Raw genomic sequence first — 144,179 nt, forward strand, 5'->3', positions numbered from 1 at the left:
TTCACTTTATTTCCTTCTTGAGTTTTTTTAATTGTATGTGTGATATGTCTTCTGTCATAGCATAAGCTAAACAGAAATATGTATTGCATAAAAGCACTGATATAACCCATATCAGATTATTTACCAGCTTGGGGAGAGGAACAAAGGAGGAAAGGGAGAAATTCTGAATTTTAAAATGTCAGAAACATTAATGCATTGCTGGTGGAGTTGTGAATTAATCCAACCATTTTAGGTGGCAATTTGTAACTATGCCCAAAGGTTGCTAAAAGACTGTCTGCCCTTTGATCCAGCCATAGCACTGCTGGGTTTGTACCCCAAAGAGATAATAAGGAAAAAGACCTATACAAGAATATTCATAGCTGTGCTCTTTGTGGTGGCCAAAATTTGGAAAATGAGGGGATGCCCTTCAATTGGGGAATGGCTGAACAAATTGTGGTATATGTTGGTGATGGAATACTATTGTGATAAAAGGAATAATAAGGTAGAGGAATTCCATGGAGACTGGAACAACCTCCAGGAAGTGATGCAGAGCGAAAGGAGCAGAACCAGGAAAACATTGTACACAGAGACTGATACATTGTGGTACAATCGAAGGTGATGGACTTCTCTACTAGCAGTAATGCAATGATCCAGGATAATTCTGAGGGACTTATGAGAAAGATGATATCCACATCCAGAGAAAGAACTGTGGGAGTAGAAACACAGAAGAAAAACAACTGCTTGATCACATGGGTAGATGGGGTTATGATTGGGGATGTAGACTCTAAATGATCACTCTAGTGCAAATATTAATAATATGAAAAAAATTAATAATATGGAAATTGGTCTTGATCAATGACACATGTAAAACCCAGTGGAACTGCTTGTTGATTACAGGAGGGGAGTTTGAAGAGGGAAGGGAAAGAACATGAATCATGTAACCATGGAAAAATATTCTAAATAATTAATTAAATGAAAAATTTCAAATAAAAAATATTTGATTCCAGTGATCTTTCCACTCCCCATCTAACAGCCTCGATCCACTGGGGTTACTTGTCCCCTGGCTACAATAATGAAGTCTTACTTGGTCTTCTGGAATACTTTAAACTCTTTTGGCTGGTAAATAATAGCTTTCAGCAACTAATGACAGAGACCTTACTGTGTAAAACTTTATCGAATAAATAAAGCAATGAAGGCAAAAAGAAAAATGTCAGAAAACATGTGCCAAAAATTATTTCTTTTTTTAAAATCAGTTTATTTAGTCAATTTAGAACATTATTCCTTGGTTACAACCAAAAATTATTTCTAACTGTTAGCTGTAATTTAAAAAAGAAAGTAACTCCCTTGAGGACAGGAATTCTCTCTTTTCACCTGTATTTGATCCCCAGTTCTTTCCACAGTGCTTGGCACATAGTAAGAGTTTAACAAATGCTCATTGCTTTCCCTTGATTTGCCTTCCTTTATACCTTGCTCCTCCATATGTTTCTCAATCTATATTTCTATATTCAGCTTTGTGGATTTCTATGTAACAATATATTTTCTTAATAGATAGCACAATTTACCCAGTCTTTCTATTAGATCTAGAATGGAGGTAGCTCTCTCTCCATAGCATTCCTCAATCAGCAGGTAGATGACCACTTGCCAGCTATATTATATTAGAGATTCCTTTAGGGACTGGGTTGAATTAAATGGCTATCAAGGACCTCTCCAACTGTCAAAAACACTGTTTTGAATAATGTATTGCTTCATATTGCTTTTCATAATCCTGAGCTCCCTCCCTGTAAATCTATAAGATGGTATTTTATATCCTTCTGCTAAAAGGAGTTTGTTCCCCCTGGAAACTCTGCCTGGTACTGCTTTTCATCTTTGCACTGCAACACTGGGTGGATGTCCATTTTTGTCTGTGAAAATTGCTGATATATGTGTGTGAACATCCTGAATCCAAAGTGAACGCAGCCAAATTTAAGGAAATATTCCTTTATCTTTAGCATAATCATGACAGTTCTGTGTATTGATATGTCATTCTGATGAGTTTGGGCTTATCTTGGAGACAGTAATTGAAACACTAAGAAAAGTATTTTTCCATAATGCAAGTGAAAGGTCAGGTGTTCCCTGGAAGACATCTTAATAATGTAGCTTGTGTCTTGTCTGACCTGTATCTTGTGTTAATGTGATTCATAAATACTATGACCAGTCTCTTTATGAATTTGACATCCCTGTAACACTTCTCCACAATACCTCTGGGAAAAGAATCTGTACTGACAGAAGGCACGGACAGTGGGCAAACACCGCAGTTAGAAAGTCTTCACTGGTGTGTAGATTGCATCTTTAAAGGGCTATAATTTTCTACGTTATAAAGGTAAACTCAAGCTTATTGCTAGACAAGTGAAGACAGTGTCAACAGATTTGTCAAATGAACAGGCAGCAGATATTTCCCCCAAACTGCCAGAAGGTTAAAAAAAAAAAAGAAAAAGAAAGAGGAAGAGGAAAAGGAAATCCAGTCAACTTTTATTATCCACATGTACAACATGAGCTTTGTGACTCATTTGAATTTTTCACTTTGTGTTGGTTTCCTCAACCATGCCAGCAGTCTCCCAGCCTTCTCTTTACCTCTCTTCCCATCCACCCACTTAGTCAGCATCTACTTATGGAGTATAAAACTATTTTTGTGTTAACCCAACCAAGATAAAATCAGAAAGCTAAATGTGTATCTGCTGCCACTGCAGCAGAAGTTCATCCCATCAAGTTTCAAGTTAAAATCTATATTGGTCTTTGCATGTTGAGCACTGAGATAAGAGCTTGGGAAATTCTAGGTGACATTCCCTTCTTTGTCTCAACCCAATTGCAGAATCTTGGGTAAGTCACCACACCCCGCTGGGTCTCAATTTCTTCATCTTTAAAATGAAGAAGTTGAGCTACAGGACTTTTAGATGCCTTTTGGCTATCAAGCTACAATCCTATGATGATTTGACTAGATCATAGCTCACCTTTAGGGTTGGGTTTTTTTTGTTGTTTTCTTTAGCTTTTCTGTACCAAAGAGTGCTTTCATTAAAACATTTAATTAAGGGTTGACTGAATAATGAGGAATTTGTAAACGGGATAGAGACGAGAGAGTTGGTATTTTAAAAAGCAAATGGGATTGTATTGAATTAATAAAGAAATGTCCCAATGAGTTAAAACAATACAAGAAAACCACTTCAATTTCTGTCTTGTTCATCTCTTAAAGACATAGTGGGATAATTGTCTCCATGAATTTCTTATCAATAGATTATTTCCATTATTTTTAGATATGTTTTTCACTCTCACCCTTACCCAGAAATGTAACCAATGGCAGAATCAGCCAAGACCTTTTAAGGATACATGTATATACATACAAGTAATATATAGAAGTAAAATCTCAGTTCTTAGAATCATAGAAGCCTAGAGTTGAACGGGACATTCCAAGATTTTCCAGTTCAACCTGATTAAAACTCCCCTGGTGGCACAGCTGACAAAAAGCCATCCAGATATCAGCTGAAGATTTCTAGTGATGGGAAATCCATTTGTTCTAGAAGCAGCTAGGCAACACAAGCTTTGCCAGTTTTTAGTATGTGAACAAAACCTTTTATGATTTTGAGTTTCTTTATTAGTGATCTGGAGCATATGTTCATGTGGTTATTTACTTTTTGCAATTATTTTGAAGGAAAAATTTTCATATTCTTTGATCACTCATTCATTGGAAGATGGATCTTAATATTAGATATTTATGTCAATTCCCTTTTCATTTTGGATTTCAGACTTTTAGCAATGATCACCCATGTAACCAATTTCCTTTCCTCATCATTTCTCTTCTACTTTTCACTTTATTAATTATATTTATACAATTCTTTTTTTCAATATAGCTACTCTGAAGTTCTGTTTCTCATCTATCAGACTGGCAGAGTTAAAAAGTCAAGATTTTAAAGTACCTACTCTTTGCTTTTTTATTAACAGAATTTATTTACAAGTGTCTCAGACTTTCCAGTCTCTCCCTCCTCTCCCCAAATCAAGGGGACAGATTATATATGTGTGTATGTGTGTGTGTGTAAATTATAATGTCTTTCATTCACTTTTTTCAGTTTATTTATTTTATTCAGTTCATTCTCTACTGTTGACATTCACAAGTTATTCTTCAAGTATTAACTCTGTAGCTGTATATATGTTATATTCTCTTGGTTCTACTCATTTCATTGTTCATTATCTCATTATATCTTTCCAAGTTTTTTTTTAAATTAGCCTGCTCATCATTTCTTATTACCCACTAGAATTCCAACACAATCATATACTATAATTTGTTTAGCCATTCTCTAATTAATGGGAATTCCTTCAATTTCCAGTTCTTTGCCACCACAAAGAGAGCTTCTATAAATATTTTGGAGCATATAGGCTCTTTTCCTTTTCCCCTGATCTCTTTGGAAAAGAGACCCAGGGAGAGGCAGGTAGATAGCTCAGTGGATTGAGAGTCAAGTCTAGAGATAGGAGGTCCTGGGTTCAAATCTGCCCTCAGATACTTCCTTGCTGTGTGACCTTGGGCAAGTCACTTAACCCCCATTGCCTAGCCCTTATCATTCTTCTGCCTTATGCAGTATTGATTCTAAGACAGAAGGTAAGGGTTATTTAAAAAGAAAGAAAAGAGATACAGTAATCTTATTTCTGAGTTTAAGAATATACTTAGTTTTATTACTCTCTGTGCCTAATTCCAAATTGCTCTCCAAAATGATTGAATCAGTTCACAGATCCATCCACAGTTTATTAGTGTCCCCATTTTTCCATATTCCCTCCTACATTAGTCATTTTGCCTTTTATCATTTTAACCAATCTGATGAATGTGAGATATCTCAGAGTTGTTTTGATTTGCATTTCTCTAATCAGTCATGATTTAGGGCATTTTTTTCATATACCTACATGTAGCACTGATTTCATTATCCAAATATTCTCTATTCATATCTTTTGCACATTTATCAACTCCAGGACAGCTCTTATTTTTATAATTTTGACAAAGTTCTCTATCTGTTTATCTATGAGACCTCTATCCCAGATTTTTCTCAATTTTCTACTTTCCTTCTAATGTTGGCAACATGTTTTATTTATACAAAACCTTTTCAATTTAATGTACTCAAAAGTATTTATTTTACATCTCATGCTACTCTCTATCTCTTATTGACTTATAAATTCCTCTCTTATCCACAAATCTGATAGATAATATGTTCCTTGTTCTTCTAATTTACTGATGTCTTCTTTAATGTCTATATCATGAATCCATTTTGATTTTATTTTGGTGAATGGTATAAGATATTGTTCTATACCTAGTTTCTACCCAAATCACTTTCTAGATGTTCCAGAAATTACCAAATACTGATTTCTTACCCCTAAAACCTGAAACAATGCTTTTGTCAAATACAAGTTTGCTACAATCTTTTACTACTTTTTGTTATATATCTTTCCTATTCTGCTGCTCTTCTTTTCTATTTTCTCATCAGTAGAAGATAGTTTTGGTAATTACTACATTATAATACAATTTAAAATCTAGTCCTGCTACACTGCCTTTGTTCACATTTTTCATTAATTCTTTTGCTATTCTTAATCTTTTGTTCTTCCAACTGAATTTTGTTACTCAATAAAAAGTTTTTGTTCATTTTATTGGGAAGTAATTTAGTAAATAGATTAGTTTAAGTAGGGTTGTCATTTTAATTATATTAGCTCTGCCCATCCATGAACAACATTTCTCTAATTATATAGGTCTGACTTTATTTGTATAAAAAAAGTGGTTTGCAATCATGTTCATGTAGTTCCTTGGTTTGTTTTAGTAAATATAATCCTAGGTATTTCATTCTAGGTATGGCAGTTTTGAATGGCATATCTCTATCTGTTCTTGTAGGACTTTTAAAGTAATATATTAAAATGATTATTTATGTGGATTTATTTTATATCCTGCTATATATTCAATGTGCTTTGAAAACAAGCTTATTTTTTGAGTGACAATTAAAAAGTAAAGGTGATGTTTAATGGATTAAAGGATCTAAAGATAAAAAGGTATGAGAAGAAAAACCAGAGTGCATTGTATGAAAAAACGAATTGATATCCCAAAAGGGAAATTTTGTGCCCCAAGTAGCAAATAAATTTTATAGTGAATATTACAATGCAGAGAAGTATCTTTCAGATACAGAGAGGAAGATCTCATAGAGGATATCATTAGGAGTCTCACTGTGTGAAAAAGAGAGATGGAGAGAACTTTTGTAACCAAGTTTTCAAAAAGCATTTTCGTTCTCATGAGTCTGTGCCCCTTTCTTTTTTTTTTTAAGATATTTTATCTTATTACTTACAGGTAAATATAATGTTCCATATAAGTTTTTTGAAGTTATAAGATCCAAATTGTTTCCAGCCTTCTTTCTCTCCCTTTTTGAAGATTGCTCTTTCCTTCTTGAGTCTTTTCACTAGTCTAGTTCAAGGACCTCAACTCACTCTGGGAGTAAATTTCTTCCTGTGGGCACTCCAAAAGTCAATTGCCTAAAATGGTTTCAGCCATACATGTTTCAAGGCTACTTAGTTGATAGAGCATCTTACTTGAAGTTAGGAAGAACTAAGTTCAAATCCTGCTTTTATTACTTACTAGCTGTGTGACCCTGAGATTTTTACCCTCTCTTGGGCTCAGTTTCTTCATCTATAAAACAGAGATGATAATAGTAGCTCTTCTTGTGTGTGCTCCTTCACTGTCATGGAATCTTATAGCATTATACTTTTAATCATGATCCAGAAATACAAATCCCGTTTTTTAACTGTTGTTCCCTTCCCATATCTACATTTCTCTTCTGAGACCCCTGGTAAAATTGTTGAAAACATCACCTATTCTTCTATGGTCTCTAGTTTCTTGCCTAAAGCATTGTAATGAGTAGTAATGTTTTCTCCATTTTTCTGGTGGCATCATTTAATTGATTCTGCACATGAAGCAGCAATTCTTAATTGTGTTTCAGATATAAATGTCCTAAAAAGACAATATACATCCATCCTATTCATGTGAGATAGACCCATAGCCATAAAAGGAACCTTTAAAAAGGAGCCTCTCAGTATCATAGTCATCTCTTCTTTCTCTGACCAATACTATATGACCCCTCTCCCCCTTGATGGAACTTGTGGATTTTCATCACAATTCCATTCCTGAGAAAATCTGAAATCTATTACTGAATTTTACCATTTCACTGTTCCTTCTTCTTACCTTGTTCCTCTCTCTTCTTTGAATATCTACCCTACACATAAAAGTCAAATTTTCCCCTGTCTGGAGTTTCTCTTTGCTTCTATTCTTACCTGATACCTATGAAAGTCCTGTACTTATTCCTCATCTGATCCAAAAATCCACCTTTTACTTTGGGTCCTCAATGAAAAACAGAATTCCTCAGAAGACACTGAAACAGTGAAAAAACAAAAAAAGTCTCAATGATGAGGAACAGATCTATCACAGGTGAAAATATCCTTGAGAAAGAGTAAACATAAATGATTCCTAATTTGGCTGACCTCAACAGAAAACATTTTGCTATTTAAAAAATCAGTCAAAAAATTAATATTTAGATTGAAAAAAGAATGACGCAGTCTGATAAGGTCATGATCTTTGATGAGGGAAATAAATGGATGAAACTTAACCAGGACATAAATGCCAACCAACTATCGAGTTTGTATTTTCATTATAATCCTTGAATTTTTATTGCATATGTATCTATAATTATAGATTTAAAAGTGATCTGAACTCAAATATATAGCACAACTTAATTGTCTTTTAATTATATGACATAAATAACTAAGAAATGGTAAGATAATGGATAGAAAGATGCCCTAAATGGATTCTCAATTCCTAATTATGACATTTACTGACAGTATAGCCCTGAGCACATTTTTATAGATGGAGAAATCAAGTGCCACACATGAGTGATTCATTATCCAATGTACCATCTCAATATATGGACAAACCAATGTTAGAGATCATGCTTTTTGATTCCCAGCAGATCATCATGATCCTTATGGAATGTTGTCTGATTATGGTGATCCATGTTCACTGCCCAGAAGGACAAACTGTTTAACTTGTTTGGGTCTGTAAAGATTTCCTTTTGATTATCAAAGAATAATATAAATGCCTCCATCTCACTCCCTTTGACCTAATGGAAATCAAATTATAGATTTGATGATATAAGAAATGGACCTTCTCCTTTTGTCACAGAGTGAACTTTAAAAATATTTTTAAAGTCAAAGATGATTAGAAAGAATATCTGTTGCATCATGTCCCTAAGAAAGAAAAATATTGATAAAAGGTCAAGTATACACATACACAAGGTATATTAATTCAATGTATAAATATATATATTTCACAGAAGAGAATTCAAAATTATGTATTTACTCTTGATTATTCATGGAAGCTCATGTTTTGAGACACATCAAGCAGGTTTTTATCCTTAGTTTGCTTATCATCAGAAATAATGGAGTAGCATCTATTTTCTCTAGATCTTTCCATTTCTCTTTTCTTTATGATCACCCTTTTATAATCCCCATCTCCCTGATTTCACTTTTCCATCTTTGCATCCTTAGCAAGACTGGCCTTAAACATCTCCATTGTTGCCCCAGCTCCATTTCTCCTTCGGTGATGTACTAGCATGTGCCAGGACACCTAATGTCCCACCTTCCTGGCATATATGCTCTCATATCCTTCTTATGACACAATTACAATCTATTCAGGTGAGGAAAAAATAAACCCATTTAAATAGACCGATGTAGATGAATTGATATGCCTACTGACTAGTTATAGTATGTGGGTTGGCAACCTATGCAGATGCCCTCTTTAGCAATTCCCAGCAGTTCAAAACTATATTCCCTTCTCTCTCATCTTCCATTCTTCCTGCTGATACTCATGCCAAAACTTCTCTTTGAAAAGTGCAGATGATTAGTGATCACATCTATGCATTGAGTCTGTAGGTTTATAGTATAGATTTGAAGCTAGAAGAGACATTTGAGGTGGTACATTCCCATCATTTAACTGATGAAGAAATTGAGGTTCAGATTAATTAAAAGATTTTCCCAAGGTTATATGAATAGTAAGTGGAAGAGCTAGAATTTGAATTCATGTCCTAACACTCTGATTTCAGTACTTTCCACTGTTCCATAGTAGATCCTCTAGAGTAGGAAGTTGCTTAGGTAGAATTCAGGGGAACCTTGGGAAGAAATAACTTCTCATTTACATGGTTGTACACTCTGGGTTTTGGAAGAACATATTTCAAAAAATCCAGAGAAAAGGTGGAAAAAATATCATACCCTGAATTCAACATGAGAAGGTGACCCAATAAGAATGGGGTGATCTGAAGGAAAATAAAAATCTGAGGGCACAATTGTTAACTTATGGTAGAAAAGAAAAAAGGGGAAACCATAAAAAGAATGATGTGTACACACAAACAACTTACCAACCAACTTTAAAAGCTGTTCATTTGGAAGATGGAAGCATGGATTGGTGAGTTAAGATGAATGCAAAGAGTGATATGAGCCTATAAAAACAGGGTCATATAACTGTTATATGATGTTAGAAATTGGGTCTTGTTATATTCGTTTAGAGATAAGAAGTAGAGAAGCTGGCTTGATAAGCAATTGGAGTTTGAAGCAGATATGAGACAGTGTAAGTTTCAAATGTTGATAGTTGTAATGGTTTTGCTCTGGCAGTTTTTCTCTGGCTCTGAGGAGGTAATAGTTTTGCCTTTTTCTCTCTCTCACTGTCCAAGGTAAAGACCTGAAGGAGTTAAGTATTATCTTTTCCCAACTTTTATTGACTATCTATTACTGTATTTATGGATTGTTTACCTCTGAGAAGACCAAAGAAAGACCTGGTTTTTGGTTTGGACTCTGAGTCTGCTAAGGCTCAGAGTCCTAACTTAATTCTTATTGAGATTCAACTAGCTAGCTTTTGTTATTTTTATAACTTAGAGGCAAAATTAAGAATTATAAGGATAATAGTGTTAGTTTATTGTAGAATAGGGAAAATTTGGGTTAGTCAGATTACAAAGGATTAGTGTAGCCTGTGGACACAAGAGAAGCAGTTCCTTGGAGAATCAGAGAGATTTATTTGGGTGGAGTTAGAATCTCTTAGAGTTAGAAATCCTTTTAATTCTTAAGGTTCAAAAAATATTATATTTTTTATAACAAGAGTCTCTTTAGCATCCTTTCGCCTGGCCCTGAAGAGAAGTTCATTTATGAGCTTAACTTCACTGTTAAAAACTGAGGATACTTTGTGAGCACAGCAAACAGAGTATATGAAATTAGTTTATAATCAATAATCAAATCCATTGCCTATATTAGTTTCTGTAGCCTTGCCTCTTTATTTTTACAGTCAGGAGTGGTAAAGTTTAACTAAAAAATTTACCATAAACACTTAAGACCATAAAAAATAATTCATATGGGGGACAAAAAGATCATATCCCAGAAAAAATCTTAGAGATCATCTATTCCAGCCCCTTCATTTTATAGATAAGGAAATTCAGAGAATGAATAATACTGCTTCTTGGGGGAGAATGGGTCAATGATAATGAAAGGGGCAGGAAAAGCAAAAATCTTCAATTCATTATCTGAAATAGATGGAAAACCTAGTAGAAACCACCTCATTTCCTTGATGAGTTTAGGTAAGAAGGTCTAGAGAGAGACTACATCCTCCCAAACTTTAAAAATAACTCAAAGACAGTATCTTACCTTGAGTGAATAGGGAGCTGGACTTAGAATCAGGAGAAATGAAGATTAAATCCAGTTTCTGGGATTTAATAGTTCGGTGACCATAGGCAAATACTACAAACAATGTCTGTTTTCTTGCCTGAAAAATGGGAATTATACCCATAATACCATACTCACAAAGTTGTCATGAGTTTCTAGTAATATATAAAGCACTTTGTTAACATTTTATTTGGTGGATAGAACAAAACAGTTATCATCATAACTATTTGAAACTAGTTTAAATATGGAGAGATCAGTCATTAATTGGTCTCACCATTCTGGAAAGTGATTTGAAAATATCAGAAAAGCAATGAACATATTTTTGATCCAGTGATGCTATCACTATGCTTATACTCCAAAGAAAGAAAGAAAAAAAAAGGTTCTGAATGTACAAAAATATTTATAGCAGTTCTTTTTAAAAAGTATTATTGTTTATTATTTGATGATAAATAACCAAAACTAGAAACCAAGGATATACCTATTGGTAATGGCCAAGCAAATTATAGCATACCTTTTTATCTTTTATTTGGTCATGAATTCTTTTTTATCCACATATCTGAAAAGTAAATGTTTCCATGTTCTCATAATTTGCTTATCATATTACCCAAAGGATATTTTCAGTTTAGTGTTTTTTGGTTATTTGTTCAAAATTATTTTTCAGAATGGTTCCACCAGTCCAAATTTGTAAATGGTGTACTAGTGTTTCTATTGTTTCACAACTCACACAAATGAAATTTTTCCATCAAATCCCAATCTGATAATTAAAAGATAAGACATTTGAGTTCTTTAAATTGTTCACTTTTGGTGGTTGTTAGTTTGTCTTTATTCATTTGAGAACTGCCTTTTATTTTTTGGGGCCATTATTTCTTCTTATTATAAATTAATAATAATTATATTTATATATTGATTGTATACTTTTATGAGAGAAATTATTTTGTAAATATTTTTGTGAGTTTATTTCCCATAAAACTCTTTAATCTGATTGAACATGTTTATTAATTTTAAACCATTAAAATTCTTTTTGTTTTATGATTATTTCTACTTTTTTAATGAGAATTATCCCTCTATACCTCTACCTTCTAATTGTAAATATTATGTCCTTTTATACTTTTTACATTGATATGACCTTTTATCTTTAGGACATTTACCCATTTGGAATTTATTTGCCATATTATATAAGCTTTTGATCTCTAGACCTATTCTTTGCCAGACTGCTTTATAATTTTTCTAGCACTTTTTGATAAATATAGAATTTTCATACAAATTGTTGGTTTACTTTGATTTTTTAATGCTATATTACTATATTTGATTGCTTATAGATTGAGTAAATGTATTTTTAATCTAGAAACAAATAGGGCTGATGATAGTGATATTTTATAATAATGTTTTAATTCTACTATTACTCAGTGCCCTTAATTCCTGATTTCCCTCCCAAAATAATATGTCTGTCTTCTTCATTCAAGAGGTAGACATAATCTTTTTTTCTAGGTTCTTTGGGTTTATTGTTGATCATCTGGTTGATCAGAGTTCTAAGTATTTCAGAATTGTTTATTTTTTAAAATATTGATAAGTAAAAGTTGTTCTTTTGGTTTTGCTCACTTCATTTCATCATTTCATACAAGTCTTTGGGAATGGATATTAATATTAGATATTTATGTCAATTCCATTTTCATTTTGTATTTAAGATTTTTAGTAATGATCATCCATGTAACCAGCTTCCTTTCCTCATCATTTCTCTTTTACTTTTCACTTTATTAATTATATTGCCAATTTTTTGGCTGCACAAAAAGCTGCTATAAAAATATTTTATTTAGTTTTTGTAAAAGCATTTTAATTATATGTGATCAAAATGTCCATTTTATGTTTTGTGATCCTCTCTGTCCCACTTGTGAAACCATCTGGTTCTGGTTTATTTTTTTTTCCTTTAGGGATTTCATTTATCGTTTCCTCAATTTTGTTTTATAAATATGGATTTTAAAAATTATTATATTTAATTTATCATTTTACTTACATAGTTGAGTAAAATACTTTCTGATAATTCTAATAATATATTTTATTTATTTGTTGTGAATTTTCCTATTTAATTTTTGATACTAGTAAATTGATTTTCCTTTTTTTCCCTTTCTAACCAAATTATCTAATGGCTTGTCTATTTTGTTTCATAAAACTCTTCTTTGTTTTATGAATTAACTCAATTTGTTTCTCAATTTTCTTAATCTTTTGCTTGATTTTCAATATTATTATATCAGTGTTTAGGTTTTAGAATTTATTGTCTTTTTTTTTAACTTTCAATTTCACTTGTTGATGTTCTTTATGCTTGTTATTGTTGTTAATCAAAATAGGCAGAGATATAAATTTTTCCCTAAGAATGACTTTGTATATTCCCCTCCTCGATTTTTGTATGTTATCTCATTGTCATCATTATCTTTAATAAAATTATCCATCATGTCTATGATTTATTCTTTGATGTATCTATTACTTAGTATTAAATTGTTTCCAATTGATTTTGAGTACTTTTGCTTAGTTATTTAATATAACTTTAATGGCATTGTGACAAAGAATATGTTTAATATTACTACTTTTCCACATTTCTGTGTAAAAGCATTCCCAAATATGAGTAAAATTTTATAAAGATTCAATGTACAAATGAGAAATACATATATATGAGTTTTTCTCTATGATCCATTCCTATATGAGTAATTATGTGTTTGTAAATATGCATATTATATATGTTGATTTCTTCCTGTAAGTCACTTAGCTTTGTATTTAAATATTTAGATACTAAAGCATTTGATGCAAATATGTAAAGAATTGAAATGAATTCATTGTCTATGTACCTATCAGTAAATGTAGCTTTCCTGATTATCTCACTTAATTAAATCTGGTTTTTGCTTTTGCCTTGTCCAAAATTACCAGTATTACCTGTGTTTTTCCAAAATTCAACTGAAGCATAATAGATTTTGCTTATTTTCACTCTGAACCTTCATGTTTCAGATGTATTTCTTACAAACAACATATCATTGAATTCAAAATTCTAATGCACCACGCTTTCTTCTTCTCCTTTAGTTATGTTCAATCCAGTCACTTTTACAATTATCCTAGGTAATTGTGTATTTTCCACCATCCTAACTTGTACACTTTATCTTCTCTTTGCTACCAACTCTTTCTTTATTACATGTTCTTGCCCTTTCTTTTTTTTTCAAACATTGCTTCATAATCCCTTTCCAAGTTTTGCTTATGACTAAAAACTATCCCTTATATATCCCGTTTCCTGTCTTTCTGTTCTTCCTGATATTCCTGTTGCATTGAATGTATTTCTATGCTGAATTCTTTGTGTTTGTGTGCTGCCTTCTTTTGACCAGTTTAGATAAAGGTGAAGTTCAAATGATGCACACTGCCCCACTTTTTAGACATTCCTACAAACTTGTATAATCAATGATGTTGGTTAATAAGTTCCCCCATGCTCCTCTCCCCATTTCCACTAGTGTATACTTTTCCCCACTCCATTTTCTTTTTTCTTTCAATATCTTCAACACACACACACACACACACACACACACACACACACACACACACACACACACAAGCAATTCTGTATTTTATGTCTCATTTGACTACCTCTATGATCTCTGGTGACTTAAGACTTTTCAAAGAATCTTTGTATCATCCCTTCCTCCATTATAGTTCTCCCTTAGAAAGTCCTTTCTGATTGTTCATTTATATTTGCCTTTTATAGTTCTTTTCCCTCCCCTATTGTACTTCAAAACTTGTTTTTCAGCTCTGACTTTTCCAATGTTACCAAGGATCTCTTAGCTGTTAAATCCATTTCACTGTTTTTATTTGTATCCACAGGCCTTGCACATAGTAGGGGATGAATAAATCTTTTCTAAATTGAATTGAATTGATCTCTGCATTATTCTATGATTCTCAAGGGAGGTAGTAGAGGGAAGTCATGACTGGAATGTAGGTTTGAGATCTAATAGGAAAGTGAGAGCATCTGAACACCATATGGAAATTCCATCTTGATTTGCAATTCTCCCCCACCAAATTACCCCCAAGAACTCATAAACTTCAGCAAAAAGCAAATGTAATCAATTGTTAGTTGTACAACCTGACTGTTTTGCAAATTTGCAATTATATTACCAGGCTGTAGTCTTTTCTCTTTCTCCAGATGGCCTGGGCTACTCAAGAGTTTCCAAATGCCTGAATATCTTTGCTGTATCTGCCACACCAAAGTCCTGCTCTGTTGATTCTGTTGTTTTCAAGCTGCTTTGATACATCTCAAGAAAATACTTGCCTAGAGAGAGGGGGCTTGTATCTCCTGACTGACTTCTCCTTCAGGAAAAAAAAAGGAAACATCCTAGCATATATGTCCTGGCCTATATTTCAAGCCCTCTGGCATCATTCAAAGACCATTGGCATTTTTACAGCGAGATGTGTAATAGCTTGGATTGAGGGAACTCTAAATATATGAGGATAGACCGAAGGAATTGAGGATATATAGCCAGGAGAAGAAAAAACTTGATAAAGGACATCATACTGTCTTCAGATATTTTGAGCATCCTTATATGGAAAGGGGTGTCCCTTCTAGGACTACAGAGAGCATAACTAGGATCCATGGGTGGAAGTCATAAGAAGAATTTATTAATAATTAAAGTTGTATGAAAATGGAATGGGGTACTTCAATTAAAGTAACACTCATTTCACTAGTAATTTGACTAGTAATCATCCTTTCCTCGTGAGGACCCTGTGAGATGGGTAGTACAGGTATCATTGTGAATAAATGAATGAGTTAAATAAAAGAATTACATATTTACTGTGGGCACAGTTGAGTCTTTGCATTCAAGGAACTCACATTCTCATGGGAGAGGTGACACATAGAAGAGTTTTCAGCTGGAAAAGTCAGATGGAAAGTTCCTATAATCCTTGGGGTGAAGCACCAAAGCACCTTTCTTTGTCTGGTACTTTCTTTAATATTATTTCCACTAATAAAGCCAAATCAATTTCTTATATTCACCTATTTGACAATTCCAAGGAATCTGGTGGTGAAAATCTGATTTTCCATGTCTTCTGTAAGTACTGTGGTTACTGTGGAGGCAAAGGTTGCAGCCCCTGCCCATTGTCCTCTGTCACTTTTGATGCTGTCAACCACCTCTTCCAGAAGACTTTCTTTCCCCATGGACTCATTGGCTTTGCTCTTTCTTGGGTCTCTTCTCACCTGACTATTCCTTTTCAGTCTTTTTTGTTGCATAATCTTTCTACTACCTATAACAAAATATGAGAATATCCCACAGGGTTCTCTTTTGGGCTTTTCCCTCATCTTTATCTAAATACTATCCTATGGTTATCTTATCAGTTCTTTAGGGTTCAATTATCATCTCTAAACAGCTGACTTTAAACATCTGTGTATGCAGTTATAATCTCTAATTTAAATTTTAGTCCCACACTAACCAAATGACCACTGGACACCTCCATCTGGATGTTCTATAAATATCTCAAATTCAAAAGTCCAAAACAAAATTTGTTCTATTTTCCCAACAATCTGTCTTCCAAATTCTTTTGCATCAAAGATAAAATTCAGATTCCTAATCCAGGCATTCAAAGCTCTCCACAACCTTTCTCCCCACCTTCCTTTACAATCTAGTTTTAAATTATTCCCTATTAACTAGCTCTCCATATTAATCAAGCTGTTCTATTACTGTTTTTCATACACGAGAGAGATACTGTCTCTTACTGCCTTTCTACCTAACAAAAATCCCATGCTTCCTTCAAAGTCTACCTCAAGTGCTATTTCTTAAATAACTAATCTAAGATGCTAGTATCTTCTGCTTTCTGAAAGTATCTTTTGATTCTTTGCATATACACAATACTTATTTATCTGCATTGAATTTATCTAGATTATATCCCCTTTCCCCACACACAGACTAGAATGTATGCTCCTTGGGAGTATGGATATTTTCATTTTCTTAAATCAAATTTTCCTAACCATAATGCCTAGAACACAGTATGAGTTTCATAAATGCTTTAATTTGAATTTTTATAAGTGAAGAGCCTAAGGTGCCTAGGAGTTAGTAAATAGAGTAACTGGTATCTAAACTCTCAATTTATGACTGCATGCCCAGTGATTCTATCAATATGACCCGTTGTTTCAAATGGGACTACTAGTGAATTTGCCATCTCTGGGGACAGGCTGGCCATTTGTTTTGGATATTTATAGAGACTATCCTTGCATTGGATCATAGGTTAGATCACGTGGTCTCAAAGATCCTTCCAATTTGAAGATTCTATGATTCCAAAGTAAAAAAAAAAAAGATTTATCAAATGTGATAATATCAGCAGAAGGACACCCTAAGATATTATAGCTACTATGAACATTTTGTAGCTCAGTATATTCTTAAAATACCTACCAATTACTCCCCCAATTAAACAGGGTGACTAAAATATCATGCACAGTCCTTTTGGGGCTCATTGCTCTTGAGATTGGAATTAATTCAACATGATTTGGCAGAAGGTTCTTTACACTTTTCTGAGTATGGACATATTGTAGATGAATTGATGAACTATTTTTATATTGCTTTCAAGCCTGTTAGATGATGTAAGTGGTATATATCTCACATAGTAACAACTTAAATTTCATTTTTGTACAAATTGTATATTTAAGGTAGGAAAAATCTTTCATTGTTTTTCTAGGAAAAGCATTTTGGTTTTTTGCTACATAACTACTAACATTAAGCATTGTTATTTCTCTGCTTTTCAGTCTAGAAATTCTAATCAATGGGCACATACTGGTTCTTAGATTTGTAATTGAACTCTGTTAATCTTGCAAGTAACTCCTTACTTTTATCCTGAAATTATGGTTAGTGTTGCCATTTTAGACATAAAGAAACAGATGCAAGGCATTGAAATATTTGTTTGACCCCAGGAAAATCAATTAATCTTTTTGTGCCTCAGTTTCTTCATCTTTAAATTTTAAAAAATTAGAATAAGAGATTTCTAAGGCTTTGTCCCACTTTTAGATTCTGTTAGGTTTATGAAATTTGGTCAAGACTGACACTGTAAACAAACTATAGTGGTGCCAAGATCAGTTCTCACTGGTCCTGAATTTTTTAAATATTCTGAAATATTGTGACACTTACTCAAGCTACAGAAGTTCTTCCAACTGTAGAATTGAGGTGGAAAGACATCCTAGAATTGGATTTAAGTGGAAGTTCATTCAAATATGTGGTTTTTAAATTTGAATTCTCTGTAAGTTGTGGTGCCAAATTGAAGCTCTTAGATTCAAGGACTTCTCAATCATTATGCCATTTAACTTGTCTTGCCTTCACCCAGGATTTCCTCTGGGGACATAAGAGTAAGGCTCATGACTAGGTCTGTACAACAAAAGATAAAGAACCTTCAGCACAGGTTCATATGTACCCAGGCCAACAAGACATCAAATATAAGAAAATCTGACCAAAACAATGAAAAGGATTGGTAATGAAACCTATAAATAATCAAAACAAATGTCTTTTCTCTAGTAAGTCTCATTTCCCCAGGCATATATATATATAGTCCTCTAGAGTTACAGTCCTGACGCAGTAGAGTCCTCTCTTCTCCAAGCAAGAGAAAAAGATTTAGTATTTATGGAGTCTACTCCAATCTTGCCACCCTAACACACACACACAAATCTGGACTTGCACAGTCCACATAACCCTCAATAAATCAGTGAAGGGCAAGCTCTGAATTTACTTCTTTATAATGTTCCTTGTTATTCCTTAACTCTACTTGTTTCTTTCTTGGTCCAGGAACTCCTCCACTTTTTTCAGGAATTTGAGGAACTCCACTAAAAGATGGTTCCCTGGCATATGGAGACTTTTCTCTAGGTAACCAGTTCCATGAGTCTGATTGTTTTCTCTATATCTAACCTCCAAGATACTTGTTCTCTCTCTCTCTCTCTCTCTCTCTCTCTCTCTCTCTCTCTCTCTCTCTCTCTCTTCTAAATTTCTTGCATGCCTTTTTATAGGACCTCCAATGCCTGGAATGTTATTTTCTTGACCAGATGGCATCCTTTCCATCTCTTAATCTTCAATTCAGGCACCACAAAGCCTCCCTTTATCTCCAAACTAGAAATGATTTTTTCCTACGTCTGATGCTGAATAGCACTATTTTGTATTCCTTTAGTATGTTTGTCATTCTAATTTGTACTAGAGAGATGTACCTGCAATTTTCCCAATTAGACTGTTAACTCCTTGAGGACAGGGCTTATATTTCTATTCACGCTGGCATTGTAATTTTCTTAGGACTACTGTAGCAGTGTTTCTTTTTTTCATGTTTATATCAGTCTATCCTTCCATATTTCCATGTATCTGTGATATCATCCTCAAATATTTCTCTCTGTGTTCAAGATCCCATTCTACCCATACTTCCTGTGTAATTCTTGTCCATGTACTCTTGTCAATGCCATAAATCCTCTACAGATATTCTACCCAACAACCTTATTCCAGATCATTTAATATTTCATGAGGACTAGGGCAGCCCTCATGTTGCCATCTATTATTTCTTACTCTCACTACATGACCAAATCCATCTACTTTTTTCACTTTTCTCATTGTACATTTCCTGAATGATATTGCTTGGGACACTTCTTGCATACAAATCATCATCAGTAATGTGTCTCAGGCTCCTTACTTCTCACCTTCAGGACTGGATGATTTTCTTCACCGTGAGATACACTGTGCTGCCTCTGAGTTAAAAATTGAGCAATACCAAAATCTACCTTGTATTACTTCCCCTAGACAACTCTGACCCTTCTACCTTCTGGAGAGACCATGAGACTTAAATCATGGTGCTTGACAGGGAAATGCTTTCTTTAATTAGTGGTCTCTCCCTTGCTTCTTTAATTATGGATTTCAAGAAATTTTACAACCAACACATGTATCTCTCTTGCCTGGGGAGCCACCCTTAATTTTTATTCTTTAGAGACAATCGTGTCCTGTGTAGTTCTTTAACACCAGAAGAATATTAGTGTTAAAAAGATGAATTTTATGTCAGAAAGTTGTTTAGAATTATTGGAAATGCTACATAGTTTCTCAACTTCGACCTGGCTTACTTTCTTCTTTCTATTGAATTTTGGATTCAACTCATTGTCTATCTGCAGGGCTTGTTCTAGTTACATGTACTAATAGAATGTCTCACTGGACTGTTCATCCAATTGCTTGTCATAGTCTCGGCAAAAAAGGCATTTTGATCCATTTGTTTCTTCCTAAGGAGACTGTTCCATGGATCTCTTGTGAGTGCACAGGAATTTCTTTAAGGTGATATCCTGGGATGAAGTTGGGGAGTGATGTAATAGACACAATGACATCTACAAAAGAAATATCTAGAAGGTCTCATTGCCAATGGAGAATTCCTTTCTCCTTTGGTTTATGGCCAAGACGTTTTCTATTACAGCATTAAGCAAAATGGGTGAGGAAACAACTCTTGTCATTTTTATACAGTCACTGAACTAAGCTGTAGCTATGGTTTTATCTATCAAGTGACCTTGTTTGCCCATAATATATGGAGTAAGGGAAAAAGTATGGTAAAAGTGGAAAAGCTCTGGATTTGAAGTTAGAACCCCTTGATTTAAATTCTCTATCTGCTCTTTGCCAACCATATGGCCTTGAGATTTAGGTAGATCAGTAGAAAGAATGGTAGACATGAATTTAGAAAGACCTGAGTTCAAATCTGAACTCAGATCATTTTGGGGTTTTTTGGTTAATTTTTGTTTTTAATTTTTAATTGTTTTTCAGAAGTATTTGACTCCGTGATCCTATTTGGGGTTTTCTTGGCATAAATATTGGAATGTTTTGCCATTTCCTTCTCTAGCTCACTTTATAGATGAGGAAACAGAGGCAAACAAATTTAAGCAACTTGCTAGTCATACAACTAGTAAGTATCTGAGGCCGGCTTTGAACCCAGAAAGATAAGTCTTCCTGACTCCAAATTCAGCATTCTATTCACTGTGCTACCTAGCTGCCACTGGGTCTTAGATATTTACTATCTGTGCAACTCTGGGCAATTTATTCGCCTTCTGTCTTACCTCTGTTTTCTCATCTGGAAAATGGAGATACTAATAAATAAAAATACTAATTCTAATTCTAATACTAAATGCTCCTACGAATAATAACAATACTGATATCCAGAGCTGCTATGAGGATGAAATGAGATCATATTTGTAAAGCACTTTGCTGACCTTAAACTATCAGGTAAATGTTAGCTATTATTATTATTATATTAGCTCATTTACATCTCTGGATTTTTATTTTTGAATGTAAAATAGCAGAGTTAGAATATATCACCAATAAGAATAACTCCAATTTGTGATGGGTTGGACTTGGGTTTTTCAAGAACTTTCCCAGGACCTTAAAATAGTAGATATTTAATAAATATCCACTGAATAGAATGCAATTTCTTTCCATTCTCACAAGCATACTGTGAAATAAGGAATATAAATATTTTCACATGAACTTTACAAATTAGTAAACCGAGGCCCAGATCATTTTAGTGACTTGCCTACAAATGGCAGAACTAAGATTTGCACCCAATATCTGTCTGACTCTCAAGTCCAGCCCTGTTTTCATCCCGCTTTATGAATGATAATACAAGACTTTAAATAATAAATGCCCACCAAACGGAGCAAATAAGAAATGCGTTTTGCAGTCAGAGATGGACTGTCTTATTTTGACAAAGGGAGTGAGGCCGAGTGAGAAAGAGACAAGAATAGACAGTATCGGGCTTGGCAAACAGTAGCTCCAGCTGCAAACCAAAGGATTATCTTAATGTGTGCACAGTGTAGCAAAAGATGCCAGTCACATATTGATCTCTTCCACCACACCCCTCCAGCGAGATAGCGATCTGCCACCAGTCCCCTCATCTGCCACTGCTGAAGGACAGTGATGGATCAGTGCTATTTGCTTTGATTTTAATGGCATTTCTCTCTACCTTAATGAAATCAGTAATTAGGCAGTCACTCAGCTGCTGCTCTTTTGTAATTTTGTGATAAAGAAGGAATTGGGGAGTTGGGGAGAGGACAGAGAAGTCAGTTCCTTCAAATATCAAATGCAAAGTGTGCAAGCAGCACTGGAGCATGATGAGCTGTTCCAGGATATGTGATCAGGGCGCAATTAAAATGTATCCAGCAAAGGCAGCCTCGAGCTTGCCAAGAAACACACCACAGAATTATGCAAGAAGTGTCCAACCTATGATTTAGAATTTCTGTGAACTCAGAAAAAAGAATGTTCATTTCAGCTGGGTTTAGATGAGAATGTTGCTGAGGGGAAAAAATAAAACAAGTGTAAGTCAATTCTCCAGAAATGACATGTTCGTCTGAACGAGCTTGTTTCGCCGCGTGTCGACAGGTGCTGCTTAGAAAGTTAGAGAATTCTGGGGATGACTCAGAGACCCAATCGAGGCCTTTTGCTTGGAATTTCAATGAATGTGCGATTCCTAATGTACACGGGAAAGTTATTCATTCTATTAAAAAATTATCTATCGAGCACCTAAAATTCAGTTCAAGTCAGTAAACATTAATTAAACATTTACTCTATATACCCAGCAGAGCGAGATACACGGCAACGTGGTGTTCGGGAAGGGATTCTGGAGGTCGAGCAAGAAAGCCTGTGTTCGAGTTCAGAGGCTAGCATTTGCTAGTTCTGTGACTGGCTACAGACACATTGAGTAAGCGCTCAGGACTGGTTTCCTTTGCCCGAAAATGAAGACCATAATAATACTTGTTCTACCTGCCTATAAGGATTGCTGTGAGGAAAGCATTTGTAAACCTTAACGTGTTCTATAAATATAAGCGATTATGGAAATCCCCCTTTCCCTTAAGGAACTTATCATCTAGTGGGGAAATGAATCTATTAAACAAAACATTTTTACATGAAGCTATAAATATACAAAAGTCAAATAATGAGAAGACCAAAACTACCACACAGCAATATAGTAACAAATGCCAAGTGATGGCATGGACCATGTAGACAATGAGCTCAGGCAATCCGAAAGCAACTGGAGCAGTTGAGCAATACTTTTGGAGGAGATCATACTTGGAATGAGTTCTAAAGGACTGACTGAATTTAAATAGGAAGAGATAAGAAAGAGAGGAGGGGGAGAGGAAGGAGGATAGAGGAGGAAAGAAAAGAGGAAGAGAAGAGAGGACAGGACAGGACAAGAGAGGAAGTCCTTAGCTTCCTCAATTTCCAGAAGTCCTAGATGTTGAGGGAGTAGATTTCAAAGATTTAGAGAAAAGATAGGCAGGATTATATGATCACAACATCCATAAGGAAATCAGCTAAAGATAAATAAAGAGATTCCTCTTATGAATAAAATTCTGAAAATGCAAACAGAAACACTTCTGATAATCGGGGCAATAGTGTTGTCTATAGAAATAGAGGGAGGTAAGGGCAGGTAATGAGGAGGGATACAAAAGGATGGGATAGCATAGTTTTGAGAGACAAATGCTCAGAATGAGCTGAGGCAGGCAAGAAAAACTAAAGATAACAAATATGGGTTTGTTTGGATTTTTAAAATTACTTTGAGTGTATGGAATGTGGATAATGGTAAAAATATAGAAATTCTCTCTCTCTTTCTCTCTCTGTATATATATATATATATATATATATATATATATATATATATATATATATATATATGCCAAGACTGAACTGTGACCTGGATAAAGTAAATACAAAAAATCTTGTTGAAACACAAGGTAAGGAAGAAAATAATAATAGCTAGCTCACTTGGATGAACTTCATCCCAAGGTAATAAAAAGCTTGGCAGATGGGATTGCTCAGCTACTGTCAGGGATTTCTAAAGATATCTTTAGAAATGGAAGAGGTATAACTTCACATGTACAAATCAAGAAAGGTGTAGTGGCTAGAACTTATTAAAAATTCTGATAGTTTTAATGGAGTACAAGCCAAATATACGCTCAAAACAATGTGGCAGTTTAACAAAGCTAATATGATCTTAGACTATATTAAGAATTCAGGACCAAGAAGATTGTAGTACTGATATATTCTATCATTTATAGACTACCTATATTATTGTATTTTAGGGGAACATTTTTGAAAGATGTTGATAGACTAGGGAATATACAGAAGAGAGAGGAAAGAATGTGGAATGACCTTGAGATCATACCCTATGATGACTGACTGAAGAAACTGATGATGTTTAGTTTTGAAAGGAGAAAATCTATGGAAGATCTTTAAGTACCTGAAAGACTACAATGTGGAAGAGAGATTAGGCTAATTCTATTTATTTCCAAAAGTTAGAAAAAACTAGGTCCCATGGGTATAGGTTGAAAAAAGTTTAAATGGGTAGAGGTGAAAAAAGGAAGATTTTTTGTCTCAATGAAGAAAAAACAACCACTACAGTTTAGAGCTCCCTAAATGGGACATCCAAGGGAAATGTTCATATAAATATTGGATATTGTGCCATAAGAAATGACAAGAAAGATGAGTTCAGAAAAAATTAGAAAGACTTATATGAGCTGAATCAAAGTGAAGAGAGCAGAACCAGGAAAACAATACAGTGTCAGAAATATTGCACAATGATCAACCAAGGACTCTACTATTATCAGCAAAACAAGATTCCAAAATAAGTCCAAGGGACTCAAAATGAAAAATAATATCCACAACCAAAGAATGAACTATTAGAGTCTGGTTGCAGATAAAAGTATGCCACCTTTCATTTTATTTTCTTCATGATCTTTTTATTGTATGTATGATATGTGTCTTCTGTCATGGTATGACAGAGGAATATGGAAATATGTTTTGCATGAAAGTACTACTATTACTTATATCAGACAATTTACCACCTCAGGGAAGGGGAAGGAGAGAAAGGGAGGGAGGGAAGGTGAGTTAAAAATGTCAGAAAACAATTTTCAAAAATTGTTTCTATATGTACTTGAAAAAAATTTATTAAGTTAAAAAAAAGACTGGATGATCATTTGTTGTTTTTGAGGGCATTTTTATAAAGATACATGTTGCAATAGATCTTCTCTAAGGTCCCTCCTAACTTTGTGATTCTTTAATACTTCTTATCTGATTTTTCCATTCTCCATTATGAACCACTTTCCTATCTAAGACTAATTAAGAACTCTAGAAGTCAATGGATACATGATTTAGAAATAAATAGAAGATCATAGAGTAGTTTTCCTGTCTTATCTATGGATAAGGGAAAAATTTATGCTCAAACAAGACAGGGAACATTATGAGATATAAAATAAATAACATTGACTATGTTGAAGTAAAAAGATTTTGCACAAACAAAATCAAATGCAACCAAGATTAGGAGGGAAACAACAAATGGGGGGGAGGGGGGAATTTCATAGCGAGCATCTCTGACAAGGGCCTTATTTCTCAAATATATAGAGAACGGAATCAAATTTATAAGAATACAAAGCATTCCCCAATTGACAAGTAGTCAAATGATGTGAACAGGAAGTTCTCAGATGAAAACATTAAAATTATCTTTATTCATATGAAAGCATGCTCTAAATCACTATTAATTAGAAAAATGCAAATTAAGAAACATCTCTCAGGTACTGCCTCACACCAATCAGATTGGCTAATATGACAGAAAAAGGAAATTATGAAGACTGGAGAGCATGTGGAAAAATTGGGACCCTAATACATTGTTGGTGGAGCCGTGAACTGATATACCATTCTGGAGAGCAATTTGGAACCATTCCCAAAGGGCCATCAAACTATGCATACCCTCTGACCTAGCAATACCATTACTATATCTGCCTCCAAAGAGATCAGTCAGGGGGAAAGATCTTACTAGTACAAAAATATATATGGCATCTTTTTATGGTAGCAAAGAACTGGAAATTAAAGAGATATCTATCATTTGGGGAATAGTTGAACAAGATGTGGTACGTGGTTAGAGTAGAATGCTATTGCACTGTAAGAAATGACAAACAAGATGATGCCAAAAAAAAAAAAACCCTGGAAAAACTTATATGAAATGATGAAAAGTGAAGTGAGCAGAATCAGGAAAATGTTGAACACAGTAACAACAATAATGTACAATGATCAACTGTGAATTCCTTAACCATTACCAACAAGGCAAGGATCCAGGACTAGTCCAAAGGGCTCATGATGAAAAAGACTCTTCATTGTCACAGAATGAGCTGACAGTCTGAATGTAGATTGGAGCATACCATTCCTCACTTTATTTCCTCCATGAACATGAATTTTTCTCTAGGGTAAGCAATGTGTGTCTTCTTTCATAACATGATGAAAATGGAAATATATATTGTATAATACATGTACAACCTATATCATATTCCCTGCTGTTTTGGGGAAAGGGGAAGGGTGGGAGGAAACATGGATTACAACCTGTCAGAAAATGATTATTGAAAACTATATCAACATGTAATCTGGGAAAAAAAGATTTAATGTTTAAAAAAAAAAAACAACTCTGAAAACCTCATCTGTCCCAACATGAAGGGAATCATTTTAATAAGCAAGTCTTACTTGGTCTAACCTAGCTTTTAGAAAGAGGTACTTACTAAGATAATACAAAGTGAGGAGTTGATATAAAATACCTCTCCCTCCCCCAAAGGCAAGATGGGAAAGATTGGAGTCTGAGGGAGCAGATAAACTGGGAGGTGAGCAGTGATGGTCATTTGCTCCATGAAAATTCACTGAGTTTATCTAAACCAGACCCAGTTCTGCTGCTCACTGCTTTGAGAAAATAATTTCTAGTAACCAGGAGCTGGGCATCCATGAATTTTCTAAGCTTGAATCCCTTTTCTCATAGATTCTAGACATACTTATAGAAAAGTGTCACAGATTTGGGGGCATATTTTTTACCATCTCTTCTTACTATAATGCCTTAGTAACTACCTCTTACTAAAAGCTCCTCAAGGCTGCCTAATTAAAATAATTTTCAATTGATAATCTTGAGTACACTGGTGGGATACTTGAACCAATGGTTCAATATTCTTCAGGGTTATGCCTAAAATAATAAGGGGAAGAGGTAACCTTAGTCAATGGACTGAAACTTAACTGTAAGAGTAGAAGTTAGAATAAAGGAAATCAGAGTTTTTAAGATATATACATATGTATGTATATATATATATATATGGAGTTGGTATGCATACCAACTCCCTACCCCTTCCATGTGTATAGGCTTCTTGTATATCCTACATTTGTGTGTAATAGTGTTGTCCCTTTCTTCCTAAATTCTTCTCTAATATATTTCTTTTTCATTTTAAAAAAACTAACAAAACAACACCCATTCATTTTTGTCTTCTTTAAATTTCTATCTGGACTCTCAAAGACATTCTAATTCTGAAGAGATTTTTATCTCTTTTCCTCCTATTAGAATGTAAGCACTTTATTCTTTTTTTTAAATAAATTAATTTATTTAGTCAATTTAGAACATTATTCCTTGATTACAAGAGTTACATTATTTCTATCCTTCCCCTCCCCTCCCACTTCCCACAGCAATTTCATTGGGAATTACTTGTGTCCTTGATCAGAACCCATTTCCATGTTGTTGTTTGCACTAGGATGTTCATTTAGAGTCTACATCCCCAGCCATATCCCCTTGACACATGTATTCAAGCAGTTGTTTTTCCTTGGTGTTTCTATTCCCACAGTTTTTGCTCTGAATGTGATAGTGTTCTTTCTCTTAGATTCCTCCAAGTTGTTCAGGATCAGTGCATTGCCATTAATGGAGAAGTCCATTAGATTTGCTTGTGCCACAGTGTATCTGTCTCTGTGTACAATGTTCTCCTGGTTCTGCTCCTCTCACTCTGCATCAATTCCTGGAGGTTGTTCCAGTTCCAATGTAATTCCTCCAGTTTATTACTCCTTTGAGCACAATAGTATTCCATCACCAACACATATTACAATTTGTTCAACCATTCCCCAATTGAAGGACATCCCCTCATTTTCTAAATTTTGCCACCACAAAGAGCGCAGCTATGAATATTCTTGTACATGTCTTTTTCCTTATTATCTCTTTGGGGTACAAATCCAGCAGTGCTATGGCTGGATCAAAGGGAAGACAGTCTTTTAGCACCCTTTGGGCATAGTTTCAAATTAGCCTCCAGAATGGTTGCATCAATTCACAACTCCACCAGCAATGCATTAATATCCCAACTTTGCCACATCCCCTCCAACATTCATTACTTTCCATTGCTGTCTTGTTAGTCAATCTGCTAGGTATGAGGTAATATCTCAGCATTGTTTTGATTTGCATCTCTCTGATTTTAAGAGATTTAGAACACTTTTTCATGTGCTTATTAATAGTTTTGATTTCTTTAACTGAAAATTGCCTATTCATGTCCCTTGCCCATTTATCAATTGGAGAATGGCTTGATTTTTTGTACAATTGGTTTAGCTCCTTATAAATTTGAGGAATTAGACCTTTGTCAGAGGTTTTTGTTATGAAGATTGTTTCCCAATATGTTGCTTCCCTTCTAATTTTGGTTGCATTCATTTTGTTTATACAAAAGCTTTTTAATTTGATGTAATCAAATTATTGATTTTGCATTGTTTTAGTTCATCATTTTCAGTTCATTCAGTTGCATCGTTTATTTCTTCTAGCCACTTTTGATGTTCTTGTAAATGGAAAATATTTATTAAGTATAGTCAAACACTGTCCTATGCTCTGTTGAACTCGCACTAATTGGGGAAGACAACAGATGAAAGAATATTCAGCTTCTAGGTGGCTGGAAAGATCCAGAAGTATGAAGGGCAAATTAGCAATGTAGAAGGCAAGGATCAAGGGTACTTAGGTGGCAGTAGGTAAGATGACAGTGCCAAGGATTGAACAGGATATTGAGGTAGGGCACATGATAGCATCTAGAGAACCTTAGGAGTGATAAAGCAGATAGTAAATCTTGGTCGCCCTGCCTCTCATTAGAAAGAATGGAGTTATTAACTTCCAGTTCATATATACTGAGTGAACAGTCAAGCAGCATACATGGTTTCTGGGGAGCCAGTGCTTTGGAGGGAGATGAAAGTAAGGCAAAAAGGGAAGGATACTCCTTTGGTGTCAGTCTTCTCCATATTTGGCCATCCAGGATGGATTCTGTTTGCCACAGGGCTATAGGAAGGGATGAGAAGAAAAAAGAAAAAAGACATCCCAGTAGTTTCCAATCTATTTTTTTCTCCAAAGTTCTGTTTATAGTTGTTGTTGTGGGATTATTCTTTTTCTGTTTTTACCCTTTAGTCTTCTTTAAAACCATTTTTTTTTTTTGTTGTATTCAGTGTTTTCTCATATTATCAGCTTCAGTTCTTAGTTTCAGATTTTTATACTTGACCTTGTTCACTTCATTCCTCTTGAATAACTTGCATAAGTTTTGTTTGGTCTTATATCTGCTGTAGTCTGATCATTGCTGCTACTATTGATTCAGAATAATTGGTTAGTATTAATCCCCATCATCCTCAACTTTAATCTCTGAATTCTGCCTCAATCTCTTGGTGATTTAGTATAAATTTGAACTTTGTCCACATCCAATCTTCCTCTCTTTGCCTAACCTAAAATCAAGAGTTGGTTCTTTTCTGTTCTTTCCCTGAGGAGAGGCAGTGGGATCCTGGAGATTCTGATTGTCAAAAGTTTCCTGCACAGCCCTTCTTGTATCCCTGAGCCTGTTGTCTTCATTGGTTCCCAGTGATTTGAGATGTTTATGGTTGGTCCAGTCAAATTGCAGAGCAATCTTTGGGGGTTGGCTCTTTCCTTGCTATTAGGTTGACAGTTTCTTGTTAGAGTTTGTAGTGACTTTCAAGTATTCTTGATCAGAGTGTTGCCTAGCTGACCTTAAGTCTTTCAACAGGATCTAGTGGTGACTTCTCGGACAGAGTCCTTCTGCCTGTCTTCATCAGCTTTTATCCCATTTACTTATACTGGCACCAGTTTCCTAGTTGGTTCTTACTCTGGCCAAACAGGCTTTTTATAAGTTTATGTGAATTCCTGATTGCTTCCCTAGATGAACCCTGCTAATCTTCTTCTTGGCTTTTTCCTATTCTGCACTTATGAGTGATCACTCTGATAAGGCCCCTCTTATCTTTGTATTCAGTTCTGGATTGCATGGAGGACTTGAGTTTGTTTGTTTTTTCCCCTATGTTCTTTATCAGTGGTCTTTCCTGAGTCCTTTTCTAGTATTTGCTGGGTTTTGTGCAGGAGAGACATCACCATGTTACCAGGAAGTGTCCTTATCCTCCTTTACCTAGAATCCTTCATGATATTAAAATGACTTTCATTGTGTCACAGTATTAGTAAATAATTACTAACACCAGTAAAATGAAGGTCATTTGCTCAGACTAAGTTTAGTGATACATTTAGAACCTAATAAAGAAAATAAGTTACTTTTTAAATCAGAGTTCCATAGAGAAAAAGATAGTGAAGTTCTATCCTCCCCTCCTTTTTTTCTTAATTCTTCATATGAATGAACTGGGAAAATAGTGTGTTCTTCTCAAATATACATAACCCAACCAAAGAGACCTTTTCTGACATTACTAGGAATGTAATTTGAGTTGTTACAACTCTACCCTGCAGAGATGCACTATGATGCTTTTGGTAAAAAATAAAATAAAATAAAATTAATTGAAGAGGAGGAATTAATTGAAAACAAGCTTGCCATTTAAAACCAGCACTGTTTCAAAGTTCATTATGTTAGCAATCATAGTATTGTTGGCTTTTCATAGTACTTACAAAAAGCTTATCCTGCTTCCTAAGGGTTCTCATTCTCATCAGTGTAGGCAAATATCATTCTATCATTCTGCCATCAAATCTGATTATGTGTGAGAGAAAGCTTGAGACAGAGAAAGACAGAGATAGATAGTCAAACAGACGAAGACAGATGGAGAGTGAAGATTTTAATCAATTCATGGTAGAAGGTAGTTCTCTATGCCTCATTTAATAATATTAGATATTACTTAACATCCAGAAAGATAGTGTAATTTAATGCCTAGAGGTTTGGACTTGGGTTCAGGAAGACTTAGACTCAAGTCTTTCCATTAATAAACCCTAGTTCTGCTCACTGTGGGCACTTGCATTGACTTCTTGGTGCTTCTAGGCACCATGCACCTGAAGTTGTTGGTCTATACTGCAAGAAAAAAGTTTTCACATGAGGAATTCTTTGCATTGGTTCAAGTCCTTTCGCACTGGCATAGAAGTTCAACAATCCTCCCTGGATTGGTCCTTTTTGACCTTGTGTTATTTGGCACTGTATAGCGGCTCTTTTTTCCTTCTGCAGAATGAAAAAGTCTCTGTACCACAATTCTAAATACAAGATGTATGTAATTTACTTTTAACCACTTCATAAGTTATCAGAATTGAAATATTCTTTTACACTGTTTTTCTTTATTTATACCTTCCCTATGATTGTACTAAAGAATATATCATTGTAAAAAGCCCATAAACAGCCTTTTGTTTCCTTTTTTGCCTTTGTTAATTGCCACACATGTGATGATGGATGCTCCATCAAACTAGTTTCAACCTGTATGCAACCTTTAGAGAATTTAAGGTGCTAATAATCTCAATCTATTCGAATGAGTCTTCAGAAGTTATCTTTAGATATCTAGAAGCATCCCTACCTCTGACTGATCATTTGCCTGCCTCTGAGTTGTTTGTAACAAGAGGTAAGGGTCCATTTGTAGTTGAAGTAAAGTGCAATGGCATTGTTGTATTTTCCCATCTCTGCATTTATTGAACATGTAATAGATGAGATACCTGAAGTGATTTCCACTTTTAGGTCCTCAGCTCAACATAAAAATGGGTGGGACATATTGGAGACAGTTCTGTTACACTGTTACAGTCTCTACCAAGAGGGAGGGAGGTGCACAAGTGGCTTAGTTACCCTGTGATGTGTTATGATCTCATCTAGGAGATGGGAATGATTTTTCCTGTGAAGTCTAGTAGCTTTGAAATGGACTTATTATATTTGTAACTCTCCCCCTTTTTCTACCCTTCCACCAGAATAATCTAGATTCTTGGTGACATTTTTGGACCCACAAGGTTTTCATCAATAGAACAGAGGTTTTCTGGTTTCTCCCACCACATTTTGGAATGATGGTAATACTAGACTTTGTTAAAAAATATTTCATCCAAAGTTGAAAGATTGGCTAAATCTGTAGAACATGCAACAAACATCCATGATTTCAAAGATTTTTTAAAATGTCACACAGAGACTCATGTGAATCCTAATGATAGTGGGTTTGTTTGCTATTATCCTAAAATGGGCTCTTATACTTTTAGGGATTATGGTACTTCTTAGAATCTGCATTAGTTGTTGTACTACTGTTTTTAAAAGGCTTTTTACCTGGCGAAAAAATCATATATACTCACACTATGGATCCAGGCCAAGTTAAGAGGGATATAAATCTCATTTTTGAGTGAGATCCTTTTGTGTTGGGTCTCTGCTTGGCTAACACATTGTCACATGGAATGTGAACTATGAACTATGCTTTTTTCATTATTTTTTTCTTTATGTTTACAATAGGATATTTGATTTTTTTTCCTTTCTTTTTTCCCAATCCTTGGTGATACTTGAAGTACATGAAATCAGTATTAATGTGTTTTTTTTTCACTTGATGGATAAGATTTACAGGATAAATTTACAGTATCTATTAGCCCTAATAGCTATACATACCCCAAAGCTTTAGACTATGGAAACCTGCCATTTATTGATAAATGTTATGGGGCTGTGATCAATGATTGTGTCTCATTCTAGGAGAAGGGAACAAAGAGCCACTATAAAGTGCCAACTACCATGAGATCAAAAAGGACCAAACCAATCCAGGGAGAATTATTGAACTTTTAAGCCAATGCAAAAGAACTTGAACCTAGTGTGAGCCGTGAGGTTGCGAGGCTTGAAATTTGTTAAGACGTAGGACACCTTGTATACCCCCTTTGTGAAATATCCACAGACAAGTACTGAAGTTTGGCTATCATCCTGGATCCCCCTATCCCTGAGAAGGATGAAAGATCAGATCAGGCAATGATTCTTCCCATTTGCTGCTGAAACATACTCCTTTCTCTCTTCTAGTTTGCCAATTTTCTGTAGTCCTGGCTGCAAATGGGTAAAGTACTATATTGTTGCTATTGTCCTACAGGCCTGTGGAGCATAAGTCATTTTAATGGGGCCTTGCTGTAATTTAAGGACTTGTTACAGGTTTGTTTTTTACTCAGGATTTTATACACATAAGATTTTTATTTTTCATCATTCCTATACTTCTTATTATTTTTGTACAGAATTTAATTTTTGCTCTTTTATTTGGGATTTTTTGGGTGGTTTGTTTTTGTTTTTTCCTTTTGACAATTGTTTCATATAACTCATAACTCAGTCATGTATCCCAGGGTAATTCTCATGTTTGTCAACACCCTCTTCAGGGGAACTGTGTAATTATCCCCAAATCCAAGATTTAAAAATTTTTGGAGAAATTTCAGGAAAAGAAACTTGATAACATGCTGAATCAAGAAAGTGGATCCTTTTGGAGAAGGTGCTGTGAAGATGCCTGCAGAAGCCACACATCTCATCAAAAGATTCAGAATGAACTTCAGGATATAATGAACTGAACTGAAGGGGGTTGAACATACTTATTCCGAATGTAAACTCTTATGCCAAAGTGGACACTGCCCCCAACTGACATTTTGTCAATGCATCTATCAATCATTTTTTATATTTTTCTTCTCATATTTCCCTCTCATCTCTAACTATTATAACTTCCTCTTAGAAAATGCAATATTTTGTGTACATTTAGCTAGAAGGTATTTAGAGGTTTAAAATAGTTATGTTTAAATGATCCACTGGGGAGACTGGTCTCCCAAAGGATCACAGGGAGGTTGTGTTGAGGGGATTTTATCCCCTCCCCCTCCTGGGTTGCTGAACTGGTCCATCAACATTTTTCAAATACTAGAGTTACATTTGTGAACATGTGGTACGTCAGTAAAAGAAAGGAGTAGACTTCAACTGGGGAGCTTTTTAGACGGATTCTGGCAGGGACAGACAGGTAAGGGAGGGAGAAAGATTCATGGAGAATAGGGGACATGTGGCCTGAGAACTTAGAGTAAGGCAACAAGATTTAACTTTGTGCTAATATATCTTTTCTATTAATAAACTTTATGAAAAATAATAATTAGTAGATATATTAATTTTACTTATAACACTAAGGACTGGGATGCTAAGTTCATCATTCCTTTATTGTGGAAACTGACCCCAAAAGCTCTAGTTTTCATCCACTTGAAAATTAAATAAGGAACTAGGAATTGAAAAATGCTAATATTTGTGCTTTGTTAGGAAGTTCACACTCTCAATATTAACCTAAGAGAGGGTGGTAAGGAAGGCAACAAGGTAATGAAAGTTGAATGAGTTTAGTTTTCTTCTCTGGGGTTCCACAATGTGAAATAAGTACAAGGAAAGATGAGAACTGGTGTGCAGGGCTTACGCCAGAAGCTGTGCCCTTTCAGTTCCTATACAAATCATTGTATCACCAAAGACGCAGTCCTGAGCCCAGCTGTGCAAGCAGGTGGAAAACGCCCCCACTAATTATAGCTCTGTCATACAATGGCAATGACTGCAGGGAGTGAAGTTTTCACTAGAGGACCATTGGGTTTTCCTATCCATTGGGGATCACATAAGAGAAAGAAGGTGTGACTCATAGAGGATGAAACTAAATCAGTCCCATTCTCAGATGCCAGGATGGATGAGAGTCCATTTTTAGAGGCATTCCCAGTGGTCAGAGAAATTTAAGAAAGAAAAAAAGACTTCTTATTGCCACAAACCTTTGAGGTCTTTCTTTACAGTCTGATTGACTATAGTTTCTGGCTTTATAAATAAAAGGCACCCAAAAGAGCAGGCTTCCATGCTACATTATTAATGAACTATGTAGATTTAAGCCATAGACAAACCATCACCTATTTCACGGAACTGACTTCTTGTTAAATGACCCTGTAATGTAAGCAGAAAATTAACAGGGAACTATCCAGAGCAGACCATGGATACAAAAATGTTAGGTTTACAGGTCATCAGTTTCCCTTGCCATACAAAGATAAGCTTTGAAGCTTCTCTCTCCTAAATTCTCGGTCTCCCTCCCCCATACAATGAGTCATTATGACTAAATCCAAATAAGAAGGAACATTATCCTTGGTTTCCCCAATCTTGCTCCTGTCTCTCTTTTTTAGCCTGAATAGCAGGTAAAAAAGTATGTTGATTGAAGTAGAGAACACATGCCAAGATAGCACCACCAGTCAATTAATCAATCAATCAACAAACATTATGCATCTTCTACACACCAGGAACAGTCACTTGTTGTTAATCAATATGTAGAAGCATTTTAAAAAAATTATAGCTTTCCTTCAGCCCAGGATAAAAATAGAGTCAGCAACATTGCATACAGATATATTGGAAACTTAGAGTATTAGATTAATGACATAATATGCTTAGGAGAGGGCAGCATTTGGAAATAATAATGGTATAATATTCTGACAACTGGTTTTTTTTATTCTTATTACATTATTATTTTAAAGTCAGATCTTAATTTTAAGTGTATTTAAATCAGCATATCTTAATATGCTTTGACAGGTTTTCATTGTATAGGTTAATGTTAGAAGATGTATAAAAGGAACAAACAATATTAATGATGAGTAAGTGACCACTTGGAAATCAAGAAATTGTAAGAGTTTAATTAAAATTGTTCAAATTGTATATATAAAGAAACCTAACACCTTACTGTATAGCTTATTAGTGAATTGACATAAGTTAAATTATTTTATCAATGAAATAGAAAAGAAAAAGAAAAATTGAACAAAATGGAAGTGAAAACATAATTTCTAAAGGTCATTAAATAATGCATCTCCTAGTTACCTGTCCTCCATCCTCCCCCCAGCAAAGGTTAATTCTCCAAAATAATGACAGACTATAATCAACTTTCCATGAAAGGAAGGAAGGATTATTTCATATAAGCAGGGTTCACAAATAATAGTTTCTATAGGGAAAGAGGAAGGGGTGGGGAAATGAAACACTTAAACCCCACTCTTCTTTGAGTTGGTCAAAAGAGAGAAAAGTATACATACAGAATTGAGTAAATGAATCCATGTCAATCAAGAGGGACACAAGTGTTTAAAGGAAAAGGAAGAGGGAAGAACAAGATGGAAGGCATATCAATGTCTTAAGCAAAAGAGATGATGAATAAGAAATTTAAAATATTTGTAGTAGCTCTATTTATAGTGGAAAAAGAATTGGAAATAGGGGGTATACATGAATTGGGATATAGCTGAACATGTTATGATATGTGACTGGGATAGAATATTATTGGGCCTAAGAAATGATGAAAGGTAATAATACCACGATTAGGTTTATTTCTTAAGTTGATCAAGGAAAAAGGAAAAGAAACTAAGTTCTAAAATATTTATAGTAGTTCTTTTTGTGGTGGTAAAGAACTGAAAACTGAAGGGATGTACAATCAAGAAATGAAAGAAATGGTGGTATATGATTATAATGTAATACTATCATGCCATAAAAAATGACCAAAAAAAAGATAACCACTGAAAATCCTGGAATGACTTATGTTAAGTAATACAAAGTGAAGTGAGCAGAACGAAGGGGAAGGAGAAAGCACTCTCATTGCGCTGCTGGGCATAGAGGCAGTTGATGTGAAAAAAATGTCATTAGGCATGGTGGAGAAGGAGAAGGGAGCAGCTCCACCAAAGTCCTTCTCCCTTTCTAGTGATGAAATTTGGAGGGGAAGGTGGCTGCATGCTTACAGAGAGTACTCTGCATTCTATCTTTGGCACCTGTGCCATAGGTTCTCCATCAGTGCCCTAGACCCTGCAGTATCACTACTAGATATATATTCCCAAAAGATTTTTTAAAGGAAATGAATCTGAATATACAAAAAATATTTATAGCAGTATTTTTTTGTGATAGAAAGGAATTGGAAATTGAAGAGATTTCAACAATTGGGAATAACTATGTTTGATATCTGATTGTGATGGAATACTACTGTGCTATGAGAAATGATGAGCAAGATGCTTTTAAAAAATGCGGAAAGACTTATATGAACTGATGCAAAATGAAGTGAGTAGAACTAGAAGAACATTGTACATGGTAATAAGCAATATTGTATGATGATCAACTATGACTAACTTAATTATTCTCAGCAATAATTAAATAGGAAAATTCCAAAGGATTTTTGATGAAAAATGCTATCCACCTTTAGAGAAAGAACTGATGAATACTGAATACAGATCAAAGCATACTTTTTAAAAATGTATTTTTCTTGAGTTTTTTAAAGAGGTCTGTGTTTTTTAAAAAAATAAAGAAATCTCTGGGCCATAATTCTGAGCTGAAAAACTGACTTTATTCATGGGTAAATAGTCAGTGGTCCCATCATTCCCAAACTATGATGAAAGACCTCTTGTGGATGTTCACAGTTTGTTTTTATAGGATTTTCACATTTGGTAGAAATCATTGATTAACAAAACCCAATATTCAAAGTATGTTATCTATAATTAATAAATTCTAGTACAAGGTCCAAGCACTTTAATCATACAGTCTCTACTATCTTCAGACAATATTTTAGGAAAAGACTCACTGATATTATAACAGACAATGACTCACAAGAAGAAACTTAAAGATACACAAAGTTGTCACTTTTGAGTCATAAAATCTGAGGGTCCTACTATTGATATACATCCCTAGAAAAGCAAATACTGGTCCTACTTTTACAACTGACCCTATGGCTTCTTTTGTTATTTTCATTCAGAATCAGGAGATAGTAAAAATGTGTACTTAACATAAGAAGCTCTTAAGTTAATTCTCTCCTTATTTATCACAGTTAATTAACAATTGGGACTAGTCTTACTAACACTTAGTTACATATAAGATGAATTAGTTTTATAAAAAGAAATTAAATTAAATAAATGCAAGTTAAGCTCTTCAATTTTCATTCACAATATGACTAATGGAAATATGTTTTTCATGACATAATTTATAACCAATATCAAATTGCTTTCCCTCTCAACAAGGTGGGGTAGAAGGGAGGGACAGAATTTAAAACTCAAAATTTTTAAAGATAAATGTTAAAAATGGTTTTTACATGCAACTGGGAAAATAATATATTTTTTAAAAAGAAATGATAAAAGGGATGGTTTCAGAGATGTCTTTGAAGACTTGCAATCTCATGCAGAGTGAAATGAACCAAACCAGAAAAACAAATTTTCAAATAGCAAGAATATAGAAGAGACAGCTTTAATGACTTAGTAGCTATGATCATTGTAATGACCAATCATGATTCCAGAGAAATAATGATGAAACATGAATTGAGTGCTGATTAAGAGATCTATTTTTTTTTTGAGAAAAGGATATTTTGGGAATTTATTTGCTTAAATATATAGGTTTGTAATGTGAATTTTATTTTTCTTTCATTCTCATGGATGGAGAGAAGTATGAGAGAGAAAAGGTGAAACTTTGTTGATTAGAAAAATTTTAATTTTTAAAAAAATGGTCCTATTTCATGTTTTCCTGAGCTGCCCGAGTTCAAGACCAAGGCAGCTGCTGATATAAACTTAGTGAGCCTTAGAACTGGAGATTTAGCCACATTTTATAACATTCTCCTTCCTTGTAACTCCTTATTCTAGTTCTCATGACAACAGAATGAAATGAAGTAAAGTACAGAATAGTCACTTAGTTCCTTGTAGGTAGCATTAGAACTTCTGGTTTGAGTTTTTAATGACCTCAATTGTTAGCCAACTAGATACCTGAAAGTCATCATTTCACCTTCTGCTCTCTTCTATCCAATCCTATACTCCTAAATCTCAAAGCAAAAAGATACCAAAATATAGTCCAATGTGAAATGTATAGTGTGTGGGGAGAGGGGGAATATCCTTTATGTGTATTTTAAATTTGTGTCAAGAAATTCTTTTTATTATTTATAACATATTTATATAACATTTTAGGGTTTCAAACATATATGTACGTTCACATTCATATATACATATGTGTGTAATTTTATCAGATATGATCCTTATAATAAGCCTAAGAATAAGGTTCTTTAATCATTTTGTTCCCATTTTGCTGATGAAGAAACTAAGGATGAGAGAAGTTAAATGAATTTCCAAAGTTCAGAGCTGGTAATTAGTGGTTTTGAGCTTTGAGCATACATCTTTTGACTAGTGGTCTTTCCTTTTTGCTATACTGGTTTTCCCCTATTCATTTTTGTACCCTATATAGTTATTGGATTCCATTGTGATATCTCTTAAAATTCACTTTATTATCTTTTACAGAAAAGAACTACAGATAATAAAAGGAGTATTCAATGAATATGCATTTATTTATTTATTTATTCATTCATTCATTTAATCAGCACGAAGACCTTCTATTCTCTAGGAACTGTATTTCTCACTGGGCTTACTAAGATAAAAACAAAGCAGTTACTTTATTCAAGGAGCTTATAGTCTATTTGGGAGGGAAAGTATATGTTAGTCAATAAGTCAGTATAAAATATGAGCAAAATAAATTTGAAGTAATTTGGGAAGGAAAAAGTATAGAAAACAGGGACAAGCAGAAATACTCCTGAAGGAAGTAGTTAAATAGCATATTTCATATGCTCCAATATTTTATTATCTATTATTTGCACATCAGGGCATAAAAGATATCATGCAAAAAGAATGGGGAAAAAACAAATAATACAACTTTAAAGCAATCTTTTCAATAAAAAAGAAATACATAAAAAGGAATTCATCATTTGTAGCTTGGCTCACCAATATTAAAAATTATGACACTATATAAATTAATAGATTTAGTGTTATAGCAATCAAAGTATCAAAATACTACTCTAGAAACTAGATAAAATAATAACAAAATTGACTTAGGGAACCAGAAAGTCCACAAGAATTTCAACAGAATAATGAGAAAATCAGAAGGAAGTGAGTTAAGTATTATCACAAGCTAAGAAAAAATAGATATCAAAATGATATGATGCTTCTTGAAAATAGAAAAATAGATCAGTGAGACAGAGTCGACAAACAAAGCCTAGAAATAAATGAGAAAATGTAATTCAGTGTTTGAAAAATCTAAAAACACAGAGTACTAATGAAGGCTGGAAAAATTGACAACTAGCATGCCATTAAATAGATCTAAAATAGCATATTATATAGGATGTCACATTATATTCCAGATATACCTACAACCTAAATATAAAAAGTCATACCATGAAAAGAAAAACATATATGTTAGAGGATAGAAGAAGGCACATTTCTCAACCATGGCTAATGGATATTTATTTTTAAAGTAATAGAGTTCATAAAAGATAAAGGAGATGAATTTGATTATGTAAAATTAAAAGCTTTTTGAAGAAAAAAATCAATAAAAGTAGACTAGGAAGATGAGCTTTGTAGTGGGAAAAATTACATTGACTTCAACTATTAGACTGTGCAACAGACATATCTCATAAAAATTTGATCTCCAAGATGTATAGGAAGTTAAAACAAATACTTAATACCAATAAACATTCCCTCTAATACATAAGGGTTGAAAAGGGATATGAAAAAAAGCAGTTTTGAAAAGAAGTAATATAATGTTTGTCGTTTGTTAAATTCACAATTTTTAAAAAAGAAAAAAATGCAATCATTAACCTTAGGAAAAATTTTCTGCCAGTAGTAAGCAAAATACCAGTAAAAACAACCATAAGTTCCTAACTCATATTCAACAAGTTAACAAAGATGACAAAAGACAGAAATAGTTATTGCCACAGGATTTGTCATCCTACCAAAAAAAAATTATACACAATAAAAGGAGTACTCAATGACCATTTATTCATTAATTCACTGAATCAACAAATATTAAAGGTTTATTATATGCCAGACGTTTTTACTAAGTACTAGGCATACAAAGATACACAAAGGTATATACTTGCCCTTAACGTGCTTACATTTTATTTAGGGGAGAAAATGTCAGTTGATAAGTCAATATAAAATATTTGTGAAGTTAACATTAGTATTTAATATTTACTTTGTACATAATTATGAAAGTACTATTGGTGTAAAAGGACCTTTTTTTGAGTGACTTCCAGAGTTGACATGCCACTTAGCATTTATACAATGAAAACAGTTGAGGGAGAAGGGGGAACTACTGTACTTTTTTAAAAGAATATTTTTAAATAAAAAAATAATAAAAGGAACTACTGTAGTTCTGATGGTTTGTGCATGGTGTTTTCAGGACCCTGGACAAGTTCTGTGAAGAACTGAGTCAAGGGGACTCATGTCGGAATTTACATTATGCATCTTTGATTCTTGCATCTTTTGAGGATTCTTAATAAAGGTATAAATAGCACTACTGTAGTTTGTAGGTCCTCATTTTGAATAGAATCTGGAACCCTAGACTCCTCAGGGAGAATTCATAGTGTAAAGGGAACCTCTCCTCCCAGGGTCCTGAACTTTCTTCTCATCAGACCCATCCTATTAGCATGGCTGTAACACTCCAAACAGAGGTCACAGGTTAAGAGACCTAGGAGCATGACCCAGAACTAAGGGTTACCAGTCTGAGTCAGAGAGACTTTGGCTGGTTCCTGAGATGTGATCGTCCAACTCAGAGAGACAGGAAGTGATGTGGAGAAAAGGACTATAAAAGATGAGACCATAGAGGAGAATGGGCTTTTGGCGTGAGTTTGCTGCGATTAATTCTTCTACTCTGTTCAGCATTGGTGGCTCAGGCAGAAGACACCCTTGTGGGCTGGTAAGATTGTCTCTCCGAAGAGACTATCCAACTTCCTTGTGGAGATCAGAATCTTGTTGAAATTCTATGTATCAGACTGGTAGACTAGAAAATAATTTTGTACTTCCTTCCTTCCTTATTTCTTTCTTACACTATAATTTATATCAAATTTAATTGTTAAAAGCTACTATCATCCTCATGACTGAAGAGTAAATTTTATAAATGGGGACCACAACAATTTTTTACTAATGTTATTTAACAAAAACAATTTCTAAATATTACATGTAGCACTTTAATTATTACATATTCCATTTATTTTCATTATTACACAAACACATTAATAAGCCATTGGTCTAATTATTCTAGAAAACAATTTAGTTTATGCAGGAGAAGTTACATTTCACTCCTGGGCTTGTGCTCCAGAATGTCAAAGACAAAAACAAAAGCTATTTTTTCAACTCTACTCTAATCAAGGGACAATTCACATTCTTTCCAACTTTTTTGCTATCAATTTCATGAGATACCTAACTTTTTAGGTAGCAAAAAAGTTGGAAAGAATTTGAGAATCCATTGATTAGAATATTAGTTGAATAAATCATAATATATGTGACAAATAGAAGGAATTCATGAAAGCATAGGAAGACTGGTATATATATATTTCAATGCAAAGGGAAATAAGTAGGATCAGGAGAACAAGGCACACAATTACTATAATAATATTAAATTTTAAAAAGGCATATGACTTTATAATAAATACAATGACCAATAGTAAATGTGGGGGACATGACTATGGATGCCAAATGTGGCAGATGAGAACAGGCACAGTTATTCTTCCTAGTATATTGAATAGTTACAGCTGACTGAAGTTCTAAAGAAGGCATAATTTCCTTTTTGGTATTGTCAGACTTAGCTTCCATTATTTTCAGTTGATACATTCTGCCTTTAATCCTATTTGTTTATTCTATTTTGTACACTGACACCTTATTTGATTCTGGAAAACGTGTTGAATTGTTCTTAATATGTTTTGGTATTAGTATCTGTGTACTGTGCAGAGCACAGGAGAATTCTTCACTCTTTGCCAGATTAGATGCAAACAAGCCTCTATCCTCCAGGCAGCTCAAGTAGAAAGAATCAAGTTACTTTAATATAATAAATACTATGTAGGAGTAAACATGTAAAACAATGTAAGCAATATGACAGCCAAGGTAAAATCCTAGTAAGGAAAACTGTTTACAGAATTGATAGGAAAGTGAGGTTAATTTAGTATCAGTGACAGGCAGTAGAGAAGAATGGATATATTGGAGTGAGAATGTAAGGGGTAAGAAGGAGCGATGGAGAGAGGGATGTTAAGTATTTGTATTTCTTCTTTAAAACCATTACTAAGGAATTTTTAATTCATACTTTTAGATTTGGGGAGAAATGCACAGCTCTTTAGAGACTTACAATTCTAACCTCTTTGCTTCCTAAACTATTATGGTTCCATGAGATGAGAGTTCTTTAAGAGGTACAAATCATATAGGAATTTCAGTGATATATTAATGAGTGATGTTCCAATAAATATACCTATGACTTTCTTTTTTTCTTTTTCTTCCTTTCCTTTTCTTCTTGCTTTCTTTAATTCCTTCCTTTTTTTCCCTTTTTTCCTTCCATCCATCATCATGATAAATACCAGCACTTAAATCGCAAAGTTAACCTTTAGCCAAAAGCTAAAGTTATTTGTATAACTTTGAGGAAAGATATTGCTTCTGTGGTGGTTTTTATTTTTATTTTTTCATGAAACACTACTTCCTGATTTTATTCAAAAGCAATTCTTATACCAGATGGTAGGGATAAGGAAAAATGAATGGGTTTTCCACCTCCTTGCCTTAAAAGAAATAAAGTCCCACAGAGAATTTATCAACAAGTTGAGTGCCTGCAATAAGAAGGGACTGGTTGCCTTAAAGTAGGGGTCCCCAAACTCCAGGCCATGGGTCACATGTGGCCCCCTGAGGCCATGTATCCAGCCCCCACCGCACTTCTGGAAGGGGCACCTCTTTCATTGGTGGTCAGTGAGAGGAGCACTGTATGTGGCAGTGCCACAAAGTGGGGCATCACTCATGTACAATACTACTTACCTGCAAAGGATTATGTGGCTGCACAATGGAAGATGTCAGCAGGTGAGCAGCAATCTGGGGGAGGGGATTCCACACTGTGTATACTTCTTGTCCCTTAGGATTAGGGTTAGGGTTAAGGTTAGGTTTTTATAGTCCAGCCCTCCAATGGTCTGAAAGACAGTGAACTGGCCCCCTGTGTAAAACGTTTGGGGACCCCTATCTTAAAGGAACTGAGCAGACTGGACCATCATCAGGTTGAAAACAAATGTCTAGTAAAGTGATCTGTCATCCCTCTCTTTGCATCTTTATTTTCCTACTTTGATCAAAGCCTCCAACTAGTGCTAGCCTTTTCATTAGATATATATTTGAAAGACTTTGGGGAAAGACTTGCTTCTTGACACTTTTTTTGCCTTCAAATTCCAGATTCCATTTGTCATGACTGTCTTATATCTAGCATAGTGGATAGCCAAGAACTGCTAGGCTGAATTCACCAGTGCTGGTGACCTTAGCCAATCTCAGCCCAACTTGTGATCATTGTTCTGAGCTGACCTGTCTTCTTAATAGGGAAACTAGTGCTGGGGTTGATGGCCTCCAAGGTCTCTTCCAGCTCTAAATATCTGATTCTATAATCCTGGGAGTACAACCAGTGGTGAGGCTAGTTTCCAAGCCTCCGTCATTGGGAAACTGGCAAAAGGGCTTATCATTAGCTATAACACATACATTATACATCCACTTAGTATGGCCCAATCAATCAATAAAAAATGGGCTCTTTTCTTTTCAGAGACTCTTTTTTTCTTGAGTGACTCTTCCTGATTTGTTACTGTTGTTGCTATAACTACCCCCAAAGCCCAAATGGGCTGCGCTTGGGTGCTCAGGAAGAGGGAAAGATGTCAGCTATCTTTTGAGATCTCACCAGGCCCTGTCCACATTCTCCTAGTGATACTCCTGAGCTCAGACAGCTGCCTTTCCACTTCAAAGTAGTGGAAAGAAGCCCAAGGGGTCAGAGATTGTAGCTTTAGTTTATTCAAGGTGTTTTGCTTCAGTATTTAATTGAAAGTATTCTCATAGAAGAAGACAAGAAGCAGTCAGATGATATCTGAGCCCACTCTGCAGTAGGGAAGGAGCATACCTCCACCAAATATGGGGAGTTGCTATATCTGTCTGTCTCCCAGTCTGTCTGTCTGACTATATATATATATATATATATATATACATATATATATATATATATATACATATATATGTATTAGGAGGAAGCACTACTTGAGGTTTTATAGTTAGGGGATGGAGGGAGGAAGGAAAGAAGGAAGGAAGGAAGGAAGGAAGGAAGGAAGGAAGGAAGGAAGGAAGGAAGGAAGGAAGGAAGGAAGGAAGGAAGGAAGGAATTATCTGTTCTAATCCTGAGAACTCCCTTGTGAAGAAGGTGTGAATCTCCTTTGCCTCAGAAGCTATATTTGATCCATATTTGTACCCCAAGCTGAACATTAGACTTATGGTGATTATTTGATACACATCTTTAATTGAACCAATTGTCTTCTAGCTACTTTCTTTAATCTCTTCCTTCCTCTTTCCCCAGTGACTGAGTCCTGTGATTGGAGGAGGATGAAGAAGGAAAAAAGGTAGACTGAATATCTTTGAAGGACTTCCACCATCCCCTAACCTGTGACCCTCTTTTCATAGACTTAAATTATTTTCTTGATTTTAAGTGAAATAATTGTTAAAATCTTCTTCTCTCCTTATTTTTTTGATGGGAGGTCAATACAGACTGGAATGTTAACTCAAATGCTAAGAATAAGCTGAATTTGAGTTAACCAAAAGAAAGTTTTTCTCTAAGACATTGGCTAATAATCATCCTTCATCCACATATTCAGAGGTATTCAATACTTTTAGAATTTTAGAGAAAGCCCATTAAACCATAGCACAGCCTTTTATAAGAGAAGTCCCGTAAGCAGTGTTCAGATCAACTATTCCTATTATATTAATGACTAGATAATGTATGCCATTAATATAAATATATGCCATAAAATAAATAATACATTATTCATAAATGTGAAATAGTGGTGTTTAAATTCTGTCATTCTGAATTATATCAGTCCTTTGTGTGGTACTAATTCAATCACTTTTAAATCTTCTACCCCTTTTAGCTAGTTCTTTTGCCTACACAGACAAAATTTTGTTTTTTATTAATAAATATTATGTAATATTCTAAATGAAGCCATTACTCAATATGCAGAAGTAAATGAGGTAGTGCTACCAGCTAAAGTTCTTTTGTGATACCTTCTCAGGTTGTAGAGGTGATTACCCTGGATTCTTAAAGGCTAGCCCACTGAAGGTCAAGCTATGGCAGGTCATTCCAAGTTGAAAAGATCCTGAGTGTAGGTTGGTCTCAGGATTTTGCTTTCCAAGGATCACCCTAAAACTTGAAGAGTGCAAGCCTCAAATTTGGTCACTAGATAATGAATTTTACCAGCCATGGCCACTTTTGAAGACTAAATAGAGAAGAAACCACATCTAAGTAAATATGGGCAATACTACTTTATTACTTTGCTCTCTATGGTCTCACCAACAATTGTACTCTCCAGCAATGCAAATCACAATCTGTTATGTCTACAGATAACAGTACGACTCATATCCTTTTATTTCCACAAAAATCACAAAGCATCCACTCAACCTTTTGGGGGCCATCCTTTATTTTTCTTGACATTGCACTGATGCCAGTGGAGCATATGGACTGTGTATCATTTATCTGTTGGCTGGCCCATTTCTTTTCCATGCATATACTTCTTTATAAGAATATCTTTTATTTAGCTGCTCCCATGTAATTCCCCTTTTCACTCATTCATGCCCACTGCATATTGTTTTGCCCTTTCAGTAATCCTCAACATTAATTTTTCATCAACTGTGGTATTCCATGACTCTCACGCACACAAAAGGGAGTACCTATGCAGATGAGATCACAGCTCCTTTCATCAGTATTCAAGTAAGAGTGGAGTTGAGCAGTATAGGTCATTGCTGTGTATGGCTAACATGTTAGATTATTAAAATCTGTCTTCTAGACAGCTGAAATGTAGATATGGTTCCCAGAACAACTTCATCTATTTTATGTATAGTCCTTACAGAATTCAAAAAGAAGCAACAAGATTGGAAAGAATATAACATCTTCCAGTGATGACGTTCTCCACCTTTATTCTAGAGATCAATATCTTACTCTTAGAAGCCATCAGTGTCTTACTCGTAGAAAAGGAATCTTTCCAACAAAAATAGTTTTTTCCTCATAATTCCCTCTTTTTTTTAGATTGGGTTATTTAAATATAAAAAGTGGATCTTAAATAGTGAAGAATAATAAGCAAATTTATGATTCATGGTCCTATGTACACTTAATGTTGTAAAGTTTACAGTCACATGATTATTTGTCAGCTTGAATGTAAGGTTATGCTTTGATTATAATACCAATGGAACTTAAGTCACTTACTTAAATACTACTCATGTAATTCAAACCCAATTCACTGACAAGAACTAGTAAAAGTAAGATAATTGAATTAATTGTTTAAATGCCATATATTTGAACAGCAATACAACCAAGATCCAAAGTAATGCTTATCATTTTCCCAAAACAGTAGCCTCTGTTTTGGCCATTACCTATTATGCATATTAAATGCTATAAATTCACTAGAGAAAATACCACCATGGTATATCTTCACAATCCTACTTAATATTTACCAGCTCTGGGAAGTCTTATTTGACTTCTCTCCAAGATGTCCCTTCACAAACTTGCTTCGAGTTACATGATTTTTCATCTGTAGAGATTACTTTCTATTTTTATACAATTTGGTATATATACCATATATGAATACCATATATACACACGTATAAATTTATATGTATAGGGCAGCCAATTAGCGCAGTAGATAGAGCACTGAGTCTGAGTTCATATCTGGCTTGAACACTTATTAGCTATGTGACTCTGGGCAAATCACTTCAGTTTCCTGCCTTAGTTTCCTCATCTTTAAAATGAGCAGGAGAAAGAAATGACAAACCACTCCAGTAGCTTTGCCAAGAAAACCCAAAATGGGGTCATGGAGAGTTGAACATGACTGAAATAGATCAATAAATATGTATTACATATCTAACTGCATAATATAGATAATTTGTCAACTCACCCATTTATTCACTCATTCATTTGGCCAGTTAGAATCTTGTATTGTTAAAGAGGAGAAAAGACTGACACAAGATATGCCCTAATTCCTCCCTCTCTATTGTCACTTCAGGGGCAGCTGTACAGATCATAGCTTTAGAACTGGAATGGACCATATAGATTGTCTATGGTCATAATTTTATAAATAAGAAATTGAAGTCAGGAAAGAAAGTGATTTACTTCTGATCATCCAATTTAAGAAGCAGCCGAGTTGGAGTTTAAGCCTAGACCATCTGACTCCAAATACAGGAAACAAATGTCTCTGATTTTGGAGGAGAAGAGTGATTTAGGAACAATAGGAAGTAGGCTTAGGACTGGCAATGTCTCTAAGTGGTCTGGAAGAGTGCACAGGGAATTTCAGCACTAGAGTGTGGAGAATAAATGGTTTAAATGAAAGTGTACTGATGAGATGATGGGCGGATAGGAGCCACAGTAAAAATATGTTCAGGATTATATTGTTTTGAGAAAGCAAGATGGGGCAGTTGTGCTCTCATAGGCTGGTAGTAAAGGCAAGTGACTGAAGATAATGGAAGCCATCATTTCCTAAGGACTTGCTGTGGAAATCCTTCCTGGAAAGTATCTTTTCCCACAGTTTTGAGAGTTTGTAAGATTAGATTCTATGTTGAAGAATGGATTTTACTCATGAGTTTCTAAGCGGATCATGATTGTAAATATTTGGGGAAATAGGAGAGGTAATAAGGAGTGGAATGAATGACCAGGCAATAGAAGACACTGGGTATAGTGACAAAATGAGACTAAATCCCATTAGGACTATATCTTAATTTTCTTAATCTGTCAACAATATCATTACACAAAAAAGCAGTCAAGAAATATTCATTTTGTGGAAAAAAATACAGAAATGAAGTTATTCTTTTTTTTCTTTAAAAGGAATTCTTATAATCTGTTATTCTGGAAAAAAATCTTTTAAAAATGAGGAGAGAGTGGGGAATTTAATGAAATATAAAAAATACCCAAGTTGCAATTTGGTTGTGGTGATGATGATGATGATGATAATAATGATATTACTGATGTAAGTCTAAAACTTCACTTTCTATTCTTAAAATTCAAAGGTTCCCATCGTACTTAGTATTTTTTGTTATTATTATTGTTATCATTTTGGCCTATTTTGGTTTTCTTTGATTGTATTGGAATACCCTGTGGTCAAAAGTATAAGTTATTTCTAATGGAAAGGTTGAAATTTGATCTGCAGGAGAGGGGAGTGTTGGGTTTAATTTGTTATTAGTTAAGTTATACAGTAATAATTAGAATATACATAGCTACCCAAGATAGGATTCTTTCCTGTCCCTTGTTATGCATGACCAGGGAAAAATCACAGGGGCACTTTAAGAAAGCTTTACACGCTGGGAAGAGAGTGAGAGGATTCTGCCACTCTCTGGAGACTGATGATGGTCTGGAGAGGTGGTGGCTGACTTTTCTCTGGTTAATATCAGTTAGAGATTTTGGCTAAACTTAACTTGGAAACCTCACAAGAACATCTGTGAAGATGGGAAGAGTTTTTGTTTGGCTGTCAAAGTTGCTCTCCTGAAAGGGAGTGCAGCTACGTACTAGAGGGTGTTTTTCCTCTCACTGAATCAGCATAAGTTCTGACTCAAAGTTGAGAAGAGTGAGAGGAGACATTTTGATTTCTAACTGCCACATTGGTCTTTGTGAGAAAACAACTTGTGAATTTTGAAATAGTTTTTAAGGAGGTTAATAATATTGAAGTTTATATATTAGAATAAGGTTAGATAGATAGATTTAGGTTTTAGGTAGACAGTTGTAGAATAGTTTTTAAGGAGGTTCACCCTTGGTGAACAAGAAGAAAATCCTTGTGGATTAGTTTGGTGGGATATATTTAGAAATCTTAGATTTTGATTAAGAGTTTTTCTATTTCATCTTTACTTCCTTACCTTTCCCTGCCTCTCCTGGTAGTGAATAATAAATAGGTGTTGGATTGCACTGTGTCCAGCAACTTCATACACTGTCTACCACCAGGTGACCCTAACAGGCTATAATCAGCTATCTATATCAGTGACAAATAAGAAGATCAATATCATCAATAAAAGGAGGGAAGGAAGTGAAACACAATTCAGATCTCATAATTTAGGAAAATTTATGTTGAAAATTATTATTACATGTACTTGGGAAAATAAAAAAAAATTTTAAAGTGGGGACTCAAATGGGGAGGAGTTGGGAGTAGGCATCAGTGAACAATCTCTCCTCCCTTCCTCCCTTTCTTCTTTAAGATTGCTATACCACAGTTTGGATAACACCATTCCTACAAATATAAACACTTGGACTTAACCTTGAAGCTTGGTAAGGAGTGTATAAAGTTCAGGGTTAGGAGACGATGAGCAATAGAGAGAAAAAATAAATCCTCAAGATGAGAAAGCTATTCTAGGATGGCTATTTGTTTTTTTCTTAAGTATAGTATTATATGTTTTATTACATATGCTTATGTTTTATTGCATAAAATATTTTCAGTCAAATGGACAAAAGTCAAAGATTGCCTTCAGATAAGTGTAAATGTTCTCTACATACCATTGATAATATTTCTTAAACAGTTTGGATAAAATAGCTTTACTGCTGACTGATTCAAGAATGAAGGCTATCAGAATGAAAACACAACTATACAAAGACATGTCTATTGAGTGGAAATATAACTGTCTTACTATAATATTCAAAGGGTCACTCATATCTCATTAACTCCACTGACTACTTGAATTTCTCATTCTGCATGGAGAAAAACATCAGTTTGAGTTAATGGAAGTAATGCATATATATGAAGAAGGGAATCAAGCTGAGAGATTTGGCTCTAGCTGGTTTCATATGGACTTTTAATATCCTTTCTCACTGAAGCGAAGACTCATCCTTGGAATCCATACCTTGTTTCAGTGGGTTAGTGCTCATCATTACCTAGCACGAGAAAACGTCACAAAGGCACTAAATGAAAAGTTTGTTTTTAAGAATCATACGAAGTTTGATTCTGTTGTAAGCATATTTTTTATAATCTCTCTACTCATACCACTTGTACCCTGGTTCGAGCCCTAATCCCTTCTTGCCAATTAAAATAGCCTACAAATTGATCTCTAATTCATGTCACTCTCATCTCAAATCCCTGCTCTAAGTAGCAACCAAATTGATATTTTATTCCTAAAATACAAATCTGACCAGCTCACTCCCTTATTCCAAAATCTTTTATTTCCTACTATTCTCCTTTCCACACCTGCCTTACCAATCAAATTGTTCTGATAACTATTTCCTATATATGATATTCCATCTCCCACCTCTGTGACTTTTCATAAGCATTGTCTAAATGTTGAATATCTATATCTCTGGATAATAAGTAAGTCCACCAACAGGACACAGTTTTATGCTTAATTTCCTTATTAATATTTTCTCTATCACTTTCTTTTAAAATTTTATATTGTGATGCAAAACACACTTCCATATTAGTAATTTTTAAAGAGCAAAGTAATGCATAATCAAAATCTCAAAATAAATCATAAATACACTGATGGGAAAGACAGCCCTAACAGTTCTTTCTCTGAGGTGGATAGCATTCCCCTTCATCAGTCTTTCAGGATTGTCCTGGATCAGAGCATTGCTGAGAGTAGCCAAGATTTCACATATTTTCATCATTCAATATTGTAGTTATTGTGTACAATGTTCTCCCAGTTCTGCTCATTTCACTCTACATCAGTTCCCATATATATTTCCAGCTTCTTCTGGAATCATCTTGCTTCTCATTTCTCATAGTACAATAGTATTCCATTACCAACATGTATTACAATTTTTTCAGCTATTCTCCAATTGATGGACACCCCTCAATTTCCAGTTCTTTGCCACTATGAAAAGAGCAGCTATGTATGAATATTTTGGTATAAGTAGGTCCTTTCCCCTTTTTTATTATCTCTTTGAAATACAGACCCAATAGTGTTATTACTGGATCAAAGGGTTTACCCAGTTTTATAGTCTTTTACGTATAGTTCCAAATTGCCCTCCAGAATAGGTTCATCAGTTCATGACTCCACCAACAATGCATTAGTGTCCTAATTTTGTCGTGTCCCCTCCAACATTTACCTCTCCTTTACTACCATAATGGCCAATCTGATAGGTGTGAGGTGGTACCTCAGCATTGTTTTAATTTGCATTTCTCTAATCAAGAGAACATTTTTTCATGTGATTATTGATTTTCCATCACTTTCTTAAGACTAGACAATCAACAAAACAATCAATGAAGCCCTGATTGTAGCATTTGCTGATTTCTGAGATGTAAATGCTTACACTTAAATTTTAACAGGCTTCAGAGCCCATATGAGTATTTCCAGCACACTCCTGTCTATATCTGATATTCAGGCCCTTCTCCCCAATCAATATAGGATCACTAGTTTCTTCAAAACTCAGGGTCATATTCTGTGAAGAGTCTATCTGGACTCTTTCCACCCTCACAGAGATATGAGCATTCTCTGCATCTTGAAATTCCTTTGTATAAGCTATCACAGGTCATTAGATCATAGATCTAGAATCCAAAGAGATGTTAAAAGTTTTCTAGTACCATCTTTTAATCCACAGTAGGGAAAAATGAGGTGTAAAGAGATTAAACCACTTGTCCAAGATCATACAGGTAGCTAAGTATGAATCTCTGGTCCAAATCCAGATTTTACTTCTTAATTTTTGCTTTACTATGGACTTTGTATTTATAAATGTACCATGTGGTCATATAAGAAGGCTCAGTGCTAATGTAGACCCGATTTAGTTTTGAGAGTTGGTTACAGGATGGTTGTTTTCTTTCTTTTCCTTTTTGCCCTGGAGTTACTGTAATACAATCTCATATATTCAGGTTTTGTAGTTTATGTTTACATTTTCTTAATTCTTATAAAAGCCCTTAAGACCAAATACACAATATTTGGGTAGAGAACAGGCAACAGAAATGTATTAACTGATTACTATGTGCCATTCATAAGGAATATAAAGAAGGGGGAAAAACAGGAATGGGGAGAAAACACAGTCGAAGAGGAAGAGATTGTGTGCCCAGATTTGAAACTGACAGTTTTATAATAATTAGCTAGCCACTCTATACCAGTGTGATGAGTTAATTACTTTATAAATCAAAATCCTAAAGTCATATAGAAGTTGGTTCTTTTTTTAAGGATGAGAAAGCCTTCCATTAAGACCATGAAACCCAGTCTTTGCACAAAACCCCATTAATAATTTCTAATTAAACATAGTGGGTAGAATTTATAGTTTTATTTTCAGATCCCTATGTATTGCCATATACATGTGCTTCTGGACTGAGAGCTGGCCCGCTGTTTGTGTATTCTGCTTTTGTGTACATATGAACAGTCCTTATGAAAACAAAGCAAAGGGGATCATTGTACTAGGGAAGGTGCTTGGCAGGACGCCTCAGTTAAATAGCATTTTAGAAAGAATAGTGCACATTCTTAGCCCAGGTTTAGGTTCTTTCCTTTGGAACTTAATGTTGTGGAGGAAAAGGGTTGGAAGGGAAGGGGGGTATTCTGCATAAACTACCTGAGGATTAATGTAATAGGAGATCTCTATTGATATTCTACATAGGTAGTGCCAGACTTAGGAAGGTTAACATTTAAATTAGTAAGAAGAGCTCTTGGAAAAATAAATAATTAGCAATAATATTAACATATTCCATAAAGCAGCCTATAATAGGGTATTAATCTATGTTTGTAATTAGGTTTTAAGAAAGGTTCATTCCAAGGGAACTGCAAACACCAGTCAAGCAACTCTAGACTGAGCTGATAATAATGCCCAATCTATGGTGCTATTTAACTCCATAACTCTAAGTAACTATGCTTATACTTTGCTCTCTCGTCTATTCCATAAAACATTTTTAAAATTCTGCTGAAGAGATGTATGCCTATAATATGAGGTCTAAGTCAAAGCATCTTCTCAAGCAAAGCTGCAATAGCAACATGGCTGCCCCTTAAAGGAAGACAAACTCATTGTCTCAAAGGAAGATGAACCAATCAGGCTCTATCTATTCCTTGCTTTTTCACATTGACCTTTAGACCAACTAAATGTAAAGGCTGTTTTGAACTAGATTTGCCCATGGATTGTCTCCTAACTTGTTTAAATACAATTTCCAATAAACTTTTCTTAGAATTTCCAATAAATTCCAAAAATAATCCTTCTTTTGGGTAAACTAGTGAATGTATTATTTTTTTCTTTTTTATTATGAATATAATCATCAATAAAAACACTTAACTATATCAAGAAGAAAAGGATTGTATTCACAATTATGAACTTCAATTGCATAATTTTTTTAAACTCTTTGATTTTAAAGCAAACAAGCCATTAGGGCTAGGCAGTTGCAGTTAGGTGACTTGCCCAGGGTCACACAGCTAGGAAGTATCTGAAATCATATTTGAGTTTAGGTCCTCCTGACTCCAGACCTGGTGCTTTATCCATTATGCTACCAAGCTTCTCCAGTTGGATAATTCCTTATAGTGCACATAAAATTTGACAAGCCAATGATAATATTTCCCTGTTTGTGTTCCCTTTTGAACTTCTTTTGGTTTTCTTACATGCATTATAATATTTTGTTCATACTTTTTGATTGGTCACTCTATTGTTGAGATGCTCAAAATTCCTTCAACGTAGTTTGCCTTTATTTATATTGTGGGAGTCATCCTGTAAATATTTTCCCCCATCTTGTTTGTACCTCAGTTCATAAAAACATTTCAAATTTGTTTTAATTATTTTATTAATTTTTCTTATGATGTAATCATCTTTATATTCATGTTCTATAATTTGTTCAGCCAGGTACTTCCACTCTTTTGCTATACAATAAATATTTTTGTACACCTTTGTCTTTGACCCCTCATGGCCAAATGCCTGATAGTGGTATCTTTGGATCAGAGACTCTGCATGGTTTAATGACGTTTTGTGCAATAAACTTATTTTCTGTTTTTTACATTATTATAGGGCTTTGATTAAGCAAAGCATTGTTATATATACTCTGTTAATTAAGACTAAAGCACTAAGAATTCTAGGTAGGAAAACAGAACAGCACAAATGAAGCCATAGAGCCATTTAACAGAGCCCAACATGAGCTAAATTAAAATCAATGTCTTACAAACTGAAGGCATAAGCACAGAGCATGTGCCAAAAAGAATATAGGAGAAATTTTTAACATACTGCTGCTAAGTCTTATACTATGAAAAGACCCCCCTCAGACACCTGAGCCTCAATTTATTGATCCTACAGTCAAGAACACAAGTAGTTAGTTCTGATAAACCTTAACATTAGGCATATATTTCAAGATTTCTTCCCAACAAATATTTTATATGATCAGGCAGTGGAATAAGCAAGATGATGAAAGAAAAAGACATTTATTCACTTTAATTTGAGTTTTCTCAGACTTTTGCTTTGGAATCACTTAATGTTTGGGTAAAAATAATTTAGTTCAAGTAAATACTTATTGATCTACTTTATACCCAATGCTTGAGTAGATGCTGAAGAAGGAAAAAGAAGAAATATGTGATGTTGAATGCAACCTCTAGGAATCACAATGTCATTGGAGACACAAGATACACACACATGAAACAGAGAATAATATAAGGCTGGAAAGACTTATAAGAAGTGATGAAAAGCGAAGTGATCAGAACCAGGAAAACATTGTAAATGGTAACAGCAATAAAGTATGATGCTCAACTGGGAAAACCTTAACTATTATCAGCTATGCACAGATCCAGGATGAATTCAAGGGACTCATGATGACTATCAGACTCTTTGTGACCCTATTTGTCTTGGCAAAGATACTGGGGTGGTTTGCCATTTCCTTGCTCAGTTCATTTTACAGATGAGGAATTTTCTAACATCAATTCCTATTGCTTAAATTCAAGTTGATAACTATGGAAATCATTTGGGCTTATGAAACTTATTTTGGAGGACAGATAGGCACCTCAGAATAATAGTTGTTAATCTGCATTGGTAGAAGTACTTACCTCACCTGGAGTTCCTTACTCCTATGCAACCACAGGTCCAAATATATTTCTGCATGCATGTATATACATATCTGGCAAAATGTGTGATTTACTTCAGAATGAAAGAACTTAGATTTTAACAGCAGGGCTGTGCTGCCAGGGTTGATGCTTAAAGAGAAGAATCGTCTTTAATCCTTTGAGTGACTGTGATAGAAATGGCCAGATCCTAATATAGGGAGCCTTTTCTTGGGGAATATTTTCCCATCTGCTGCTATGAAATGTTTTATATTCATATCCCATAACAATTACTTCCTCTTTTGATGAGAGTAGGGTGAATGATGATATGGACGAAGCTGTTTCCAGGACGTGATTGCCTTCACCTTTCCTGGTAGAGCTTTCTGATCATCTAGGGACAAAAAAATGTCCCAGCCTCATTAAACATGTACCTCTCAGACACAAGGGATGCCTAAGACCATCTTAGTTACCATACAGACATGTTCTAGAAAAGGATGGAGAAGCAGGGATTCCTAGAGAAGCTAAGTACCACTGTATCCTTATTGTATATTCTTTTTTCAGAATTTTTTTAAATTTTATTTAATTGATTTTTCCAGGATTACAAAAATCATGTTCTTTCCCTCCCCTCCCCTCAATACCCTCCCGTATCCGATGCACAATTCCACTGGCTTTTACATGTGTCTTTGGTCAAGACCTATTTCCATATTATTAATATTTGCACTATGGTGACCATTTAAGGTTTATAACCCCAATCATATCCCCATTGACACTTGTGATCACTTATTGTATATTCTTACTGTTAGAGCTAAGTAAACCTTTTTAAAGGTTTAAGTGCTTCATTTCACCCTAATGTTGAACTTGAACTGAGGGTACTAGTGTTAGAGTTGCGCCTCTAAAAGATGGGATGGATAAATAGGCAGCAGAATGAGCCATATAAAGGAAAGGAAACAAGACATCCCATCTACACTTCCTACTCCAATCCCGAGTTTTTGAATTTGAGGTGGTCCTTTCCACATCTCTACCAGATATCCTCTAGACTGAGAGACAGATTCACCAACATGCCTTGTCATATGATCCACTAAGTCTCACTTTTCCTTCTCACTGTTTTGAAATATAAAGTGGTTTAGCTATTTTCATTTTCTACAGATTTTTCTGTCTTCTAACATCTTTTCCAGTTTCTTTCCTTTGTGACACAGCACTCCATGGGTCTTTAAAGAAGTTTTTTTTTTTTTCCCCAAAAAAAGGGAGCCAGACAGCTTCAAGAAATGGATACCAAAGAAGGTACATTCCTTCCCAGGCAATGACTTTAAAGAAGTTAAAAATGAATCTTAGGATTCTCAGATTCAACCAGCAGAGCAGCTTCTTACATTTAAAGGCAAAGTGTACTAGAGAGAAAGGAGTGAAGGCATGAGTTGTTTGTCTTAACTTCTTTTTCTAAGAAATATTAGATTTATGTTTGAGGGATCTATGCCATGTATATGTTTGGAATGTTTGGAATGAATCTGTCATGCAAGCATTTACTTCAAAAGAACTTTAAAGAGAAGATTTGACTGAAAATTATCCCCATACACATGTGGAATTGGGCCTTCAGTGAAATCCAGAAAAAAAAAAAAAGTTGTCCAACTGTGTTGACTTTCATGTAAAAATCTATCCAAATGGGGGGAAAATGTATTAAATAAATCTTTTACTTTTCATTTCCGGGAGTAGTGTAATTTATGGAGCCAGTAAAATTTACCTATTAAGAAGAGGCTAAATGGACACAAATATCAAGAAACTTTGAAGAAAGTTCAGAATTTTTAAAACTATTTTGGTAGTCTTTTAAAAATGTATAATCTATAAGTAAGTTAACTTTAGAAATGCATATCTATGGAGGCTACATGGACAAGTCTATCCCTTTAAATATGGTCCATGACAAAGTGTTCTTTTTTTGCATGTGCTTTTCATTTCTGAACTTTCCTCAGCAGGAAAATGTGATTGAAGTAAGTCCTTTATGTTCCTCTTACCCAGCAGGCAGTTCTGTTGTCTATCACATCCCCTGCCATTTTCTTTTCTAATTTTTAGGTCCAGACCTGTGATTTCTTTGATTGAATGTAACTCCCATTACCAGAGCAGAAGTTTGTAACTTCCCTGCAATTTACGGTAATTCAGAATTGTCTAGTTGTTAAGACTCACCTGGGATCTGAACCATTATGGGTTGGAAGCCAGACTTGAATCCAGGTTGTTCTGACTATAGACAGTCCTCTAGATGCTCTTCCAGGTGAATTCCTATGTCAGACCTCATAAGTGATAGATAGAAAGGAGGTTCTGGTTTTAAATCTAGCTTCAGACACTTTCTAGCTGTGTGCCTGGGCAAGGCACTTAACCCCTATTGCTTAGCCCTTACTGCTCTTCTGCCTTGGAACCACTATGCCATATTGCTTCTAATATGGAAGGTAAGAGTTTACATTAACAATGACATAAATGGTTGTTGTGTCATTTCAGCTCTTCCTGACATCATTTGGAGTTTTCTTGGCAAAGATACCACCACTGGTAATATTGACAGTTACTAATATTAATCAGAAAGGCTTGATCATACTTGTCTCTTACTGGTCTGATTCTCATACCCCTTTGTACCTTGCTATTATTCCTTGGCTCTGACTTTTCCAGCCTCCAGGGTATAATCCTGGGTATCCCCTTCCAAGTGCTCTACTCTTGTCTCAATAGATAATCATTTCTGAACTTGTTTTTTTTTTCTTATTCCCCAATGAATTACAATGTCATCCCTTTCAGATCAAAATTTGTCATGCCATTGTCCTAAAGTTGGAGTCCTGGGGTCAAGAAAGAGCAGGTATTTGGATCTAACAGTGATTCATTTTGAGGTAATGAATCTATTTGAGTTCCATCCTAGAAATGTCCTTTTTCACTAAAGACAGATTAGAAATTGATAGCCCACAGTGCTTCCACTGGTAGTCATTCCAAGAACAGGGGCAGTGTCATTGGGTTTACAACTGGCATGGGCATGGGACCCAGGGTTTTCCTCTGGACACCCCAAAACTCCAGAAATATTCTAGGTAAAAGAGGACTTATTAAACTCCTTTCTGCTTCTGAAAGAAGCATTCAATCCCCTTTGGACTTTCCCCTAGACCTTCAATTCACATAGATAAGCACTTGCAGGTTCTTTTCTGATAAAACATAAGATGGTACCTAATCAGACCATCCCTTAGACCCCCAATCTCAATGAAATTACCTCATTCCTAATTTACCCCACCTTCCTTGTTTTTCTTCTCCTTTAACTCCTGTTCTGGAAGGGGGCATACAATCCCCTGATCCCATCTCCTCAGGTAGGCAGTGTCCCAGCTGAGCTGTCCTCAGCCAAATTCAACATGATTACCAAATTAATAAAATTCTTTTTTTTTTAATTTTTAAGCTAAGTTATGGAGTCTTGCATTCTTACAAAGGGTACCTGCCCCAAACCTGGAGTTCACCTCAAGCCTCCCCACAACACAGCCACTGGAAGTCTAAATCTAAAAATGCCTATTAGAAGAACCTATAAAATGGAAACACGTGTGCTTCCCAGATGCAAACATGTTGTCAGTCTGTTTCTTAAGATTCTCTTCTCTATGTGTGAAGCTACATTTATCTTAATGAAAGCTTAAGAATGCTGTGTGTTAACATCATAATAATTTGCAACCATGTAGGTTGTTATATTTACAGCTTATAATAATGTTATGTTATCTTCCTTTAATTTGGAAAATACTGTACCTTCAAAGATATGTACTTTGCCAAAAACAGATTAAAAGGAAAAAAAAATCTCAAATTTGCTTCCTGAATCCATTTTAGATTACTCAGAAGAAAAATGTTCCATGATGTTAATGGTCAATAGCTCTAGGCTTTTACTTTGATTTAAAGCTCCACCTTAAATCCATAGGTTAGTTTTCCTCTGAGTTAAAAATCCCTTATGTAAAATGCCTCTTTCTGAGATTTCTACCACTGAACACTTCATCATCCCATTTTCCAAAATGTCAAATATCAAAAGGAAGTGGAAGAACAACAATAATCATCATTTATATACCTCTTTAATCAATCAGTCAATTAGCCAATCTTTAAGCCCAGCAGTGGGATGGGGACACAAACAAGTTAAATAATATCTTCTCTCATTGGGGCTTACATTCTATAGAGGTGGACAGAAATGTAGATTTGTGTACAAAACACACACACAAAGACAGAAATTCATTTGATGGGGACAGATATTAGCAACTGGTAAACTCAGGAAAATCTTCACATAGAAGGTAGTGAGATTAAAATTTAGGGTTTACAAAGGACTTTATGCATGTTGTTTATTTCATTTGATCCCTGCAATCTTCTAAAGGAGGTATCCATTTTGGTAACAAAACAGTGAAACCAATGGTTACCATTACTATTCCTTCCAGAATGTAGAAGCATATTAAATCCAGACATTGTCTTCCAGTTGCCTTCAATTCAGCCCAACAAATGTCCAGGATTAATAAGCATTTTCTTGTAATATTATTTCCATATGGACTGTAACACCTCCAAATTTCAGTAAAGAGACATGAAAGCAGTGCCTGGGTCATCTCAGCCACACCTTTATCTCAGTCCCAAAGGACAGACCACAGAGGTCTGACCTATTATGAACAAGCACCACAGGGAGGATTAAAGGCAGAATTTCACCCCTTTCACCCTTGACTCAACTTCCTGTCCAGAGTGAGTCCTCAAAGGGAGGACCTTTGGCAAGGTTTTCTGGGTGGGTCCTGGGAATTCACCAGGCACACAATTAGAGCTCATTAACAATAATGGGAGCTGCTGGAGGGTCAGCTTTCTTTCCCAAACCTCCAGGCCATGCTCTTGAGTTATCAGTGTGTAAACAATCTCAAGAGCTCTTTATTATAAACCTCTGTTATTTGTCAAATCCTTGTCAGACATTGATTAGCTCTGTGACTCAGGGTAGGTCATTTACCTTTTTTTTCAATGAGTTTCCTTATCTGAAAAATGGGGATAATAATACTAGCACCTACCTCACAGGATTATTGTTAAGACCAAACCTGGTGATATATTAAGTGCTTTGCAAAACTTAAAGTGCTAATTCTGATCAGAATGATTATTTTTGGATAGTCATCATTTTTATTGTTATTATTGTTGATAGGATTTGGTCCTTGAAGGTAGGAGATTAGAGTAGCCCAGCTAATCTGCCTGAAATAAAGCCCTGGCTCTTTGGAAGCCAATTAATTCTTTTTATAATTCTTGATGAAAAGGAAGGACCACACCCTATTTGGAAGCCTCCTTTTCCTTTCGGGTCCAAGCTCCTCCAAGTTGACCTGTAGGGAGTTACTCAGTTTGGAACTAGAGGCAGAAAATTGCGGGTGCTAGGCTTATTGCAGAAATCCTTGGTGGTTTGGGGTATTTTTCTTCTTGTTTGTTATTAACAGGGGTCTCTCCAACATCTGTCAGATCTTATTGAAATTCACTGGGTTGAACACAGCTGTTATTCCACAGCAAAGAGGGAGAATGGGGGAAGGGGCTGGGGGGAGGGGAAGAGAAAAGGGAAAGTCTAAGAAACTGTGATTTGCTGTTGTTGCTTAACTAATGTGTCCAGGGATTTTCTGGGTCTGCCTGAGGCTTCTATTTATCTCAGACCTAGAGTAGGGCAGACAGACAGGTGTAACAGCTATAGATTCCAAATACCATTCAGAGCTGTGTATTTCAGCCATACAATAAACCAAGGGAAAATTATACCTCAACCTCTGAAACACTGTCCCTCCTTTGAAAAGAAATGTTTACAGTGATTTGGTGGCAATTTGCTGCGCCTTTCTTCCTCCTCCCCTCCAAAGCAGAAAATCAGCCATCTATAGCACGCCATGCCTTCTAGAAGGTGCACCCGTTCCTGGAGTGAAATGGTAATCAATGACTAAAGGCTATAGGACGGTTGCTGGCATTATGGGAGCTGAGAAAAGCCATTAGATTCTGCTAACTAGCATTTGTTGTTCTTAGCAGCCTTAGTTCTTCTCCTCTGCAGGACCCATTAATCTGCCTTACATACCCAAGTGCATCCTTTACCACACAAAGATTTGTAAATAGTTTGCAAAATGATTAAGGGCAAATTTTCAGCTATTTCTTCCTCTGGTCATTTTCCTATAGATTATCATATTCTGAGTCTTCCCTTCCCATTCTCACTCCCAATGTACTATTAGAAAGCAAGAGCAAAGTAGAGAATATTGGGAAATTCCTGGCACATAGGAAGAGTTCACTAAATTTCATTCATTTTTCCCTTTCATTCATTCTCTCAACTCCTATTTTAATCCACTTAAAATTCAGCAATTCTTAATCTTTTTGTGTGTCGGGGACCCTTTGGCAGGATGGTGAAGCCTATGGGAATAATGATTTAAATGCATAAAATAAAATGCTTTTAAATACATAACATAAAACACATAGACTTACCAAGAAAATCAATTATATTTTAATACAGTTATCAGAATATTTTGAAAGAAAATATTCACAAATCCCAGGTTAAATGGGGTGTCACAGATCTCTGACTTCAATGAAGGAAAAGTTAATGGCATCCATTTTAATATTACAAATGGGTTTAGTTAACTTTTTTGCAGAAATGAAACACCAAAACCAACAGCAGCCTTTCTTGTGCTTTCATTGGAGACCTTCACATAGCAAAGCAAATGGAAGAGACGGTCTATAAAATATTTAGGGAGCACTTTCAAAAAGAAAGAGGAGGAAAGAATGGATTATGAATGATCCACAGTAACAGCTAAACTTAAAACCTGAAATAATGATTAAACTCCAAATTCCAAAGAGTTGAATGATTTCTTTGTCAAGAAATAAAAACACTATAAAATATTTAATAAAGTCAAGGCACCTGCTTTGTCATCAATGATATGTGTCAGAGCATATGCAAGCACCAAAGACAAAAATGGCCATTTTTTTTTTACTATTTTGAGTAGTCTCCCTTTTATATTTCTACATCAGGACCAACATCCAGGTGAGAAAACGGGAACCGTTCATTAAGAGAATGGATTTAAATAGTTTTCTAGAGAAGGCACTAAATATTCTTCTTAATTTGACACCACAGATTCCTGACACCTTTGTATACACCTGTCAATGTATTCTCCAGTTTCCTTCTCCCTAGAACCATTAGGGGATTCTCTGAAAAATCAGATAGGCAATTAGCTGAAATGCAATCTCAACAGTAGCACATCAAAATGGAATTAGCCAACCAAAGACATTGGCATCCACATCACATAGCACAGTTATTATCCAGAATTTTATAATCTTGTTGGATAAGAATATCTAAGGTAGGGGGTTGAGGGTGAGGGTGAAAATAGGGCTTGGGTAGCCTATGAGATTTATGAATGAATCCCCTAAACACACATTTGACTCTAGTGAATATTAAAGAAAACAATATTAAGGTTGCTGCTTCAACAAGAATTCAAGGGGGAAATCTGATAAATATCTGATTAAATTAGTCTTCTCCGTAATTAAATTAAAGTCAAACTTGTTTAACTTTTTGTATGCTTGGTTATCTCTGCACATCCAAAAAGATGTTAATTAGCAACCTAGCTCCTAATGTATTTATACCTAATTTATTAGTCTCCCATTTTATAATGCAAATGAAAAGAAATTTAAAGTTGCATCAGTTCAAAAGTTTTTAAAACTTGAGTTTGGGGAAAGAAGAGAGGAGGGAAAGAGAACAAGGGAAAAAGAAAGAAGGAAAGAAAGTAATTTTTTCCTTTCTCCTCTAAAAAATTGATTATCATACTTTCTCAGTACCTAGAAATGATATTAGGTTCAGGAGGAGTATGTATAAGAGCAGACACTAAGTTCTAGAATTTCCTACTAAACCAAAAAGATTTTGAATAGACATCTAAAGTAAAAGCTGTTTTTGGAGTTTGAACCTTGTTAAGTTTTAAAAGGTGTATCTCCAGAAGTTCTGCTCACAGGTGATGATTTTTGGAGTGGTGGTGGTTATTTCACACTCTTCATGACCTCATTTGGGATTTTTTTGGTAGAGATACTGGAGAGGTTTGCCATTTCCTTCTTCAGCTCATTTTATAGATGAGAAAACTGAGGCAGACTGGGTTAAGTGACTTGCCCAGGGTCACATAGCTGATGTTTGAGGATAGATTTGAATGCAGGAAGATGGAATCTTCTTGACTTGGGCTCAGCACTCTACCCACTGCACCACCTGTCTTCTTTTTTTTTAAACCACAACCATATCTGAAGTCCATCATGAGTGGGGGAAGTCATAAGGTCTATTAACAAAATCATGAACATTTTCAAATACGGAAACATTAATTCCTTGGTCCAGATTGATCTTCTTGAATATTTTTAAAATAGATCATTGCTTAAAAATAGAGATATTGTAAATGTAATAAGATTTCTGCTTTACAATATTCTTAATTTTTAATGAATTATAATTTAATGTAACTTATAATTAGTAATATAATTTAATTTACATATAATTTGTATATCATATAATTTAATTTAATAGAATTAAAAACTTGTGGGGACAACTTGGTAGGTCAGTGGATTGCAACCAGGCTTAAATATGGGAGGTCCTGGGTTCAAGTATGCCCTCAAATAATTCCTAGTTGTGTGGCCTTGAGCAAGTCACTTAAGCTCCATTGCCTAGCCCTTATTTGTCTGCATTGCAATCAATACATACCATTGATTCCAAGATGGTAAAGGGTTTAAAAAAAATTATTGGAGATAAGTCAAAAAAGGTGTTAGTTAAGTGGTTATAAGGGAATAATGTTCCATCTTTGTTTTCTTCCTTTGGATGGGTTGGAGGATGAGAGTGGAAAGAGTGCTCACTCTGTCCTTGGGAACTGCTGACTTGAATTGCCTGACTTCAGAAATCTAGTAACTAATGGAAGAACTAAACAAATCCCACAAACTATTAGATCTCCAAAAATGTAGTGAAAGCCATGTTCAAATTGCTGTCTGGCCATTAGGTGGGTGGGGCACAAAGTTAATATAATGATCAACACCAAGAAGGATGCTCCAAAGAAACTGAGTTTTAAGAAAGCATTAAAAGACAAATTCTGTTTTTACTTAAGTGGAAATATAGTCTAAATCTCTAAAAAAAATTTAAAGTGCTATGTCCTGGTGGCAGCTGAGTGGCTCAATGGATGGAGAGCCAAGCCTAGAGATAGGAAGTCCTGGGTTCAAATCTGACCTCAGACACTTCCTAGCTATGTGATCCTGGGCAAGTCACTTGGCCCCCATTGCCTAGCCCTTACCACTCTTCTGCCTTGGAGCCAATATTGGCTCCAAGACAGAAGGTAAGGGTTTAAAAAAAAAATAAAGTGCTAGGTCCTTATTCTACTTGTAGGATATTCTATTTGTAGGAAAGTAGCAAAGAAATACAATTGTATTAGTTCTCAGTACTTTGCATATTATAAACTGATATACATATATATATATATATGCCTATATATAGATACAAATAATTAAAATTAGTTAATGTAAGAAGTTACAATTTATAATACGTCTATATCATCTAATAATATATCACAGATATTGCTTAGGAATATTTTTAAAATTCTTTTGATTTTTAAAAAACTTATTTGTTACATTAAAATTCCATTAACTCCCTACCTTCCTCCTCTCTTCCCATTAGAGAAAGCATCATTTGACAAAATATATAAGCAAAATTTCTTACTTGTTTCTATTTATGAAAATTTATAATCTTAAATCAGCAGGGTTCAAATCAATGGGATTTTATTGCAGTTCAGCTAGAAATCTAATGCCAAAAATTCTAGTATTTTACAAGTATCAGTCCTTTCATTTTATGGTCCAATGGAAGCTTCTCCCTATGTTTTCTTCTTTCTTTTCCAGTGCTTTCCTTTCCTATAAACTTCTTACTAAGCTACCCTTCTTAAATAACTTCTGTTTCCTTGCCAATGCTTTGGCTCTCTGACTTCCCTAGTGATCATTTATTAGGCAAATATTGATAGATGATTTGCTATATGCAAGGCACCTTGTTCCCCCTTTCCATTTTTTTTTCATGGAAACCTCTCCTATATCAACAATTTGCATTTAGTTATTTATTGACTACATAATCAATAATCTAGTTGGAGAGTCTTGAGCATGGCTCCAATCCTAAATTCATAGGGCTAAAAATGATCTCTGTCTCCATATATAACTAAATTGTATCATACTATTTATTAATAATAATACTAACAATTATTAGTGCTTTAGATTTGCAAAGCACTTTTGTTTACATTATCTTAATTGGTCCTCATAACTACCATAGGAGATAGATTTTATTTTTAATCCCCATTTGACAGATGAGGAACCCAAGAGATATTAAGTGACTTGCCCAAGGCCACAAGAGCCAAGAAGTATCTGAGGTGAGTTACTAATTCCAAGTACAATTCTCTACACCACCATTACACTTTATTCCTACCCATGGGCACTTTTTGAACAAGATTTATTGGGTTAGATTTTCCATTTGCTTCCAGGCATTAAATTATTATCAAACTTTTAACAAATTGAGAGTAGCTCTTGGCCTCGAGGCTTAAATGTTGGAATATGAGATGCTCTTGGTGGTAAGTCAAAAGCCAAAGGTTGTTAATAAACAAGTCTTTTTTTCACAGTTGAGAATTGCCAAGCTGCCACCATCTCGTGATTGAGTGAAATAATTTAGAGGAAAGAATCTTGTTGTAAAGTACTTCTTCTTTTTTTAAATTTCCAATGTTTCCCCTCCTCTTTTGCCTTTTTGAGAAGCCAGCTCTAAACATAGCTGGGAAATGTGCTTGATGATTGTTACATAGAGATCTCACTTCTTAAATTACCTAATGGAGGCTATCGTTTCCAAACAGACTTCCAAGCATATTAATTATATCCCCATTATGTGCATTTAGATCTGAAGAGCTGCTATCAGCTTTTGAAAACTTCCTGTCCTTAATGTTATTTTTCCTTATTGATAGAAAGGTAACCAGGATTCAACCAGCTGGGACAGAAGAGTCCTTATGAGGACTATAATCCACTCACCAAATAAACAAAACACCCAAACCACAACATCTGGTACATAGCAACTAACAAATCAGCTTGAGGCTTTCTCTTTCTTGTGGGATACACCGCAGGGCCCTAGTTGTAGTCACATTTTCTCACTCAAATAGCTCAGGCTATTAACCATTTCTATTCCAAAGTACCACATACATGCCCATGCTCTCGAGGAATATCATTCTGGCTTCTGCAAGTGGGGAAATAAGGAAGCACTTAGAAACTTGATGATTTATCCTATTCCCTATTGCCATAGCACCCTTAAGCAGCCTAGAACAATCATTCTTGTCCCTATCCCCTGCCTGGACTTGTATAGAGCCCCACATGATAAAAACTAAAGAAATATTAGATAAAAACTATGTTAACCATTTTCAAAGGGATATACATGGAAGCAGGATGGAGTAATAGAATACTTGGACTTGGAACAAGGAAGATTTACTTTCACACTTTATTAGCTGTGTGACACATGGGAAGTCACTTAACTTCTCAAGAGAGGCAACTTGCTTGAGACTTATAAGTTGCAGAAAAGGTGCTAGCTTGCATTGGTAGAGGAAGTTTCCTCATCAGGGAGTTCCCTATGCAGAGGAAGTGATAGACACAATCCTTATCTCTAAACATAGTGATCCATGAACTGAAGGGGACACTTTTAAACTTAGTTCTCCTTTTTTTAAAGGAAGAAAGAAAGAACAAGAGATATGAGTCATAAAGACTTGCAGGGATTGGGGAGGAGTTGTGAGTGTTATAATAGGGACTTTCCTTCAAGATGATTTGCTCAAATGTAGATATTTAAGGGTCAACTGATATCATTTAAATTCCTCCAAAGAAAAATGTGAGGGCAGTGCTTGGAAGTGGGAGAGAGGTAGTGAGAGAACTATAAGAGTGAAGGCAGGACTCCCATTATTAGGGGCAGCTGAATCTAGCTTTAACTCAGAGGGTGGAGTAGAACCTTATCTGCCCTTGGTATAAATATTGGGAGGAAGCTTTAACTCTGTGAATTTTAAAAACTATCCCACCCTAATCAGACCATTCTTTAGAAGATCTGATTTAGTTATTTCCTGACCAATAACAATAGAGATACTTGGAATAACAGAATAAACTCTACATTCTCCACCCTTCTTAGTTTAACAAGATTAGGAAGGTCTGCATCAAACTCAAGATTTAATTATCTGAGAAAATGGCCTTCAACAGACATGTGCAAAAAAAGGACAGACCTCTGGGCTGTCCTAAGTCAAGCTTGAGCCACCATTGGCACATGTGAGACACAGGAAGTGAGGTAGAGAATAGTCTCTGGACTTCGCTCACTTCCTGTGGAGAGGGAGAGAGGGAGTTCGATCCTGGAGCTCAACCTTGGAGGAGCCCCTCAGACAGCTTTCCTTCAGATCAGTCACATCATGAGTGATAAGGACTGACTCCCTTCTCTGCCTTGGAAACTCCCACTTTGGCTCAGCCTGAGCCAGAGCGGTTTTGAGTTAAAATCCTTCTCTCCCTCTCTCTAATATTTTCTTCCTCCTATTGTAATTAAATCACCATAAAATTTCCAGCTGAGTTTGGGTGCTTCATTAGGATTTATAAATACAATCCTTGGTGACCAAATATAATTATTATATTCAGTCTCAACCATAATTTTAACCCTTACAGTTCAGAACACAGATCAGTGACCTAGTCATCTCTGAATCCATAGTCCCTTCAGGACCTAGTTTTATACCTCCATAATGGATTCATTCTCTCATTTACCACAATGCCTATTCCAAACCTATCCATCCTTCTTTGAGCCTACTAAGGCATTGTTAAGATTATAATTCTCTGGAAATTGTATCTTAATTTATATCCATTTATTAAATAATTTTTAAAAGCAGGTCAGAGAAAGAAAGGCTCCAGCCACTTGTGGCAGGCTGTTCCTTTCACAAGCCTTCTCCTCAAGCTGGCTGTGCCAGCTTCTCAGACATACCTCAGGCACCAGGCACTCTCCTAGGTACCCCCTAACCCTAAGGTGTATAGATGCCAGGCCCCCTCCCAGCCATTGCTCACCCTCATTGGCACTCTCCTCACCTCCTCCCCAGAACCAGCTGCATCACCATACTAAGGGAGTCAGTACTCTGCTAGCCACCTCCTATCTCCATGGTCCTGAGGTAAAAGAGACCTACTTCATTTCCCCAGTCCAATTTTATGCCCCTCCCCCTTGATTTAAGGGATTCCAATCTCAGTACAAATCAAAGTCAGATCTTCTGGACACCAGAGATTCACAAGGGATAAGAAACAAGTGTCTTCAGTCTTCTTTCTGTTGCCAGAAGTCCCCTAGCTTGGCCTTAAAGATGGTAGCAAAGTATACATGCTCATACTATCTCAAGCAATTTGTTAACAGATGAGCAGCACATTTTGTTTGCTCTTAATTCAATCAAAGGGTGGAAGAATTACAACTTAATTCACTCAGAGAGTATAGTATTTCAAACTTCATATCAAAACACTCTCTTTTTTAAAATGCAAAGTTCAATTTAGTATTCCAATGAAAAGAGTATATATATATTGATTGCTGTGCCATCTCCTCATCCTCTCAGCTAAGGATCTCCTCTCATACTTCACTAAAAAAAATCACTCACATTTGATGAGAGCTGTCCCTTTTTCCCTCTTCATCTCACATCACACACCTAGATACCTTCTTCTACTGTGTCCCCATTAAGTCCTGTCTCTCTTGGAAAGATGGCCTTTATCTTTGTCAAATAATATGCATCCTTGATCTCATTCCCTCTAGCCCTCTCTACCAATCACCTCTTCTATCATTCCCACTTTCTCTCTAAACTGCAGTCTCTCTTCATCCAAAGGCTTCTTCCCCATATGTACAAGCATGCATATGTCTTTCTCATCTTTAAAAAGTCCTCACTTGATCCTGCCATCTCTAAAAGCAAATATCCTATAGTTCTCTCATTCTAAGTTTAGTTCCTTGAGAAAACTACCTATAATTTGTGACTCTGTTTCCTCTTTTCTCACTCTCTTCCTAGCTCTCTTCAAATCACTTTTCAAGCTCATCATCATAGAAACTGCTATCTCTAAAATCACATATAGTCTCTTAATTAACAAATATTATGGCTTTTTCCTCAATCCTCACCCTCAATCTTCATCTCCCAAACCTGGGCATATTCACTGGTTATCTCTCTTCAGTGCTTTCCTTTCTGCTCTATTCTTCCTGGATTCCCTGATTTCTTTAAAGATTCAGCTTGAATTCCACCTTCTTCAAGATTTCCATACTCCCATTGCTGATTAATATCTTCAGGAATACCCTTCCATTTATCGGGACTATATCTTGTATACACATCATTATTTGTAGTTTGTCTCTACCATTAGAATGAGGGAGCTCCTTGAGGGCAGGGATTGTGTTTTTGCCTTTCATTATATCCCTAGTGGTTAATACCATGCCTGGCATAGGGCAGCTAAGAGGCTTAAAAGATGAAAGTCAGATCTAGAGATGGGAGGTCCTGGGTTCAATTTCAACTAGCTGTGTGACTCTGGGTAAGTCACTTAAACCCAATTGCCTAGCTCTTACTACTCTTCTGCCTTGGAATCCATGCATAATATTGACGTAAGGTAAGAGTTAAAAAAAATACAATGCTTGACAGATAAGTACTTAATAAAAGCTTGTTAATTGATTACCTCATACATTTTTTGCCTGCAAAGAGAGTGTGGCATAGCTTAGGGGCTGACCAAATACAAACTGGTGAATATTGTCACCATTCCTCCCCACCCCACCCAAAATCATTAGACCTCAGAAAGGAGAGAGTGGTCCCTTCAGGCTGAGCAAGATGCAGAAAGAAGATAGTATCAAATTTTCTCCACAGCCCTTGACCCCAGGGGGAAGACCTGTTTGAAAGCACTCTTTCTTAACTATGAGTTGATCAGTGAACTGTCTTTCAGTCATGTAGGCAACAGAGTCTAGGACAGAGACAGTGAACTTTTTAGAGATGGAGTGCCAGGCTCCTCCCCCACCCCAACCCCCAGATAGAGTGCCCTTCTTTCCCTGCCCCCAGAGACCCAGAGCCATGTCCTTCCCCCTCCACTGAGTGCCAGGCACATCCCATCCCCCTTTTACCCTACACAAGGGAGGGAGAAAGTTCTCCCTTTGGGCTGCTGGGCAGAGGGGCAGGTGAAGTGAGGAATATCCTCAGCAAGTGCAGATGGAGGGTGTATAAATGGAGATTTTGAACTCTGGAATTCATTCCCCAGAAGTCCTTGGTATTTCCCAGAATTCCCTATAATCTCTCCTGTGTCTCCACGTTGGCAGGATCACATTTTTGGTAATGCCTTTCACATATTCTTCCTTTGCAATGATGCAGCAAGTATGGTGGTAAAGTGGGGTTGACTGAAATGGCTAACCAGTCATGAGCACATGGTTTTTATTTGTGCCCTCTTTATTCCTTGATTTCTAATGATCCTTAATAAACCTCATAAAATATAATATTTTTATTGTTAGAGATATATAATGTATAAATGGAGATTTTGATGCCAATACTGTAAAAGTTAAATTTATATCTCTAATAATTTGCACCCCAGTGCAAATATCAATAATATGGAAATAAGTCTTGATCAATGACACATGTAAAACCCAGTGGAATTTTGCAATGATTATGGGAGGGATCTGAAAGGAGGGAAGGGAAAGAATGTGAATCTTGTAACCATAGAAAAATATTCTAAATTAATTAAACAAACAAACAAAGAAAAAAAGAAAAAAATGTCATCAGGCATGGGGAGAGGGAGAAGGGAGCAGCTTCCTCCCCTACCCCAAGTCCCTCTACCTTTCTAGTAATAAACTGGGGAGGGGGGCACATGCCCACAGAGAGCATTCTGCATGCCATCTTTGGTTCCTGTGCTATATGTTCACCATCACTGGTTTAGGATTACCCTGGAAGGGGCAAATGTTCCCCAGTCCCAGGAGTTTTTAGTCTTGTGGTCCCCTTGGGGTGAGGTTAAGGAGTAGGAGAATTCTAAGAAGAGCAAATGGGAAAGGAGCCAGGAGGAAGAGAGGGGAAATACAGGCAGATTCTCCCAAACAACAGCTTCATGGTACATGAAGGATTCCTTGCCAACCTACCACCTCTATCTCCCAATGAAGGCTAACATGCTGGAACTACTTTCTATTCCTTTCTGGTGGTATCTGGACCTCTTGCCACTAAAGAGAGTGTCTTCCTGGGCATTATTTGTATTTACTTGCCTGGGTAGAAAAAGTCCTCACTAAAACTACACCTAACATTCTAAAACTAGGGAGCAGAGCATTTTAAGGTATTCCACTTGACATACTCTTTGGAAAATAAAGTTATTTTCTTGTAATATTCAGTTAGCCACATAAAAATGTTTGGTCCTAGTCCAGTTCAGTCTGGAGAGGTACTCCTGTCACTACTACATGGATCAGTGGAGGGATGGTGCTGGCTCAGACAAGGGAGGTAAGTTTACTGTGTTCTTTGTCTCCAATGACTTTTCTCTTTATTAGTGATGACATGTAAGAATTTTCCATGATAGAGAAAAAAAAAAGAAACTAGAAGTCACCGTAAAGTTCTTTTGCTTTTCAAAACAGCACAGACAGCAGCAACTATACTAGCAATGACATTCAATAATTTGACAACCAAATTTGTGAAATTCATCTGGAAGCTTAAAGCTAAGTAACTTAACAGAGAAAATGTATCTTAAATAAAATTCAAAATGTCCAGTAACAAGTGTAGCATGCAGAGCTACTGTGAAAGTAATCAGGGCAGGAACATGAAATTGGGAAAAGGAAAAAAAAAATACTTGAATAGAAATGGAGAATAAAATAGAAGGGTCAAGAAAGAAAAATCCTATTCAAATGTCTTCCACAGATTTGTGAACAGTATTTGCTTTTTATTGTTCCTCTAAAGTGCTTTTATTACTAAAGTACAGTAAACATTTCTGAATCATTTGAAGAGTATACAGTGCTGAGCCAGGGTGCTGGGAGATATGTAATAAGGTATAGTTTCTAAGCTCAAGAAGCTTTTAGACTAGGAGGGAGATGACACAGGTAAATTACTATAATATGTTATACAAGGCTAGAACATGAAACATGATAAAATGATGTTCAATATGAGCTCTAAGAAGAAAGGTCCTCTTCAGCTGTGAGATATGAAGAGCTTCATGGAGAAGATAATGTTTTAAGTAGTGCTTGAAAGAATGAATAGTAGTTCAACAATTAAAGATGATGAGGCAAGGCATTCTAGTATTGGAAAGAGACAAGAATAAGCTTGGAAGTGGAAGAACATAATTTATTTGGGGAGCTGGGGCAAATAGGGACTGGGGACTAGAAAGAGATATATCTACTTTGGCTAGATTACAGAGCATTGGAAGAGTAACATTAAAAAGAAGTCATCCACATTTTGATGGCATCTTTGAGTTACTTTCTTCTGAGATAAGAGACCACTGATTATTTTTGAGTAGAAAAGGCAAATAATGGGATGAGAGAGTAAGAAACATTTTTCTTGTAAAGGTAGTAAGGATGGACTGTGGGATAGGAAAGATCTCTAAGGAGAACACTTCAATAATCCAAGCAATATTAATATGAACATGAGTTAATGTGGTGGAAGAGGAAGTTGATATGAGAGATGATGTGGAGATAGAATCTAGAGGCTTGGATTCCTCCTTACTCTACCCACTGCACTGTACCCCTCTAAGGCTACCCTCCCTCTCCATTGCACTCTTTAGAATGCCTATTCTGGATGGACATGCCTGATTTCATTTTAAACTTTTTCCTTCCAACTTATTGTGCTCACTGAGACCTTGCTCCTCCATGATGACAGTTTTCCTGGTCGCACTTTCCAGCACTGGTTGAACTTTCACTCATAATCTCAATTTATTGGTCTTGGAAGAGAGGTTGGAATACTCCTTGATGCCTATGGCCACTTGCAAGATTTCCTTCTACCACCATCACATGACAATATCGCTTCTGTAGAAGTTCACTCAGTCCATATTATGAATAAATCAAGATTCTAGTAGATATTATTTTCCAACTTCCAGTCCTTCCTTCTTCAATGAATTTGGTATTTGGCTCACAGTTTTCTCTCCCCCAACTTCTTTTTTTTTTTTAAACCCTTACCTTCTGTCTTGGAATCAATACTGTGTATTGGTTACAAGGCACAAGAGTGGTAAGGGCTAGGCAATGGGGGTTAAGTGACTTGCCCAGGGTCACACAGCTGGAAGTGTCTGAGGTCAGATTTGAATCTAGGACCTCCTGTCTCTTGGCCTGGCTCTCAATCCACTGAGCTACCCAACTGCCCCCTCTTCCTCAATTTCTGCCTTCAAACTGGGGACTTCAATGTACATGTTGATATGATCCCAAGGAATCTCATCTCCTAATTCCTCAATTTACTTATTTCCCACAATCAACTCCTCCACTCACCTCAGCAATATACAGAAATGCTTATATCCTTGATTTTGCTATTACATATAATTGTTTCACCTCATGTTCATGAATTCTGACGTTTCCTCATCTGATCACAATCGGTTATCATTCCACCTCCCCATCTACATTGTAATGTCTAATCATGTTCTTCAATCTTGCTCCTATTTACTAGTCCTTCACCACTCAGTTATTTCCCAGGCCACAATCTTTGAACAGGCTGTACTCTCCTTGCTTTCCCATTTGACCCTTTGATAAACCAGTTCAACTCTACACTGTCTTTTTCTCTCAAGTCCCTTGCCCCCTTATCCCATTACTGAATCTGTCCCTGCCAAGCCTCAATGTTGGATTCCCTGCTCTTATTCTGACTCATATGCTGCTGAAGAAAATCACAAAACTCTGCTGATTGAGTCTATTACCAATCCATGTGATGTAATCTCAATGAGGCCCTCACTATGGGAAGTAAGCCTCCCTAACTGATTCACTATTCCACCCACTGCCATGGCTTTTCCAAACTTTTTATCCCTCTTCAAAGTTTCCATAGTTTTCTCTCTCCCAACCCACCCAGTTAAGAGCCTTAACCCAATTTTCACTGAACAAAATCATGGTCATCTACCAAGAGCCTCCTCTTCTCCTATCCTGATCTCACATTGCTCAGATGTTTTCTGTAATTAACTCTTCCTTCACCCTCCATTTTCCCACCAAGATGTGGCCCTTCTCCTTGCCAAGTTAAATTTCTTTTACATATATCCTTGATCTAATCCATCCCATCTCCTCCAGCAGATTTCCCCTTCTATCATCTCGACTCACTTATCTTCAGTTTCTTCCTGTCTATTGGCTGCTCCCTACCCTCTACCAGCATGTCTCTGTCTTTACCATCTTCCAAAAAAAACCCCATACTTGATCCAACCATTCTCTTTAATTAGATACCATATTTTTCCTGCCTTTTGTGGATAAACTCCTTGAGAAGGACTTATAGAATCAATGCCTTCACTTCCTTTACTCTCACTACCTTTTCACTTTCTCTAGTCTGGCTTTTGACCTCATTATTTCACTGACCCCCCCGCCCCCTCAAAATTACCAATGATCTCTTAATTACCAATTGCTTCTTCTTCATCTTCATTCTTCTTAACCTGTCTGTAGCCTTTGACCCTATTGACCATCCTCTTCTTCTTACCTTGGTACGGAACACCTCTAAGTTTTTATGATGCCACTCTCTCCTGGTTTTTCTCCTCACTGTCCATCCCACTGCCCTCCAGCCTCATTTATTGGATCTTCATCAAGGTCAGAACCATTAATACCAGTTGTCCCCTGAGGCTCTGTCCTGGGCCCTTCTATTTCAACTTGTGATCTCATTAGTTCTAAAACATTCAATTATAACCTCTATAAAGATGATTCTCAGACCTACTTATCCAATTCAAATTTATTTCCTGATTTCTCAGTTTACAATTCTAATTTTCATTTGGACATCTCAAATTGGATGTCTTGTAGATATCTTAAAATTAATTTATCCCAGACTGAATTCATTATCTTTTCTCCAAGTCATTCCCTCTTTCTAACTTTCCTATAACTCCTAAAGGCACACTATCTTCATAATATCTCATATTTTTAATTTTTTCCTTTGCTACTGCTACTACTTAGGTAATGGCCCATATCATCTCAAACCTAACATATTTCAGTAGCCTCCTGGTTGAATTTCTCTGCCCTAAGTCACCCCCCACTCCAGTCCATCTTCAACTCTGATGTCAAAAGGGATCTTCTTCAAGCATGAGTCTCACCATGTCACACCCTCACTCTACTCTATAAATTTCCTATTGCCTCCAGAATCAAGTGCAAAATCTTCCATTTGGGGTTTAAAATTTTGCATAACCTGGCCCTTCCTACTTTTCCAGTCTTCTAATATCTGACACCATTACCTCTAAGTACTCTTCAGTCCAGTGACACTGGTCTCCTTGATATTCCTTAAATGAGGTACTCCATCTCCCTACTCCAGGCATTTTCTCTGGTTGCCCTCCATGCCTGGAATATTCTCCTTCCTCATCTCTTCCCCTGGATTCCCTGGGTATCTAGAGTGTAAACAGGTCCTGGTTCTCAGAATCCCCTCCTTTTGTCTTTGCCTACTCAAATGTTGCCTGACCCTAAAGCTTTTCCTGGTCTTTCCATCCAAATGGACGCCTCTGAAATGTCATATGATTTGGTCTGAATATCTCTTGGCACTCGCCATATACTCTTTTGATTACAGTTATCTCCCCTAATAGATTTGTTACCTTGAGGACAGGAACTCTGTATTATTCATCTTTGTATCTCTCAGAACACCTGCTCAGTATAAGAGCACATAGGAAGTGCTTAAGAAATGCTATTCGTTCCCGTGAATTTTCTGCAGACTAGGAAAATTTACCTGAACTATTTTTAAAGAGTCTTTTGACACATAACTGGCAAGAGGACTCTAGCTCTGCTATTCAGAGACAAAGGTTGCTTGACAACTAAGCAATCCAACTGACTGGATAATAAAGGGTATTTTTAGATAAAGCACACCAACAACCTTATTTTGGTTTTCTGGGCCCTTTCTTGCTATACTATATTCACAAAGAAAAGTCAAAATAGCACCAAAAAACCCCACCATGAAATAAGTATAGTACCAGTGTGTGGTACTTATAAGTGTGCTCCTGTGCCATTAAATAAATCTGTTCCATCCTTTAAGAGCCATCCAGATAGTCTCCCCGACATTATAGGAACCTTCCTTAGACTGCTGAATTGCAAAGTGTAGCCAAAGCTATTTCTTCAACTAGGTCTACAAATTAATCTCCTACAAATTCTCAAAGAAGTTTTTCAATTAAGTGTAGCTTCTGGAAAATTTTCCTATCTCCAATTTGAGAGAAACGTTAGTACATATTATTAAGGCTACATGACCTAGACGAATCTTGCTTCTTTTCTCCCGACTTTGCTCAAGACAGGACACATTCCAACCTTTTTATAAATTGTTTTAATCTTGAGAGTCAACGGGGCTTCATTGTTCTTGCAGGCTGTTAGGCCCTGGCCAATATTTCCAGGCTGATGTTTGAGGCTGCTGTTGTCTCCGTTTTCAGTGCTGAAAATCAACTATCACTCAAATTAAGTGGGTTACTAACCCAGTCATCTCGTCTTTTATTCAAGTGACTATTAGGACATGCTTTATGAAGTTTGAATTGACCCTCTATTCCTTCTCATAGAAAATGACTGTAAGATATCAGTGACAGTCAGATTCCATGTCTAAGGGAAAAGCTACAAGGTCATAATAGTGCTGGAGCATCCAAGGGCAATGTTTTCTCTCTGAGTTCTATTTTTTCCAAGACCTATAAGAGAGGATTGATAAGTCTATAATTCAGAACCCACTTCCAGGCTTAGAAGGAAATTATATATTTATACCTTTCCTGATGAGAGAACATAGGTTAAAAGCGAAAAGGAAAATGGAGAAGAAAAAAAAAATGAAGAATGGCCAAAAAAAAAGAAAAAGAAAAAAGAAAATCCTAAGGATTTATTCGACACAAAATACTTTCCTCAGTGCTCCTTTCAAAAGCAGTGAACAAAATATGTTATGATGCTAACCACATTTTGAAGGAAGTTGATACAAATGATGTTAAACACCATAGGAGGTATTCAGTAGACACTTAGTGAATTGGAATAATCATTTCTGGGTTTAAATTCTAGAGAAAATCAATGATGAGTAAAAACTTGGTTTCAAAACTAGCCCCTAGCAATTACTGCATTATAGGGTGGTATAGTTTGCCTCTTGTGCATGCAAGGCAGCTTGAAACTCTGGGGTTTTCCTGAGAATGACTTCTTGAGCCACCAACACATTCCACACAATTTTCCATGGATATCATTTTTTGCAGCTCTCACATATTTCAAATTCCCAGAGGCTCAAGGACATAGGCTCATTTTAACTTTTGCTTGAATTCACCCACAAACCATTTAATATCCTTAGTCATTTCATCTGAAATTCACTAAAAGTCTGTACAACCAGGAACTCAGTAACTAAAAAAGCAAGGAAAGAGATGGATGTAGAAGGGTGAAGTACTACAGACGGATGCTAACAAAGGTGCCAGGAAATTAGGTGGAAGTCTGACAAGCCTTTGTTCAAACAATAAAACTGTCTTGCTCTCTGTTGGCTAGATGTGTTTTCTTGCTGGGCTTGAGATGTTAGGAGACTTAAATGCATGCCCTTGGGATTTACTATAAAGTAAGCTATTCAAAAAACTCCAGCAAATTCTTTTGTAAGTTGCCAGGCAGTACAAGAAGAGCTAGAATTTTTGATTACATAAAAATTATGCCATTTGGGAAAAATGTTAGAACAGAAATCCTATCATCCAGAATTAGACTTTTCCTGCAATACATTTACTTTTTTGTCAGTGGAGAATCGGATTGGGTTTATCAAGGCAATTTCATAATTTTGAAATGAAAAAGGAAATCATGAACAAAAAGAACACACTACAAATGAAAAGAACAAACCACTAACTACTACTATTAATTCCAACAATAATAACAATAATAATAATTGTTAGTGTTTATGTACCTGCTTTAAGGTTTGCAAAGTGATTTACATGTTTTCTCATCTGAGCCATTAGATTATAAACTTCTAGTAATAAGGGACTATCTTTGCCTTGCTTTGTATCACCAACACCTAAAAAAGTGCCTGACATGTAGTAAGTGTTTAATAAATATTTATTGACTGAATTATTGATTGATCTTTACAATAATTCTTGGAGATAGGTGGTATTATCATCTTCATTTTGCAGATGAAGAAACAGAAACTGAGAGAGAGGTTAAGTGATCTGCTGATTTTCAGAAGACTAATGTCTAAGGCTGGATCTGAATTCTGGTCTTCTTGACTCCAAGTTTGACCCTAGAAGGTTGGGATAGGGATAGGGATTGTTTATGAAATTGAATCCATTACATATTGCTTGGTTTGGGTTTTTGTTTGTTTTGTTTTGTTTTTCAAATACATACAGAGTTTTTCAAAAGTCTTCATGAAATTTTAAGCCAAACTGCATGAGAATTATGGGATATTCTATGTTGAGTACATAATGTTTTTAGTACCACCATTGCTTAAATGTCTGTGTCTTCTTTAAAATTTCTGTCCTCTCTGTTCTATGTATTTTTCACACATTTTATTGATTTTTTTTTGCATCATCCCCCTTCCTAACTATTTTTTCCCCAATAAAAACACGTTCTTGTGACAAAACTGTGGTAAAACAAAACAAAATTGAGATGAAATAGAAATGCCAGAGAGTCTCATGACCTACTTGTCTTCATCACTTTCTCACTAAGAGATGGAAGGCATATTTTATCATCCATCTTCTGGAGTGCTGATTAGATGTTGCATGGTTTTAATTCTGAAGTCTTTCAAAATCATTTTCCTTCGTTTTATTAGGATAATCATAGAATATTTCTACTTTTCCTCAATTTTGTATGAGTTCTTGCAAGTCTTCCCAGATTTCTTTGTATCGCTTTCTTTCTTATAGCTCAATAACCCAAGCTATAACATAACATGTGAGTTGACAGAAAGCATGGTTCTATGCACAATAAAAACCACAAAACTTATTTGAGGAAATGGGGTTGAAGGCACATGAGTCAAAGACTTCATCAGCAATACATAAAAATAAAGAACCTAATAAAAACAATAGCACAGCTTTATACATGTTAAATGGTTAGGAAATATTTAATGGTGCCATGAATTGCTGGCATGGCCTCTGTATGGCATCCTTGGATATTGCTCAAGCAAGTTGAGCAGACTAACTTCAGGCATTCCATACACAAGCTTTGGTGGAAGAAGGTGAAGTTAGGGAGGGCATATCAGGCCACCTCAATACATACTTCCTACTATACCAGAAGAGATACAGTAAATATGACACCTTACCTAGATAAAGACCTGAAGTCTATGGCATTGCTGTCGTAAGTTATTATGGAGTGGTGCAGTTTTCTGTAGTCTCATCGTTTCTTGACAAAGAAATAGAGCAGAAAAAACCTTGAAATTCCAGATTATTTTTAAAATGTTCCTATTATATCAGTCATGTTGGAACAAATTAGTTTTTTTTAATATTCTTTATAGAAGAACTAACTATATTTGATATTGAATAGAATGCCAGAGTTGAAGCCCAGAAGACTTGAGTTCAAGTGTTACAAATATTTTGGTCATGATGGGTTCTTTCCCTCTTTATTTAATTTCCTTAGATATATGACTAATAGTGATATTCCCTGACTGAAAGGGAATACACGATTTGGTTATGGGAATATAGTTCTTTCTGTTGGTTAGACCACTAATCTATCAGTAGTGCATTAGTGAGCCTGCCTCCATATCTCTTTCAAAACAAGTGCCATTTGGAAAAGTCAGGGTTGGAACCAAGAGGGCAAGAAGATACAGGGACGTGTCTGATTTCTAGCATATTACCCTCCAAAAAGCAATGATATAATGCCTCAGAAGTAATTTTTCTCAACCATAAACAGGCTGGCAGAAGAGATCTAGAGTACCAGAGTAGAAGTGGAACACAGTGTGCCAGAGTGGCCATATCAAGGCAAAAAGGCTTTGAGCATGACTGAAGCAGCAGCCAATGCTTCTAGAGCTCTCAGCCACAGATGGTAAGGGAGAGTCAGACAACTGCTCAGAAGGAGATTACAGGCATCCCTTTGCTGGCTCTGGGTGCAAGACACTTGTTTTGCCCATACACAGAAAAAGGTTGCAGTCCTGGAGCACAGTCACACAGTGAGGGGGAGCACCAGCATATACCAACACTTGCAGTCACAAGGGAGCTGAAGACTGTGGTCAAAGTTCCAAGGAGTAAAAGAGTGCTTGGGGTTATTCGCAGACCAGAGCACAAGCCTGGAAAGTATCAAACACACTACTCCTGACAGCATACCACATTGGATGAAAATTTAGATCCATAGTGCCAGTTTTGAAGACAGTTGCACAAAAAACCTGATGCTTGGAACATTACTCCCTTTATCATAGCTATAGCTACTGACCCAACTTTAATAGTTTTATAAACTAAAAGAAAAGAAAAAGGTAGGAAAATGAGCAAACCACAAAAAAAGAGAAAGAAATGCAACATAGAAAGTTATATTGGTGACAGGGAAGACTCAAACTTAGAAGATAACTACAACCAAAGCCTCCAAGAAAAATATGAATTGCTCTCAAACTCCAAAAGAATTGATTGAAGAGCTCAAAAAGTATTTCACAACTCAAATAAGAGGGGTAGAATAAAAAAGAGTCAGCAGATTGGCAAAGGAGGCACCAAAAAATTCTAAAGAAATTAATACCTTAAAAACCAGAATAGGCCAATTAATAAAAGAGGCACAAAAAATCAAAGAAGAAAACTCCTAAAAAGGCAGAATTTACAAAACGGAAAAATATTTTTAAAATTCACTTAGGAGAAAAAATTCCTGAAAGATAGAATTGGCAGTTTGGAAACAGAGGTACAAAAATGGACTAAGGAAGAGACCTCTTTACAAAGTAGAATTAGCCAAATGGAAAAGGAGGTGCAAAAGCTCACTCAAGAAAATCCTGTCTTGGGGGCAACTGGGTAGCTCAGTGGATTGAGAGTCAGGCCTAGAGACAGAAGGTCCTAGGTTCAAATCTGACTCAGACACTTCCCAGCTGTGTGACCCTGGGCAAGTCACTTGACCCCCATTGCCTAGCCCTTACCACTCTTCTGCCTTGGAGCCAATACATAGTATTGACTCCAAGATGGAAGGTAAGGGCTTTAAAAAATTAAAAAAGAAAAAAGAAAAAAGAAAATCATGTCTTAAAAAATAGAATTGGGCAAGTGGAAGCTATCAACTCTATGAGATATTAACAGGGAAAAAATCACACAGAGTCAAAAGAATGAAACAATAGAAGAAAATGTGAAATACTGGGAAAACAACTGACCTGGAAAATAAATATAGGAGAGGTAATTTAAGAATTATTGAATGACCTAAAAGCCATGATCAAAACCAGCTAAGACATCATTTTTCAAGAAATCATCAAGGAAAATTGCCCTGATATTCTAGAACCAGAGCACAAAATAGAAATTGGAAGAATCCATCAATTAGCCCTTGAAAGAGATTCCAAAAAGATAACTCCCAGGAATATAATAGCCCAATTCCAAAATTCCCAGGTCAAGGAGAAAATATTATGAGCAACTAAAAAGAAGATTCAAATATTATGGATGCAAAGTCAAGAAAACACAAGACTTAGCAGTTTCTTCATCAAAAGAGCAAAGGACCTATATATATAATATGATAATCCAGAGGGCAAAGGAGCTAGAACTTCAACCAAGAATTATTTACCCAGAAAAACTGAGCATAATCCTTCAGAGAAAAAAAGGATATTCAATGGAATCGGGGACTTTTATACATTTCTGATTAAAAGACCAGAACTAAATGGAAAATTTGACTCTCAAATACAATAATCAAGATTATCATAAAAAGGTAAACAGGAAAGAGGATCAAAAGACATTCATTAATGCTAAACTGTATACATCCCTACATGAGAAGATTGTTTTTATAAAGTCAAAGAACTTTGTCATTATTAGGGCAGTTAGAAGGCATAGAGACAGAGATTTAGAATATAAATTGAATATGATAGGATGATATAAAAAATTAAGTTAATACATGAAAAGAAGGAAATGCATTGGAAGAAGGGGGGAAAGGAAAAATAGTATGTAGTAAATTATTGCAAATAAAAGAGGCATAAGATAGTGTTTATAATGGAAGGGAAGATGGGACAGGTGGGGAAGAGAGCATGTGTACTTTACTCTCATCAGAATTGGCTCAATGAGGGAAGAACATACAAAATCAATTTGGTATAGAAAAATAAAACCCTATAGGAAAATAGGAGGGGAAAGGGATAAGAGAAAGGAGGTGGCACTGATAGAAAAGAGGGCAAATTGGAGGGGGAGGTCAGAAATTAAACAGGGATGGAATATGATGGAAAGCAATCATATTATGTAAAATATTTTTCATTTTATCCAATTGATAAACGGTCAAAGGATATGAATAGGTAGTTCCCAAATAAAGTAAATAAAACTCTCTGTAGTTGTGCAAAAATTGTTTTTAATTACTATTAATTAGAGAAAAGCAAATCAAAATAATTCTGAGGTACCACTCCACGCCTATCAGATTGGCTATTATGACAGAAAGGAAAATGACAAAAGTTTTTAGGGGTAAGGGAAAACTGGGACATGATTATGTTGTCAGGGGAATTATGAACTGATTCAATCATTCTCAGGAACAATTTGGACATATGTCTAAAGGACTGTAAAATAGTACATACCCTTTGACCCAACAATTCCATTACAACAATACCAAACAATTTTATCCCAAAAGATATAAAACAAAAACATAAAGAAGGGCCTATATGTAAAAAAATATATATATATATATATTTAAAGTAACTTTTTACTGGGGCAAAGATTTGGAAAGTGAAGGAATACCCATTAATTGGGTAATAGCTAAGAAAATTATAGTATATTTTTGTAATGGAATACTATTTTGCTATAAGAAATGACAAGCAGGAGGAGCTCAGAAAAACCTGGAAGTACTTAGGTGAACTGAAGCTGAGTAAAATAAGCAGAACCAGGAGAATATTGTACAGTGACAGGAATACTTTGTAATGAACAAATGTGAATAATAGTTATTGTCAGCAATACAATAATCCAGAACAATTCCAAAGGACTCATAGAAAAAAATACCATCTTCTTCCAGAGAAAAAGAACTGAATCTAAATCCAGACCAAAGCAAACTTTTCACTTTCTTAATGTTTTTCTATTTGAGTTTCCTTTCACAAAGGATTCATATAGGAAAAAAAAATTTACATGATTGCACATGTAAAATCTGTATGAGATTGCTTATCATCTCAGGGGTTACAGGAGTGGTAGGGAGGGAGGGAAAGAATTCAATACTCAAATATTATTTGAAAAATTTCGGAAACTTTTTACATGTAATTGGGGGAGGGAACAAAATACAATTTAACATATAAGAAAGAAGAAAAAATGATGGCCATTTTCCTTTTAAAAATCTTTTCCAATCTGATAAATGACAGGTAGGACCTGAATTTGATTGATATTATTATTTAAATAATAATATAATAGATATTATAATAAAGAAATATAAATATGTTATAAAAATAATTTAAGTAATAGCACTTTTATTGTATTGGCATATAACAACCATAAGAAATTAATATCACTACAAGTTTTAGGCATATAATTATTTCTGTAAGTAGTTTTTTATTGTTTAATTCATATAATTCCTTTGTCTTGGTCAGATTCTGTAATCATTTTGAAAGGATGATATACTATCACTTTGTATCTAAAAAAACTATAGAGATTCAGTGCCTGGTTCTGCCTTTTTGTTTGATTTTATTGTCAAGATACATAAAAGCAGATGATTCTTGGGTTTATTTGATGTCTTTTAACTATACTAAAGCTATTCTTTCAATTAATTTTTAGTTGACTTCTGAGTTAAGATGGCCTCAGTGTAGAATCAAGGATCTTCCTCTCCTCACCACCAACCAATATAAGGTACTGCAATAGGACAAAAAACTAAAATCAGATGAGTGAAGGGGCTCTGCCATAGGATGCAGGCTTGAAGGTTGGTGGGATTTGGGTACTTCCATGCTATAAGGGGGGTAAAAACTCCCACCAAAGCACAAGCTGATCACCCCTCCCCAGCTCCAGAGTCAGAGCCAGCATGCCAAAATCAGAGTGTGTGTGAGGCAATGTCTAGGTTCTCCAGAACTGGCTGAGAATACCACAGACTTACTCCTGAGAGCAGCTAGACTTGGGACACCAGGAACTGAGGAATGTGGACCTTGGGTTTAGAGATAGAGCAGAGAGGGGTTGCACACAACAGATGCTCTGGAGGCTCTTAAAAATAACCTCAGGCCAAAAACCACTCTGTAGCTTGATACACAGAGAGCCTGACCTCTTTGTTCAGACTTTGGGCTGGGAAGGGAAGGAAAAACCAACAAAGCAATGGCCACCAGTACTCAAGAAGTACATTTTATAACTACAAAAAAAAAAAAAGTAAAAGACTTTGACTCTGGGAGAAACCATAGACTACAGAGGAGACAGCAGAGAATGACAAACAAGGAAACACATCCAAACTTTCCATACAAAATAGAAATTAGCCATCAGTTCTCGAAGAAATCAGGCTGGAATTTAGGAGAAACTTGGCAAGAAAAGTGGGAAATAGTTCAAAAAGAGAATAACAGTTTAAAGGCCAGAATATCCCACTTGGAAAAAGAATCCCAGAAATCAAATGAAATGATAAGCAAATTGAAGACCAGAAATGACCTGCTGGAAGCCATGAAAAGCAGGATAGATCAAACCAAAAAAGGAAAATTAAAAAATCATAGCGGAAACCTGTAGGAATATAAGTTAGGGATGGTTTTGTTTTCTAGAGTTATTGGAAAGAAGGGAATTTTGAAATAAGCCCTGAGAAAGGCTTCTGGGTAGGAAGGAATTGTGGGAGTCTAAAACTGAAAATAACTAAACTTCACTCCTTTCTTGGATTTCATTTGATCTCGGAGTAGGTTTTGTCTCTGCCTACAATTTCAAACTGAAGGAGGAGTTTTGCTCTAAGAGATAATTCCTGGAAAGTCAGGATTTTCATGGAGAAAATCTTTGGCATCCAGGTAGAGTATTTACTTGGAGAAAACTAATTTCCCTAAGTCCAGTCTTCATCTGGCACTGATCTATCTACCAGAATTCCCATTGGCTAAGGTAATTCAAAGCTTTTCATCTATAACTTCGGTTACTTAGTACAGCAGCCAAACCCAGAGGATTTTCCTTTCTTTATTAATTACTGGTAGGAAGATTAGGCTCAGTCAGATAGCCTGGGAAAGGTTTTTAGATAACATAAGGAGGTATAAATAAGACCTAAAGAGGAAAAGAAGGTTCTCCTTAAATAGGAGACTTAGGAGTCAGGTGGAGGTAGTCTAAAGGGTGTCAGGGTCATACCTACCTGTTTCCCTTATCCCTTTTGTTAAAATAAACTTTGTTTCTATAATCACAGTGTTTGGTGCTTAACTGGCCCTGAGGAGTTCCTAGGTGGGTTATAATATCTTACATGCCTTGAAGACACTTACCCATTACAAAACCAATCCTCAAAGGATCTTTAAGTAAACTGTCATATTATCAGTATATCAATAAAAACCATACTTTAACTTATCCTTATGTTTATTCTGTCAATTTTATTTTCTCATTTTATTGTTTTGTTATTAGTGATTTGGAATTTTTTACATGATTATTAATAGCTTATATTTCTACCCTTAAAAACTGCTTGTTAGTATTCTTTGATCAGTATCTACTGGGGAATGGCTCTTATTCTTAGATATTTAAGCCATTTTCTAATATGGATATCAAATTTTATCAGAAAAAAATTGTCCCTAAGATTTTTATCAATGATCTGTTTCCCCTTTTATTCTAAATCCATTGCTTTTATCTATGCAAAATCTTTTCATTTTTATGCATTCAAAATTATCTGCTTCTGATTCTCTTTATCCCTTGTTGACTTAAGAATTCATTTTACTAGCCATAGTTTGATTCTTTCCATTCCCTTCTAATTTGTTTATGATATGACCTTTTACTTTCAGGTCATATATATTTGAAACTTATTCTAGCATATGGTATGAGATATTGATCTGTCTAATTTGTCCCAGACTTCTTTTCAGTTTTCTCAGCAGTTTTTGTTAAATGCAGAATTCTTACTTCAATAGTTTATGTCATTGGTTAATCAAACACTATGTCACTGTGTTCAGTTTCTTCTGCATCTTTTATTCCTAATATTCCATTGATTTTTTTCTATTTTTTAAACAGTTCTGAATTGTTTTTGATAATTATTGCTTTGCAGTATAATTTGAGATCTGGCACTATTAGGTCCTCTAGGTTTTAATATTTTTTCATCATTTCTTGAGATTCTTGACCTTTTGCTTCTCTAGAAGAATTTTATTATTTTTTCTAGCTTCCTAAAGTAATTCATAGTTTGATTAATATTAAACCCAATCCACAAATTAATTTAAGAAATATTTATTTTCATAAGGAAAATGTTGTTTTGTTCATACAATTATTTTTTATGTCTTTGGTAAGAGAACTCTTAAATATTTTATACATTAAGTAATAATTTTAAATGAGATTTCTTTTTTCTGTTTTTCTTCTGTTTTATTGTTAGTGAAAACGAAAATACTGAGATTTCTTAGGCTTATTTTCTATCTTCTTAAAATTATTAGTTTTTCTACTTTTTTTTTTTGGTCAGACTTCAAGGGATCTCTAAGTAAACTATTAAGTAATCTGTAAAATGATTATTTGATTTCTTCTTTTCCTATGCTTATTCCCCTAATTTTGTTTTCATGTCTTATTATATTATCCTATTTATAGACAAACTTATATTCCCTTTTGTATTGTAAAGTTTCTTTTTACATGACAAATCACAAATAATGTTTATTGTTGGTTTCAAACAGATGGTTTGCCATATAAGAAAAGGTTAATTTACTTTTACATTTTCCAGTGTTTTTCAAAAAACAAGGGTTGTGTTTTGTCAAAAAGATTTTTTCTGTATTTCTTGATATAAGTATGTTCTTTTAAATGGTTGGGTGCTTTTTTTTTTGTCATTTTCTTGTCATACTATATATAGTTTTTATGGTTTCCTAAAATATTGAGACAAACTAGAATTCCAATTAGAAATCAATATTGTCAGTAGTGAATTGCCTTTTAATATATTTTTTGCAAAGATATATTGATATTCATTAAAGATAGTGGTCTATATATTTTCTTTTTCTGATTCATCTCTTCCTTGATTAATTATTAGGATTATATCTGTCCCATAGAAGACATTTGGTAGTATGGCATTTTTCCATACAATATGTGTCAAATTTTAGGTAAATGCTCTTTAACTGTTTGCTAAAATTCACCTGTAAATGTGCCTCATCTTCAAGAGTTTTGGGAGGTTTCGGGGAAGATGAGATTAATTTATTATTCATTAGATTTCTTTTTTTTCTAATAATAGGCTAACTACACTCTATTTCTTATTCTGACAATATGTTTCTTTTGTAAAATTAATCCATTTTATTTAAGTTGTTATTTTTTATGGCTTATACGTGAGCAAAATTTTTTCTGATAATTTAATTTATTACATCTTTTTCATTTGTTCTGAGACCGTTTTAATTTTTCATACTGCCAATTTGGCTATCCTTTCTTTTAATTAGATTTTAATAGTTTAATTAGATTAGACAAACATTTCTTTATTTTGTTTATTTTTCTTTTAAATGTAGTTCCAAATTTAATAATAATTTTGGCAACTAGTTTTTCTTTTATCACTTAATTTTCAGAATTCGTACTTTTTTTTGCTTAGTTGGGCTTTTAAAATTTATTGCTTCTCTAGTTCTTTTTTAATTGTATGCCAATCTAGCAATCTTTCATTTATCCCTTTTGTTAATTAAGATATTTTGAGACACACATTTCTCCCTAAGGACTACTTTGCCTACAACTCAGAAGTATTATAATGATATTCCATTGTTATCTTGTTCTTTAATGAAGTCACTTATTTATTCTAGAATTTATTAATTCACTGATCAATTGTTTAAGAATAAATTATTTAGTCTCCACTTAAGTTTGAATCCTTTCTTCAGAGGCTCATTATTATAATTATTGTTCCATTTGTGAGTAAAGAATATTTAATATTGATACATTTCTGAACTTATTTATGAAGTATCATAAATATGTCTGAGTCTGTGGTTAGTTTTTCTGTAAGCACCATATATAGATTTGTAATATGTATATTTATTTCTATTACCATTCTGTAATTGCCAGACACCTTTTTCTTTGTCTAACATTCTATTCGGGTCCTTAATTTCTTATTTAATTACATGTTTGTTGAATTTGTTGAGGTTAAAAATGGATACATTGAGGTCTTGACTATTATTTTTTTTGTTTTCAATTTCTCCATGTAATTAATTTCTGAATTTATTTATGATACTTTTATGCCTGGGTATGCAGTTATTTTTTGTAAAGGCACCATACATAGATTTGTTTTATATATATATATATATATATTTTTTTTTTTATTACCACTCATTCAGTATCTGCCAGACTTTTTTTGTCTAAAATCCTATTCTGGTCCTTAATTTCTTGCTTAATTATATGTTTGTTGAACTTGTTGAGGTTGAATATGGATACACTGAAGTATTGAGTATTATTGTTTTGTTTTCAATTTCTCCATATAATTAATTAATGTTTTTCAGTTAATTAAATGGTATACCCTTTGGGATATGTGTATGCATATTGATATTATTTTGTTATCTATGGTAACATGAGGCTTTTACACATAATGTATTTTCTCGTTTTAATCATATCTATTTTTATTGCTACATTTTCTGAGATCATTATTTATGCCTTTGCTTTTTAACATATGCCTGAAACCTAATAAATTCAGCTCTAGTCATTTCACTTAAATTCTGTATGAATCTGTATGTTTTGAATGTTAATTCTTATAAGCCAACAATATTGTCAGATTCTGTTTTCTAATATATTTTTCTATTTTCCTATGTTTTATGAGTGAGTTCATCTCATTCATATTCACTATTATGATTTTTAATTGTTTATTCTTCTATCATATTCTCTTATACAATTTCCTCTTTTCCTCCTACATCCCTCTTAAGAAAGAAGTGAGTGGAGAAAGGAATCTAATGATCACTAACAATCTATAATTGAAATGATCTGTCCCACTTTTCTGTCCCTCCTTTTTTCATCAAATTCAGATCCTGTTTTCTAGTTTTTGCATTTTATCTCACTCTTTTTAATCACCTTGAATTATTATTGAATCATTATTGATTCAATTGAGATATTATTGAATTTTTAATCACCTTGAATGATTAACTCTCCAAAATGAAAGTTTCTTTCACTTGTGTCCATTTCTTCCCTCACCCTGTTTACCCCCCTTTTACTGCCCCCTTCCCTATCTCCATCTGCAGCCCTATTTAGTTTAATGTATATCTATTAAATACTTTATTTGTCTGTGTTTGTGCATATGAATCTATGTTCGTTCCCTCTTTCAGGAAATTAGATAAAATCAGTTCCAGACTGGCCTCTTCTTCTTTCCACAACATAAGAATAGTCTTTATAAGCACTCCACATATACAAAATAGTAAGTTCCTTCTTGATTTCTTCTCTGATAAATTCTTTTTCTTTCTTTTTCCCCCTCCTAAGTTCAACAAATCAGAACACCCAGGTCCATCTTATTTAACTTCTTTGATCCTTGAATATATTAAGATTCTGAAGGAAAACTTTATTCTTCTTCCTTAATTACAATGATGACACTTCATGGGTGTTTAGTAACTCTCCCCTTCCCAGTTGCTCAAACATTCCTAGACTTCCTAGACCTTCCTAGACTTCTTTAGTCTCTTGTGCTTCCTTTTCAGTTTCTGTCTAGCTCTAATGTTTTGAACAGGAAATGTTTAGAAATCATCTATTCTATTAAAGATTCAACTATTTCTCTTTAAGAGTAAATATAGTCTTGAATGGTAAGTTATTCTTGGTTATAAGCCTTTATCTTTTGCCTATTGGGAGAGCCTATTACATGATTTTCTCCCCTTATAGCAGTTGTGGCCAAGTCTTGTGAGATTCTGGCTCTGTTCCTTGTGTAATATTTGTACTTCTTTGACCATGAGTTTGAAGGTTGAGTAAAAAGGGAAAAATATCTTACCCTTGTCCTTGGAATATGTGCATTGTCAGTTAGGACCAGCCACAGTTTTCAATTCTCCCACCTGTTAGTTCTTATTGCCTAGTTACTATCTTTGATTTGTAAAGATTAAAATTTAGGGGAGACGGGGAGACTGAGGCAGGTAGAAATTAGTTTCTCTCTGCAAGGAGTATTATATTTTTTTAGAGGTTTATTAAAGGTTAAAGATTAAGAATATACAAGTAAGAAACATGTGCCTAGGCCAGAGGCCTAGACAAAATAACCTCACATCATGGAAGAGATTCCTCTGCTCCAAAAACGGAAGTCCAAAAGGGCCGAGCCCTTCAAAAGCCTTTGCTTAAATATCTTCTCGATCTCGGCCCAGGTGAGATTACAAGGCATTCTGGGGAAGTGGAGCAAAGGCTCATGGGGATTGTAGTCCTGTATTCGAGTCTATTTTTTACATCCCCCCGTGTGATCATTTGTGGAAAAATTAATTTTTCCCCAAAAGGATCATAAAAACATAATAAACTTAAAAGATTACAATAGTGTGAGGATAAGAGAAAAAAGAATAAAACCAATAATTTCTGAACACATTGACAAAAAGCCGTTAGGGGGCAGTCCCCTTTGGCATAAAAGTATACATACAAATAAATGTTCAATCAACCACACCCAAAGTTCAATTTTGTGCAACTTGTGGTCTGGAGGCTTCTTCATGGTGGCTTCTCCAACAGTTCAGTTCTGGATTCAGAGAGGTAGCATCTTCTTTACCTAAAATTCTTCTCAAAAGGAATTTAAACTTTGCAATTTAAATAATGATATTTTTTACATTCCCCCGTGTTGTGGGTGATTGATCAAAATCCCCAAAATTCTCAATAGCCCAATTAATTACAATAGCAAACACACTTTCATATTTCACATAAGTTGCTGTGTGACATTTTTAAAACCTATGAATTGATGGACATTTGTCACAATTTTTACAAACGTAGCAATCCTTCAACCTTGGTATTTAAACATATTTTAAAACAAAGTAAAACTCATCTTGGGTTTAGAACATAATCAAGAAATCTATATATCATCCTGGTAGAAGTAAAATAGTGAGCTGAAGAGCATAAATAAAGGGGTGCTCCTTGTTCTTGGAGGCTTTTCCCAAGGGTACAAATGCCCTGAAATTAACTGCCCAACTTCCATTCGCATGTGGGAAGGTTGGGGGTTATAAAATACATTTCACTTCAGCTACTAGAATGGGCCTTACCTCGTGGTAGAGGCAGGCAAAAATAACCAGACTGTTAAAAAAAATTCCAAAATCATATTTAAAAAACCCTTAAAATCAAATCATTTGAGGTATTTAGCACATTAAATTTTCAAAAGGTTGTTAATACAATTATAACCAGTTCTGAAGTCCATCTATCCTCAGCAAAATAGAAAAAAGCTGTTTTTTCATATATGGGCTTATTCACAATAATATTTGTTCAACACAGTTATAGGGGGAAAACAACAGAATTTCAAAACTCAGTACATTCAAAATACATTCAATCAACCTTCAGTTCAAGCAGAATAATATTGAATCCAGTAATATATGAACTTAAAATCACAAAGTTAAACCTTAAACAAAACAATGCAATAGAATACAGATAATTTTATAAACCATTAGAGTCTGAAATGCCTTAGAATATAGCCTTTAGCCTCTTCAAAGTTCCTTGGGGTTTTTTTTTTTGTTTGTTTGTTTTTATTTATCCATTTAAATGTCTATTGTCCGAAGGTAGAGTAGTAAAGGCTAGGCTATGGGGTTCAAGGGCTCCGTCCAGGGCCCCATGGCTGGGAAGCATCGGAGGCCAGATTTTAGCTAGAGACCTCCGGTCTCTGGGCCTGGCTTCCAGTTCGCTGGGCCACCCATTTTCCTCCCCAAAGTTAAAGTTGAATCTTTGGGCTGAGTCTGCTCCCTGACAGGCAGGCAAAATCAATGAAATTGCCAGAAGAGTCAAAAATCCTTTTAAACAGGCCATTGCTTTTTAGGTTTCTGTTTGAAAAGTCTGTTTCTTCTCTCTAGTCTTTTCTCTTTTTCCCCTCTCTGATACCCCTGTGGCCAATACCCCCAGCCACGTGGAGGCTTAGCCTAAGGGAAAATTACCCGGTCTCCTTTCCCTCTCTTCTCTCCCCTCCACCCACGTGGCCAATACTGTTACCAGCTGGTCCCAATGAGTCCTGAGCGATCTGCTCCAAGGATCTGGGTGATGAGCTGGCTGGGGTTGTGGGTCTGGGGTGCAGAAATAGGCAGGCAGCGGGCCAGTGAGAGGCCAGGAGCAGGAGCTGGAGCGGCTGCGGGGGTGGCCCAGGTCGGGACCAGGTACCAGGTGAGGACGATCAGGGCTGCAGGCTGCAGGCAGGAAGCGGCAGGGCAGGTCCGGAGCCTGTAGCAGCTTTGCGAGGGTAGAAAACCTTGGCCAAGAGAGATATGGCTCAAAAAAAAATTTCTAGGTACTAGCTATTAAAACTGAATTTAAGATCAGAAAAGAAATCAGAAGACTGAAAGTTCTTTTTCCCGTAGTGGTTAGCCAACTGTAAAGATTAAAATTTAGGGGAGAGGGGGAGACTGAGGCAGGTAGAAATTAGTTTCTCTCTGCAAGGAGTATTATATTTTTTTAGAGGTTTATTAAAGGTTAAAGATTAAGAATATACAAGTAAGAAACATGTGCCTAGGCCAGAGGCCTAGACAAAATAACCTCACATCATGGAAGAGATTCCTCTGCTCCAAAAACGGAAGTCCAAAAGGGCCGAGCCCTTCAAAAGCCTTTGCTTAAATATCTTCTCGATCTCGGCCCAGGTGAGATTACAAGGCATTCTGGGGAAGTGGAGCAAAGGCTCATGGGGATTGTAGTCCTGTATTCGAGTCTATTTTTTACAGATTCCACTTCAACGGATATGTATAGGATAGGGGAAGGGATGAGAAGGGAAGAATGAATAAGTCACATCAAATACCTTGTAACCCAGCCTTTTCCCAGATAGTAAAATACCAACTTATTTTATCCTGTAAAGTAGAATGAAATCCTCAAATTCTGTTTATTTCTGCTTTTTGGGAAAGTTTATCCAAAACTCAACTAGTCAAAACCATAAAATTAACCTTCAATTTGACTCTTGCAGAAATCCTGGTATCTTTAGACCACAGCTTGAACCTTTGTCTTTTCTGTGTCTCTAAATACCAAAGCTAAACATTGTTCCTCCCTCATATAACCACTTCACAAATTAAGACACAGATCAAAATCAGTTAAAATAGGTCAGACTTTAGCTATGGAGAGTTGGGTTTTTAAAGTACTATTCAAGCAGCAAATGAAGAACTTTAAAGAAGAGACTTGGGCTATGCAGCTATTTCCTTGATTAAACTGGTGGGGAGAAGGGAGAAAGTCTCTTTACCAGGTGCCAGGATTTTTGACTGAGGAAGTGTATAACAAAGATTAAAAACTTCCTTTATCCTGCTTACAGCCATTTCATCTGCTCTAGTGAATGAAGTCCCTATGGTATGCTGCTGTTTCTCTTTCCTGAAGTTGTCTCTATAAACTGTTTGCCCCGATGCTGCATCAGCAACTATAATATACACAGCTAGTCACCCCTTACTTTGCTGCCTCCCTCATTCTTAATTCAAACCCTCACCTGGTCTCAAAGGGTCTCTCCCTCAACAGTGTCCCATCTCTTCAAAAGAGGAAAGATGATTGATTCTTTCAAACAACAGCTTCCTGGAGCCCCATTTAACCTGTCACACTTGGTACCTGAATTCTTTCTTTCTAGATGCTTGAAATGGGTTTTCTTTAACTTGGAACTCCAGATTTTGCCTTGGAAATTCTGGGTATTTTTCAGTCTGAGATTTTGTTCTGGAAATGATTGATTGGTTGAGTCTTTCACCTTTCTTTCTTCTGGGGCTAAGTTTTCTTTCATGATTTTTTAAAATATGGTCTTCATTTAACTCCTATTGCCTAGCCCTAACTGCTCTTCTGCCCAGATGGAAAATAAGGGTTTACAAACAAATCAAAAAGAAAAAAAAGAAATATGGTATCCAGGGTTTTGATTTAGACATGATTTTAAGGGAGTTCAATGAATCCTAAATTATTTCTCCACTAATTTTCCAAGTCAGTTGTAAGATAAACATTTATTAAGTGTCTACCATGGGCCAGGCACTGAATTAAATGCTGGGAATACAAAGAAAGGAAAACACAGTCTCTGTCCTTGAGGAACTCACCATCTACTGAGGAAGACAACTTGCAAATATCCATGTACAAACAACCCATATTTAAGATAAGTTTAAAATAATCAACTAAGGGAAAGCACTAGAATTAAAAGGAGTTGGGGGAAAGGCTTCCTTTCAAAGGAAGAATTTTAGCTGAGACTCGAAGGAAACTAGAAGGCAGAAATGAAGAGGGAAGGCATGCCTTACCTATTTTATTTCTTATCTCATGAAGTCAATAATTTCCCCCTCTTTATTCTCTTTTTCAGTAAATTCATGACTTGGATTAGGATTTCTCCCCTCGTTAACTCAAATCCTTCCTGTGCAATTTCACTTACCTCATTTGTGTGGACTATTTGGGTAGACCCAAATTCAACAGCCCTCTGCTGAATTTTAGCTTTATTGTTGTCATTTTCTGTTCAGTCCTGTCCAATTTTTCATGACCCTGTGGACCATATTATCTGGGGAGTTTTCTTGTTAAAGATACTAGAATGGTTTGCCATTTGCAATAGCCTTTGCCCTTACTACTGATTATCACATCAATATTATTTTCATTTGATGTCCAGTTTCACATGTTTCTATAGAAACTTGAAATGTCAATCAAACAAGCATTAATAAAGCCTTTGTCTAGTATAACAGGTTAAAAAAGAAGATAAAAGTCTGCCCTCAAGGAGTGTACATTCTAATAGGGAAGACAAGAGTGATTAGAAGGATGGCGATACCCGACCTTAGGGAACAATATGGAGAAACAACCAAATTGTTTTCTCTATGGTTAATCATTAGTAGCTATGCTATGATCAGAACTCAAGAGCTAAAGGTTTTCTGTCCTTTAGTCAGTCTATTATACATACATATCATAGCTTTCCTAGGACATTCTCTTCCCCCAGAAAGTCTGAACAACACTGAATCAATATGCCTTATACATTAGACTTGCCACTATTGCAACTGAAGACCACCTGCTAAGATAAGGTATTGTACACTAAGCTGAACACTCCAACTGAAACTTCCAACTATTCAAACTCTGTTACAGAGAATGTAACTGATAGGCTGGCCATCTTGTGTGAATGCCAAACACATGTTTGTCTAAAAAACTATTTTAGGGAGAACTCACACAAGACAAGCACTCACACCGACGTCGGGAGAAGCAATACAAGAATACTCTAAGGATCTTTCTGAAAAGCTTTGGTATCAGTTGTGAACATGGAAGACTCTAGCAAAGGATGCCTGCAAAAAAAAAAAAAAAGACACTGTGCTCTATGAGCAATTTGTAGTAGTAGAATTGTAGTAGTTCAAAAGAAACAAGAGATGCCCAAATTTAGAGATAGCCCCATCCAAAATATTCTCATTAGTAATTTGAGCCTGACCTGTGGTAAAGCCTTCCAAGTTCCTGTTGCTCTGATCAGCCAGTCAGACACACATTGATCCCAACATAATGATGTCATTTTGGTCCTTTTCACGTATGAATGACAATTGAGTTACATTAGAGGAAAAGGTTGTCGGAGCTGAGAAAACTGGGAAATTTGTTCTACAAAATATAGTATTTGATTTGATTCTTGAAAGTAGTCATAGATAGCTGTATGACCCTGGCAAGTCACTTAGCCCCCGTTGTGTAGTCCTTATCACTCTCTGCCTTGGAAGCAATAAATATTAATTCTAAACCAGAATGTAGGGTTCTAAAAAAGTAGCAAAATAATATAATATGAAGATGTGAAGAGGGAGAGCACCTCAAGCATGCAAGTGAGCAAGTATCAAGTATTGAGATGGGAGATGGAGTATCATGTATAAAAGTATAAGTAGGCCAGTGGTGCTGAATGTTGAGTGTGTAAAGGTAGGACTGCACAGGTTGCAAAGAGCTTTAAATGTCAAGAAGAGATGGCTTTATATTTGATACTGGAGATAATAGGGAACCACTAGAGTTTGGGGGGCATCAAGGCAAAAATGACATATTCACACATGTCAAGAAAAATATTTTGGCTTCCATATAAAAGATGAATTGGAGTGGGGAGATAGTTGAGGCAAAGAGACCAATAGATATTGGAAAGAAAAGGATATACTATACACTGGAAACATTGTGAAGGTAGAAACAAGTTTTGGTAACTGAATAGGCAAGCTGAGGGAAAATGTGAAACTGAGGATGACACAAAAGTTGCATAGTTCAGTAGTTAGGAAGATGGTGGTGCTCTAGATCCTAGGCAAGAATATGGAACAACAATTGAATTGTTTTTTTCAAAGCTAACATGGCCAATAGGTATGCTAGGATGAAAATTTAAGAGCTGTAGAGTTCTTGTCCTTTGCTCAGTTCATTATAGGTGACAGCTTTCTTAGGTCACCTTCCTTCACCAGGAAACTTAACGAATATTGAATAAATAGATCTTATACATTAGACTGACCACTAGCATAAGACTTAAAGTCACATTTTTATGGCACCATCAAATGATAATCACACAGTGACCTCCTGAAATTAGCTCAAAGCAAGGAAAAGAAACAGAGCTGATCATTAGGTCATAATGGATGAATCTTGTTCTGATTTGGTTTGACTGATAAGTCTCTGCTAGGTTAAGAATATGTGCTGTTTGGGTGTTTCCATCCTACACTAATCAGAAATCAAATTCTCATTTGTCTTTGTGAGCACTCTATAGTGCTGTCTAAACTGATAGCTGGACACATCGGCTGAGAATTGTGGAGATTAGTGCCAATTTATAGCCTTAAGTACTTTCATATACTATAAATATTTTGTTGTTGTTGCTAAACTTTAGACCTTGAAAAAATTCACAGCTAGGCAATATTCATATCTAAGCCACAATCTTTTACATAGCTCCAGTCTTTTACATTCTAATCTTTCAAGTTCTTTATTATAATTGCCACACATACATGCACAACACATGATACATACATATTTATATCTATATTTATGTTTATATATAAGTTTTAGTCATTTGTTGTTTATCCTCTTTAAAATAATCATGGGAATGGGATAAAGAAAATAGGTAGGGACTTTTCTTGGGAAAGAACTAGTTCTCAAGAAATGCATCCTTCAGCAACCATGTGATAATAAAGAAAACTCTGAGGGTTATAATATGAATCAGAAACATGCCATTTCTGCAATTCATTTCTAAACAGAAGGAGCCAATATAAATCCTATGGATTTCCTTGCCTGCTGCCAACATGCCTATTTACTTATGAGTAAGCAGTGCTTAGGAATTTTGCCTCTTGAGGCATTAGAGTCCATATTCAGAGGGGTGAAGACCTCATAAGCCTTTTTAAAAAATGACCTACTGCGAGCCCAGCATTAGCATCGTTGGTTTATCCCCAGACAGCTCCAAGCTAGAATGGCCTCTGAAGTCTTTAAGCCACTGGCCACTCAAAGAGGTTGCTACGCATTCTTTGAGGTTTAGGTTTTACCCCTGCACATGGCCTTTGTTATTTTAGTGCCTGGTCCCCTCTTGGTATGATTTCCAGCTTCGAATTAGGTCCAGCTGTTCAAACAGTTGGTTAAACCCATGCACTAAGGTGTTTTGGCTATGAAAGATAAGTTAAAACTGACCGATAACACCACCATAATTCAATTCAGGCCATAGTAAAAGCATGGATAGTCAACATGCTGGTTCTGAAAGGTTCTATTCATTTCTTTCTGATCCATTACCCCACAGGGAGTCCTTCCAGGACACTGTAACCTCAGTGGCTCAATTTGGTGGGGGTCTACACGCTGCTGGTGTCTATCACTATAGCATTTTTTGCCTGGGCTGAATGATGTGATTAAAATATGCCTAGTAGTGTAGTTGCTATCCATTGAAAAGCTTCAATAGGATCTTAGCATTAGTGTAAGTCTGTGTGTAGCACCCATTGGTCAAGGTAGTATAGTTCTTATTTCTCAGAAAATTGTTACCAAGGCAACACAAAATCGTGCAAAGAATCTTGAATTTGGTGTCAGAGTTCCAGCATTTGAGTCCCAGCCCTAACACTTTCCGAGCAGCACTGCAATTGTGGACAAGTAATTTCAACTTTCTGAGACTTGGTTTCCTCCCATAAAACAGTGATAAAAATATTTGAGATCCTTACCACTTATTTATCACTATTTCTCTGTAAGCTGTACAATTCTATAAATCTGTACACTATTCAGAATACAAGGAGAGGTGCTTAAATACATTTTGCCTAACTGACTCAATTCCCCCAAATCTACCTTTTCTGATTTTTTTTTTCTGTACATTTCAACTTATATACAAATACAGTGTAGGCTTTCAAATGATTGGTCGTAATTTGAGAAGAGATTGTTCACCAGATTAATTTAGTAACATCTCAGATCAATAAATTTGGTTTTATGGAATACTTATAAACAAATGCATTTAATAAAAATCAAGGAACGATATCCCTGTCTTACCACTCTTTCAGGCTTAATGATTCACTTAATTCCAAAATTATTTGAAGGATACTTATTGGCCACTGGTGATAAAGTATCCAGTTTTCATATTAAAGTCATGTTCAGGATGTAAATCCTGAATTAAACTAGGATTGAAAGAAGAGCTAATGTGATTTTAAACTAATATTCCTTTAGGAGGCAATGTGACAGTGGTGGAAACACTGCCATCAGCAAAATTCTAGTTTTCTCTTGGGGGTTGAGGAAAGTGGGTGAGCAAAAAGACTTAAAATTTAGGGAGATTAATAGATGGGTTTGTATGCATATATCTAGTTATGTATACATATATAAATAATTTAGGGAGATATATATTTTCATACATATATCTTTACATATATAAATACATAATAAGTATATGTAAATATAAAATTTATAATTTATAAAATTTAAGACTATTTATGTGTGTATTATATTAATTTAACATATTAACTATATATAGTCTATATTACTAAAAATTTTTTATCTATCTACACATATATTGTTGTTGTTCAGTTACTTTAAGTTGTGTCTACTCTTTGTGAACAACATTTGGTTTTTCTTAGCAAAAATACTGGAGTGGCTTGCCATTTTCTTCTCTGGATGATTTTAGAGACAAGGAACTGATGCAAACGTGACTAAGTGACTTGCCCAGTGTCACACAGCTAGGAATTGTTCAGATTTGAACTCAGGATGTCTTCCATTATGACCTTCATTCTATCCACTGTGCTATGTGACCACCCTATATACATACATATATATTTACATATACACACATATGTGTATAAATGTGTGCATATATGTGTATATATACTATATTTCTATCCAAATAACCTTGTTTGCTCTGAGTAAACCATTATTGCACAATTTGAATAACTACTTAATAATTAATCATATAATAGGTGTTCGAGTTTAAAAGGAGCTTAGAATATCATCTAGCTGAACCATTTTCTATCACAGATGAGGAATTTGGGGGTCAGACAGGTAAAGAATCTAACCCAACTTTCCTTAGAAAATAAATGTTAGAAAAGGGATTAAAATTGGGATCCTTGGCTCTAAGAGAAGATGACGTCCTAGTAAGGTATCTACCGGCTATTTTAATTCAGGAAAAAGAGACCTTTGGGGACAGGACTGAGTTTGACTTTAACCTCAATAATGAGTTGAAGTGATGTAACACTAGGCAGAGGAGGCCATGGCCTAGAGAAAAGAAGAAGTGGCTCCAGGACAATTGCTTCCCAGTGCTCAGGCATTAACAGCACTCTGGGGTGAGGGAGAAGAGAGAGGTGGAAGAGATTTATGCTCTTTTCAGAACTCTTCCTGGGGAGCTCATGACCCTGGTTTGAGAAACACTATTCTCTGTATTGATTCTTGGCCTGTAGACAGGGGCAACATCAGGAGTTAAGGACACTTAGCTCAGAATTTCACCCCATTAACCTCCTCAGGAACATAATCCATGTGTAAAAATCTCTTTTTACTCACATAGAGTAAAATACTCTAAATAGAATGCTGTTTTGGCAATCTCACTTGTTCATACTTGATCATGAATTATGGTCCGCTGTGTCCCAGACGATAAACCATTTTTGGATATAGCATTCTCTTGTACATAAATAATGTCACTCCCAGCCAATATTTTGTGAAATATCAAGCCAGGTCTGTGTTAAACCATTAGTTCTACAAGATTCAACAGGGAAGATCCACACATCCCATTCCCTGCCCCCAAACCCCCCAAACTTTTCCCTCTACTAGAGTTTTGGAGGGATGTAACCATTCCCATGCTTGAAGCAGCCATTCAACCAATGAATCGATTGAATATTTTTTAAGCATTTACCAAATATTGGGAGCTAGAAGCTGGTGGCAAAATGACAAAAATTAAATAATGCTTGTCCTCAAGGAGTTTATATTCTGTCAGGGGAAAGAAAACACATACATGCAAAGGCAAATTAAGTAATTTCAAGGAATAGACATTAGAAGCTAGGGCAATTGGGAGATTACCGAGAAGGTAGGCTTTCAGCTGATCTTTGAAAGAAGCTAGGGATTGTAAGAGGTGAGACCAAGGAGGAATCATGGGAGACAGATTGTGCACAATGAATGTCCTGTGTGAGGAACAGCAAAAAGGCCAATTAGGCTGAACGGTAGGAAATATAGTCTGGAGTCTGACTGTGAAGAGATTTAAATGCCAAACAAAGGAGTTTTTAATCACAAGCTAGGGGTAAGAGGGAGCCACAGGAGCTTATTAATCAAAGGTGTGACATTGACCAAACTGTACTTTGTCAACATTATTTTGTTAGCTGTGGGGAACTTGGGATGGAGAGGGAAGAGATGAGGCAGGGAATTCTAATGAGATATTCTTCTAATACTATAGTATATTATAGAAGCTCTGATATCAGATGGTACCAATATGAGCTAAAACAGGTAGTCATATGAGAAAATAAATTGTACTGACCAAACCTGGCCCAAAGTAAATGATATGAGAAGGCACCTCCCCTTTTTGTTGATGTCCAGCCATTTCAGTTGCATCTGAGTTTTCATGACTCTATTTGGGGTTTTCTTGGCAAAGACATTGGAGTGGTTTATCAAATTTTACATAGAGGAACTTGAGGCAAACAGGTTACGTGACTTGCCAAGAGTCACACAGCTAGTAAGTATCTGGGGCCAGATATGAACTCAGAGAGATAAATCTTCCTGATTTCAGACCTAGCACTCTATTCACTATGCCACATTCACAGAGGTACAGGGTTTTAGCTATGTAAAATTATATATAGTATCACATTATATACATACACATATGTGTGTTTATGAATGTTGCCACACTTCTGTCTTAGAATTGATACTGAGGCAGAAGGTAAGAGTGTTTTTTTTTTCCTCTCCAGGAAATAACTTTTATTTTAATTTCTATCAGTGAGGACAAGTATTCAAATACACGTAAGCGTATCTAAACCTACAGATATATCTGTATCTCTGTCTCTATCTCTTAGTTTTGTTGGGCTGTTTCCTTCCTCAGAATCCTTTTTGATTCCTTGTTATAAGGAATTAGTTTCTCCGAGAGAAGGAATTGTTCTATGAGAAATGTAAGTGGTGTAAAAACAAAATATATAAATAAAGTTTATTTAAAATAACACTACCATGTTGCTACTGTTATTGTTATTGTTGTGGCTGAAATCCTGCCTGTGTAGTTTTACAACGTATCAACCTCGAAACTAAAGTATCAGGATGACATGACAGGGAGAGCACTGAATTTGAAGTTAAGAAGATGCTGGTTCAAATGTCGTCTCTGACTGTTGCTAGCTGTGTACATCATTTAAACTCTCTCAGCCTAGGTTTCCCCATATGAAAAACAGAGATAATTATAGTACCTATGTCATGGGGCTCTTGTGAGGATCAAGTGAGATAACATATACAAGGAACTTAAAGCATTATATAAATGCTGGTTATATTAGTGTCATCTCATTGCTTCCCAGCAATTTAATAACGTTTATAAGAGGCAATCTATACGTCAGACTAAACAGTCAAAATAAAAGTGTGCTTCTGGGCATAGGTATCTTTCTATGAAGCACAAGCCCCCAAATATTAGCTGAACTCAAGTGAATCAAACTATTAAACTACAAATATGAATATTCCTCATGCCTTCAAAGAAATTCATCTATTACTCAAATTTATCAGAGAGATCAGATATGCTAGAATATCCTATGGTTTCAAGGCAGACTAGCTAGGATTTAGGGTAGATTTATTGGAGGACATGGATGAGAGTCACATACTTGAGTTGCAACCTGCACTTTTGGAGACTTTCTAAAATGATAAGATCCTATGTCCACTGGCATAATCATATTTTGGAGTTTCCATTTGTGAGAAGATGAGGTTCTAGACTAACGTGATTGTCACTGGGAACTGAGTAAAAAATTCTTGTTTCAAAAGTGAAAAACAAAAACTTGGTTACAGTTGGTAATAGGAGATGTTGACAAGGACAATCAGAGATTCAGAAATGGAAATGAAGTTTCTTGCTTTGGAAATTTGAGAGAATTGCAGCAGCATCACTAACAGAAAGCAATTCCTCAGACTTTTCTTGGTTACATTAAACAAGGCTTACTTAAGGGAACTTCCTAATGTAGAACAAAATCTATTCTACAATGTGGACTTTTTAATTTGTATTTATTTGTTTATTACATTAAAGTAATCAGTTAACTCCCTTCTTCCCTCCTCTCCCTCCATTAGAAAGGGCATTATGACACCATATATATAAACTATGTTACTTATTCTGATTTATGAGTGACTTTGCTGGAGGTAGACTCCCACAAGTCATTCTTCAAATAATATTTCTCTTAATGTATGTAATGCTTTCATGGGTCTTCTCATTTCACTTTTTGTAATTTCATGTAGGTCTTTCCATATTCTTCCAAAAATAACTTACTCAACATTTCTTACAATGCAATAGTATTCCATCACAAAAATATGCCACAATTTGTTTAGCCATTCCCCAATTGATGGACATCCTTGTGATTTCCAGTTCTTTGCTATAACAAAAAGAGCTGCTATAAATATTACAGAGAGTATAGGTCAGTGTTGGTGAAGTATTGGCATGTGTACTGAGCAAGCACTTGGGGAGCTGCTCCTTTCCCTGTCTTCTCAGCGCCTGAGGACATTGTTTACATGCCTGCCCCTCCGTTCAGGTGCCCAGTGTGAGCCCTTCCCTCTGTCTGTTCTCTGGGGTATTGTGAGGGGTTCACAAGCAACTTGAAGTTGAAGTTTGGGCACATGAACTTGAAAACCTTGACCAACGCTGATTGTTCTTTCTGTTTTTCCTTGATCACCTTAGGATTTAAATCTAATAGTGGTATAGAGTTTTTTAAAGAGGTTGTTCTGGGCTCTGTGGGGTTAAATAGCTTGCTCAAGGTCACATAAAGGAAACATGATAACAAGTTAAATGACTTGTTACGGTCACATAGATAGATGATCTTTCTGGAACCAGAGTCCAGGCTTCCACCAAGCCCTAATTCTTACTCTCATCTTCCTTTCAGATCCTTGTCATATATTGTCTTTCCTTTTTAGAATATTAGCTCCTTGAGGGTAGGGAAGTTTTTCTTTATGCTTATATTTTATGCCTGGTGTTTAGTAGAGTATCCTTCACATAATAAGCATTTAATAAAGGATTATTGACTTGACTTGATTTACTTACTGAGTATCCTGATCCCCCAGCATATTTATGTAAAATTGTCAATGTAGGCATGTTAACAAAAGTTTCCATTTCTTTTAATTCCAATCTTTTTTCCCCTTTTTGTTTCTAGACCTAGAATTTTATTTGTGAGAGAATATATGCTTCATCTAGGACTCTTGTCAGTTTTATCATATGGCCAACTTCTCTCCAGATGTATGTAGTCCAACACAAAGGAGAGAAGCAAATGGATGCTCTTCTTTCAGCATCTCAGATATAATCTGTCATAATAAACAGATTTCATTTTTCTCCAAACTCGAGAGTAGTCCATATTTAGGTCTAACAAGCAAACATTCATACCTGTAGGGACAAACAATGCTTAACCAGATGCTATCCACAGGGAGTGGCAACTTATCTATTGCTGAGAAATGAATTGCCGAGAAAGATCTCTTCTATGGGAAAGAAAAAAATTTCTAAAGATTAGCAATTCAATTGACATGTCATGCTGGGAATGTTTCTAATTACATGCTTACTAATACTTGATACTTAACTAGATAGATTCTGGATACACCAACTTGATTTTTAAAATACATGAGAACATACTTTAATCTAATCCAACATCTTTAAAATTCACAAGTGTTTTGGTATGAGATTTTCTTCAACCATATTTTTAATGATATTTTTATTTTAAAATTAAATTTTTTTCCAGATTACGATTACATGATGACACAATTTTTAATAATAATTTTCTGATTCTTTGTGATCCATGTTCTCTACCTTCTTTCCACCCCATTTTTCTCCCTAAGATAGCAGGTAATATGATAGTGATTGTACATGTGTTATCATGCAATCAATATTTCCACGGTCATCATGTTGTGAAAAAGAAAGAAAACAATATCACTTTCATTAGAGAATAATTCATGGAGGAAATAAAGTGGGGAATGACATGCTTCAATCTGCATTCAGACTATGTCAGTTCCTTCTATAGCAGTGCATACTTTTTTTTTTTTAGCATGAGTCCCTTGGAGTTGTTCTGAATCCTTGCTTTGCTTAAAATAGTTGTCATTCACAGTTGATCATTGCATTTTATTGCTGTCATTGTGTGCAACATTCTCCTGGTTCTGCTCACTTCACTTTGTATTACTTCATATAAATCCAAATCCAAGGGGTTTTTGTGTGTGATCATCTTGTTCATCATTTCTAATGGCACAATAATATTCCATTACAATCATATACTACAGCTTGTTTAGCCATGCCCCCTATTATGGACATCTCTTCAGTTTCCAGTTCTTTGCTACCACAAAATGAGTCACTCTATATATTTTTGTACAATTGATCCTTTTCCCCTTTCTTTGATCTTTTTATATCTTCAGTACCTAATAGTGGTATTGTTGCATCAAAGGTATATGCAGAGTTTTGTGGCCTTTGGGTCATGGTTCCAAGTTGCTCTCCAAAATGGTTATATCATTTCACAGCTCCACCAACAGTGTATTAGTGTCCCAATTTTTCCATATCCCTTCAACATTTATCATTTTCCCTTTTCGGTCATATTAGTCAAGTCTGATATGTGTGAGACAGTATCTCAGAATTGTTTTAATTATGCTTCTCTAATTGAGATTTGAAGGGTGCAGCTGGGTGGCTCAGTAAATTGAGAACCAGGCCTTCAGATGGGATATCCTGGGTTCAAATTTGGCCTCAGACACTTCCTAGCTATGTGACCCTCCATTTCCTAGCCCTTGTTGCTCTTCTGCCTTGGAACTGATACACAGTATGGATCCTAAGACCAAAGGTAAGTTTTTTTGTTTGTTTGTTTGTTTGTTTTAATGATTTGGAGCATTTTTTCATCTGACTAGCAATAGCTTTAATTTCTTCATCTGGGAATTGTTTTTCATATCCTTTGACCATTTGTCAATTGGGGAATGCTTTGCATTCTTATAAATCTGACTCAATTGTCAGAGATATTTCCTATAAAAATTTCCCCCAGGTTATCGTGTCCCTTCTGATCTAATTCCTTGTTGCACTGGTTTTGTTTGTGCAAAACATTTTTAATTTAGTGTAAGCATCTTATGATGCTCTTTTTATTTTTCCTTAATCATTGATCTGATGGTTAAACTATTTTTGCTCCAATAATTTATTTATGGTTTCACCCTTTATTTCTGTCATGTATCCATTTTATTTTAACTTTACCTTGGTATATGGCATGAGGTATTTAACTGTGCCTAATTGCTGTCACAGTTTTCTAGCTTTCCCAGCAGTTTTTGTCAAATAGTGAGTTTTTCTTCCTAAAGCTTGGAACTTTGGGTTTGTCAAACACTTGGTTATTATGGTCATTTACTACTGTGTTGAGTGCCTAATCTATTCCATTGATCCACTACTCTTTTTCTTAGAAAGTACCAGATTGTTTTCATGGGTGCTGCTTTATAATACAGTTTGAGATCTATATTTGTATTTGTTGATGATACATGGTTAACACCTACATAACACACTCTTCCTGATCTGAATAGCAAAGCTGGAAAGAACTCTGCTTCTCTAGTCAAAGAACTTGAATTCTGACTCTACTTCTAATACTACCACTGTGACCTGCATGACAGTTAACCCTACTATGAATTTAATCTCTTTGGGCTTCAGTTTCCTCACGGGTAAAAGGAAGGAGTTGGACTAGATGGCTTTTAGAATTCCTCTTGCTCTCAATCTAGGATCCCAAGATCATATCTGGTTGGTCAAAAGTTGAATCCAAAAATATTTTTAGCAAGCTTCAACAACTCTGGGACACTGCAAGAGTTATCTTTCTCCAGTGGAAGGAGGGGCATGCCTCTGGCAATTTTCTCATAGACCATAGGAACTAAAACAATTAGATTATTGAGATTCAGGGATTTGGATTAGAGATAATAATTACCCTTCCCTGTGGTATAGCCAATCAACAAAATAGCAAATCATGCCCTGATTTATATCATTTGTTGATTTCAGTATAAATGATCAAACTGAAAATTTAAAACTCTATAGGGGGACCCAATGTGTTTAATCCTGTCTTCACACTTAAAATGTTTCTGCTTAACTTTCACTATAGAGACTTTGCCATCATGCCTCAGCTATCATCTCCTTCCGCCCCAAATGAGCCATGTTTCACATTTTGGGTTTTGCCGCCATTCCCCTTTCTCATTCCTTTTCAGGGCCCTTTAATGTATTGTCTTCTCCCATTGGAATAAAATTTCTTGAGGGCAAGACTGTTTTTCTCTCAAGAAAGAGCTTGTAATTTTAGTCCTGTAAACTTAGTAAGGTGTCTGTAATATACTAAATATCTAATAAATTCTTGTTGGCTTTTCAAATCAAATCAAGTCACCTTGATCTGATTGAACTACCTTATATCCTCATCCCCCAGAATTCTATTTGTTTATGTGAGAGTGGGTCAATATAGACACATTAATAGGGGTTTTCAGAAAGATAGGATGTCCATTTGAAAGAGTAATCATATTTTTTTTTCTTCAGACATATAATTTTATCTCTGAGGAAAATTTCAAATGTCTTTAGATAGTTAAAGAGGATCCTTAAGGACTGAGTAATTAAGTACCTTGCCCATGGTCACCCAGCAGGTATGAGTTGAAAGCAGTCCTTGAACCCATGACTCCAACCAAGATCTGCCAAACTACTTCTTAACTTTTGAGATTCATGCCTATAATTATGGCTATAATGTATCTTAGAAATCATCTAGTTTAGCCTTATTTTTATATTTCATAAGATCTTAGACTTAGAGCTAAAAGGTATTATTGAGGTTATAGTCCAACTCCTTCATTTAAAAGATAGATGAAACTAAAGTCCAGAGAGTTGAGATTTGCCCCATGTTATATGGTGGCAGAACAGGAAATCCAGCCGAGGTTTTCCAACTCTACATCTAGTGCCTGAGGGAACAGAAGGTAGATGATTTGTCCAATTTCACCTAGTAGAGAATAACCTACCAAGACTTGAACTTTTGTCCTCAAAAGAATTCTTTTCCCACCACCATCGTATGGCCTTTTCAATCACAGAATTTTAGAACTGGAATGAACCTTAGAGATTATTTGGTTCTACATTCAATTGAAGGATGAAGAAACTGAAGCCATTGGGGGGAAAAGTGGGGTGACCAAAATCACATAAGGAGATGGTTGCCAAAATCAGAACTAGCACCTTGAGTATCGTATCTTCCAATCCAAGATTGTCTCACTCTACCACAGAAGCGCCATAGAGTAGATTACAGAGGTGATGAGAGAAGGTCAGAGATCTGGTGCACAAAAGCACTCAAATTACACATCTACTGATTTTTATTGGGTTTGCAAGGTTTAAGGACAGAAATATTAAGATTTGTTTTTGCTGTTTCTGCTCTTCTGATACTGGTTTTGGTAATGAATGTATCCCCTACTCAACTACCTATGTGTCTTTCCTATGCAGTGAATTACCTTAAATTCATTTTCAAGTGTCTTCACTTCTGTTTATTTTTCTCAGTTTGATAATTGCCATGAATAGGCCTGTGTTTTTTATCCTTTTAATCCTTCATAATTGTTTTTATTGCTTCCTCCTGTACTCCTACTTCCACAAAAGGGAATAAAAAAAGAAAATTAAAAACACCAAGAATGTAACTAATAGTTTCACTTACAGGAGCAAAAATCTTTGAGTTGAGTATTTTCTACTTATATTTACATATTTAGTGTCTGAACCTTGCTGCCATTTCTCTAGTGGATCACCTAATTTCCAGACTGAGGATAATGAAGGGTATATCCAAACAGTGGGAACATTTACATTTCAGAAATAGGCTAAGGTACAAATCAGAGTTTGATTTATTGCTTTATTAATTGTCTACACTTAAGAAGGAGATGGTAAAAACTTTAATAATGTAGATTAAAGTTAAAAATATATGTATATGTATGCTAGGTAGTGAGCCCAGGGCCTGAAATTAGGAAGACCTGGGTTCAAATCCAGCCTTACACACTTATGGTATGACCCTGGGCAAGTCACCTACCCTTATTTACCTCAGATTCCTCAACTGTAAAATGAGTGAGAAAAGAAAAAAACAAACCACTCCAGCATCTTTGCCAAGAAAAACCCATAATGGGTCATGAAGAGTCAGGCACAATTGAATATTACATTTTACTTAGACATCCAGTTATTCAACATTTATTATCATACCAGTGAATATGATATTCTAATAATATCTCCCACCTCACAATGCAGGCACAGACATTTCCTGGAACCTAATCAGCCGACTGAGTTCAAATCCTAGATTTGTTGCTTATGAGCTATATATTCTTGGGTAAGACACTTAATGGTTTTAGGTCTCAGTTTACTCATCTGAGAAATGAGGAACTCGAAGATTCCTTCCCTCTCTAAACCTATGCTCCTTTGATCTTGAAGAAGAGTATGGGCTTACTAATTTCCATAAAACAGTATTTTAAGAATTAGGTGAAAGAGTAGGGTAAAATTTCCATTAACCAATGACTACTCCAGCTTTGTGTCTTGTCAGATAAATGTGCACCAGAGCACAAAGAGAGGAAGCAGAAGTCTAAATCTTTAAGCAACAATACCAGGGAGAAACTCACATACTTAAGGGACAGTGTCATCTGGTAAGTTATGGCATTAAATCCCAGGTCTGGACTTTCTTCTTCCTCAACAGATTGCTGGAAGAGATCCCCAAAGAAGCAGACTATAATCTTCTGACAGCAGCAGACGTACAAAGTTTATCCCAAAATGCCTTAGTGTCCATTGTTTGAGAGGCTACTGTATTTACCACTTAGTTTCTCCTTCCAGGGATATTTTGACAGGAGATTTAACCAGGTGTAGCATTGTGCAGCCTTTAATAAAGAAAAACCCAAGTCTTCTAATATATTTTAAACCCGGCACTGTTTTTCTAGATTGAGCATGTCATGTAGAGGTAGAAGGTAGAGGTAGAAGGACCCCATTCTCTACTCAGGAACTGGTACTAGGAAACAAGAAAAATGGTAATGGAGTCTGACACCCAGACAATTGGATTGCCTTTACTTACCAGATGTCGTTTTATATCTTTCGGGCTTCTTATCGAAACCAAAGGCATGCTATGAATTGTGTCTATGCATGGGAAACTAGCAGCATCCACCTGCTTCTGTAAAAGCTGCAGCCATTCTGTTGACTTGCCTGTAAATTCCTTGAATTACAACAGTGCACCCAGGTGGGGTATTTTCTTTTTTCACTTCAAACCCATTTGGACCAATCCCAAGCAGAAGTACAAGCTCAAATGATCCATCAACAACACATTTATTATGTCCGGATGGTATGGTTAATTTGATTAACTTCTTAGCCAAATTTGTAAAATTCTTTTTTTTTTTTTGCTCCTTTTTAAAGTCATAGACCACAAAACTTTTTCACTATTTTTTTTAAATTACAGAATGATAGACTTTTAAATTCAGAAAGATTCTGAGTGGTTACCTTTTTGTTGACCATCTTCATTTTACAGATGAGAAAACTGAGCCTAGAGAAATTAAAGTTAAAGAGACTTGCCCCAAATTACTTAGCTAGGTCATGTCAGAGCTAGATCTAAAAGCCTTAGTATGATTGGTCTTCACTTCTCTTTTAGATCTTCATATCATCATCTTTTTATAATAAATAAAGAAGGAAGGAAGGAAGGAAAGAAGGAAGGAAGGAAGGGATGGAGAAAAGGAGGAAAGGAGGGAGGGAATGGGAGAGGAGGGAGGCAATGAAGGATGTGGGGAAGGAATAAGGGAGGAAAGGAGAGAGGGAGGTTCTATTAAATACCTACTATGTGCCAGGCAATTTTTAAAACATTTTCCAATTTTCTCATTTGATTATCACAACAAACCTGGACTATAGCTGCTATTATTACCCTCATTACCTGTTGAGGAAACTGAGGTGGACAGGGTTTCAGTGAATTGTCCAAGGTCATATAGCTGATGAATGTCTGGATCTGAATTTGGAGTGAGATCTTCCTGGCTCTAGCATTCTATCACTGCCTACCTATCTACCTCAATTTAATAATGTCAATTGATAGTAAAGTCTGTATCTTCAATCAAGACCAAGGACATTTGTGACTGTTTCACTCCTTACCAAGGTTGCTACTGTTTCGTATGTGCAAATCAGAAATCACTTTAGACAAAAGTACTTTTTTTTTTTCTCAAAGGCTTCTGGGTATGTAGTCTGTGGTCATTAAACATGAGAGAGGAAAGTCTCTCTCTGAGTCCTCAGACATAGTAGGTTTGTTATCATATCAACCAATTTAAAGTTGTTATTTTTTAAATGAGCCTAGGCATGAAAAATGTACACTTCAAACAAAATAGGCACATAACCTCAAAACACCAGTGGCTTTTGGTATGATTTTTGAGCAACCCACTTTTGTCTAAGGATGAGATTCAAATTGGAACGTTTGGCTTATACTGATTATGCACCTTATATCTTTACTAAGAGATTTTTCCCTTGAATTGCTTAGTTACTCAATATGATTACTTAATAAATCAATTAAAAGCCTCATTTCCTCAAGTTTATTATTTTGGAAAGATGACTATCATCTGAATAATGCCACAAACTTTAATTTGATGAAATATATATCTTCACATGTTGTTAGTGAACAAAGTATTCAGATTGGTGTCCATTAGCCTCTATTTGACTACACTGAAATGTCCCCAAAGATAAAATAAAACCCCTTAACACTGGAAATTTTGGCAACTGTTTTTTTTTTAATATAATCACCTTTAGTTTTCTTAGGACACAAAAATAGATCCTGGGAAAATTTGTATACCTTGTGACTGATAAGAACTCAAATTAAAAAAAAACAAGCATAAGATGGAAGACATGTAGTGAAAAAGAAGTCAAGAATCTTAACCTAATCTCATTTCTTCTGCTTTCTTTTCCTTCCTTTTCTTTTTTAGAGCTTTGCTGGGATAGAAATCATTCTGTGATTTTCTATTTATTCATGAATGATTTTTACATTATGTCCCTTACTTTTTACAGCCGATTTTGTCTCATCTTTTAATTGGATTATAGGCTATTGAGGACAATTGTTCATTTTTAGATCCTTTATCTTCAGTACTGTCTCTCCTCTTTTTTTTAGAATATAGAAGCAAGAATCAGTTCCACTTTTAACAATAAACATTTTTTAAGAACCTACTTTGTGCCAAGCAGTGTGCAAAGAAAGCATTGAGGATAAAAAGAAAGATATTGCAAAGTTCCTAATCTCCAAGAGCTTGAAGTCTAATGGGGGAAATGATATGTAAACAGCAATGTACAAAAAAAGCTATATACAGAATAAGGAAAACATAATTAAAGGAGAGAAGGCATTAGAATTAATAGAACTAGGAAAGACTTTCTAATAGATGATGCAATTTTAGCTGAGATATAAACGAAGCTGGGAAGGTGGAAGGGGAAGACAAGGAGAGAAAGTCCTCCAGGCATGGGGGACAGCCAGTAAAAATGTGTGGAGCTGAGAGATGGAATATCTAATTCCTGGAACAGCAATAAGACCAATGTACTTCATCTTCCTCTAAGGACTGTAATCAAGGAAGGGCAACTAGGTAGTATGGTGGATAGAGAGCTAAACCTGAAGTCAGGCCCTTCCTGAGTTCAAATCTGGGTACTGACACTTACTGGTTGTGTGACTCTGGGCAAGCTAGTTAACCTTGTTTGCCTTGGTAGCTTATCTGTAAACAAAATGAACTGAGGAAATTGTAGTTTTCCAGAGTAATAGGCAGGTTATTGTGGAGTTTAAGCCTCAGTAATAGGCTTTTTAAGAATAAAAAATAATTAAAATGTTTTAAAAATAATGAAGAATCGTTCAGTCCCAAACAGCAATAGAAATACCTCGTAAAACTTCAGAAAAATTAATAAAGCAACTTTCTAGGAAAAAAAAGCAGCTCCACTATCTTTGCCAAGAAAACCCCAAATGCTGTTATAAAGTGTTGGACATGACTGAAACAACTGAATAACAACAAAAGGATTATAATTATATTTCCTATTGTCAAAGCAGATATAAATTATGTACTAGAAATGAAAATAACAGAACACCTTTTCTAGAATCGTAAAATAATAGAAATCAATGATATATTAGATGGAACCTCATCTAACTCATGTCTGTCAGGAGTCCCTATATCCCTATATACCATCCTTCTTGAAGACCTATGGTAATAGAGAAATCACTACCTATCAGGCAACCCATTCTACTTTTGGAGCAGTTCTATTTTTAAGGAATTATATCCTTATATAAAAACACAATGTGCCTGCCTTTAAGTTCTACTAAGACACTGAGGTGACACAGTGGATGGAGAGCTGGTCCTAAAGATGGGAAGAACTAAGTTCAAATCTGACCTCAGACACTTCCTGGCTGTGTGAGCCTAGGCAAATCACTTCTCAGGTTTCTCAATTAAAATGGGTATTAAAAAGCACCTACCGCCTAGCGTTGTTGTTACAATCAAATTAGATAGTATTTGTAAGGCATTTTTATTTGAAAGTATATAATATAAAGTATATATTCTATTTTAAAGTATATAAATATTTATAACACAATTCCTAACTCATAGTAGGCATTTATTAAGTATGTATTTTCTTCTTGCTGGAACTAGGCAGAGATAAGTATTATTATCCTCTTTCCATAAGAAAGCCCTTTAACTACTTGAAAATAGCTATCATGTAGCCTGAGTCTTCTTTTCTCCAACCTGAAAATCCTTGTTTTCTTCACCCAATTCCCAGATTTCCTGGTTTTTCATTCCCTTATTATCATGGCTTCTTTCCTCTGTGTGCTTCAGCTAATCAAAGACCTTCCTAAAATGTAGTCTTCAGAAATGAAGATGATATTCCAGAAATGGCCTGAGAAGAAGAATAAATATATATCCACTCATAACAAATCTGAAATCTCACTTGTCCTGGGTACCACATTTTTTAATACAACCAAAGATTAAATTTAGTTTTGGAGCTTCCACATCAAACCAATGACTCATTGAAACTGTAAGTTCCTTGAAGGTAGGGAATATTGTTACCTCCCATTGTATCCCCATTACTCTTAGAGTAAATAATAAAAGATTAAAAATCTAAAAAATAATTTTGAAATAGTAATTATCACTTAATTTAGGAACAATACACCAAGATAACAGATATTCTACATTGGATTTGTTGAAAGTAAAACAAAAATGATTTCTCTCCTGATGAAGCCCTTGAAATATCTAAAATCCAAGATAGAATCAAAAGTCGTTACATGGGTCAAAGGTCTCACTCCATAATACCTCGCAAAAAAGTGTCAAATAAATAACTATGATATGATTTTTTTTTAAATATAGGTGTTTAGAATAGCACTTTAATGCCACCAGAAATTCGAGAAGTCTTTAAGGACCCTAGACATAATAAACAATGTAGATTATTCAAGAAAATGGTAGAAATTGTGCAATGCATCATTGCAGGCTGTCAAAAATTTGCACCTATGGAAGGCTTATGAAGACAAGACCTGGTATTTAGGATTATATTTTAGACTCTTGCTTCCTTAAATAAACTAATAGATGAAAAAGACTCCTACTACAAATACAGACCTCAAAATATCCTGGAAAACTCCAATGATATGTTGTGCTGAAACCTGACCATCATCTCAGAAAGAACTGTTGCTAATATTGATTCATAAAAATTTAAGAACAACTTTATTTATATTGCCATAACAAATACTCATACTCTACAAGTTACACAAAACAACACATGCATACATGCAAACACACAAATTTTTAACAATTAAGGATCTTGTAAGAAAAAAATCATAAGTTGGTAATAGCATTAAATGCATAGCCATATTGTCCTTTTAAACTAGATGGCTAACAATATACAACAGAAAGATATTTACTTATTGCTTTAAAGATTGCAAAGAGTTTTACATACCTGATTTTGATTAAGCCTCAAAACAACCTTACAAGGTTGGTACTGAAAATATTACAACCCCCATTTTATTGATGAAGAGACTAAGACTCATCGAAGATCAGTGATCTAGTACTGAAAAACAAAAGATAAATTCAATGAAAAATTATTTATTTCAATTACATGAAGGAATAAATTTTGACAGTTATTTTCTAACATTTTAGGTCTCTCTCTCTCTCTCTCACTCTTTTTCTCTCAATCTTCCTCATCCCCAGGCTATAAACGGTTTGATATAGGTTATATCTATGGTTTCATGAAATACATATTTCCATATGGCTCATCATGATAGAAGATGCATATCACAAATACAAGAAAAAATTCATGAAGGAAATAAAGTGGAAGATAATATGCCAAGATCAATCCAATATAACAAAAACTTAAATATATGTCATGTTCAGAACATTGTTATATGCTATGAGAGACAAAGTTTAAAGGTAGAACATTGCCCTTGTTCTTAAGGAGTTTGTGTTCTAATAGGGATAAGATACCACATAGATACTCTAATTTAAATTAGTGAATTGGTGAGGTGCTTTGAACTAAGTGCAGTCACTATTTCACCAGAACTTCCTGCATGGTGTTTCCTTATCTTTCTCTTAAACATCCCAGATATTATATTTTGCTGTGACATTACAATCCCACCTCTGATACTGTGATCTTGAAAGAACCCCTTAACCTCATATTCCTCAAACTAATCCAATCAGCAAAGACAATTTCCCATTTTGTCCGTGGTCTAAGGATTGCATTCTAGCCCTGATCCACCTTCTATTATCCATTTAATATTACTTTTCTAATGACCTCTCCTTCTATTTATTCTTCTTAACTCATTCATTCCACGGCCCATTGAATGTTTTTATTTTCTTGTAGCATTGCCTTCCATTTTTAAGCATTCTGAGCTACTTCTGGCATTTCTTTTCTTGATCTGGAACTTGTTGGATTTCAAATACGGAAGCCCAGCCCTCTGTACATAGTTCAGCTTTGACTTCTTCATGGAAAAATAATTCTCATAATTCTCTTTTACAAATCACAGCCTTTCCATGGGAAATGCCACCAGCTGTTCTTCTGACTTCTCAGAGAACCTTAAAGGGCTATTAAAAATCATCAAGCAGTTTTTAAAACATTCAGTTTACCAAACTATCATTTGAGCTCCAAAGATGCTTTTCTGGGCATTTACAGAGGCAGCTGCTGTTCTTCTAATACCTAAGTCCTAAGAAGGACGACCAGAGATTAGACTAGATCAGAAATTCATCCCTTGGTTCTATGTCCCTTAAGCCCCATCAGGTTGAATGTGATACTTGGAAACTATGCTGTTTATGCTTCTGTAAACGACCAGTTATAATTCATTCAGGAAAGAATTTCACAGCTACCATATTATTGCCTCTTTGATTGAATGTCCCTCTGCCTTTTATGTTTAACCTTCACTTAGTAGAACAACGTTATTCATGATCAAATTACACTTTCTTTGGATTTTCTTTCTTACTGTCATTGGTGACACCATGCAATCATGCAGACCACACGTCTTCAGATGTGAGTCTAGCCAAATGCTGAAAGGCTTGTGGTCCAACGTATCCTAGAACTCAATTGACTACCTTATTCATAAAGCAACAACTCTGATTGCTTTTGCCTCCCAAGCAATGGAAGAGTGAAACCCTCTCAGTTCAGGAACTAAACTCCAATCAATCAATACTTTATTCATATTTACTATGTGTCAGAGTGGGAGCTCAATCAGCTGCGACTGAGTCACTATCCACTGTGACAGAGAGGAAGCATCCTCTGTCCTAAAGAGCTTACATTCTACTGGTAGGAAGGCAACATGAGAATATATAAATAGGTCAATAAAAGCATTTGTTAAGTACATCTATGTGCCAGCTAGGAATTCTAAGAGGCAAAGGAGAGAAGCTGGTACGTTCCAGAAGTCGTGCCCACAAGGGGAATCTGTATAAAACATGAATGAGGATGATGGAATGTTGAATGTTGTGCACCTTCAACAGAAACCAAGGGGAACACTTAAATGTGAAAAACAAATGGGTTAGTAGGACAAGAATATTGGAAGGGAGAGAGCAAGCAGGAGCATAATGAAATAACACTGGAATGGTGGTTGTGAGCCAGATATTGGAAAGCTTTTAATGCTAGACTGAGAATTGTACATCTGAACCTAAGTAATAGAGAAACATTGGAGACTTTTGCATATAGGAATGAGATGGTCATATTTATGTTTTAGGAATATTGATTTGGAAGCTACATGGATGGAGGATGGGTTGGAAAGTGTGGAAGCAAGGAGACCAATTAGGAGACTATTGCAATGGCAGAGTTGAGAAGGGAATGAGTACCTGAACTAGGATCAAGGATATGTAATCAGAAAAAAAAAAGTGGTAAAGAATGCTGTGGACATATTTTTAATCTATACAAAATGCCTTATAAGAAAGAAGAGACTACTGTATAACCAATCCTTGGAATGCTTTTATTAAAATATACACTTTATTTGTGTTTTCTTCTTGTGATTGTTATTCAGTTGTGTCTGACTCTTCATGACCCCATTTGGGGTTTTCTTGGCAAAGATAGTGGAGTGGCTTGCCATTTCCTTCTCCAGCTCATTTTACAGATGAGGAAACTGAGGCAAACAGGATGAAATGATTTGCCCAGGTTCAAACAGTGAATAAGACCCCAAAGCTCAATTTAAACTCATCTTCCTGACTCCAGGCTTGGCCCTCCATCCACTGTGCCACATTTTTGTCTGTGGTTATGTTATCGTCATTATAAATGTAAAACACTGCAAGGTGAAAGAGAAAAAAAGTATACTTAAGATTCCAGAAAATATTAAGAGCTGGGTCATTTGTTTATATTTAGTTATTTCAATACTTATTAAGTTAGAAGAAAGCCTAAACAAGTACTATAATATAAAAAGCCAATTCTACCCTTTAGAGCCAAGCCTCCCTAGCATCCATATTCTGAAATCCAGATTTGAACAATGACATAGTACTTTGGGATACCAGTGAGTCACAGAGATAACACACACATACACCCACCAGAGCAGATGCAAATCTCAATACCCCTAGCTAATAAACCTTGTTCCAAGGCCTTAATAGCCTCTGGCAGCTGGGAGAACAGAGGTGGGTGGAAGAAAAATGTAGCTCCACACTCCCACAAGACCCAATTTTCTAAGAGTTCTCTCCTATAGGGGAGAGATCCATTTGTATAGAAGACTGGGACCAGAATTCCTCCTTGCAGTAAAACTGAAACAATAATGAAATTAAAGAAGTAAGCAGTCTCTCAACAAAAGCCATGTTACGGCTCCCTCTCCTGATGAGTGTTCAGCCAGGTAAAGGAGCGCAAAATCCTTCTATTAGCCATGATAGCAGCCAGCTGGAGTTTCTGCTAAACTCACACATCACACAGTGACAGACATTGACTTTGGGCTATTTTGCCCTAGCTTTTCACAGTTGGAATGACTGTAAACCATGTACAAGATTTATTTAAGATTCCTGAACAATCCTCAGCTTTCATTCATTTCATCTTTGAAATATGCACAATACCCCCTAGACATAATGCTGCCTGGTTTGTCTAATCACTTCCTAAGCAGTTGTGCAAATCCCAAAGACTAAAGCAATCTATATTCTACTGTACCTATTTCTGCCAATAAATAAATAAATAAATAAATAAAATCCAGGCTAGGTAAGAGTACCTAAAAATATCAGACTCCTCGAGGCTCAGACAGAAATGGCATTCCGAGGAGTGACAATATGCGATGAAACTCCAGGAGGGTTTATCTTTCTATTCTGTTCATAAAGGTCAATGCATTTTGCTTTAGACATCATTCATGGCACAGCTGTGTATATAAAAACTTTGTGATTCACTCTGGATATAATGGAAAACAGTGAAAATAATATATTCTCTTCATGTGGCATTTTTCTCTATGGCGCTCAGATCCACTTAGGGAGTTGATCTAATTCTTCATTCCGGTGCTCTTATGGGAACATCAAGAAGGTAGATGTTTCCTGTTTGCCAAGAGAATTATTCTTATTTCCAGCTCCCACAATTCCACCCAAGTAAGGCTGCCACTTCCTTAATAAGATTCACTTATTCCTTCCTAGTGATCATGGAACTGTTCGCAGCCTGGGATTGGCTTCTGTCTCCAAAAGTTTATGTAAGAGATTTCGTAGCTAAGATAGAGGTGGCCTCAATTCTGAGATCACCTTGTGAGTACATGCTTGTTCCTAATTTGCTTTGCTTTCATTTTCAGTGCCACTTACTGAGAATATAGGATCAATTTTAAGAACCAGAAGGAACATTAGAGATTGTCCAAACTTATTTTACAGATAATGAAAGTGAGGCACAGAAAGGATGTGACTAGGTCAGAGTCATACAGATAGCAAATATCCAAGTAAGGTAGGTACTGAACTAGTCCCAAGTCCAGCACTCTATCCACTTCTGCCAAATTCTGGATTTAAGATGATATCAAATGCCATTGCCTTTGCTAAACTTCTGCATCTTTTTTAGTTACAAAACTGAAGAGTTAGAAAGCAGCTCAGAAGTCTCCCAAGTCTAATCCATCCTTGTACAAGATTTCTTCCTATGTTGTTCTCAGAAGAAACTCTGTCTCCTAACTGCATGCTTAAGACTCTCTGTCTCCTCACTTTCACCTTCTGGCTTCCTTCACATTTCAGTTAAAATCCCACATTATATACAAGGAGCCTTTTCTGGTCCTCTTTAATAGCAGGGTCTTCCCTCTAAGATGATTTCATACTTAGCCTGTATCTATCTTGTTTGTTTGTGCATAGTAATTTACATTTTAAATCTCCCATTAAATTGTTAGCATTTAAGGCTCTGGAATTTTTTTTTCCTTTTCTTTGTATCACCAGTGTTTAGCACAATGCCTGGCACATGGTGGGCACTTAATAAATATTTGTTAACTTGCCTATTGTGTTCTAAAGAAATGGGCAACCAATCTTTCCTTTTTTCCCCCCTTTTTTTAAAGGTAACAGCTAGAAAGTGTTTGAGGCCAGATTTGAACCTAGTACCTCCTATCTCTAGGTCAGACTCTCAATCCACTGAGCCACCCAGCTGCCCCCCAACCAGTCTTTTCTTAAAACTTCTCAATGAAGGAGAGCCCACAATCCATTGAGGTAGGACAGTCCACTTTGTGACAGCTCTAATTGTTAGTAAGTCTACCCTCACATTGTACCTAATTTTGCCTCTCTTCAATTTGTACCCTTTGTTCTTTGTTTTACTGATCCAGCAAAACAAGTCTAGTCTCTCTTCCATGTGAGTCTTTTGAATGCTTGAAGATTTCTATCATATTCCTCCTATCTTTGATTCTTCTTTGGGTCAAACATTTCTACTTCCTAAAATATATTATTGCATGACAGTCTCCAGTCACTCTTCTGGTTGCTCTCTAGCTCATTAACACCTTTCCAAACATAGCACCTGGAAACACTCCTCCTTCACATCTGAGCCCATCTGCCCAAACAAATATTCCTCTTTGAAGTTTCTCTGTGACCTCACACACACATAGAAACCTTTAGGGAGGGAGAGGGTCTCTTTGACATCCTTTCTGCATGGAACTGTGTGGATCTGACCAACTACAGTTTGTTTTCCAACCTCAGAACCCCAAATCCTTTGATTCTTGCCATGGAAGTGAATTTCCACAATCCACAATGTAAACCCGGAGAAAAATGTGTCTTCCTCATGCCTCATTACTATTCTGATTTTGTTATATCCTTTGAAAATGAACTAGAATCCTACCTTCTGCAAGAGACATTTTCTGATTCTGCTTTCCACCCGAAACAACAGCTAGTGACTGCCTCCTTTCATATTACTTCTCATCTACTCTGCATTAATGTTATATATAACTAGTTATTTACAGGTCATCTTTCCCACTAGAAGGTAATCGCCTTGAGGGAATGACCCGTTCTTGGTGTTCTTTGTATCCCCAGCACTGTGCCTGGCATCTAGTTATGACTTAATAATGTGTAAAAAGTTGCATGTTGTTTTTCAGTCATGTCCAACTCTTTGTGACCACATTTGGTTTTCTTGGCAGAGATACTGTAGTATTTTGTTATTTCCTTCTCTAATTCATTTTACAGATGAGCAAACTGAGGCAAACAAGATTAAGTGACTTATCCAGAGTCACACAGCTATAGTCTGAGGCCAGATTTGAACTCTGGAAGGTGAGTTTTTCTGAGTCCAGGCTCTGATACTCTGTCCAGTGTACCATCTAGCTGTCCTGTCATATTTTATATAATATACATATAAAGATATATTAAACATATATACACATACATATATACATCCTATGCTAATGTATATGCAAATAGGCATGATAGAGAGGAGAGAAGCATACAAAGAGAAAGAAGGAAATAGAGAGAGGGAGAGAGAGAGAGAAAGGGAGAGAGAGAGAGAGAGAGATAGACAGAGACAGAGAGACAGAGAGAGAGAGAGGTGATAGGAACCATAGAAACTAGATGGCACAGTTAAGTGTTTGACTTGGAGTTGGAGTCAGGAAGACAAGTTCAAATCCCACCTTAGATCATTACTGGCTGTGTGTAACTCTAGAGAAGTCACTTACCTCGTTTGCCTCAGTTTCCGCATCAGTAAAATGAGTTGGAGAAAGAAATAGCAAACCATTCCAATATCTCCAAAAAGAAAACCTCAAATGGGGTCAGGACATGACTGAAAAATTACTAAACATCAACAATATATTCTACATTTATAATTTAACATAGCAGTCAAGAACATTTTGCTGTGTAAAAGAGGAAGGATAGGTTAAAGGAAGTCTCTATAAAAGAATCCTACCAAACTAATGTGTTTTTGTTGCATGACTAACTCATTACCTTAACATATTCTTTGTAAATTTAGGGGAGAATTATTGCTGCTGTAAAGAGCAGCATAATAATACTTAAGATGAAAGCTTTTCATTTTAAATAAAGATAAGATAAACTGAACTTTCATTCTTCTAGTGCCACCTAATTCTGTCCCTAGAAAAATACCATCTGCTGTACAGATGATAGTCTATTTCTGGGTTTCTTATTTTTTAAGTTTCTTAAAGGTTTCTGGTTATTAATTTTTGGAGTATTTCATATGATAATTATAATACCCTATATTTGCTTCCTATTGTTCTCTGAGATCAAAGGGATTTCAAGTTTCTAGTCACCTTCCCATTTAGAAGTTATAGAACAAAGTCAGAAGATGCTCATCAGGCTCCCTATTATTCCAGTAGGAAGATTTTAATACAGGGTGCTTTGTTGGCTTTCAGTGGCTATAAACTGAGGCCAGTTTCAGTAGCCAAAACATCTGGACCATGACAAGACTGATAATTAGGGGAGTTTTGTTATTGTGTCTCACCAGGATATATCCATGAAAAATAGAAACAGGCATCAATATATCTCAAATGATCAGACTGCCTTATTTTAATCTGCTTTGTGTTAGTTATTTGTTTGCTTGTCATTCTCCCCTCCCCCAATTCTAAATTATCAACTCCTTTATGGGAGACATCTTTACACACACATACCCACTCACACTCTCAGCACCCAGCCTAGTGCCTGGTGGACAGAAGTAACTAAATATTATTTGTTGAATGAATGGATGAACAGTTATTCACAATTTAGTCATAATATTCTATAGAAACAATGAAAATGTAGCATTTTCAAGATTCTAAAGCACACAATATACACAGTTTTATTCAATCTTCAAGAGGTAGGTGCTGAAGCTTCAATTCAGAATCTTTCTTGACCTCCTCAGAAGCTGGAACCTGTGTTTTCCACTATCCCACCCCCTCCCCCAACTAAATGACTAAGTTAATTAACCAATTTATTAAACAGTTTATCAAGCATTTGCTATAGGCATATACTATGCATTTATTTAACTTTTAATTAAAGTGTGTTTATGTTGTCTGGGGTACATGTAGGCAACTGAAGAGTAGGGAAAGTTTCCTGTTTTGTTTTTGTTTCACCAAATCCTAGCATGTAGCTTATGAATGAATTTTGATTGATTTTACAGTTAAAGCAACAACAACAACAACAAAAACCTGTCTGGCCAATTGACTTGCCAAGACAGAGTCAAGTGTCCAAATGGATCATCTGTCTCCAAATCTAGAATACTTTTCTACTACCCGAGGATCAATTTCACTTACTACCCTACCATAATCAGAACTCAGATTGTTTAGCTTCCTGGTTGAAATTAATCCATTGGCTCAGTAAATTTCCAAATGAGATTTCCTGAGACTTCATAATATTCTGTTTGGTATGCTGTTCCTCATGTTGTTTTGGGTTTTTTTTTTTTCCAGAAAAGTTGTCATGAAATATATGCATAAATGATCTCTGATTTCTTTAGTCAAAGGAAATTCCCATTGTCAGAATTCCTTCCTCCAAGGCAGATTCCCACCTATCTATGACTTAGTAGCTACATTCTAGAGACTTGTTTGAGATAAATAGAAATCAGTGCCCTACTCATGATAATATGGTTACTAAGTGTCAGAGGCAGGATTTGAATCCAGGTCTTCCAGACTCCAAACACAACTCTATACACCTATGCTAAACTTCCACAATTTTTAAAAATTAAAATACAGAATGAAAACCTTTATCTTTCTTATCAAAAATTAAAATACAGAATGAAAACCTTTATCTTTCTTATCAAAAATATGTAATGACATTTTATTTCATTTTATTTTTTAAGAATCATTTTAAAGAAATAATGATTATATATTAGGAACTTAATGGTTTGCAAATGCTTTTACATACATTAGTTGTTTTATCTTTACAACAGTCTTATAAAATGGGTACTATAGATCTTTTTATCATCTCTGTTTTACAGATGAGGAAACTGAGACTCCAAAAGATTAAATGACTTTCTATGTTCACACCACAAGTGTCAGAGATGGACTTCAAAGATTGTTCTTTCTTTTTTTCCTTTTTTTTAAACCCTTACCTTCCATCTTGAAATCAATTCTTTATATTGGTTCTAAGGGAGAAGAGCAGTAAGGGCTAGGCAATCGGGTCAAGTGACTTGCCCAGGGTCACACAGCTGGGAAGTGTCTGAGGCCAGATTTGAAGCTAGGACCTTCCATCTCTAGGCCTGGATCTCAATCCACTCAGCCACCCAGCTGCCCCTATGTTCTTTCTTGATTTGAAGGTCAGGGCTCTTTCTAAAATCTGCATTCAGTATGATATAGCCTATGGTACACTGGGATTTGGATTTAGAGGACTTGGTTTAAATTCTAGTTCTGTGTAATGTTCTGTAACCTTGGGCAAAGTTCTGGGCTTCAGTTTTCCACATGTTAAATGGAAGAGGAGGAAATGGGCTGAATAATCTCTAAGGTTCTTTTTATATTCAGATCCCGCGAACTATTCTTAAATTGTTCAGTTTCATCCCTTTTCTTCTTTTTTTTTGCTGCTTCAGATAACAAAAGCATTCAACTTCTTTTTGTTCATCCTTTGTTTTTGAAAAGGACCAAGGATTTGCTCATTAGTTGGATTTAAGTGAGGCAGTTGTGCAAAGTCCTTGTCCACACTTTTTCTTCCCAGATCATAGAAGTCCAATGGCAAGATGAAAGTCAAGATGATTGGCAATGGCCCAGGATGCAGGGGATGACCTGGGCCTCTTTGATGTCTGACCAAGCTCTAAGTGCTCCACATTTTGGCTTCATACTTCAGCCACCATCATGGCCATTGGAACAGATCGTTCTCATCAGTCCATTCTGATAGGGGAAGTCTTCACATGTTCAAGGCAGACATACCCCTAACTCCAAGGATTTTGAGGTCTGTGAGTTACCCTCCATCTGGTTTAGTTGATCTACCAAGACATGGCGGCTGGGCAGGCTACAGCTTTGTGGAGCCATAGGAGAGAGTTGTATGAAAGGTAGACACCGGAGATGTATGAGCAGCCCTGAAAAGGACTCAGCAACCCTCACACCAGAGGTAGTAGTCTTCCCTACACACTATACACTCAAACATTCAATCAAATACCCACAAAATGGATTTAGTTAAAGCAAATTAATGACTATAGATGGGTCACATAATAAATTAAGTAACAAGACTTTTATATTCTTATGGCTAACTTTTGCCACATACTTATGATACCATAGGATATTAGAACTTGAAGGGTTTTAATCCATTGATTAAAAATTAAATATTAAAAAATCCATTCTCAAATATTAAGGATCTTGAATATCATCTGATGCAGTCCATTCATAACTTATGGTTGCCTGAGCTAGGTGATTATAAAGCTGCCAAAAGTGAGAGGCTGGACTTGAACTCAGGTTGACCTGATGCTGAGCCCAGCCTATTAATTCCTGTTGCTTCTCCCACCTTCAAACGTGTCCCCTTTCCTTTTCATCTTATTCTTATCACTTTTATTCAGGTAGGAGAGTTTTGAAACTTGGAGAAAATCTGATTAAACTGGTCTCATGGTAAGGAAAATTTAGAAATGAGTTTCAGATTCACTGTGTGATACAGTTACCTCTGTCTTATCAAAGTGCCAAAACCAGTTCCTATTTTTAGGATGCAAACTAGGAGGTGGTACACTGTAGTCAGAAACAGAAGCAATATTTTGCCATTGCTGTTGGCTGTAGGTCTGTTTTATTAACCCTCTTGCTGGTGAATCTGAATGAAAACTCTCTGAAATCAGATGTAAAGTAATAACTTTCTTTAGTACTACTCAGGCAATAGAGAATGATTTTCCATCTGCAGTAATATCATTCAGTGACATTCTGTCAAGAAAATCCATCACCAAGCTTGATAACATGGGTAAAGAGAGAGGGGGGGAGGGAGAGGGAGAGGGAGAGAGAGAGAGAGAGAGAGAGAGAGAGAGAGAGAGGGAGGGAGAGAGGCAGAGACAGACAGAGACATACAGAGACAGACAGACAGATAGACAGACAGAGATGCAGGCAAAGTTTTAGGTTCATCATTTGACCCACTGGGGCCTGAACTTATCATCATCTGTCCTCTTCCTCTTCTCTCCCTTGGCCAAAGATGACTTTATACTTTTTCCTGAGTTCCTGGTTACTGTGTGCTATCAGGTCCTGATACAAAAAAAAAAGGCAGAAGGGACAATGAAGGAGACATGAAAATCAGAACCCTGAGATGTTTTGGCCTTACCTCTTGGAATTTTAGGCTGCTGTTCAATTCAAACAACATTTATTAAGTCCTTGCTATAAACAGGACCTTACATCTAGTTCTCATTCTTACATTAATCAAGAAGAGAACTTTTAAAATTATTCCTATGCATGTTCTTATAATTAGATTTCGAGCATTATTCTAGCCCACTGTGAGCCTTTTATTCTTTATTCTATTGTCCATTATAACTATCCATGTCCACTTTGTGTCATCTTGATATGAACTTTTTTGCAGTTAATACCTTGGTTAAAGGCATTGATAAAATTTTGAATTCAAGGATCAGATGAATCACAAATGAAATATATTAATTTAAATCTATTAAATTAATTGCAAATTTGCAAACACAAATTGTTTACAGTAACAGCAAAAAAAAATCCTAACAAATTCCTTCTGTGTGATCATAATTCATAAACATGAAATAAACAAAACAAGAAGAAAACTATAAACCAATATCCCTAATTAAGAGATGCAAAAATTTAAAATAAAATATTGGCAAAGACTAAAACAACATATTGTAAAATTTATAATATAGGATCAGATAAGAGTCATACCAGGAAAGTAGTATTGGTTTAATATTAGGAAAATTACAAATTTAATTAATATACTACTAATAAAGTCAACAGAAATTAATTAATAAATTAATATAAATATTAATTTAATAATAACAAATAAATAATAAATAAATAAATAATAATAAATTAATAAATTAATAAAGTTGGGGAAATATTTTGATAAAATATAACATGCAATATAATAAAATAATAGCCACTTCTATTTTTTAAGAAATTAGAAAAGAAAGAGGAAAGAAATGATCTTTTCTTAAAATAGAGGTAAAATAAGGCCATGACTTTCAAGAGAAATAATGAAAAAATACAGGAACAATAGTATCCAATTTCAAACTATTCTACAAAGAAGTTAAAATGAAAGCAATATAGTATTTGTTAACAACAACTGGTTAAGAAAAAAGACAATAACAAGTGGAATGAATTAGGTATATAACACACAAAAATAAATATATCTGCTACACTAGTACGCAGTAAATACAAAGAATCCAGCTACTGCAATAAGGATTGACTATTAGACAAAAACTGCTGGAAGAAATTAGATTTAGACCAACACCTCACATGTTATATAAAGCTAATCACCAATGGATGGATAACTTAGATATAAAAGGTCACATTTTAAACAAATGAGAAAAACATGGAGGGGAAATTGCCTGTCAGATATATAGATAGGAGAAAAGTTCATGATCAAATAATGCGCAGAAAAGATCATAGAAGATAAAATGGATAATTTGGATTACCTAAAATTAAGGAAGTTTTTGCAAAGACTAGTAAAGCTAAGATTAAAAGGGGAAAACGTTAACATGGAAAAGGCCATTTGCTACAAATTTCTGTGATAAAGGTTTCATTTCCAAGTTATATAAGGAACTAATTTAAATCTATAAGAAAAGGAGTCACTCCAAAATTGATAAATGAACTAAGGACATAGACAGTCCTTAAAGAAAAAAAACCTAGGCTATTTATAGCAATATGAAAAAACATGTACATCTACTAATTAGAGAAATCCAAATAAAGCAATTCACAGATTCCACTTCACACTCACCAAAGTGGCAAAGATAACTCAAAGGGAAAATGATAAATGTTAGAAGGGTTGTGGGAAAATGGGTCCATTGATGGTATTGGGCAGGCCTGCTCTTGTTATTTGTCTTTCATTTTTGAAGAGTTCCAATCCCATTACAGGATGATCCCTTAATTTGGATGAGAATTAGATTTAAATGAGGCAGAGTTACACACAGTCATCAGCCTCACTCTCTCTTCCGGAGTCACAGAGGTCCAATGGCAAGACACCAGTCAAGTTAACTGGAGATGGCTGGAATGCAGTAGATGACCATGGCTTCTTTGTTGGCTAAATGAACTCTAAAAGCTACACAGTATCTGCTTCAGTAACCTTCATGGCCTTTGGAATAAACTGCTCTCATCTAGCCATCTTCACATGCTTAGAATAGACATTCCCCTAACTCACCTGGAAAGGAATTTGGAATTGTACCCCAAAACTTACTAAATAGTCTATGGCCTTTCACCCAATTAAACCACTGCTGGACCTATCTGAAAGAGATCAAAGGGGGAAAATGCTTTATGTATAAAAATGTTTATAGTATCTTCTTTTTGATGCAAAAAAAAAAATCCTGAACACCAAAAGGAAGTCCATCAATTAAAGAATTCTTTAAGAATTAAAGTATAGGGGGCAGTTAAATAGCACAATGGATAGAATGCCAGGCCTGGAGTTGGGATGACCTGGGTTCAAATCTGTCCTCAGACACTGCTTTTTATTTTTAAATGCTTAACTTCCATTTTTAGGATCAAAACTGTTTATTGGCTCTAAAGCAGAAAAGTAGTAAGGGCTAGGTAATGGGGGTTAAGTGACTTGGCCAGAGTTATACATCTAGGAAGTGTCTGAGGCCAGATTTAACCTAGAACTTCCCATCTCTGGGCCTGGTTCTCAATCCACAGAAGCACCTAGCGGTCCCCCTCCGATAGTTCTTAGCTGTGTGTTCTTGCGCAAGTCACTTAACCCCAACTACCTAGCCCTTACTACTCTTCTGTCTTAGAATCAAGACAGAATTATTTGATTCTAAGACAGAATGTAAGGGATTTTTTTAACATTATTATATTTGGTCATTTTCATACATTGTTCATTGGAAACAGATCATTTTCTTTCCTCCCCCCCAAACCCCCCCCCCCTTCCCTAGCCGGCGAATGATTAGTCTGGGTATCACATGTGTCCTTGCTCTGAACCCATTTCCTTGTTGTTGGTATTTGCATTAGGGTGCTCATTTAGCATCTCTCCTCAATCATGTTCCTCAACCTCTGTAGTCAAGCAGTTGCTTTTTCTCGGTGTTTTTACTCCCTCAGTTTGTCCTCTGCTTGAGGATAGTTTTTTTGTTTTTTTTTTTTCTGGTAGATCACTGCAGATTGTTCAGGGACATTGTAAAGCCATTACTGGAGAAGTCCATTACATTCTCTTGTACCACAATGTGTCAGTCTCTGTGTATAATGTTTTCTTGGTTCTGCTCCTTTCGCTCTGCATCACTTCTTGGAGGTTGTTCCAGTCTCCATGGAATTCCTCCACTTTATTATTCCTTTTAGCACAATAGTATTCCATCACCAACATATACCACAATTTGTTCAGCCATTCTCCAATTGAAGGGCATCCCCTTGTTTTCCAATTTTTGGCCACCACAAGGAGTGCAGCTATGTCTATTCTTGCACAAGTCTTTTTCCTTATTTTCTCTTTGGGGTACAAACCCAGCAGTGCTATGGCTGAATCAAAGGGCAGACAGTCTTTTATTGCCCTTTAGGCAAAGTTCCAAATTGCCCTCCAGAATGGTTGGATCAATTCACAACTCCACCAGCAATGCATTAATTATCCCTACTTTGCCACATCCCCTCCAGCACTCATTACTTTCCTTTGCTGTCCTGTTGAAAAATCTGCTAGGTGTGAGGTGATACCTCAGAGATGTTTTGATTTGCATCTCTCTGATTATAAGAGATCTAGAACACTTTTTCATGGGCTTATTAATAGTCTTGATTTCTTTAACTGAAAATTGCCTATTCATGTCCCTTGCCCATTTTTCAATTGGAGAATGGCTTGATTTTTTGTACAACTGGTTTAGCTCTTTATAGATTTGAGTAATTAGACCTTTGTCAGAGGTTTTTGTTATGAAGATTGTTTCCCAATTTGTTGCTTTCCTTCTAATTTTAGTTACATTGGTTTTGTTTGTACAAAAACTTTTTAATTTGATGTAGTCCAAATTATTTATTTTGCATTTTGTGACTCTTTCTAAGTCTTGGTTGGTTTTAAAATCTTTCCCTTCCCAAAGGTCTGACATGTATACTATTCTGTGTTCACCTAATTTACTTATAGTTTCCTTCTTTATATTCAAGTCATTCGCCCATTCTCGTGTATCTTGGTGTAGGGTGTGAGGAGTTGATCCAAACCTAATCTCTCCCTCACTGTCTTCCAATTTTCCCAGCAGTTTTTATCAAATACTGGATTTTTGTCCCAAAAGCTGGGGTCTTTGGGTTTGTGAAAGACTGTCTTACTGAGGTCATTTACCCCAAGTCTATTCCACTGATCCTCCTTTCTGCCTCTTAGCCAGTACCAAATTGTTTTGATGACTGCTGCTTTGTAATATAGTTTGAGATCTGGAACTGCAAGGCCACCTTCCTTTGTATTTTTTTTTCATTATTTCCCTGGATATCCTTGATCCTTTATTCTTCCAAATGAACTTTGTTATGGTTTTCTCTAATTCAGTAAAATAGTTTTTTGGTGGTTCAATGGGTATGGCACTAAATAGATAGTTAAGTTTGGGTACTATGGTCATTTTTATTATGTTAGCTCTTCCCACCCATGAGCAATCAATGTTTTTCCATTTGTTTAGATCTAGTTTTAATTGTGTGGAGAGTGTTTTGTAGTTGTGTTCATATAGTTCCTGTGTTTGTCTTGGCAGATTGATTCCTAAGTATTTTATATTGTCTCGGGTGATTTTAAATGGAATTTCTCTTTCTAATTCTTGCTGCTGAACTGGGTTGGAGATATATAGAAATGCTGATGACTTATGTGCGTTTATTTTGTATCCTGCAATTTTGCTAAAGTTGTTGATTATTTTGATTAGCTTTTTGGCTCATTCCCTAGGATTCTTTAAGTAAATCATCATATCATCCGCAAAGAGTGACAGCTTGGTCTCCTCATTGCTAATTTTAATACCTTCAATTTCTTTTTCTTCTCTAATTGTTACTGCTAGTGTTTCTAGTACAATATTAAATAATAAAGGTGATAATGGGCATCCTTGTTTGACTCTTGACCTTACTGGGAAGGCTTTGATTTTTTCCCCATTACAGATGATGTTTGCTGATGGTTTTAGGTATATACTGTTTATTATTTTTAGGAAAGGCCCTTCTATTCCTATACTTTCTAGTGTTTTCAATAGGTATGGGTTTTGTATTTTGTCAAAGGCTTTTTCTGCATCTATTGAAATAATCATGTGATTTTTGTCGGTTTGCTTGTTTATATGGTCAATTATGTGGATGGTTTTCCTAATATTGAACCATCCTTGCATTCCTGGAATGAATCCCACCTGATCGGAGTGAATAACCCTTGTGATGACTTGCTGGAATCTTTTTGCTAGTATCCTATTTAAGATTTTTGCATCTATATTCATTAGGGAGATTGGCCTATAGTTTTCTTTTTCTGTTTTTAACCTGCCTGGCTTTGGGATCAGTAGTACCATGTTTGTGTCGTAAAAAAAATTTGGTAGAACCCCTTCTTGGCTTATTCTGTCAAATAGTTTCTATAGTATTGGGGTTAGCTGTTCTTTGAATGTCTTATAGAATTCATTTGTGAATCTGTCTGGACCTGGGGATTTTTTCTTAGGGAGTTCTTTGACGGCTTGTTCAATTTCTTTTTCTAATATGGGGTTGTTTAGGTAATTTATTTCTTCTTCTTTTAGTCTAGGCAATTTATATTTTTGTAAGTATTCATCCATATGACTTAGATTGCCATATTTTTTGCCATAAAATTGGGCATAGTAGTTTTTAATGATTGCCTTGATTTCCTCTTCATTAGAGGTGAGGTCTCCCTTTTCATCTTGGATACTGTCAATTTGGTTTTTTTCTTTCCTTTTTTTAATTAGACTGACTAGTACTTTGTCAATTTTATTTGTTTTTTCAAAGTACCAGCTTCTAGTCTTATTTATTAAATCAATAGTTCTTTGACTTTCAATTTTATTAATTTCTCCTTTGATTTTTAGGATCTCTAATTTAGTCTTCATCTGAGGATTTTTAATTTGTTCACTTTCTAGTTTTTTAATTTGCATGCCCAATTCATTGACCTCTGCCCTTCTTAATTTGTTTATATATGAACTCAAGGATATAAAATTCCCCTGAGTACTGCTTTGGCTGCATCCCATAGGTTTTGAAACAATGTCTCACCATTGTCATTTTCTTCAATGAAGTTATTAATTGTTTCTATGATTTGTTCTTTAACTAGCTGGTTTTGGAGAATCATATTGTTTAATTTCCAATTAATTTTTGATTTATTAATCCATGTTCCCTTACTAATTATTATTTTTATTGCACTGTGGTCTGAGAAGGTTGCATTTGTTATTTCTACCCTTTTCCACTTGTTTGCAATGATTTTGTGCCCTAGTACATGGTCAATTTTTGTGACTGTACCATGTACTACTGAAAAGAAGGTGTATTCCTTTTTGTCCCTATTTATTTTTCTCCATATGTCTATTAACTCTAATTTTTCTAAGATTTCATTTGTTTCTCTCACCTCTTTCTTATTTGTTTTTTTGATTTGATTTATCTAGTTTGGATAGGGGAAGGTTCAGATCTCCCACTAGTATAGTTTTTCTATCTATTTCATCCTTGAGCTCCTCTAGTTTCTCCTTTAAATATCTGGATGCTCTGCCATTTGGTGCATACATATTGAGTACAGACATTTCCTCGTTGTCTATACTGCCTTTTATCAGGATATAATTACCTTCCTTATCTCTTTTAACTAGATTTATTTTTACTTTGGCTTTGTCCAATATCATGATTGCTACTCCAGCCTTCTTTTATCATTTGATGCCCAATAGGTTTGGCTCCATCCTCTTACTTTCACCCTATGCGTATCTACCTTCCTCATGTGTGTTTCTTGTAGACAGCATATGGTAGGGTTTTGGATTCTAATCCACTCTACTATTCCCTTGCATTTTATGGGTGAGTTCATTCCATTCACATTCAGAGTTGTGATTACTAGCTGTGTATTTCCCAGCATTTTGATTTCTACTCCTGGTCCTGCCTTTTTTTCTTTCACTATTTCCTTCTATACCAATGTTTGTTTATAGTCAGCCCCTCCCCCCGACCCCCTTTCTCTCCCTTATTTTACTTCCCTTTCTACCCCCCTCCCTTATTATTCCCTCCCTTATTTTCCCCTGTAGTCTTTTTAAAATTTCCTCCCACCCTCTCTCTCTCTTGTACTGCTTCCCTCCCCACCAGTCCATTTTTTACCCTTCTACTCCCCTATAGGGCGCAAATCTATTCTCTTCCCCAGTGGATTGGGTTGTTCTTCCCTCTTTGGGTCTGTTTTAAAGTATGTAAGAGTTGAGTATTTCCTGTCTCCAACCTCTTTACCTTTCCAGTGTATTGATGTTCTCCCCCCTCCCACCATGAGCTTCTTTGTGACATATAAATTTACCTCCATTTGTTTCTTTTCCTATTTCTTTTAGTCATAACCTCTTTTCTTTTTTAGCTCTAATCATGTGTATATATATGTATATATATACATACATACACATGTATATGTATTTATATGCATATATCTATATACCTATTTATGTCTTGTCCTTTCATCCTATACAATTTGTCACTGTTCCCTCTGAATGTAATTCTTCTAGCTGCTCAGGTGATAGCAACAGTTTTTAAGAGTTACCAATGACCTCTTTTCTTATAGGGATACATATCATTTGAACTTATTGAGTCTCTTATAAAATTTTTGTTGTTGTTTTGTTTGTTTTTTCCCCCTCTTTTTTAATTACCTTTTGATGATTCTCTTGAGTTCTGTGGTTGGATATCAAATTTTCTGTTCAGGTCTGGTCTTTTATTTATGAATGCTTGGAACTCTTCTGTTGTGTTGAATGACCATACTTTCCCCTGTAAGAATATAGTCAGTTTTGATGGGTATTTTATTCTTGGTTGTAGACCTAGTTCCCTTGCTTTCCAGAATATCGTATTCCATGCCTTTTGGTCCTTCAGTGTGGATGCAGCCAGATCCTGTGTTAACCTCACCGTGTTTCCATGGTATCTGAATGGCTTCTTCTTGGCAGCTTGTAATATCTTTTCTTTCATCTGATTGTTTTTTAATTTGGCTATAACATTTCTTGGTGTTGTCAGTTGGGGATTAAATACAGGGGGTGATCTGTGGATTCTTTCAATCTCCACTTTCCCCTCTTGTTCTAGGATTTTGGGACAGTTTTCCTGGATAATTTCCTCTAGTATTATGTCTAGGCTTTTTCTTTTGTCGTGGTCTTCTGGTAGTCCAATTATTCTTAAATTGTCTCTTCTTGAACGATTTTCTAAATTGTCTGTTTATGAATGAGATGCTTCACATTTTACTCAATTTTTTCATCCTTTTTGTTTTGTTTTATAGTGTCCTGCTGCCTTGTGAGGTCACTTGATTCTAGTTGTTTTACTCTGGTTCTTAAAGATTGGATTTCATCTCTGGCTTTTTGGTCATCTTTTTCCTTCTGGTCTGATTTTCTTTGAAGATCGTCTTTCATCCTCTTTACCTCATCTTTCATCTCCTTTGCCTCATTTTCCAGCTGGTTGATTTTGGCTTTCAAGACACTATTTTCTCATTTTAGTTCAAGTGCCTCTGTTTCCAGATGACTTATCTTAATTTTTAAGTTCTTTTCCCAATTGTCTTCAGCCTCTCTTAGTTGTGTTTTGAGTTTTTCCACAGCCTGTATCCAATTTGCTCGGATTTCTGGTTTATCGTTTGCTGATCTCTCCCCCTCTGTTCCATTTGCTGAGTAGTAGCTGTCTATTGTAGTTTCTTTCTTATTTTTCAGTTGTTTTCTCAAATTCACTCCTTCTTTACTCCCCATATTTGTCTGTGCTCTTGTTACTCTCATTTTCTTTGTTTTTTGGGGGACTTCTATCAGTCTCCCCTCTTAGAGCTTTAACAGAAGATGTCTTGGTGTAGTCTCTGGGGGAGGGTTGTTAGGGGTTTTAGCTTCCCTGTCCTCTGGAGGCTTTTGATTGGCTTAAAGTCCAGCAGTCAACGAGGATGGGTGGGGAGCCTGGGCTTCCCTGAGTTCTGGAGACTTTTGATAGGATTAGATTCAGCTGGTTCTTTCAGAAGACTCTGCTCTCTAAGGGGGGAGGGATTGTGGCCTCCTTGGGCTCTGAGGGCTCTTGATGGGATTAGGTTCAGCTGGTTCTTTCAGAAGACTCTGCTTTCTAAGGGGGGAGGGGTCGTGGCCTTCCTGGGCTCTGAGGGCTCCTGATGGAATTAGGTTCAGCTTGTTTGTACTGAATGAGCCCTAAAGCAAAAAACCTCCTCCTCCACAATCTGTGTTGAATTCCCGGAGACTAGCCCAGGTTGCTTTCAAGGTAAGCTCTTTGCCGGCCCTGTTTCTGTTCTTTCAGAAGCTCTGAGGGCTCCTGATGGGATTAGGATCAGCTGGTGTGGGTCCAATGATCCCTGAGCCAAAAAAGAAAAGAAAAAAAAACAACCTCCTCCTCCACAATCTGTGTTGAATGCCTGGAGACTGGCCCAAGTTACTTTCAAGGTAAGCTCTTCGGAGCAACCCCTTTGCTGGCCCTAAGATTTCTCTCCTTTCAGTAGCTCTGAGGGCTCCTGATGGGATTGGGTTCAGCTGGTGCCCTAAAGCTGGGACCTCCCTTGAGACTCAGTTGGAAGGACCCAGCCAGGGGGCTACAGGCTTCCCCCTTCTCTCTATGTTTACCTGCCATCTGTGTTGGGCGTCCCAGAGACTGGCTCAGGTTGCTTTCAAGGTGAGTCTTTCAAAATAGCCAGCCCTGGGGCCCTTTTGCCGACCCTGAATTTCCCGCTGCTGCCATGGCCTCAGCACTCTGGGTTGGGGGGATGGGGCCTGGGACCTTCCTTCTGCCTGCTCCTTAGATCCAAATGATGTAGGGTTTTGGCTTTTGGGGGGTAGTACCTTTTGATCCAGGTCTGGGAGGAGGGTTCCTCGGGTCTGTCCTGTTGTTCAGCTTGAATTTCGGTGTCCTAGGAGCACTCAGTTTGCGAGTGGTAAGGAAGGGTTTCTGAGGTCTGAACTTTCGCAGCTTCTAAGCCACCATCTTGACCAGAAGAATGTAAGGGATTTTTAAAAAATTAAAGAATAAGTTGCAGCATATGAATGTAAAAGGATACTATTGTGCCGTAAGAAATTATGAAATAGATAATTTTGAAAAGACATAGGAAGAACCTGTATGAATTAATGCAGAATGAAGTGAGATAAAACAGAAGATACTTTCTGACAGAAAATCAATATATTAAAAATGAACACTTGTGAGAACTTTTATAAACGGAGGCAGAATATAATGAGCAGAACTAGGATAATATATACAAAGCCAACAATACAATGCCAGTTTGGATAAAGACGTGATCATTTGTGACTGTAGAGGACCAATGAAGAAATATGTTATCCATTACAGAGGGCCGATGGTTTTAGCATAGAGAATGAGACATTTCGTTTTGGATACAATCATTAGAAGAATTTATTTTGTTTGATCTTGGACATCTATGACAAGAAATTTCTTTTTCTTTCCTGAAGTGGGACAGGGTGTTGAGAGGGAAAGAAAATAGATTTTTTTGCTAAAATAAATAAGGGAGGGTGCTGGTGATAAAAATATGAAATGTTGCATTCACTTTCTGATAAAGTAATTGTATTATTAGTATTAACTCTTTTACTGTTACGACTTCTCACAAAGTGGAAGCAATCAGCAAATGTGCATGATATAAAAATCAAATATTTAAATAAGCCTAAACAATGACAAAGAAAGAAAATTAAACTGAGTACCAGGTAAGATCCTCTGAGGGGTCTGCTGGGGGGGAGGGCAATGGATGGAGGGCCAGGCCTGGAGACAGGAACACTCATCTTTCTCTGTTCAAATCTTGGTCTCAGTCACTAACTGTGTGACCCTGGCTAAGTCACTTAGCCCCATTTGCTCCAGTTTCCTCCTCTGTAAAATGATCTGGAGAAGAATATGACAAACCAATCCAGTATCTGTGCTAAAATAACTCCAAATGGGGTTCCAGAGAATTGGATGTGATTGAAATGACTAAACAATACTAATAAGGCCCTTTAATAGTCATTGTTTTGTGGATAAATAGAAAATATGCTACAGATCATTACCGGCTCACTTGGTAAATGTCAGTTTTGGGGGAAGCTAGGTGGCTTAATGGATTGAGAGTCAGGCTTAGAGATGGGAGGAACTGGGTTCAAATCTGGTTTCAGACACTTCCTAGTTGTGTGACCCTGGGTAAGTCACTTAACCTCCATTACCAGTGCCCTTACCACTCCTGCCTTGGAACCAAAATACAGTATTGATCCTAAGATGGAAAGTAAGAGTTATATTTTTTAAAATTTAATTTTAATTAATTTTAAAAGGAAACAATGATCTCAGCAGAAATCCCCTCATTTTATAACTTAAATAATGAGACAGAAAAGATAAATGATTGGCTCAAAGTCCCATAGCAAGTTACAGACAGAGATATTATTGGTTTGAACCCAGGAACTTCAACTGCCTCTTTCGTGTATTACTTTACAAGCAGATTTCATCAATATCACAAACAGTATGGATTCCTTTGAGGAATTTGATAGGATAGATAGAACATGTTTGGTTATCTCTACTCTACAGCTGAGGAATCAGGATCCCAGCTTTTAAGTGAGTTGCCTGAGATCAGATAATAGTAGAGAGGGTTCTTAATCCTGAGTCTGAAATCTAACTCTAATGCTGTTTGAGTGCACCACACTGGGTCACAGTGTCAGAGAGCTAAGATAGACCTTGTAAGTCTACTTCTACTCCTTCATACATCCACATATGGAGAAGCATAGAGGGGTTAAGTGACTAGTCAGAGAGGTGCAGAGTCTGCATTTAATCCTAGGTTTCCTGATTCTCATATCAGTATTCTTTTCACAGTCATGTATTTCATTACCTCACCTCCACCTCACACCCTTAACTAACTAATCTTCTGCTTCAGCATGTATTTGCCCACCATTAGTCAATTCCCAAGAAATGAATGAGGTTATTGTCCAAGATGAACTCTTATAACCAGGGCTATTTCATGGGGATGCCAGAACCTGTCAGCAAGGGATATGAAAATGAAAATGAAAAAGACAAAATGCCAGCAATCATTCATCTAGAAGCAAATGATCTCAAAAAAGGAAATGTTGAAAGAAATGAAGATTGTTAAAAATAGATTCAGAATCAGAATAAAAGTGGCAATGATCTTCTCCTTTGCAAATAAATAGGAAATCTCAGAAATAGCAAGAGCAGCCTGAAATATCAGAAGAAAAGGTCCAGAGAGAACCAATGTTTGAAAATGAAATCTGACTGTGACTGCAAAACATAAAGCTACCTCAGGTAATTACATGGGATGTGTTAACTTTGCTATGTTACTATACAGTTACATTTTAAACAATTCATATTTCAATATTATATTGGAATATGAGATTATATAGATGTAATGTTTTAATATGTCAGAGTATTACAAACCCAATTACACTGTCTAAAAACAATTTGAAGGAAATAAATGATACTATAACATCTTAATTGACAAGATTTATTTGCATTGTTTTGCTTAGTGGCAGTTTTACAGTTATGGATTATAGTATAAGGATCTGAATAGCATTTAATGTTTAGGTTTCTGGTTGAAATGCACGTAGGGTTTCATTAGAGATATTAGAATTGCTAATATTATTTCATTAGTTACAATATAAACATATCTCGATAACTTCTAATATATCAACATCTCAGTTACTGATTTAACCAATCAGTTTCTTTCAGTATCAATTAATCTGTGCATTTATAAAATCTATGTATTTGATTACTTCATCATTATCCTATAAGTAAGTTTTTAATGGCTAAAATATTGATATAGATTAATTAAAGCTTAGCCACCACTGACCTATAATTGACCACTTCTATATGCAGTTTCACTGTCAGGTCTGCAAATTATTGGTCGAGGGATGTGTCCTGAACTGTTGAAATTGATATGCCTCTAGCTTATCTCATACTTCACAATATATAATGTCTTGTGTAAAGTAATTTATCCTATTTTTCTTGCAAACATGCCATTGGAAACAGATAACTTCATATTCTGAATGCCTAATGCCAAATAAAATTTTCTTGGATTCTGGATACATAACCACCTTTGAATATCTAGAGGGATTTCTTTGAGATTGGCATCAATTATTATCTACCAGGTCAGACCTAACTCAGCATGGACATCTTGCTATCTATTCTGCAACTGTGTACAAATTTGCCATCTGTCCCTCTGCACCCCATCTTATTTTATCTCTTCCTCTTGCACTGAGAATAGTAATCAAATCAATTGCTTCTTTGAAATGATGTGACAATTGGCTGTTCACAATCCCTGTGACTTAGCCCAAAACTCTCTTTCCACCTCCAACCTCTTGTAGATATCATATACCCTATTATTTTAGAATTATTGCATACTTTTATTAGAATGAAATTTTTTAAGGTTAAGGATTGTGTTATTTCTGTATTTTAATGACTGGCACCTAGCATAGTGCCTGACACATGATAAGTCCCAAATAAATACTTATTCTTCTACTCATTCATTCATTGAAGTAAGACAAAAGTATAAAAGATGAATCATTGCCCATTTTCTTTTTTCTCCTATTTTCTAAATAATGTTTTTTTGCTATTATTGTTGTTAGAGATTAGCAGAGGGAAACTGTGTTTCCCTTTTTCCAATTGCTTTCCTAAAAAGAAGGAACCAGCAACTAAGTGAATTGTTTTGGATAATTAGAGGAGAGACCACTTAAGTAAGAGATGTAGACTTGATCCTAGAGAGGTAGTAAGAGGGTGACACTTTGGAAATCATGATATGGCCACAGGTTAGGGCAAATGGAAGATAGAAACTGGAAGAAAGTGAAGTTTTTGAAAATGACCAAGCTATTCTTTCCCTGGTTATGGATTTATTTTTCTTTTTGATTTGGCCATATGATTCCTTAGTGTCAAGAATTCTTTATGTAGAAACTTCATCCACTGATTCACACCAACAGATTTTTTCTGAAATGTATAATCTTGGAAAGTTTTAAGAGACTCTGAAAAGTCTAGTGACTTCTCTTAGTATGTGGAAGATACAGAACTTAAACCTGAATTGAAGAACAGCATCAGGAGGTAGAGACAAGGGGTAGCATATACTAGACAAGTTCAACAACTGCTACCACCTCAATAACCTTCCACCCTCAGACCCTAATAGATTTAGCCCAAGATCCTGAAACCATGATCCCTGGAAATAGAGTTATCCCTGGTCCACTGACCTTGCTTCTAAGATGACCTCTGAAGTCATATTTGAAGGAAATAATCCCTGTGGAGAAGGATCCTACCTTCTCACTATGAAGACCAACTTCTGGATTTCCATAGGTCCTACTTTCTTCTCACCATGAATTGATACCAACCAGAGATCAAGCCAAGGGCAGGTAAGCCAAGATCTCTGGAAAGGGCAACATCTTGAGACCACTGATCTAACTTCCAACACAGATCCAATAGTCATCTCTATGAAAGCAACTACTGTGGGAAAGGTCCAGCCATTTCCACCAGCTACTGATCAGTGATCTCTTAAAAGACAGGCAAGCCATCTTCCTTGAAGCAATAAGACACAGTGAAGGAATAGCAGGAAGCAGAAAGTATAGACCAGGTGAGTTACCCTGACACTAACTCAACTACAGTCTGTTCTCAGACCACAAAGGAGACAATTCAGGAGTCCAAACCCTATAGTCCTGAGAACCCAGCTTTAGCAACAATCATCCTGGAACTAACCCCTGGAGAAGTACATGCCATTACCAGTCCTACAAATCCACCATCTCCTCAACAGTCACAATTACTCAAGACCCAGAAAAGAAAGTCCTCAATATCATGGTTATTGACATTATTCAAACATTGAACATAATAAAAATAAATCTTTATGATGGGCAGAGTCAAGATGATGGCTTAACAGTAGTGAAAGAGATGTGAATGAAATGTTAGAAAAATTAGAATTATTAGATACCTGGAGAAACGAAACAGGAATTGAAAGGAATATACCTTCTTTTCAATGGTACATGGTACATATATAAAGATTGACCATGACCATGTATGACCATGTAGGTCATAAAATTGTAGCAAATACAAAAAAATCAGAAACAATAAGTGGAACTTTTTTCAGATCATAATTCAATAAAATTATAATCAATAAGAGTTCCTAGAAAGGCAAATTAAAATTTAATTGGAAACAAAATTATTCAATTCTTCAAAACAGGTAGGTCAAAGAACAAATCATAGAAACAATCACTGACTTCATTAAAGAGAATGATAATGAGGAGACAACTTATCAAAATTTATGGGATATAGCCAAAGCAGGACACAGGGGGGAAATGCATATGCCTGAATGGTTATGTAAATAACATAAAGAAAAAGCAGATCATTTCATTGGGTATGGAACTAAAAAAAAAAACACTACCAAAAGAACAAATTAAAAATGCCTAATTAAAGAATAAATTAGAAATCCTAAATATCAAAGGAGAAATGAATAAAACTGAAAGTAAAAGAGTTATTGAACTAAAATAAAGCTAGGAGTTGATTCTCTGAAAAAACAAACAAATGTAATAGCTAGAACATTAGTTAATTTGATTTAAAAAAAGAAAAGAAGAGAATCAAATTACCAATATCAAAAATGAAAATGGTGAATTCACTTCCACTGAGGAGGAAATTAAAGCAATCATTAGGAGCTATTTTGCTCAATTGTAAGACAACAAATTTTAAAATCTAGGTGAAATGAATGAATAGTTGCAAAAATATAAATTGCCTAGATTAACAAAAGAGGAAACAGGATCCTTAAATAATCCTATCTCAGAAAAAGAAATTGAACAAACCATCAATGAACTCCATAACCAAAAATCTATAGGGCAGATGGATTCACAAATGAACTCTATCAAACATTTAAAGAACAATTAATCCCAATAATATGTAAACTATTTGGCAAAATATACAAAGAAAGAGTCCTACGAAATTCTTTTTATGATACAAATATGGTGCTGATACCTAAGCCAGAAAGACTATAAACAGAGAAAGAAAAATACAGATCAGATTCCTTAATGAATATCGAGGCAAAAATATTAAATAACATACTAACAAAGAGACTACAGCAATATGTCACAAGGATTATTCACTATGACCATGTGGACTTTATATCAAGTAAGACTGGCTTAATATTAGGAAAACTATCAGCACAATGATCATGTTAATAATAAACTAACAGAAAATATATGATTATCTCAACAGATGCAGAAAAAGCCGTTAACAAAACACACAACACCCCTTCTTATTAAAAGCACTGGAAAGCTTAGGAATAAAAGGACCTTTCCTTAAAATAATAAGTAGTATTTGTCTAAAACCAAAAGGAATTATCATAGAAGCCTTCTCAAAAGATCAGGGGTGAAACGAGGATATACATTATGACCACTATTATTTAATTTTATACTAGGAATCTTAGCTTTAGCAATAAGAGAAGAAAAAGAAATTGAGAGAATTAAGAGAGGCAAAGAGGAAACTAAATTATCTCTCTTTGAGGATGATATGATGATACACTTGAGAATCCTAGAAAATCAACTAAAATCTACTAAAAAACTAGTTGAAAAAATTTATAACTTTATAAACTCACACAAATAAGGCTTCCTATATACAGTGATGCCTCACCTATACAGGGAGTTACATTCCAGAGACCTCCTGCAATAGGTGAAAATCTGTAAAGTAGTGGCATTATATTTATTTTATTACTTGTATATAATTTAAGGCTTTATAAACCCTTCCCACTCTCATATAAATCTTTTCCACACTCTTATTAAACTTTTCCACACTCATAAACACTGAACCAATCAGCACCCAGGATACAGAACACAGCACTATGGTTGGTTCCTTTCATTCCATCAGCCAATACAGAAATGCCAGCTTTGCACCCAGTTATGTACAATCTTATGTTGGCAAACTTGTGCAAGCAGTAGTGCCATACTGTATTTCCATTGTTTCAATATGGTATTCATCCACAAAATCACATGATATAGCAAAAAATCCATGATACAGCATTAGATTTTTTTTAAACCCATGATAAAGTGAAACCATGATAAGTGAACTATTAAGTAGCAAGGAATAACTGTATTTCAAACAAGGTGTAGCAGCAAGAGTTAGAAAGAGAAATTCCATTTTAAATCATTCTACACAATACTTGGGAATTTATTTGCCAAACCAAACACAGGAATTATATGAAGAGAATGACAAAACATTTTTCACACAATTAAAGTTAGATCTTAACAATTAGAAAAGCATTAAATGCTCTTAGATAGGCTGAGCTAATATAAAATAAATAATGTAATATAAAAACAACAATTCTATCTAAATTGATTTACTTATTCAGTGTCATACAAATCAAACTACCAAAAACTATTTTATAGAACTAGAAAAATAATAACAAAATTTATGTGGAAAAACAAAGGTTCAAGAATATCAAGGGAAAAAATTAAAACAATGTGAAATAAGGAGGCCCAGCAGTACAAGATCTTTTTTTTTGAAAGTTTTATTTTTATTTTTATTATTTTATTATTTAGTCAATTTAGAATACTATTCCTTGGTTACAAGAATCATATTCTTTCCCATAGAATTCATTAGTGAATCCATCTGGACATGAGGATTTTTTCTTATGGAATTCTTTGATGGCATGTTCAATTTCTTTTTCTGATATGGGGTTGTTTAGGTAGTCTATTTCTTCCTATGTTAGTATAGGCAATTTATATTTTTGTAAATATTCATCCCTATCACCTAGTTTGCCATATTTAT

Source organism: Monodelphis domestica, chromosome 8 (genome assembly GCF_027887165.1).
Source record: "Monodelphis domestica isolate mMonDom1 chromosome 8, mMonDom1.pri, whole genome shotgun sequence".
NCBI lineage: Eukaryota > Metazoa > Chordata > Mammalia > Didelphimorphia > Didelphidae > Monodelphis > Monodelphis domestica.